Here is a 121,896-nt window from a genome sequence, read left to right as displayed (position 1 = left end):
TTATTCATTTCGCTTTCGCGCGCTAAATTCGTTTTGAAACAACTCGGTTTAAGGATTAAATGGTTCTATATTTGGACAACCGGAACAGTTCGGTTACAATCGTTATTTTCCGTAGTCGACCGAGATCATTACGAATGGTCTAGCGAAATTTAACGAACATGAACCCGGAAGTAAAACTTAATGAATATTTATTAAGTTGATTCTATCCAGTGAAAATGTGTTTCCTGTTACCCAGTTAGTGGCGAAGGTTTATCAAGTTTCTGAAGTCCGTGATGGCTTCCAATTGTTCAGGGCTTGAAGGAAAATACCTCTACGACACTCCGTATTCCTTGACAAGGGACATCATTTTATCATTAGACGCCGATAAAGGATGGGAACAACTGGGTAAGCAAGATTTGGCCTAATCAAGGCGATGTTTACCTTGTCTCAGTTGTTGATTTCTTTGCCATGTTAAACATCAATGAATGGTGTTTTGTGTTTGTCGCACGCACAAGTGACTCACGTGTAACCATTAATGAATCAAGCATAACGGACATGTCAGCGTACTAGGATGCATTAAGTAACCGGGATGAGGAAGCTGTACACTGCATAGGTGTAGATTATTGCGTAAAGTAAAAAATAAAAACGAACGTTAACTACGTAGAAATATTCAGGTAGTTTTCCATTCACCACGATTGTCATTGGACTCCGACTTGTTGACAGATGCTAGTTTAGCCATATAGATGGTTCAGATAAAGTATGTTGCATATGCTCTGAGATTTAAGGTAGGTACTGTGCCTATGTGCTGAAGATAATAATTATCTTTAATCTGTTCAATATTTCCAGAAGAAATATATTAAAGGGAGTGTCCTCAGTTATTATCCTTTTAAAAAGGTTTTAGGAAAAACAAATTATTTTTTTAATTATTAAAATTACAGTTTACTTCATTTCTTTGCTTAGAATATCAGTGTATTTCTCGACACCATAATGTTTTGTAGTATTGTAATGAAATTTACTTTTCGGGTCCCAATCTGGGGACCACGGGTTCAGCTACCCCTTTCGGTTGTAGACTTTTGCTGGTACTAAGAGTCCATTAATAATTCTCTAGAAGGCTGAAATTACTATAAACCAGAGACCGACTTGGCTATCACAGAAAACCCAAACTAACAAATAAACAGATTACACATTTATTCGAGGGAGTACAGAAAAATAACAAATATGTATGGTAGTCCTCAAAGAATCCATATATGAATTGACTACCACTAAATAAATAAATTTACACCCACATATCCATACAAATAAATATTTATATTTAGGGACGTGTATGAATGTGTCTTGGATAATCCTGACAAAGAGACTATTCGCGGAATTAAGTTTACATCTGCAGGACAGCACACATCAAATAATTAGGCTCTACACCTTACACGATTACCCATCCATGCTGGTGTACACGAACTCCGTTAAATCATATATATTGGACAGCCCCCTTCAAAGCTATTTTTAACCAAAACACCCTATTAAAGTAGTCGTTAATCCATATAATTAGGACTCACTTATTCGGAATGGGGTTACAAACCATCGACAATGACGAAGACCGCTTATTAAAATCAACGAGATCCTAATTTAATCAGGTTTAATTTATTCAGACGGGTTGTCCGTTCTCTAACTCAGCCAAAATGATTAAGCGGACAGTTCGTGCACGGTAAAAACACGGAATTATATATGGGACGATTACACCTGACACGTAACACGGGTCATTGCATGACTCCTTTACGTAGCTAATTTATAATTTTAATAACCGAAACTTATAGGATATACATTGGTTAAATGCATGTATAAATGGGCAGACAGCTAGGAATGGAAGCAAACACGTTTACATATATATATAAAACGAAAAACAATGCAACCCACAAAAACTAACCTCACAGGAAAACAACCCGAGCGCAAGTGGGGATGAATAATGTGCGTCGAAAAAAATAATCTAACTTGACCAACCTGATTGGTTGATTCAGTCAGGCCACACTCTTGCACGGACTTCTGCCGACAACATTTAAAACGGTTGCACGACACTTATTGTATTATCCCTCGTAGAAATGAGAAAATAACGTTCCTGATATTCATAAGTGAGTAGAGTTAGATCATGCTGTTAATGTAATTAGTAAGAGATATAATCAGAATCTTAACTGAATATAATAACCAAGGAAAATATGAAAAGATAGACAGACTGAAAACCAGGAATGCTACAGTATAGCCCTGAAAACTCGGGATGGTCCCTTTAACAGTATTTCATCATACATATTAGTCAGGAATTGTTCATTAAAAATAACTGGAACATGAATTACAGGATGTGAATTTGTGAATCTTCAAATGATCAGAAATAATCATGCTGGGTAAGAGATTGAAGAATCGCCATGAAAATATAAAAAGTAATTTAAAATAATATTTACTTAGTAATTTTTCATCACTGACTCTACTGCTGGTCTTATATTATTTTAATGTTGGTGTAACTGTCTAGAAATGTTTTGATGATGAACGATCAATGTTCATTGTACAAGAAAGCATTTACATTTACAGCCTCTGCAATTAAAAAAATTGCCTCAGCAAAAAATAAATGCTGAAGCAGAAATAGTTTGCTTCAGCTATACACTTTGAGTTGGCATTTGTGTTTTAGATACATCTTCTCACAATAATATGGGTTGACACAAAAACGTTGAATCAATTTGTCGTTGTTAGTTGACTTGTCATATATACACAAAATATATGATCTAGGGCAAGCAGACAAGCATTAACGTTGTGTTAAAGGGACACTCCTGTTTTCAGTCCCGGTACTCTGTAAAATGGTAAAGGTGTGAAATAAAACATTTCATTTCATTTATTTTTATGTGTGTTATGTACATGTAGGATTGCAAGATAAATAAAATAATATATATTTTTATGACTGTGGGAAAGCACAAAATATCTCTTCCTTCTGTTTTGTTAGGTGGGAGTGGCCTTTATGGCAACACCAGTACCAGTGTTGGACAAATGTTTGAAAACATCTTTATTCGCACCCCCTCCAAAGCTTTGGCTAGTTCCACAAGCCCAGACCAAACATTCAATGGCTGGGACTAAGGGCTAGTTAATGGAAGGAAGGAAATGTTTTATTTAACGATGCACTCAGCACATTTTATTTACGGTTATATGACGTCGGACGCTAGTTAATGGATTTGTTGAACCGTGACACAAGACCAAATGTTGAAAAAGCTATGTTAAAACACCAAATAGCTGTATGTTACAATGTACGAAGTTGTTGGTAAACAGGGCTTGAACGTAAAGGCAATTGCTGTATGTTACAATGTACGAAGTTGTTGGTAAACAGGGCTTGAACTTAAAGGCAATAGCCGTATGTTACAATGTACGAAGTTGTTGGTAAACAGGGCTTGAACTTAAAGGCAATAGCCGTATGTTACAATGTACGAAGTTGTTGGTAAACAGGGCTTGAACTTAAAGGCAATAGCCGTATGTTACAATGTACGAAGTTGTTGGTAAACAGGGCTTGAACTTAAAGGCAATAGCCGTATGTTACAATGTACAAAGTTGTTGGTAAACAGGGCTTGAACTTGAAGGCAAATGCTGTCGCTGAGATATAAATTGCCGTAGCCTAGGAGCATCACCGACGGCACAAAAGTTGGTAAAGCTCCTCAGTGATGGCAAAATCTTTACACCTCGTGTACATTAGCTTCCAGTGAATACCATTATTACATTTAAAATATGTCTACATACAGCAAAATAACCGTTCATTGTTATTTATTTGCTGCAAAATTTTATTTTTTTCCAATTGCCATGGGCAGGCTTTAAATTGCTGGTGGTGGGCCATTTCACCCACAGCAATTTTCTTTTAAATTGCTGTAAGAGACAAATTCGTAAGTTCGAGCCCTGGGTAAACAAACCTTTCTTTCCATCATTTTTCTTAATTTACACCATGTAATTGCTTTTCTTATTCTTTTCTTTTCAGCTGCAGAGATTGGATACAGTTTTGACAAAATCAAAATCTTTGAACTAGAATACCAACGTCACAACGGCAGCCCCACCAAAACGTTACTGTGGGATTTGGGTAGTCGAAACACAACGCTGAGAGAACTCTACCTCAAACTGCAGAAAGCCAATCGTGTGAGGGAAATGAAAATCATTGAAAAATATTGTGAGTGTACTTGAAAATGTAACCTTATACGTATACATAATTCAGCCAGCATGAAAAATTCCAGAGGCCATATTTTTGGAGCTATCTTAGCACTATGAAATTGTAAAAACATTGTAAGCTATGATGTATGGTATAGTGACGTCATAGCCTACAATAGTTTTACGATTTCTTAGCGCTAAAATAGCTACGGAAATCTCTAGCCTGGACTGTTATATTTCAACTCACAAAATAAACATACATGCAATAGATGTGGTATGTTTAAAATGCATTGATATGTAAGGGGCGGGACGTATCCCAGTGGTAAAGCGTTCGCTTGGTGCGCGGTCGGTCTAGGATCGATCCCCGTTGGTGGACCCATTGGGCAATTTCTCGTTCCAGCCAGTGCTCCTCAACTGGTGTAACAAAGGTCGTGGTATGTACTATCCTGTCTTTGGGATGGTGCATATAAAAGATCCTTTGCTGTTAATTGAAAAGAGTAGCTCATGAAGTGGGGACAGCGGGTTTCCTCTCAATATCTGTGGTCCTTAACCATAAGACTGATGCCATATAACCGTAAATAAAATGTGTTGAGTGCGTCGTTAAATAAAACATTTCCTTCCTGATATGTAATGTAACTTTTTATGGAACCCCCACCCCGCTCAAGCAAATATTTTTGTTTTCAATATAATTTCCGAGGAGCATGACTCAAACACACACCCCCCCCCCCCCCCCCCCCCCATATACACATTGCACACCATAGTCTAGACCCTCCTCTGCTAAAGTTCCTACAGACACACTTATTGCAAGCAGAATACTGGGTCCCGATAATGTGCCCAGTTGGAACAGTATGGTTAGGGTTACGGTTAGTATTACATAAAGAATAAACATTCGGGAATACCTTAAATTCTTAAATATACATGTAATGTGCGATAGAGCGTATTATGTGGATTCAGTATACATGTACTAGCTGTTTTAACGGACTGATTCAAATGTCGCAACAGAAACAGAAACCATTAATTATTACCCATATGGTTAAAAATATATTGGTACATATCAAAATAATACGTCCCACTAGAATGCCAAGTGGGATGTAACATGATGACGTCATCGACTGGCACACTACAACCTTACAGGAACGCCAACTAAACGAATTGAATGATATAAATTAAGATTGATTATGGGTAATAAATAGGATATTAAACTTGCTACCATTTATGTCCCTCGTGAAATAGTTTTCATTGTCATTCACTATAGCTTGTAACAACAGAAAATTATTTTACTCGGGACATAAACATGATACAAAATGGAAGCTTGTATAATATCCTATAATTATGTCTTGGGGATAACTCACGGTGAGCAGATTCTGTCGCCAAATCATCTTATTTAAACTTCAGTCGCAACAAAAACCCAGTTATCTGCTAATAAAATAACAATTCTAATGTGAAATTTATTCTCCAAACTAAAATAAAATTCGCCAATTGTTTTTAAAATTTGCAATTGGCAAAGTTGACGAGTGCCAGAGCTAGCCCTGCATCTTGTTATTATTGTATTATTTGTTTTCAGTGGAAGGTGCCAAACCATCCAACATTTCCAATTCAGAAAATGAAAAAGATTTGTTGCCTTCAAATTCATGCACACCAAGTCTGCCACTAGACTTAAAACTAACAGGTTTGGTACTCTTTTAAAAAACCCAAAAAAAACCCATCCTGACCTTTTCCTTCCTTCCTTCCTTCCTTCCTCCTTTCTTTTTTATTTCATTTTCTTTCTTTCTTTCTTTTCTTTCTTTCTTTCTTCCTTCTATGTTAAAATAATTGTGTTTGATTGACCTACTGGTTTTTAAGAATGACTGATCTGACTTTCTTTTTCTTTCTTTCTTTCTTTCTTTCTTTCTTTCTTTCTTTCTTTCAGGTAAATAGGTCTTAAACTGCATAGGCAAGATATGATGACAAGATAAATTTCAATTTTTTTTCAATGAAAACATAAAGCCCTTACATATTAACATGATCTCTCAAGACAGGAGGTTTCTTAAAACAGATGGCTGCTGAAAAGAGATGATTGATTAATGGAAGTTTGACTGAATTTTGTTTTCTTTTCAGGTCTCCCACAACCGCCACCACCGCGGAGGGCAAACGAAGTAAATTTCAATAATCCAATGACACAACCCACCAAAATGGCTTGTGAGACTTCGGACAAAGAAAAGCTTTTGCATGACAAAATTATCCCAGGATTTAAACAAGATCAGCCGAGCTTATCGGGGAGGGTAACATCAAGTGAGAAAAAGAGATGGCCACAAGAAGGTACCGAACGACTTCCGAGCGAATCGTCGCTTCCAGTGAAAAGTCATTCGCTGTCTGACAACGCGTCAACTCCAAGCAACAGCAACGGAAGTTCTTCTGTCCTCACGTCTGCCACCTCCAAGTCCACAAGTTCATCAGAAGTGTCATCGTCTGCTAATCCATCATCTCAGGGTGCCATGCAGAGTATAACCTCCATGCCAAATATTGACAATCTGAAAGGGGTCAACAGCATGAATTCGGTGTTGACGGCTAACAACATGAATCTTGATGTCGCCATGACAGTCCTGAGCACTCCCGTGTTCACCTATAAGGATCTGGCCCATGCCACTAATGGCTTTGATGATTGTTGGAAGCTGGGTGAAGGTGCCTTTGGAAAAGTCTACTATGGAGTTCTCAGAGACTCCAAGTGTGCCATAAAAAGATTAGAAGAGGTTAGTTTCCAAATGCAGTTTTTGCATATTAGAAAATCATTTCAACTGAAATAGTTGCTGAGGCGAAAATAGTTTGCTTGAGCTAAAACATGTTTTCCAGTATACAGCTTTTGTATTTTAAATGCCTATACTAATGTTTTGTCGCAATAATATCCATCGACTCCCCCTCCCCTCCCCCCAAAAAAAGAAATGCTGATATAAATCTGTTTTATTTCTGTGAATTGCAAGTGTTCGGTGTTTTTCTATTTTATAGAAGATGATAATAATAATTCATATACATTATATGCAAAACAGAAAATGTGTTTCTTGGAAATTAGAGTAACTTTAAATAACTAAATATATACTAATGTTTGATAACTGGTAATATTTATATTATTAATCATTATTAAAAACACATTTATAAAAAATATTGATACATGGAATATTTTTCTCAAGATAAATACATATACAATTGAATCCCGTTGGCTTGAACCCTATCGGTGCTTGAGAAAGTGTTGGACCCATCGGGTAGTTTGACTTAACCATTCGGTAAGTAACATGTAATTCAGGACTTTGTTCGAGATTCTACTGTATTATATTAAAACAAAAAAACTAAATATTTTTCAGGATATTACAGAAGATGTTCACTCCAAAAGACACCAACAAATGAGATCAGAATTAAGTGCATTACTGAGGTGAGTTATTGTCAGTTTTATTAATACATCTGAAAAATGATCGATATATCTTTTTATAGGTATATCCTACGCGTAGTCTTCAGAGGAAACCTACTACATTTTTCCATCAGCAGCAAGAAATGTTTTACATGCACTTTCCAAGAGAGGACAGCACAGTTTTTGATGTATTAGTTGTGGTGCACTTTCCAAGAGAGGACAGCACAGTTTTTGATGTATTAGTTGTGGTGCACTTTCCAAGAGAGGACAGCACAGTTTTTGATGTATTAGTTGTGGTGCACTTTCCAAGAGAGGACAGCACAGTTTTTGATGTATTAGTTGTGGTGCACTTTCCAAGAGAGGACAGCACAGTTTTTGATGTATTAGTTGTGGTGCACTTTCCAAGAGAGGACAGCACAGTTTTTGATGTATTAGTTGTGGTGCACTTTCCAAGAGAGGACAGCACAGTTTTTGATGTATTAGTTGTGGTGCACTTTCCAAGAGAGGACAGCACAGTTTTTGATGTATTAGTTGTGGTGCACTGATTCGGAAAGAAATAATATCAGAGAATAGGCCATTACTCTTGCATTACACATAGCAACATACAGTAATTTGTTTGTGTTTACAGATACCGTCACGAGAACATCGTCACGCTGTACGGATATGCTCTCGACGGACCGTCACTGTGTCTTGTCTACCAGTACATGGTCAATGGATCACTCGAGGACAGACTGCAATGCCATGTATGTTCTCTTTGTACAGTTTTATTTTTAAACCACATTTTTAAACCTTTTTCTTAATCCAACTGCCCCATCCCTTTTTTCTCATTTACTTTTTCAGTTCAGACTATTTATTGACATCAGAAATATAGTCGATGTCAGCATTGCTCCACCCCCTTTTTATTATCCATATAATGCACTGTAATTTACTAATATAAATTGTGTTGCTGTATTTGCTATATACCACTAATAGACAGTTCCCCAATCCAACTAGAATGTATTTCATTTGAATTTTTTTTGTCGTTTTCACACTTTTTATTACACATGTGCTTCGTATGATTTTTATTAACTTAGTTATGTTGAACCATGTGGATAATAAATTAAAATATTACAATATTTATGAAACCATTTATTTTAAACCATGTGGATATTAAATAAGTGAAACTCTTCTCAAAAACTCGACCATCAGATATAGTGGACTACTCTCAAAATTATTGTCACGGTCAAGGTCATTGTGAACTTGCATGGTCGAGTAACTGGTAATTAATCAACCAGTATAGTTTAATTAAATAAAATAACAAAATCATAATATTTTTTATTATGCACTGAATATGAGCTATAGGGTGTATACTACCAAATCAAATCCCATAGACGACAATAGTAACATATGTGGCTAAAACTCCTACCTGCAATGTATCAATTGACATAAACACCACGGATATAAATACTACCAGCTCTCTCCCTTAAAATGAATCAGAAAAATGTTGGGGTCAAGCTGCTAATTTCTAAGATAACGGGTAGCATCTATGACTACCCTAGTTCTGCACAAAATTTGAGTGCTGTTTTTTTAGAGGTACCCCATACATGTTTCAAGCATTTTTAGCCCAGATGAAACTAATTGTTTTTACAACCAACACACTTACATGTATAACAGGACTTGTGGTGTTCACTTCTCTATCAAAACTTGGATGCACCTTGAATTTTGACTCAGCCGGAAGTTATTTGGTTTAGTACTATCAGTATAGAACCTCTTTAATCTGGATACCCCTTACAATTTGACTTTTTATTTGGTCCTGTGGGTGTTCAGTTTAGATGGGTTTCACTGTATGTGTGTACCCTGCCACTGTAATATTTACAGGGCTTGAAATAGCAGCCTGCAAAAAGTGAAAAGTGGTCCAATTTTTAGACATATTAGGTGAAATAAATATTCATCTGCTAAAACCACCCAAAAAATCGCAGTTAATTTTTTAAGAGATATATTTATGCATGATTATGTCATCTGCTGTTTAGCTCAAGATTCATAATGCTCTAAAATTCATCTTGGAGGTCCTTGTTAACGGGACAGACCACGCATGACCACATTGCAAGAACATTCCTAGTTTTTAAATACTAAGGCGTATGTTTTCACTATTAAAATCGTTTATGATAATTGAAATAAAAAATTACTTATATTTTATTGTTTAGATTACCCATTTCCGTACAACCGAAATGTTTCTGGTAATCCTGTGGTTTTTTTCTAATACCACAAAATGCATTTTTCATATTTTTAAAAACGCACATGTGTCTGAAACGTTTACGTGTTTATAGAGTCGAGTTTTAGTCTATTTTTAAGGGTATTTGACAGTTTCAAACCGGCCTCGGTGGCGTCGTGGCAGGCCATCGGTCTACAGGCTGGTAGGTACTGGGTTCGGATCCCAGTCGAGGCATGGGATTTTTAATCCAGATACCGACTCCAACTCATGAGTGAGTGCTCCGCAAGGCTCAATGGGTAGGTGTAAACCACTTGCACCGACCAGTGATCCATAACTGGTTCAACAAAGGCCATGGTTTGTGCTATCCTGCCTGTGGGAAGAGCAAATAAAAGATCCCTTGCTGCTAATCAGAAGAGTAGCCCATGTAGTGGTGACAGCGGGTTGCCTCTCAAAATCTGTGTGGTCCGTAACCATATGTCTGATGCCATATAACCGTAAATAAAATGTGTTGAGTGTGCGTCGTTAAATAAAACATTTTTTTTCTTTCTTTTTTTTTTGACAGTTTCAACGTTACAGACGTTTGTTTCACTATGTTGTAACGTTATCCAAATGTGATACAGTTTTGTAAATTAACCAAACATAATGTCCATTTTTATGAGTTGAAACTAGGGTCTGTAATCAAACACAATCCGAAACCACACACACTGTCATATTTCCAGCAGGCCATATTTTTCTCTTAGCAGGACATATTTGTTGACCTGCTGTTTTGAAAACATAACAGTAGGCCATATTTTACTTCCAATTTCGGGCCCTGATTTACCAGTATGCAATGTCATACACATTTTAAAAATTCTTTACAGAAAGGAACGGCACCTTTATCGTGGGAGAAACGGATAAGCATAGCCCTGGGGGCAGCACATGGTCTCCAGTACTTCCATAAGATTGGGGAGAAACCACTCATCCATGGCGATATTAAGAGGTGATCAACTACTGTTTTTAATTAAAGAATAGCGATAATATATATTTATATTTTACTTTAGAAGAATAATGGACTGAAGTCGTTTCAGCTGATTTTTTTTCTTGTTCCAACCAGTACACCACAACTGGACAAAGGCTGTGGTATATGTTTTCCTGTCTGTGGGAAAGTGCATATAAAATATCCCATGCTGCATTAGAAAAAAATGTAGCAGGTTTCCTCTGATGACTACGACTCAGAATTACCAAATGTTTGACATCCAATAACAGATGGCTAATTAATCGATGTGCTCCAGTGGTGTCGTTAAACAAAACAAACAAACAAAGACTGTTGGCGTATAATAATTAATTTAGAGATCTACTACACATGAGTCCATCTCATATCATACTTTATATCGGCACAATTTGTATGCAGTGACACTAGCTGAAGCCGAAAATCTGTACATCAAAGGCCAGGGTATGTACAGTCCTGTCTGTGGGAAATTGCATATAAAAGATCCCTGGCTTGTTTTTGTTGTATACTGACGTCCAAAAGAAAGTATACCAAAAAAAAGTATTTCAATTCCTTTATAATTTGGATTATAGAAATGAAATGGTGGTTAAAAATGTCGCCCAAGTACAACCAAATGTATCCAATTACCTAAAGCTGGTGAAAGTATCAATGTTCATAAAAAACGTGCATATTGCTATAACGACATCTGTACCCATGTAATGAAATGCATGTGTTAAACTGGTATAAAAATCTCTCGAAACTGCATGTTAGTAACACAGTACCCGAAAGCACACAAGAAATACCTCGTTTGTCAGCAGCAAAAAGAGAGAGAGAGCCATTGGTATGGCCCAGCTGGGAGCCACGTATGACCACATTGCAAGAACATTCGCTTGTACCCGTGCTACCATAACCAGGTTGATGGAACGTTTTCGGCAGACAGGGCAGACAACTGACAGGGCTAGGAGTGGAAGACCACATGACCACGCCCATTCAAGACCGTTACTTGCGCATTCTCCACCTGCAAAATCGCTTCCTCCCCATCACTACATCGACATCAACGGCATTAGGACATCATGTTACTTGACAGACAGTGTCAAGACGATCACAGGAATATGGTATTCGAGCACGTTGACCCTACCGTGGAGTTACGTTAACGCAACAACACCGACATTACAGATTGCTATGGGCCAGGAGGCATCGCCGTTGGCAAGTGCGAGACTGGCGACAAGTTGTATTCAGTGATGAGAGCAGGTTTTGCCTGTTTAGAGCTGATGGTCGACAGCGTGTATACAGACGTCACAGAGAACGTGTAGTGCAGAACTGTGTCCAGGAAGTTCAAGCATTTGGAGGAGGAGGTTGTCATGGTCTGGGGAGGAAACTGGGGGAACTTAAAAAGGAAGCTTGTTATTATTCAAGATAACCTTAATGCACAGAGATATCGAGATGAAGTTTTGCGACCCGTTCTGTTGCCATTTATTCAACAGCAGCCACGCGGTATACTCTTCCAGCATGACAACTCTAGACCCCATATTGCAGGACTTCCTCAACAAGATGAACATTCATGTTTTGCCATGGCCTGCATGTTCTCCTGATATGAACCTCATCAAACATTTGTGGGATCATCTTGACAGACAAATCAGAAGACGACCAGTACCAGCAGCCAACCATCAGGACATGGAGAGAGCTTTAATTGACGAATTGCAACGGATTCCCACTAACGTCATCCGGCGCTTGACGTCATCAATGCGGCGACGTGTTGTGGCATGCATTGATGCACAAGGTGGACATACTCGCTATTAATCCAATGTTTAATGACTTTGCAGACACTTAACATACTGTTGTTGAAAAGCTGTTCTGATAGTGACTTTGTGATAATCTCATTTTGACCCCATGTGTCTTTGTAGCACAGTTTCTTGAACATTTTATGCTTTTATTGAATGAAATTTTGTTCACAACATGCCAAAACACCACTCTCATGAATATATATCTTTTGAACATGCAACATGTTTTGGTTTTTCTTCAGTAGTCTCTCAAAGTCTAGGTATAGTTTCTTTTTGATGTCAGTATAGAAGTAGCCTTAGTGGCAAAAGTGTTGTTGTTTTTTCAAGATCAGATGATGAAATAACTATGTTAAGATGTCAAATAATTTGTAATTTAAAATTTGTTGGGTGTTATTAAACAAACATTCCTTTCCTTTCCGATCATAGTGCCAACATCCTCCTTGACCGACATTTTGAAGCAAAGATTGGTGACCTGGGTCAGGCACAGCAGGCTACTAGTGGCGCCATCACAGGGAAGTTCACACACATCACAAAGAAATGCATGAGCACCAAGATCTACGGCACGAAGGCGTATTTCGCCCCCGAGGTGATGCGAGGCAGTGAGATGTCCGTCAAATCAGACGTGTACGCTTTTGGAGTTGTGAGTTTTTATTTTTTTATTTTAACTTTTTTTCATGTTTATATCCAATTAAGGTTCAAGCACACTGTCCTGGGCACACACCTCAGCTATCTGGGCTGTTTGTCCAGGACAGTGGGTTAGTTGTTAATTGTTAGTGGTTAGTGAGAGAGAAGAGGGTGTAGTGGCCTTACACCTACCCACTGAGTCGTTAAAACTAGCTCTGGGTGTGAGCCGGTACCGGGCTGCGAACCTTGTGCCTACCAGCTTTATGTCCGATAGCTTAACCATGACACCACCAAGGCCAGTTGGTTTTTTTTATTTTACGTCTACAAACGAGAGCACTTCCATACATGCTATTAAAATTGCTGTATCTAGATATGCTGGTTTGCCACTGGTTTCGGAAGGTTAGCATTCAGAATTAAGGCCGATAGGTCCTGGGTGTTTGAAATTGAGTGTAAAGACAGCATCATTCTCACTCACTGTTAACACTGTGCTAGATGTTATTAGGAAAGAAGCCTGGGTCTTCTTGTCAACGAGTAATAAATATGCTGTTGTTACATTTCTCAAGGACAATATCTTCAGGACAATGAAGCTTGCAGACACAGTTTGTATTCTTTGAGCATCCAGATGGATATATGTGACCATCCATTTAAATGTGGATGATTTTGGTGGAAAAAAAAATACATCTTACATTCATTTCCAATTTTATGTAAAAATTAAATTGATGTGAATTATGGAATGGTACTTGTTTATTTTTTCAATGAATAAATATTCAAAGTGAGGAAGGCACAATATAAATCTATGAACATAATACACAAGAGAATACAGTACTGGGTAATCAGGGCTCGAAACTCGCCAAAAAATATGGTGGCCCAAAAAATAATAATGGATGTTGGCAAATTAAGGTAAGCAAACCATGAGCAAGATTTTAATATGGAATAAATATATGCAATACAAATATTAATAATGGCTCATATGTTATAGCTCTAAAGAAGATCGCCCATTATTTTTTAATATTTAAGTCGCCCAGATGTGATATTGGTCACATTTGGTGACCTGGCCACAGACCGTTTAGAGCCCTGGGTAATGTAAAGTGTCATTTTATTTTAGGTCTTGCTTGAAATCTGCAGTGGTGAAAAAGCATTTGACGAAAGACGAGAGCCAAATACATTTATTGTAAGTAAAGTGGTGTTTTTTGTCATTTATGTTGGAATCTCCTGGCAAGTTCTCGCAAGTAATCAGAAGTACTTGCATGTGTTACATTTGTATATGTCCCATAGTCACCATCTTCTTAGTTCAACATGTGGTATGGGACTCAAAACACAGTGTGTATTAAAAATAATTCACAATTTATAAGACCTTATAACTGAACATCATATTGAACTTCATTAAAAAAAAAAAAAAAAAAAAATTGTGACTATTATGTAACTTTGATACAACCCCTTTAATTCAGTCACAAATACTATATATCAGACATCTCAAAATCACTGATCATCTAAATGTAAAGAACCATACCTTCAACAATATGGCAATAAAATCTTACAACCAAGTTCATTTCCTAGCAGATTTAGGATTGTTTTAAACATGCGACACTACAATTATTGTATACATGTTTTCCCACCTATCGTATAAACGGAAATTTTCGTGGTCTTAATTTTTCGTGGTTTGGGGTATAAAAACATTGCAAGGTTTCTTATTTTTGTCGTTTGCCAAATTTAAATTGAAAGTGATTTTATTTTCGAGTTTTAGCAAGTCTAGTTGCGAGGATACTTGTTAGTGTTGTTTAAGTTTCACGCCGGCTTCCAGATGTTCAATACCACTGACATGTAAAGTTAAACAATAGAGCACTTAGCTGTAGCCTAATTGGCCACTGTGATACCCGGTATGCTATTCGCAAGACAACTGATCACAGTCTTTGATTTTGTGTAAAGCCAATTACGATTTGTGTGAGATGCTTTCTAAGTCAGTCTGTGTAGTGTTTGATGTTTAATCTGAGCTTGACATGTTTTACTTCTCACTGGGATATCACACACTCAGAAAACCACTGGTCAACCAACGCAACAATGGGTAAATACGCTGACAATGTTATTATACCCTATGTGAATCATGTTAAGAAGGAACAAAAACAAGAGTGATAGCTCTTCTTAAATGACAAGGTCTGGCTATGTGAGAGATATTTGTTTTTTAAAAGTTTTGTTTTATTCTATTGATTGTAGGTCAACCATTTTGGTCATGTGAGAGATGCTTGTTTTTTAAAAGTTTTGTTTTATTCTATTGATTGTAGGTCAACCATTTTGGTTATGTGAGAGGTGTTTGTTTTTTAAACTTTATTCTATCGATCCTAGGTGAACCATTTTGGTGAAGTGACCGAAATATGCCCCGAGGAGACTTGGTTGAACGTGTTCCAGGATAAGAAGGCGGGGCAGTGTGAAGAATCTCTCGTCATCAGGATGTTGAAGTGTGCCATGCAGTGCGTATCTCACACCAAGAAACAACGGCCAGACATGACCATGGTCGTACATGATCTGGAACAAATTGAAAAGAAGAGGAACGAGCTCTATGGTAAGTATGTGGTAGCTGTTTTTATAGAGTATTAATTCTGGCTGCGACGGGACGTAGCCCAGTGGTAAAATGCATGCCTGCAGTGCACTCGGTGGACTCTAATCAATGGCAATTCCCCCCTATTTCAATAGACTGTACGGTTTTAACGATTTCATTGACTGTTGAGATGTTCAAACCAGTCTGTTAAAATAGGGGGAAGTGCCAGTAGTTAGAGGTCACGTTACTGTTAAAATAGGGGGAAGTGCCATTAGTTAGAGGTCACATTACTGTTAAAATAGGGGGAAGTGCCAGTAGTTAGAGGTCACATTACTGTTAAAATAGGGGGAAGTGCCATTAGTTAGAGGTCAGGTTACTGTTAAAATAGGGGGAAGTGCCATTAGTTAGAGGTCATGTTAAATGATAAATAAAAAGCCATGGTATGCACTGTCCTATCTAATGGAAAATGCAAATAATAAAGGATCCCTTGCTGCTTTTTTGATAGGTGAAGCCTATGTGATAGTTATAAGTTTCCTCCCTCTCTTTCCCTCCTTCCTTCCCTCCCTCTCTCTCTCTCTCTCTCTCTCTCTCTCTCTCTCTCTCTCTCTCTCTCTCTCTCTCTCTCTCTCTCTCTCTCTCTCTCTGTAGCCATAGTTTAACATGTCACCGTGGTCTCATTTACATAATATTCCTTTCCTTTCTGACACATGATACATGAATAAAATGGTGCTTGTCTTATTTCTAGGAGGAGGTTTGCAAGGGCCCGATTCGTACAGCCAGATGTCTCACACGAGTGCTGCAGTCATCAGCGGTACAAACATGGCAGGCAACCCAGATCCTCCTTCCCATATCCAGAAGGTGCATCCGACCGTAATCATCCCCAACACCCCCATCCTTACGGAGACAGCCGACCGTTCCACTGACGAGGATGGTCCGGAGTCTTTGAGGCTGCAGAAGATGTATGATAAAAAGAGTAAAGACGTTTCATTGCCGGTCGCTTCCCCTCGTACCGCTTCTCCCATTTGCTCTCTTCCACCAGGCTCGCGTATTCCCGACCCACTCAAGCTGCAGCTGAAGTTTGACATGAAGCAGGAAGGCCAGGACTCACGGGAGATTGCACGGAAGATCGACCAGCTGGAACTGGAGAGCGTGAACAGTCTTGCCCCCGGAAGCAGCACCGAGGACTACGCTTCGGATCCCAAGAAGATCGCCCAGATTGAGGAAGCAGATGCGGAGCTGAGGAAGGAAAACCCAGGGATACAGGTGTTGTTGAACTCCGAAAACAGATTTCATATTCCAAAAACAGATCCGGCCAAGCTAGCAGCGATGAAGATGTTTGATGCCAACAAGAGTCTCACCAAGTCACCAACAGAGCTGAATGAGCACCAGTCAGACTCCTCCAAGATGAAGAATATTGAAGAATTTGACAAGAAAAACATTCCATGTTCTACAGAAGGGGATGGCGATGAAGTGTCTATCAAGACGGAGAATATCAGTAATGTTCAACCTTTGCAAGATGATGACTTTCCCAGTTACAAATTGTTCGGTGGTCCACAAACCGTTATCCAGGCTAGCTCGCTGCCAGTGACATTGTCAGAGCAGGTGGTCTATCGAGAAAACAGAAACACTAATGCTAGCAATCCTGCTTACAGGGAGAGCGAGGGTTTCTTGGTTTCGAAGTCGCTTGGCGAGTTTGACGATTCGTTGACTGGTAATGATAACACTCTAGTGGGACAATCTGGTCAGGATTTAGACATGCAGGCATTCTTTGAAAGGTACAAACAAGCAACAGCAGGAAGTGATATTGATGAAGAGGATAAGGATAATGCAGATAATGAGATGGGTGAGGAGGAGAAGGGGGAGGAAAAAGCTGATAGTTGTGTGTGTGAACAGACTTGTGAGCTTTCCCAGTCTTCAACCTCTTTGCAAGCCCCAGAGGATTAGCTAGAAGTGTCAAAGAGACTTATTAGAGTGTGTGTGTACATACCGGGTAATGTGAACTACATCATTTTGTAAAACTAACTTACTTACTTATTTCTTGAGCAGGAGAAAAAGGAATAATACAGGGCCACATTCAGATTAGGTTTTGTCGCAGTCAGTTCCTTTTTGGTTTGATTGAAAACATTTTTTATTGCATATAATATACATTATATACAGTACAAAAGGATTGGGCACACGTTATCCAACTTAGAGGCCCTCTCTTTTTGGTTCCTGCATCAAACTCGTCGGGTGCTATTTTAGATCTGTGAGAGAAGCATATTTTAGGTCAGTTAGTTTTATACATTTGTATGGCTATTTATTTATTATTAAAAACCTAGAAGTTATGGTTTTTCATCTGTACTGATGAAAAGAAATAAGGGAACACCTAAATAAGTAAGGAAGAAAATATTTTATTTAATACAACACATTTTATTTATGGTTATATGTCGTCGGGACATATGGGTAAGGACCACACAGATATTGCGAGTGGAAACCCGCTGTCACAACTTCATGGGCCGCTCTTTTCGATTAGCAGCAAGGGATCTTTTATATGCACCATCCCACTGACAGGATAGTACATACCACGACCTTTGATATACCAGTTGTGGAGCACTGGCTGGAACAAGGTACGCAAATAGTAACAGACAATATGCCACCAAAACACTCGTATACAGTATCAGGAAGTTAACCGTGTTACTAGCATTCAGTGCCACAGTACTGATATTCAACCTCATATTACATCTCTGTATTCTCTACAGGCATAATTAATCTATATAGTGAATTTTGTCTCAAATACTACTTGTTCCCTAATTTCTTTCCATCAATATAAAATGACAGATTTTGTATCATTGTTGTGTGTAAAATCATATAATACATGTATGACCAGTGGCGTAGCGTGGGTTACCAGCACCTGGGGCAAGGCAAGTATTGCACCCCCTAACCAGTGGACCGTTAGCACTCCTCGAGTTCCTTCCACCAGTCCAGAATTTTGCGCCCAGGACAATCGCCCCGGTGGCCCCGCCCACGCTATGCCACTGCGTATGACACTCCTTGCATTTTTGTGCTGTATAGACAATCATGAATGGAGTAGCTGCATACACATGCATCTGGTGTGTGGTACATGGTGAATATATTCAGTATTCTGGATTGCCACATTTGAAAAAAAGCCTTTAACATAATAATATAATATTAGCGTGGTTTTCAAGTGAAATACACTTTCAAAATAGGAACATCCCAAATTCTGAAGAAGATTGAGGCGGAATTCACTTGATGATTGATTTTTTTTTTTTTTTTTTGTCGTGCTGTTACAAAGTAAAAAGGCGAGATATAGGTTTTATTTTTCCGACAATGGCAGTGGCGGAGGCGTCACTGAAGGCATCAACTTTTGATAGATCAAGGGTGCAAATTTCTTAAAGGGGTTTGGAGGTATGCTCCCCCGTACATATTGAATACTAGATTTCCTGTATTTTACAATTCATCTCTGCCGTAAGATTTACTACCAATAATATTTTGATTCAGAATTATTGGGGGGCTACAGCCCCCCCAGCGTGCCCCCCCCCTTGCCTGTGCTGTACACTGGATCTATGTGAAAGCAGCCGTACGGACAAAAAACTTAATTATTTTCAATTTGGGTAATGGGATATATGCTTTATTTTTTCTCCATCACACCGAGTGTTCATTATGACAATTACACTGAAACATGTTTAGGTTTTACAGATGACTTTATTTCCTTTAAATTTAATAATTATTTTTGTCAATGTAATTCATATTTGCTGTATTATAAATACCATATCTTTAATATTGTATTTACACGTAAATGTTTTCATTTGTATGAAGTGTGGTGGTCATCATTCACTTAATATATGGTATGTAATATTTGAAATGTCACACACGAAAGCTAGGGTCTCCACGAGTACTGGAGTACTCGGGCACGGATCCGTTCACAGGACTCGAGTACCTCTACAAAGTGGTATACAATGATCAATGTAGGACAATAATTTCAGCAATATAAGTTACATAATAATTATATGATCATGCACTAGTTTCTTTTTGAACTGGCCGTTTGTCCGTCACAACAATGCATGCATCAACCGTTTTTTAAATGCAATACAGTGGCATGATTTGGCATCCATGTTCAGCGATGGAATTAAGATCCATAATGCTATTTTACTTTATTCTTTAATCTCATCATCATCAAGTGTCGGGTACTCAGGTCAGAAACTGATTTTACTTTGATGTTGAAAAAGTGACGTCTTTGATGCTGTATTTTTTTACAAGATATAATTAAGATATAGTGCTATTACCCGAGATTTAGGGTTTTGTTTTAGGTTATTACCAAAAAATATATATCTACATCATGCGTGTGTATTTTTTTGGTAGATTATAGGTTTTCCCCATGTGATGGCTGTTATTAATTTACTGTTATAATGTTTAATAGTATTGTTTTTGTTTGTTAGTAGTAATAATATTCAGTTCATAACAGGAATATGTTAAGATGTTTGTATGTTTTTGTTAATCTGACATCAGCCATATTTGTTGGTTTGTAAGTCGTATTTTGAGACTGTTCATCGACATTAACAACACCGCAGAACATTTTAAACTAGCTATTTGGTATCATTAGTTTTACATGTATTCAAGAAAGTTAAAGAAGAAACCCACTGTTGCCATATAGGCTATTTTCACTAATAAGCAGAAAGGGATCTTTTACGTGTGTAGGGCGGGACGTAGCCCAGTGGTAAAGTGCTCGCTTGATGCGCGGTTGGTTTGGGATCGATCCGTCGGTGAGCCCATAGGGCTATTTCTCGTTCCAGCCAGTGCACCTCAAATGGTATATCGAAGGCCATGGTATGTGCTATCCTGTCTGTGGAATGGTGCATATAAAAGATCCCTTGTTACTAATGAAAAAAATGTAGCGGGTTTCATGTCTATGACTGTCAAAATGACCATGTGTTTGACATCCAATAGCCGATGATTAATAAATCAATGTGCTCTAGTGGTGTCGTTGAACAAAACAAACTTTTTTCTGTCATGGGACACTGGTTGGGATGGAGAAAGCTCCTTGTTCTGCTAACACTATACATGATGACAAAAGAAGATGACTAGATACATTTTTATGTTTTCAGTCATTGACCAAAAATTTAAGCAAGATGACAAGCAAAACTCGACTCATTTACTTTGGGTTAGATTTTCAATTACATCATTAGTTTCATTTCAAAAAGTTACAAATTTATGAGCTAATAAGAGTTAGCAAGTCATATATGGGTTTTTTCTTTTCATTATTTCAACCTAAAAATATGGCCCAACTTGTAAACTGCCATTTGTTTTATAACTGTTAGCACATTCCATCCATTGGTGGCTTGTGGGTATATACTTACACCATGATATTGCAATTCATACATAATCCTTTTAGTTTTTTTGCTGAAACATTCAATTTGTAAATGAATGGATCAGTTGTATCATTTATATTTAGTTTACAGTTGTTTAACTGCAGGACCACAAAATTAAAATGTTTTTATATATTTATATAGCAAACCTTGAAACCTGTTTTAAACTAAAGAGGCAAAAAAAAGAAGAAAATTATCTGTAGAAAGATGCAGATATTTGTCATAAGGGGAGGTAATACTTTACTGTGACGATTGCTAGAAAATTGAGATTTATTTTAACATGCATAATATTGTATTATATATACAGATTATTATACGAGCTTGTGTTTCATACTGATTTTATGAACGGAGTGTCAGAACTATTATATTACCCAAATGAGAGTGAGGGTAATACATGAATCCTGACACGAGCTTCGTTAAATCAGTACGATTCACATGCAAGTGTAATAATTTCTTTATTATCCACATTAACAAAGATATTATTGTCACGAATAACAAGTTGGGACCATGTCAAAATGTTTCAAACATAACTGAAAAGAGACGAGGAAACGTCATTTTCTGAAATGATGTCATTTTGCTAAGCGTTTTACACCGAGGAAGGTGCATTAGGACATGTTTTATTTATTTAACGACGCACTCAACACATTTTATTTACAGTTATATGGCGTCGGAGAAGGCGCATTAAGTTGTGTAGTCGCTTCACAAAATTATGTCATTCGTAGTGCACATGAAATCATTATGACACACGTGGGTCATACTGGTTATATATCCCTGAATATCTTGAACTATGTGGATAATAAACAGTGATAACTCTTACTGTGTCAAAGTTATTAAATGTAGTACATAACCTGTGTTCAGCAGCCAAGATATTTATAGAGAACATTGCAATACTCGATTACAATGGCTGCTTTATGCAGGATTGTAATGTTTTAAATCAGCCGGAGTAATTAACAAGATTACCTCTCCTTTCTAAGATATTTTTCATTTTATATTTTAAACAGCTTTTAAATAGATTTTTTGGAAGACACCTATTGAAAATGTTTTTAGAATTTAGAATAACATTAATTCACTTCATATGTTTTTGATGTTGTAATAATTCATTAAATTTTATATTGATCATGTAATTTTCAGATGCTTGTAAAAGAATTATTTTTAATATTTACTGTATACATTTTGCAGAGATGATAATCAATGAAAACATTCATGTTTCCTGTTCTGGTTGTGATTGATTTCTGGTGACATTTGTCCACAGGGACTTGTAGCCTTCAGCAAGTAAATCTACATTTATACAATGTATATTGATACATTGTATATATGACAAATTTATGTATTCTATCTATGTGTATATATAATATATACACATAGATAGAATACATAAATTTGTATGCTTAGTAAAATTGTATACATGCATATAAAGTAGACTTTACAGACTTGCTGGAGTGCCGTAAAGATCGCTACAAGTGTACATGTATGTGCATTTGTGATAGCCGAGAGATAGGGCTACTTCCTCAGTTTTGTATCTTTGAGTGAAGGCAGGGCTACCCCTGGCACTCACCAAAGTCACCAATTGTGAGGTTTGAAAACAACTGCTGAAATTTATTTTATTTTATTGAAATACAGTGAAACCCCTCTAAACCGGGCACCCTAGGGACCAAGTAAAATGACCGATTTTAAGAGGTATCTTGTTTAGAGAGGTTAATTTATGTACCGATTTTTAAAAAAGGACTGTGAAAAATGTCCGGTTTTCGGGGAATTCCAGTTTACAGAGGGTCTGGTTTTGAGAGGTTTCACTGTACATGTAAATGTATGTAATGACTGATATTTTGTTACAAAATGTTCTGGGTAAGCTAGCCCTAAAAGGGTATAAGGCACCAGCCTATACACTGTGTATATTTTTATATCTGAACTTTAAGACATTTTTCTGATAGACAATGGCTCTCGTCACCCCAGCACTGATTAGTCCTTGTGTTATCCAGCTTCTCCGATCTAAAACCTTTAAAGTCGCAGAACACGGACACAAAGTTTAGTCTACAAATAAAACCTGTAACTCATTTGGATAAAATTACAACATAGTGAACCAAGAGTCTTTGACGTTGAACGGGGAAATACTCTTTAAAATAAGTCCATAACCCTTATTTCTCAGATGCATGTTTTTTTTTTTTAAATATGCATTTTATATTAAAAACAACAGGATTACCAGAAACACATCGGATTACCAGAAATGGATATTCTAAACAATAAAATTTAAGTGAGGTATGATTTCAGTTATAAAAACGACTTTATAGTGAAAAATTTGCCTTAGTGTCTAAAAACTAGGGTCTGTCACTTTAATGAGCGTACGTACATTCTTCTGCTGCTAATTAGTAATCTATTCTCCTAATTAGCATGGTGGAATATTTCATATTTATTTTACAATGGTCCACAGCAGCTTTATCCTGTAATGAACGAGGATCACCGATTGGAATTCTGTATTTCTCTTGAATGGAGGGCGGGACGTAACCCAGTGGTAAAGTGTTTGCTTTGATGTGTGGTCGCTTTAGGATCGATCCCCATCGGTAGGCCCATTGGAATATTTCTCGTTCTAGCCAGTGCACCACGACTGGTATATCAAAAGCCATGGTATGTGCAATCCGGTCTGTGGGATAGTGCATATAAAATTCTCTTGTAGTGGAATAGAAAAATGTAGTGGGTTTCCTCTCTAAAACTGGTGGTCAAAATTACCAAATGTTTGACATCCATTAGTAGATGATTAATAAATCAATGTAATCTAGTTGTTAAAAAAAAAAACCTCTTTCTTCCTGAATAGGATAAAATCCATTTTAAAAATTATTTTTATCTTGTAATCAAAGAAGAGTTTGTAGAAGAGGAAACCTGCTACAGTTTCATTAGTAGCAAAGGATCTTTTATATGCACCATCCCACAGACACAGGATAGTACATACAACAGCCTTTGATATACCAGTCGTGGTGCACTGGCTTGAACGAGAAATAAATAGCAACAGATTCACAATTGTAAGTAAAAAAACAATACGATGCTCGTTGCACTTATTGTCCTCCTGTCTGGTGTCACATCATTTTAACTTACAATTTTAAATCAAAGTAAATTTTCACTGTAGGTAGCAAATATCCATATAGTACTGGGTGTGAAATAAAAAAGTTAGTATCCAGACTTTTAAAATAATTCCATATTCAGTTGGGTTTTTCAGGCCACTGGATAAATATAATATATATATTTTTAAAACTTTTGATGTGCAAGTGTTCTATCATTATGTCAAAAACTGCACCCATAGAAACGGTTCTAAGTAAATAGTCTTTTTGGGTCAAATGTTTCACTAGAGGGTCCGAGTTATATGCTTTTATACAGATGGATGGGTGGGTGGATGGACAAAAATAAAGATTTGTAGCATACTATAATTTTACTACTCTCATATTATAAATTCTCAGACTTGACATTTAAATACACTATATAAATTAGCAACAGGATATTTACATGGCTACCTTGTTAAAGCTTTATCTCTTGGCATTTTAGATTGTATAGATCTGGAAGAAGAGGAACTTCATATATTGATTGCTAGCTGGACTAGTTTAATATTCTGTACGATTTTGTTTTTGTGTTTTATTTATTAATATGTTTACTCGTTTGAAGTGCATTTACAACACATACTAACTTGTGTAAAAGAATATATCGCACAGTAATAAAACATTTCTCTGTACTTGGCCACAGTGAAATCTATATTAACTGTAGACATGGCTAAATAAAATAGTATTGACATACAGATGTTACTGGTGTATAGTATATAATATGCCTTTGAATGGGTGTTTTCATGTTGGCCTTGTTATTGGCCTGAGGCATCAGTGAGGGCCAAGGACCAATACAACTGAGGTGGCAGTCCTCCATTGTGCCATCCTGCATGTTAGGTGGGATGTAGCTCAGTGGTAGAATACTGCCCGAGGTGAGATGGGCCTTTGATGGGTGTGTATGTAAGAGTGTAGCCATGTGTCCCAACAACTGGTATATCAAAGGATGTGGTATATACTGTTCTTCATATGGAAAAGTGCATCTAATATTACTTGCTGCTTTGAGCAGTAGATGTACACAATGTGATGGCATAGGGTTTTCTTTTAAACTTAATATCGAAATAACAGAGGTCAAATAAAAGATATTGCAGGTCTCTGGTCAATTTGGAGCCTGTGCATAAACATTAAAAACAAATTCAGATTTACCCTGGCAGCTACAACAGTGCCATCTATACCAGAAATAATGCTGCGCCGCTTCTAATAATAATATTTGGACCACCATAGGTCCAAATACAGCGATTTGGGTACAAAGTAAGTCAATAAAGTTGCCTTGCCTACATGGAAAATGTGATGGAAAGCATTTGGCGTACCAAAGCAAATGAGTTGGTCAATTAGGATAGACCAAGATGGATGAGGACATAAAAACAAAACAAAAAGATATACCCACCTTTTCTGGCTAATCCATGCTTTTGAAAAAACAACCCCAAAACACACAATAAAAAACAAAAACAAAAATAAAAACAAACAAATCTGCATTGCTGCATCAATTTTGGAACTTTTGTCTGACCAGAGACGGACTATATATATTTTTTGTCCTTTGACAACAAATCGGTGTCGTTTAAAAATAAACTCTTCCCCTTGTTTTGAACATTGGGCTGAAGAATGCCAGGGCATAACATGGAGGTGATTATGCTTTTGGAAATAAATTTTATGCAACAAATGTAAAGAAGTTAATATTTTAATCTAAGTAGACTAAGCACCCTTGTATTAAAACTGGCAATGTCTATATATATGATACAAGACAAATACAATTGCTATTTATTTTAATAATATTTTTTACAAAATGTATACACACTAAGTGTACATACAGGTACACCATAATGAACAAATACTTTATTCTTTCGTTTCACAATCCACAAAGTTGATTACTTTTGTACAATCTGAAATTACCCTTCAACAAAATATGATTAGGAAGTCGAATGAATGTCTATACTAACAGACTAGAAAACAATATATCATATCTATACACAGCCTAGTCTTAATTTCAATTAAAAAGCATGAAACATGAGTACATTTCTTTGCTATTGTATCTACAAATACATTTTTGACTTGGTTATACCGGATTCAAACACTTTATAAACCTCATTCCATGGCTTTCGATGTTGTTTTTTTTTTAAAAAGACAGTTTCCAGGACATTTTGAAAGGTCTCTTTTATGTTGTTGTGATCATCAAAATAAACTAATATTACAATATTTTGATACAAATTGCCCATCATTTCTCGAGTTGTTTTAATTGAGGGAAAAACAATTATCAACCGGTTTTTATTTTCTATAACTTTCTATGATCCAACTAAAAATTATATGGCCTAAGACTTTCCCAGGTCTGGAATATGACGTTTTTGCTAATTCTATTACTTTCCAAACCTTGTATGAAACCTGTTAATAGAAATGTTTAATATGTTATGAATGAAAATGTTTTTTAAAAACATATTTTATAAGTTTGGCAATTTGTGTGCCTATGATTTTAAGCAGGGTTTAAAAATACTGGTTGCCAAATTGTCGACATATAGCCCATGCTAAACCACAGACAAGTTAACTTACAATTAACATAACAAGGTAATTTTTGACCTGAGATACGACCCATGCAGATGTATTAAACCGACTACACAACTACTCTTAACGTAAGTCTACTCTGAAATACAGTGATCCATTTATGACTAATGAAAAATTACAAACAACCAGATATTTCCAACCACACACATTTACATGACTGCTGAATTGGTCAGCAAATAACATTCAGCTCTAGAGATTATGCTCACCACAACAATAAATAAAAGAAGATACTAAATTAATTCTCATTTAATACCACAGATGAAAAAAACACATTAAAATTTGGTATTAAATGAGAGCAGAGTTGGTATCGTACATCAATAAATACGAATAATAACCACCAAAATAAAGTAGATACTTATCACACGTCATGCGTATTTAATTTTCTACCTCATTTTGTATGCACTTTTTTTAAAGGAAGAAAATTAAAGAAACTGTGTCCTGTAAAACGTGTATTCGTTTGAATAAAACCTTTTTACAGAGATTGTACTAATGGTGTGCACACGAGAACCAGGAAGCCATTCCAGAGATCAAAGAGCACTGGTGATTACTGTTAGCACTGGGGTGAAAAAACTCTGATGAGCTGTGGTTCATATTCAGTCTCAAATGTTCTCAAAAGTTGATAGCTTTGCCAAAATAAGCAGCCAGATTAGCTTCTCTGAAGGCCTCAGCTACAGTCTGCAATGAAAAATGGGACGAAATTAGAGTAGCCCACTAAATGCTACCCTCTGTAAACCAGAAATCCATCAAAAACATACATTTTTCACTATCCCTTTTTAAATGTCAGTACAGAACATAACCTCTATGATCCAGATACCCTTTAAAACTGGATCTTTTACTTGGTTCCATGGATGTTCGGTTTAGAGAAATTATAACATGTTTACCAGACCTTAACACTGGTACAGCAAAACCCATTATATGTACTGCCCTATCTATGGAAATGCTCATATAAAAGATCCCCTACTGGTTTTCGTTGATAGTAACCTACTGTCAAGACATACAGAACACTTTCTACAGATTACCCCAATAATACACTGTTTAAATTACAATTATGACGGACAAAAAATATTTCTCATATTTACGGATCTTTAAAAGATATTTTTGAAGAATATACAATAGACTACCTCTCTAACAAACTTAACCAAACCATGTAGTTCATTAAAATATGTGTTTAAAGAAGTAGACATTTCCCAGACAAAATGTCTTGTGAACTGCAAAGAGTTATGACTTACGGGATGTGCATGGCAGACTCTAGCTATATCTTCACACGACGCCCCGTATTCCATGGCCAGTGCTGCTTCATTGATCAATTCACCGGCAACCTGGTCCAACAGAGTCGGTCAATATACATTAATACTATTGTTTGGCATCAGTGAGGAAAATCTTATTTTAAATTGCTTTAGATTAAGTCAATGAATGTGTCTGTGGGATGCATGTGAGGATGGGGAAAGAATTGAATACTAAACTCTGCAGGTTTTATGGATATAACAAAAAAAATTTAAAATTTAAATGCACAAAAAACTAACACTGAATTATGATTTCATATCACTAGATCGAGACTGATGCAAATCAGAAAACCGTATCACTAATAAAAACAAGACACAAAATATATAAAAAATCCATTGTAATTGATCAAATTCTTTTTAATCAGAATGAAACAACACACAAAAAAACAAACCCTACCAAACCCTGAAATATACATACCGATCCCATTATATGTGCTCCTAGTAACCTGTCAGTGGTCTTATCACCTAATACTTTCACTAATCCATCAGTGTCAGCATTACACTTGGACCGGCTGTTTGCAGCTAGAGGAAACTTTCCAACATTGTACTGCACACCCTGAAAGAGAACAAAAAATCCTATGCATCATTCAGGAAAACATACCGATTTGAAATTGATTCAACTCCTGAAAATGGTTTAGCTTTCTCAGCAATATCCTACAAATGTTGAAAGCTGGAATTTGACTGGCTTCTCCATGGTAATGTCATCGAAGTCAAAATCCAAACAATCTACTGAAATTAACACTACCAAAATCAATTGCTACCTTTGACCTATTAAGTTAAATGTACAATCATCTAAAATTGAGTTGAAAAAGACATAAATATTAGAAACATATTAACTTGTATTAATTATAACCATTTATCATACAACTCATTGCTTAAAATGGTTTATTACATACCTATTCAATCTTACCATAGAAACCGTGTGATAAATTTATATAAATCTGGACTGGATCTTTTAAATGGGTAATTCCCTTTTCTTTTTACTGCAGTTAGCGCTGTTTTGTTACTGACATCATGTATGATTTACAAATGACATCACATGGTATTTGAAACATTGCACAAGGCTGCTTCAAAGTATGATTCTTAACGTTAAGTAAATCAAGTTTTGATCATAGATTTAATAAAGTGTTGTTATGACGTTAAATTAAAAAACGTTTTGGTAAAGCATAAAAGAAGGTATGTAAGAAGGTATGTAATAAATACAGAGCTTCACATACGTTGTTTTCGCTTCGTATTTATTGCACTCATTTATTTTGTCAAAGCACATACTCAGTCCCGTGGTATACATTCTTGCGCAAAATAAACTCCTGCAATAAATAGGAAGCGAAAACAACGTATGTGAAGTTCTGTGTATATCTAACTCTATTTCCTGACTACTCTATGTACTAGTTTTACCTCTTCTTTCAGCTGTTCTTCCGTCTTTCCGATCCACGCCACCTCTGGATGTGTGTAGATGACTGATGGGACACAGTTGTAGTCAATGTGTACAGCACCACCACACATCCCTTCTACGCAGATGATACCTATTGTAAAGAATATTAACAAGTCAAATAAAAAGACAACGTAACATTGTGAGGAAAAGGAAAGGAATGTTTGTTTAAGGACACCTCAGTATATTTTTAAACTGCAACCAGTTTGGTCTTAAAGAATTACCAAAACACTTGGTTTAAAGAAAGATAACAAAAAACCTCTCACTTTTAAACCCACAAAGTAGTTTACCAAATGGCTACAAGGAACATTTTACAGATGGAACTGCAAATAACATGGCCTTTGAAACCAATCATGGGAACAATGGTTGGGATTAGAAGACACCTTTGATGTCCAGTGAGGCTGTTTGAACCTATGACCCATCTTACCTCAGGCAAGCACTCTACCAATTGAAACACATCCTTCTCCATTAGCCAAAAGATACCACTGTCTTAACATATAAAGAAAGTTGTTTAAAACTTTCATCCCCTACCGGCATCATCTACCCAATCCTAGGAATGTACTGAAATGATTAGCACATTGGCAGTCAAAATACTGCCTGCATTAACCAGTGCACTTTATACATTTAAGAAATTAAAAAAGTATCTATTTTTCATATATTTTACCTTCATCTTCTGCCTTGTGAGCTAACATAGGTCCTTGTATAACATCTCCAATAGCATAGATGCTGAAAAACAGTAAATGAGCCAAGTGAAAAGAAAGAAAGAAATGTTTTATTTCACGACGCACTCAACACATTTTATTTACGGTTATATGGCGTCATCAGACATATGGTTAAGGACCACACAGATTTTGAGAGGAAACCCGCTGTCGCCACTACATGGACTACTCTTTCCGATTAGCAGCAAGGTGTCTTTTATTTACGCTTCCCATAGGCAGGATAGCACAAACCATGGCCTTTGTTGAACCAGTTATGGATCACTGGTTGGTGCAAATGGTTTACACCTACCCATTGAGCCTTGCGGAGCACTCACTCAGGGTTTGGAGTTGGTATCTGGATTAAAAATCCCATGCCTCGACTGGGATCCGAAACCAGTACCTACCAGCCTGTACACCGATGGCCTAACCATGACGCCGGTGAGCCAAGTGAATTATCAATATTTTTAAAGAGGTGATGACCAGGTTAAAGCACACAAGTCCTGCAAACTCAGCTATGTGCCATCTGGTATATTGCACACCTCTGTAATGGTTAAAAGGTTAAGATGTTATTTTGTTTAATGACACCACTAGAGCACATTGATTTATTAATCATTGCCTATTGGATGTCAAACATCTAGTATTTTGGTAAAGATGAAACTTGCTACATTTTCCCATCAGTAGCATGGGATCTTTGATATACCAGTTGTGATGCACTGGTTGGAACGAGAAATAGCCCGATGGGCCCCACCCACAGGGATCGATTCCAGACCGATCCACACATCAGGCTAACACAAAATTATCAGACTAACACAAAATGTATTCATTTTGATCAAAAGCAAACCCTCTGTTGCTTTTAATTAACAACTGTTTGTTTGTTTTGTTTAACGACACCACTAGAGCACACTGATGTATTAACCATTGGCTATTGAATGTCAAACATTTGGTAATGTTGACATTTAGTCTTAGAGAGGAAACCTGCTACATTTTTCCATTAGTAGCCAGGAATCTTATATATGTATGATCCCACAGCCTTTGATATACTAGTCATGCAACAAACTGTATGCCATTAAGTGTTTGCTCACCTCGGAACTGTGGTCTGTAACCTGTCATTAACAGGAACTCTGCCTTTGTTGTCCAACTGTATTCCAACATTCTCCAGTCCAAGGTTTTCGGTGTACGGACGTCTGCCGATACACACTAGTAACGTATTGCAGTCAAGCTGTAGTAAGAAAAACAACCCATGTTGCTAATTATGGTCAAACACTGATTATAAATTGTTAAAATGACAAATAGGACTAGCTACATATCTAAATAAGACAGTACCTAAAATATTATGATCTGGTTGGTTAGAAAAAACACCGTTTTGTTTAACACCACCATTAGAGCACATTGATTACATGGATGTCAAACATTTGGTAATTTCGACATATTAGTCTTAGAGAGGAAACCCGCTACATTTGTCCATTAGTAGCAAGGGATCTTTTATATGCACCATCTCACAGACAGAATAGCACATACCACGGCCATTAATACACCAGTTGTGATGCTCTCACTGGCTGGAACGAAAAATCGCCCACCGGTGGGGATTGATCCAAACCAACCGTGCGGTTTACCAATGAGCTACGTCCTGCCCACAAGTGACAATTAAGACAGTCCAGTAATCGGAGTAGTTCGGCCATTCACCTCATCCTGTTTTCCGTCCTTTACACTTTCAATCTGAACTTTGATGTTATCCCCAGATTTCGTAGCGGCGGTAACTTTGGTGTTCAGCTTAAACTTCATGCCCTGCTTTGTTAACGATCTCTGAAAGCTTTTTGAAATCTCCATGTCTATCCCTAAACCACCGACATGTCCGAGAAACTCCACAACTGTAACTTCACTACCCAGCCTCATCCACACAGAACCCTGCAAACAGAAAAGAAAGGAATGTTTACTGACAGCCCAGTACAAAGTTTAATCAGCAGCAATTAGATGTCCAACATAAAAATAGTTCATTTCTCAAATGCTAAATATATCCTTTAATGCCAAAAATAACTGAAAGATATCTATAAAGATAATAAATGTGGATTCATGAATAGATGGAGACAAAACATATAGTCTCCTCTGGTTGGACTGGTAGGGGATTAATAATGAAATACTGTGGAACCTTGTTGGGACAAACTCGGTAGGGTCAATTACACTGCAACGCTTGAACCAAAAACGAAGTCCCGAGTTACACTTACACTTTGTTGACTAAATAGTTGGGTCAAACACTTTCTGGAGCACTGATGGAGTTCGAACCAACAGGATTCAACTGTATATTTGCCAAAATCAAGTTTATTTTGCATTTGTCAATTTAGTGAATGACAACTTAAAGTCTGTACAAGTACAGATGACAAAACTATTAAAACTAAACACTAACAAACACATACCAGCTCCACTCCAATGACTCCAGCTCCAATCACAAGCATTTTTGGTGGAACCTTTTCTAAACATAATGCCCCTGTTGAGGAAACCACCTGTTTTTCATCAATCTGCAAGCAAAATTCCTTACAAAATGATGAACATATTAAACACATCAATATAATGTCTTTAAAACGGACGTACTTCAGAAAAGTAATGATTATGGAGACAAGTTCAAGTATATTTTTAAGCATATTTCCCTCCAATTCAACGTCAAAAGACACTCATTTTGTAGCTTTATCCAGATATGTTACATATTTGTGTATTAACTGAACATAATGTCCATTTTCACATGTTAAAACTTTGGTCTGCGACTTTAAAAGCCGTAAAAAAAATATTGTACTATTTTCTTACAATTAGCATCTGTTGGGAATGGAAAGGAAAGGAATGTTTACATAACAATACTGAGCATTTTAAACACTTGGGGTCTAATTCACAAATGTCTCTTAGGCTCTGTTAGACAACAAAGCATCCTCTTTGCAAGTCTTTTATCATTGCACTGCGAGATCGCAAAGTTGCAAGAGTTTAATGAATTAGGCCCCTGGTCTAGAATTTGGAAGAGGAAACACATTGCTGCCAAACAGGTTACTTTGATCACAGCAAGGGATTTTATAGGCACTTCCCAGTGACAGGATAGCACATACCATAGCTCGATACACCAGTCATTAGCTGGTTGAGACTTAAACCCAATTGGCCCACAGAGAATTGATCCAGTGATGCATAACGTCTAAGGTGAATACTTTACCAACAACTGTTGGGTGTAATATTTGATCTGGCAGTGTTCGAAATAAACACCTGTCCGTTTGTCCTGACAAGTGAAAATCTGCTCAGACAAGCAAAATGTACTTCAATGGTTGTCCAGTTAACAAGTAAAACTGTTCAATGTAGTTTCGTTTTGAGCAAACAAAAATGCGGTTCTTGTACTTGAATAAAACATAACATTTATTTGGACAAGTAGATTTCTCAATGTAATTGTTCGGTGGACTAATGAAAAATTCTACTTATTTCTCAATGTAATTGTTCGGTGGACTAATGAAAAATTCTACTTATTTCTATCACTGTATGGGGTTAAACATTTTTTTTTACCAACCAGGCATCTTTTGAAACACATTTCCAGACAGACCAGAACAGGAAACACCCCAACGATCAGACTAAGGGGAGACAACAATGACAACCTGAATATGCCAACAAAATTACCTCAATACCCGGAAACGGTGTAACCTCTGACCCAGTTGCTATAAGAATATTCTTTGTAGCAATTACTTCTGACGATCCATCATTTTTTGTCACTGTCACTTCATTAGCTCCAGTTATTTTACCAAATCCATTGTAATGAGTAACCTAAAACACAAAATTAACAACATATCTCAATGCTAAAAGTGAAATATTCTACCTTCCAAACTGATGTTACATGAACACAGACTAATATTTATAAATATGCCCCACTATCTTACTTTACTATACAAGATAACTTAATTCTTCATTAGTTAAGCAGGTACCTTAAATTTTGAAAAAAGAAAGAAGGAAATGTTTAATTTAACGATGCATTCAACACATTTTATTTACAGTTATATGGTGTCGGACATATAGTTAAGAATCACAGAGATATTGAGAGGATATTCGCTGTCGCCACTTCATGGGCTATTCTTTTCGATTAACAGCATGGGATCTCTTATATGCACCATCCCACAGACAGAATAGTACATAATATGGCCTTTGTTACACCAGTTGTGAAACACTGTCTGAAATGAGAAATAGCCCAATGGGCCCACCAACGGGAATCGATCCTAGATCGATCGCGCATTAGGTGAGCACTGTACCACTGAGCTATGTCTTGGGAAAAAAATGCTATCCATTAGCAATTCAAATATCAGCTAACTCAAACAATCATGAATAATTAACAAATTATAGCCTTTAACAAATTAATAAATAGTTACCTTGTTTTGCTTAAATAAGTGTACAATTCCACCTGTTAGAGCTTTCACTGCACCAGATTTGGCTGCCATGAGTTTTTCAAGATTCAACTTCACACCATCAACTGTACAAGAAAATAGCAGCATAAAAATAATTACTATGACATTTTCTAAAATAATACTTTAACAGTTCTTCTCTATTGTTAACAGTTACTCTAAGCTTGTAGCACAAGTATCTGTAAAGCTGAAACCATTTCAAGCTATATATTAAATTTTGAGGGCACAACAGTCATATACTCATGACTCTTTTATTACTGAAGATCAAAATCAAATATACCCAAACTTTCAGAATCAGATATGTTTTCAGTTTTTGTCCAAAAAACCCCAACAGTAACAAAAACCCAGAGTTAATCTGCATCTAAGGCACTATATAATATAGATATCCAGATACCAAAATAGTTAATGAAATGTGTCGGTTGCCTGCTCAAATTATTTAGCATCATTATTGCCGACTTTATCCAAACTCAGCATATATATATGTATGTATGTATGTATACTCACACACAATGAAAACGCAAAACAGATATTTTTCAATATTTTGTTGTGATTAATGAAAAATATATTTATTGGACTTAAAATAACAATTTATGAGAGGAAGCCATTGATTGGTACTTTTGTCTGGGTTTTAATCCTGGTTTTGTTCTCGTTACACATACAATAGCAGAAACACACAAAATGGTGTGAAATGCGTTCACTACATGCTCAATCATCCTGCATGCAATGCACATGAAATGCCAGTATGTGAACACATAAAAGACATGTAACAGTGTCATATTCCTCGTCACATTAAGAATGCCACGACTCAGAAAAGAACAAAGGGAGCGAGCGTTGGGCATGGCTCAAGAGGGTACTTCACAAAGCCAAGTTGCTAGGACCTTCAGAGTCCATTCATCAACTATTGGACGACTTGTTGAACGTCCCGTTACGACCCCACGCCAAGATCAGCAGATTCGATGACACCACCTCCGTGACCGGTTCAGAACTGCGACAATGACAGCAAGCAACACTATAGGATGTCATGGAAGGCCTATCCATCCGATGATGGTCATCCGTCGACTCAGAACAGCTGGACTCGGATGCAGACGCCCGTACAACGGTAACATCATGACAGTGCGACATCGTGCTGCGAGACTACAGTTTGCTCTCCAGAATGGTAATCATCCACCAGCCTTTTACCGGAGCATTGTTTTCTTAGATGAGTCCTGTTTCTCTGTCTCCTTTGCTGATGGAAGAGCACGCGTGTACAGGAGACTCCATGAACAGTACGCTGACGGATGTGTGAGGGAACGTGATCGGTTTGGCAACGGTTGTCTGATGGTATGGGGGGCAATCAACTGTGATTTCAGGAGTGATCTCATCATTGTCCACGATGCCCTTACAGCCCAGCATTATGTTGACATTATTCTAAGACCAGTTCTCCAGCCACTTTTGCACCATCACCGAAGACCAGGAGGTCCCCTTCTGTTTCAACAAGACAATGCCCGTCCACATACTGCAAGAATTACCCAGGCATTCCTGCAACAAGCCGGTATCACCGTTATGAACTGGCCCGCCGTTTCACCGGATTTGAACCCAAATGAACATGTGGGATGAGTTAGGACGTTGTGTATGTCACCTCCAGCGGAGGAACATTCCTGTGGCTTATTTGAGATGTTTGTGCCAATCCTTTCCCCGTCGTCTTCAGGCATGCTCACGGGCCAATGGTGGACACACCAGATACTGACCTTGATATGGGTGTGTGTGTGTGTGTGTGTGTGTGTGTGTGTCAGTATATGTATGTATTATACATACATACATACACACACTTACTACCCCTATTAACGAATCGGAATGAGCCATATGACAATGGTGTGAATTGTTGAGAAGGGACTTCATGGGTATGTAGATTTTATCCACCCTCGGCATGTATACTTACTTTCAATGCCCCTGTTAGCGAAATCGGAATGTGCCATATGATAAAGGTGTGAATTGTTGAGAAGTGATTTCGACGGGATGCATCCCACATTGAGACATGTTCCTCCAAGTGTGTCATCCTTCTCTACGCATGCAACCTACAAAACAGGCCACAAAGAGATTATCAGAACTTCCAGTTTACTAAATTCACACATTATATAACAAATAATTTAGCTTTTTTGGTTAAATTACAGATTGGCAATTGGTTTAAATTCCTTCTCGTTTTCACTATTTAAAAGTTCATATTTTTAAATCTATTTACAGCTGGGTTCTGATCCAAAAGTAACTGAATGGTTCTTAACATTAGAATAAAGAAACCCATGTCTAAATATTTGTACAAGTAGCAATAAAAACAACATTGGTCCAGAACGAAACATTTATTACTTAAAGTAAGGTAAACTGTGCTGGTTTGGCCATACCAACATTTTGACCAGCACTATTGCTGCCATCTAACCACTCATAATTAGGCCTTTGAAAACTGCGAGAATAATTGTTTTGTTCGCGTAAGTCTTGTTTTTACATAACCCATTTTGCATATGTGCATTAAATTTAGAAAACATTATTTACATGGTCATGACAGGTTACGCAAAAATTAAATTCTCTTTGGCCTAACAGTACTCAGCCAGCACAATAAAGTCATGCATTTTACGCAGAATCCTTTTATATGTTTTCAAAGTAACTCATAATAAATAACATGACTATTTTGTTGACAAGTGAAGTTAACAGCTGCTATGATTATACTGGTCTAGTATTAACTCATTAACTATAATAACCGGCCTCGGTGGCATCATGGTTAAGCCATCAGACATAAGACTAGTAGATATAGGGTTTGCAGCCCGGAACCAGCTCCCACCCAGAGTGAGTTTTAACAACTCAGTGGGTAGGTGTAAGGTCACTACACCCTCTTCTCTCTCACAAACCACTAACGCACTGTCGTGGACAGACAGCCCAGACAGCTGATGTGTGTGCCAAGGACAGTGTGCTTGAACCTTAATGGGATATAAGCTCAGGGCTTCTAGAATTTTTATAAAATCCACTAGCCATGGGATCAGTGATTATTAATATTTACTAGTTACAATTAAAAATTCATTAGCCCTACTTTACTTTAAGTTAATACTAATAATGTCAACTAAAGAGGAAGATAGAGCTTAAAAAACACTAAGATTGTGGGATATACTTAAATGCAGCAAATGACAAAAACAAATTTCACTAGCTGTCAGGCATGGTAATAGTAGTTATTTACTAGCCCAACATTGAATATCACTATCTATGGGAGTGGGGCTACCATAATTTAGAAGACCTGTAGCATGAAAATAAAGTTGAAATGAAACAACTACAATATAAAATCTACCTTCATGCCCAGCTGAGCAGCTTTAATGGCCGCAACATACCCACCAGGGCCAGATCCAATAACAACCACGTCCAATTCACCTACAAAATGAAACAAAATTATTTGTTATGTTTAATAACACCACATAAAATGTTTTTTAAATGTACATTATTATTAAAGTCCAGTTTTTTAAAAGAATTATTGATTTGACTCTCAAGATCAACTATCTAAGATCAACAAAGGTTTGTAATAGTAAAACTAAATGAAACTTCCATGCTGTAATTAGGATAATGTATTAGTCCATCTTATCTAAATAAGTCCATATAATTCATAAAAAGAAGAAAAAAATGTAATAACTTTGTATAATCCCCCATATACAAGAAAAGGTTAACAAATGTTGGTGAACATGTAAATCTTGACCTTAATAAAAGTATGGATGTATGTATGTATGTGGAAACAACTAACACATGCAAACATCATGGCATATCACCAATAAACTCAACTTCATTTAAACTTAAACGAAAACTTTTAATTAGTAAAATAATGTATAGGTTACCAGGTTCATATGTTGTAGTAATTTCTATACATATAATGATATATACAATACTCTTATTTCGATGTACTAGTAACAATTTAAGTTGATATTTTAGAACAGAACAACAAGAACATTGATATTTTACCTCCATTTGAATAGTTTCTTTTAGAATTGATGGAACCTAAACACCTGGTGACTTTCCCAGATCCAATCTGTAACAGAAATTTGAATATTTAATTCATGTATAAATAAGCATTTGAAAAATTATTTGGATGAGATTTACAAAAATAAACATAAATGAACCAGGTACACATAATATGATTTGGCAGACGTTAACATGAACACAACTCTTAAAGTTTGTTTTGTTTAACAGCACCACTAGAGCACATTGATTAATTAATCATTGATCATTGGATGTCAAACATTATGTAATTCTGACTCACAGTCATCAGAGGAAACATCTTTTATATGCACTTTCCCACAGACAGGAAAGCACATACCACAGCCTTTTACCACTTATGGTGCACTGGTTGGAACAAGAAAAAACACCAATCAGTTGAATGGATCTATGGAGGTGATTTGATCCTGCGACGCAAGCACCTCAAGTGAGCACTCAACCGATTGAGCTACATGATGATAACTAGTTTAATGTGCCCATATACCACTAGGGTTTCGAACACGCCCATCCCGAGTCCGACCTCCGATAAAATCGGTGGCCTTACTCAGGATGGACGGGTTTTTTTTTTTTGAAAATGGGCAGAATTTTGAAAATAGCAATTAGTAAAAAAGTTAATAGAATAAATAAAAAAAAATTAAAAGGTTACAAGCCAAAAATAAAAAGAATTGACTGCTCAGCCGAATATTTATATAATTTGGAGCATTTTAGAAGGACAGTCCAAAATTAAATATGAGAAAGAAGAGGGATCGGACTATTTAATAATATTTTTAAAAAAGAAGTAATTTCGACATAAAATTTTGAACGCAGATCTAAAAGTTTAAAGTCCGATCGATATGTCCATGCGAGTGGCCTCGTTAAGGCCGTTTGGGTGCACAGCTTAAAGGGACGAGATGGGTTGCATCCCGTCAAGAAAACCCCTAGATTGACAGTCGATAGACGTTGGAAGGTGTAGTGCTGTGCTGAAATACAGATCTTGAGAAGCCGGATCCGTCTGAACGAGAGAGAGTATCATACTAAGGTATAGTCCAGTCGTCATGGGTTGGTATAGTGATGCAGACGGGCCCGACTCCGGAGGATATGAGATGGTATCACTATAAAGCAAGGTAAAGTCTAGAAAAAGAGTAGTAGGGGCCGACCCCGCTTCCTATTTCTTCTTAGAGTGGGGCGGTCAATCTTCCAGTGCTGCTAGGACAGGCTCGGACATGTAGAGACTAAACGCGAACAACTGTGGCGTTCTGCAGAATGGCCGTCATACGAGTTACAAAAAAAAACAATTTGACAGTCAGACGGAGAAATGACGTGGAGGCAAGGAATCTCGCTAAAAAAGAATCCAACCTGGTGGTGCAGGCTGTTGAAACGAGAAGCGTTCCAGCGTTCAATCAGTTCCAATGGCCACATACATCCCAGTAGAAAACTTCATTTCGCTGACAAAAACAACGAAATGAAGGACCCCCCCAAGTCGAGCACACGATAGCATGTGCAGTGTGGACAAGCGAAACAAACACGTCTTACCGCGTGGAGCGAGCTACATGAGGGGAGTGATTAATTGCTCCACTAATTTAAATTATGGGGAGCCATATAGCCCTTATGTAGAGTGATAGCACAGTGCATCGTTAACTTAATTTTATTGTAGACTATTGTAGATTAATATAATGTTGTAGAAAGACTCGATTCAGGATGTCATTCCAGCTCAGACACAAGAAGGTTAAAATATTACCATATTGATACCATAACAAATTTACATGCTAAGGCCAAAAAAACCTGAAGAAGTTGGTTTCAGGTAACATGGCCCAAAAAAGTAGGGTAGGTAGGTAGGATTTTTTTTTTTTTTTTTTTTTTTTTTTTTTAGTTCAAAGAAAGGTTACCCTACCTTAAATGTGTTTGCCAGAGAAAAACTCAGTCTCAAGATGAAAGACATGAAGGCAAGCTGTCTGAAAAATCTTAGTTTACTCTTTGCAGCCAGAGAGAAATAAAAACAATCTCACTGTCAATGTCAGTTTTAAGTTTCACATGCCATTTTCAAAAGACAGGAAAACAAAAAAAGTTCAAACTATTCCTTTCACCAATAAAAGTCAGTAGATGACTGCACAGAAACTTCACAGCTTTGTCCAACTTGTATTGGAAATAACAAAACAATACTAATTTTGTGTGTAATTTACAAATCAATCGGCTTAGAAATGAATAACTTGTAGTAAATTTCATAGTAATAAAAAAGGCGTTCCTAACCCGAGTACTCTGACTGTAAGAGAGCTAGACGGACATTTGGACATAAATAATGAGAGCGTGTTTATGTTCAAATGTCCGTCTAGCTCTCTTACAGTCAGAGTACTCGGGCTAAGGCGTTCCCTGTGGTACGGACTTATAGTTTTAATGTTTATTAGCCTATTGAACGGACCCATGCTAAAATCACTCAAATTAATTTATTCCCAATTAACTGAAACACTGAAATAAATGTGAACTGTTTAATGTTAGTGGTTATTCTTGAATATTCCATTTATTTAATTATTACCCATGCTCAGCAGTTGATAGGCCTATCTACATCACTGGCGTAGGAAGCGGCATCGATGGTTTATATATTAATTTTATACGTGTGTGTACCCACCCACCCCACTTTTTGATATCTTCCTACAGGCTACACCCGTGTATATTAACAAATTCTGGGTACTAGGCCTAAGCAGTAGCTAACAACGAAAATTGTACCAAGTCTTCTTCAAATGACCTTCACCTTTGCATGTGGAAAAAACGCGATGACTTGTAGTCTGTGCATGTGGTATCGAGAAATCCTTTATTGTTTTGTTGAGATCGCATGTTGTTGTTTTTGAAAAATAAACCTACATTGTATGAGATGACTGGAGTTACGATAATACGATATATTTTCCTCTATAGGCCTACAGTATTTAGCAATTTGTAATCAAAGCCGTTTAATCGCCACACACGTTACCGTACTGTCATGCGATCTCGTGTGTCACCAATTACTGTGGTACCTAATAAGAGCATGTGTTATTAACAGTGTTCTACACTTGGTTTTATAACTTACTCTTCTTTGGCTAGTGGACAAACAAAATTTACTAGCCAAGCTTAACCTTCTGACTACTGCAGGCGAGATATCTCGCCCGACGTCATGTCAGTCGATATACTGTACACTGTATACAGTGCATTCCCCAATTCATATTTCCCGCCGTTTTGCACATGACACTCACCGGAAACATAATTAAAGAAAAAATATATTTTTTCAAAATGGTGGTTTTGTTTTGATTTTTTCAATTAAAAATACCTTGAAATTTTGAGTTCAAAAAGTGGTTTTCGGCAAGTATTTTCGCTTGACAACAATGGCGGCACGTCGCGGTAATTTTCAGGGATCGATAGCTGATTGTAACAGCTAATTTGATAATAAATTTGATCGTTTTACCAACAACGAAAATGACCAAATATTGCAATATGAATCGTAGTTCGGGTTTAAAAAAAGAATTCTGGTTAGAAAACCACCGTTATCGGGAATAATGGACATAAATACTGGATAGCTGGCCACAAAAAAAGAGAGTAAAGTTTGTTTTATTTAACGACGCCGCTAGAGCACATTGATTTTTTATCTTATCATTGGCTATTGGACGTCAAACATATGGTCATTCTGACACTGTTTGTTTTTAGAGGAAACCCGCTGTCGCCACATAGGCTACTCTTTTTACGACAGGCAGCAAGGGATCTTTTATTTGCGCTTCCCACAGGCAGGATAGCACAAACCATGGCCTTTGTTGTACCAGTTATGGATCACTGGTCGGTGCAAGTGGTTTACACCTACCCATTGAGCCTTGCGGAGCACTCACTCAGGGTTTGGAGTCGGTATCTCGATTAAAAATCCCATGCCTCGACTGGGATCCGAACCCAGTACCTACCAGCCTGTAGACCGATGGCCTGCCACGACGCCACCGAGGCTGGTAGCTGGCCACAAATGCCCGTAAGTAAACGCAACTTTTTCGATTTTTTGCCTATTTTTAATCATCATTAGCCGATCTAAAATAATAAAAATTACAAAAAAAAAGACACGAAAATAATACTTACTGATTCATATATGAACTTTATTTCATGTATTTATAAAACATTTAAGTGAATATATGTGAGTAAAAATTATAAACTTGTACCCACTCAACGTGGTTTTTGTTAAAAATTAATCCAGTAGTCTAAAGGTTAAAATGTTACTCGCCACAGTGCGACACTACTCATTTTGTATCATTTATGAATGTGTTGTAAGTATCTGGATTGTTTTCGCCAACTTACTAAAATCAACGATGAGTTCCGAATTGTACCGACAAGTAATACGGAATTCACAGTGATTAATCGGACAACTTCGTAAATAGTGAAATGTTCCGACTGCACAATGATGTCAACAAATTTCATTAGTTTTCGCTGCTAGGACTCTGAACGCACATGGCAAATAATTTAATACTTACACGTTTTTGGAGTCAGTCGCCAGATGGCGACAATAATAAATTCAATCGGTCACCACGCCAACATTTTGGTCGCATTGGCGACCATTTTGGTCGCAACGTAGAACACTGGTTAATGATTCCAATTTCAGTGGGGGTGTATAAAAACCATCGCTGCTGCCCCCCCCCCCCCCAACCTCCATTTAACACACACACTGACGTGTAAGAGTTATCCTATTTGAGTACTTCTGTCGTCTGCTTTGTCGTTCCGCGACCACAACTTCTCTGTGTGCTTCCCCCCCCACCCCACCCCACCCCACCCCAGCAGAAAAAAAAAAGTTCAGGGTCGGTGGCAAAATTTAGAGTCGGTTGGGTGACCGGAAACAAACCATTTTTTTTTGTTTGGCCTAAGAGGAGCTAAACAAGATTCTCCTTGAACTTGTCTCAGAGCAGTGATAGGGAGCGAAGGTTGGCAACTCTCCATAAACAATGATGTCTGGTTTGGTAAACAAAATGTTCATCAAAATGATTACTTGGAATTTTCATAGCTACTACCCTATTAAATACAGCCCTCTATATTGTGACCTATTTGGTGACATATGAGACCTTTTTTGTTCATTTAGCGACAAAAACACTTCAGACTTTCTATATAAAAATGCAAGTAAGCTCTGGCTCCTAGATAGAAAGGTTAATGTAGAGGGCTGTAAATAACATCTTAACATCAACTAACTAATCCTAATCTGTACTTCCTTGTTGTTTTTGGGTTACATAGGCATGTTTAAAAACCCAGGACTTTCAAGGAGTTAATTAATTTTTTACTGGAGTTTTAAACACTTAACAGTTGCATTGGCTAATCGGTAGGTGTGTGCAGGGCGAAGATGTAACAATCGCGTCTAATCTCCAATGCGCCCCCCCCCCCCCCCCCCCTATTGGACTGTCATGTTGGCTGGTGTGTGCAGGTGCACATTTTCAGACTACTGCACACTACAGTCAAGTCAGTGTTAATGCGCATGTGTGACAAGTCTTTAGACTTTTGAGGCAGCCCTTTATTTAAAGTATATTTATAATCATTACCAATGCAATCAGCAATGGCACTGCTAAATCTAAAATTTTAAAATAAAATGGGTTCTGCAAGAGTATAAATTTCATCAGTGACAAATACTGAAAAGATGCACAATATAATTATTTGTAATACATGGAGATCTTTGAAAATTGATTAAAGTTATTAGATGCGCATTTGTGTTGTAAACATACCCTTAAAATAACAGAAAACTTAGTAACAGAAGACGACAACATGACTTTCAGAGTTCACCGGCACAAGGTAGAGGTCGCTACGTTTACAGCTTCCGCTTTTGTAATGAACTTCCGGTTTGTTTCAGAGGACGGAAGTGGGCAGTGATTTTGGTGTAAAACATAAACTTCGACTATGTTGAAAAGATTACGTGGCAAAAAAGACTCACCGAGTCCGGTGAGCGTCGACACCATGCTATGCCGCGATATGCATAAACATACAATTTTTGCACTCTGTTTTTACAAAATATTTTTTAATGTTATTGTTTATAACTTTATGGATTATAATCTCTTAAACTTAAAACTTAAACTAAGTTAAAGTGAAAGTAACACAAAACATTGCATTAAAGTTTGTTTTGTTTAAAAACACCACTGGAGCACATTGATTAATTAAACATTGGATATTAGATGTCGAACATTTGCTAATTCTGACTCTTAATCAGAAGAAACTCACTATATTTTTCCTGGCTAATGCTGCAATGCAACAAGTGATATTTTATATGCCTCTTCCAACAGACAGGAGAGCACATACCACAGTCTTTGACCAGTTGTGATGCATAGGTTGGAACGAGAAAAAACAAGTTGAATGGATCCACCGAGGTGGCCGATCATACCGTGCAATGCAAGCACCTCAAGCGAGCACTCAACTGACTGAGCTAAATCCCGCCCCAACATTGCATTAAGCCTTAAAGATGTACATAATGAACTAACATCTATATCTTACTGTAATTTCACATCAGATCCATATTTCGTAAATAGTACAATGTTTTAATATTAATTGCAACATTTTCTTCAAACACAGTCATGTGCATTAATTAGTAATTTTCAAACAAAATTTTTTTAGTAGCAATTTTGCATTGTAATTTTCCAAACATTAGGGTGGAATTCAGCTCATTCGGTTGAGTGCTTGCTTGAGGTGGTTTCATCGCAGGATTGAACCACCTCAGTGAATCCATTCAAAAGGTTGGGCTTTTTCTCGTTCCAACCAGTGCACACCAACTGGTCAAAGGCCGTGGTATGTGCTTTCCTGTCTGTTTTAAAGTGCATATAAAAGATGACTGTCAGAATTGTCAAATGTTTGACATCCAATGGCCAATAATTAATTAATGTGCTCTAGTGGTGTCGTTAAACAAAACAAGCAAACTTTCCCAATGTTGTGAAAACAGGGAATGCCTTTTTTCATACTAAAGGATTTACTACAAATTATTTATTTTTGAGCCAATTGTTTTCTTTGTTGCACACAAAAATAATGGGTTTTTTGTTATTTCCAAAACACTTTTACTTTTCTTCTTACATCAAGCCAAACTGAAATTGACGTCGCTGGAATACTGACTTCATTCAAATTCAATTTAGCTGTATTATAATTTTATTATTAATTATTATTTCAGTGCTTTGGCACATTAATTAAAAAACCTGTCTACCTTTCGTGACCTCTGTCAAAATAATTCCGAGTTTCTATATAATTTAACAGACAATAAAATAATTGTGTCCATTTCCGGATGCCATATTTGTATCCGGACATGTATGAAAACCTCTATTAAAAACAATACATGTAGTTAGCAATTTTTGCCATGTTCGTATACAGTATGTGTGAGCACAGCTAATGATTATGAAATGGAAATCTTAAAATATCTAGATTACATAATTTTTATAAATACAATGTAACCCCGCCTCCCCCAAAAAACTTATTAAAAAAAAATCCCCAAATTCAATGTTTGCCTTTGTTGTAAGTTCTGCAGTGTATATTTCAGTCAAAAAGTACATGTTTGGGGACAGTTCCAGATCATTTCATCAATGTTTAAGTTATATTACAAATAAAATTTGTACAAATCAACTTTTGTTTTGTTTTTGCACAATTATACACAAATGTAGGTTGTAGTAGATGAGAAAAAAACCCATATTCATATAACGTTTTTATAAGTTCCTTTAAAATGTTATGTACCCATTTGTTATGGCAGTTGAGAATGACATATTGGAGAGAAGTAATGTTTCTTGTTTGATTCTATTAAATTGACTGTACCGTTTTGGACTATAGATTCTATAACTGTTACCAGCTATTAGTAGAAAATAAAAACAGCAATAGTAGTGTTACCTATAGTCTAAAAGTGGATGATTTGTTTTCAACAACCTCTTGTCCCACCTACATGTAGCTTGGAAAGCCAACTTTGATCTTTATTCTGTGTTAGAAAACACCACATCAGCTGGGAGTGGGCCTGAGGGAATACAATAGTAACTATGATAATATGTGTTAAGTAGCTGTAGCAAATGTTTAAAGATGTGTAGAGATATATATTTCATCACTAGATGACCCAGTATCTACTTCTGAAATTGGTTTGGAATTACATGTCCTGAAAGTGAACCAGAATTAACAGAACTATATTGACTTTTTATGGAAATGTTTCTCATAAAATGACAACATAATGCCACTCATTTATTTGGTTGAATGTCTTTATCATGTATTCTGATCTGATAAGCACACGTTGATACAATTTAGAAGTATTGCACTGTCCGTGAAGTGATGCAGATAATTGCTTTTACAACATAATGTAATATGTATTGCAAACTATGACCAAAAAAATAGCAAACTAGACTAATACACCTCTTGTTTGTGATGTTTCGATTTGATAATGATGTATAGATGTTTAATTTTCAGGATGTTCCCCAATCCCCAACATCCAGCCGCTTTGCTTTACCCAGCTTCCTTTCCAACCGCACTGATTCTTCCACTGACAATGATTTAAACGAGGCACAGGTAATCATGCACACTATTCAATGCGAATATGATGATTGACCTATCTTTAGTGCATGCACATGTTCTAGTACACCCCAAACAGTCGAAATAAGCACTTATCCTTTTGTAATGACAAGTGAAAATCTGCACGAACAAGAAAAATGTACCTTGTTGGTTGTCAAGTGGACAAGTAAAAATATTCATTATAATTTCATTGTCAGCAATCAAAAACATTGGACTTGCACTTGAATAAAACTTAAGAACATATTTAGACAAGTGCAAATATTGGTGGACAAGTCGATTACTAGATGCACTTGTCCAGTGGACTAGTACTGGTTGGTATATTAAAGCATCGTCCATATCAAGGTATATAATTATATTTGTCACTAACTGTATAAAATTCTGCTTATTTCTGTTGCTGGTCAGTATATTAAAGCATCATCCATATCAAGGTATATAATTATGTTTGTCACTAACTGTAAGTTATTCTATCCCAACCAGTGCTCCGTGACTGGTATATCAAAGGCTGTCCTGTCTGTGGGAAAGTGTATATAAAAGATCCATTGATGCTAATATAAAAATGGAGCAGGTTTCCTTTGAAGACTAAGAGTCAAAATTACCAAATGTTTTACGTCTAATAACTGATGATTAATTCAAGTATTCTAGTGGACTGGTAAAGTTAAACAATACAAACTTTTAAGTAACAATAAAATTAGAGTGATATATTCTTAACATCATCCATACCAAAGTATATAATAAAATGTACATACATGTATGTGTGTCCCTAACAGTAATTATAAGTTATTTAAGTAAAGAGTTCTGAAGTATCACTTCAGTTTTTATTGCATGCTGTTCCCTTTCTATTTGTTTGACAGTCTCTGTCTGAGAGTATTAAGATTGGTACATGAGTCATTGAATGTATTTGTAAGTTTGTAAATTGTGCTACCGGTAGTAGTTGAATGAACAGTGGATTATCACTTCTATAAAGTTTTTTTCTGTGAATCAGCTTGCATGTTAAAACTAAAACTTACTTCAGAGATTTATTCATACATTGTGGAGTATCGAACACATAGGCCCCTTTCCATAAGCAGACTGGTGGCACTGAAAATTCCCAATTTGATGTGTACATATTTTTGCAATTTTAAAATCTGTCCTTATAAATTAATTTAATAATGGTGCATTGCATCATTCAACAGCCTAAAAACCATCTCAGTTATGATTAAATTACTACTGTTTTTCCCAATCCCATCGGACAAAGAACCCGGACAAAAAACCCTGGATGAATTCCTGTACTTATTTTGCATATCTTTTGTCTGTCACTGTGTGTTTTAATTTTCATTGAAATATGTCTTTGATTATTTTGCACCTTATTAATTAACAAGTAGACATAGTTTTCCAGTTGTCTTCTGATTGTGTCCATTATTTGACAAATATCCATGCATTTTGCATCATAGTTTTTCAGTTGTATTCTGATTGTGTCAATTATTTGACAAATAACCATGCATTTTGTATCATAGCTTTCCAGTTGTGTTTTGACTGTGTCCATTATTTGACAAATGACCATGCATCTGTTTTATCAAGGGCTTTCTGTGCCCGACATGTATGAAGTCGATGCCAAATGCTGAAGCTCTTCAACGACATTTTGACACCGAGCACCAGGAAAACAATTCAGAGAATAATTCCCAGGAAAATGAAGGTGTAAGTTGAGAACACACAGACAGCTGATACTGTTTCACATTTCAACATGTTCAGGTTTTAATATTTTAAGTTTTTATCAATATAATCTTCTAGAGTATAATAGTGGTGTAAGAATAGATTTTATTGTAGTTAACAGCAATAGCTGAGTAGGAAAAAACATTGGCAGTTCACATAGATTTAATATTGTTTTATAGTTGCAAAATGATTTTTAGGCGATCCCATTGGCTTTTGGGATGTTCTGACCAGATTAATATCCCTAGGGTAATACGCCTTTGTTTGAGGTCAGGTAAGTATTCTTAAAAGAGAAAAACACTCCAAGTTTTCTCCAATTTATCTTTATCCAGTAAGTATTAAATTTCTGCAGTATGATAGAAATATATTAAGTACATCATTATATATATATATTTTCACAACAGTATAATTGTACACGTGCTATACTAGTACATGTATATTAATTCTGAGTTTTCATTCTATAAGTTACATGTATCATACTTATATATATATATAATAATACTATTGTAAGACATATTTGTACTAATCTATATTCACAGTACATGTATTATTGTTCTTGCACCATGCTTTACCTGTTATCTAACAGTCAATTCTACTAACATTGATGTTTTAATATACATTTTGTGTCTTGAGTAGTTAATATTACATTAAAGTACACTTATAACAAACATACTTAGAACGAACTACTGCATAGAATGAACTGATCTTAAAGTCCTGTTTTATCTCCCTATACATTAATAACAAACTCGTACAATGTGTACAAGAACTACTGCTATATCGAACTATCGAACTAAACTATCATGGTCCCTTGCGGTTCGTTATAAGAGTACTTTACTGTACATGTATTTTATGTTGTTACCATTTAAATAACCTGTTATTGAGTGTATGTCTATACTGATTCATTACTTTTTTTTACTGTATAGATTTAAAATATATATTAGCTTTTATTTACATGTATATAACAAATGAAGAACTTTCTATTAGAGATGATAGTTAACTAAAGGTACTACGTAACTAATCTGATTGAAATAGTTATAACAGGGCTAGCTCTGCCACTCACCAAATTTGCCAATTGCGAATTTTAGTAACAATAGGTGAATTTTATTTTAATTTGGCAAAAATAATTTGTGTAATAACTGATATTTTGTTGGAAAATAATTATTTTTTTATTTTTAAGATAGTCTGGCAAAATTTTGTGACCACCCAGAGCTAGCCCTGTATAGGGTATCTACTAATATTTAGTTATACTAACACTTAGCAGGCCCGTAGGAACCGGGGAGGGGGGACGGGAGGCACGTGCCCCCCACTTGTGAGCCTTTGTTTTTTTTTAATCACATTAATGTTTGCCATTGTAACCAAAATCTGATGTAGAGTTTGTACCTGATCTGTCGTTTCTACGGGCCTGCTTAGTCTGTTACAACAAGATCTGATGATGCCTGATGGCACGTCAGCCAGCTGACCTTTCATTCTTATTTCTTGTATAGCTGACAAAATAGGTGACTGTGCACATGGAATACATATGCACCTCCACTAATATATAGTACCAGAATAAAGAATTGAACTAAAAAAGACCCCAAAAACTCAGCGTTTTAACTTTTTTCTTTTTTAAAAGAAAAAAAGTTGAACTCTGCTGAAATGTTTCAGATGTGATGTCAACTAAATAAAAATAATTAGAGCTAAAAAGTGAATATTTAAAATGGCTCACAATATTAAAACATGCCATCAAAAGTGTTTCCTGGTATACATTTTAAATTTTGCTGTCTGACTATCAAGCACATTTGATGTATCGAGTACACTGGAATCTCTGATATAAATTTGGTGTGTTTCACCTGTCATGTATATTTGTATGTATTTGTAGGAAGGCTTCCTGTGTCCCATATGTAAGAAGGCTTTGACATCACCGGAAGCCCTGACGGATCACTACCAGAAGGTTCATGACAGCCCAGCAGAACAACCCACCAGCAGGTAGGTTTTGCTATAGTATTAGTGGCTTGTAGGATTAATAAGTTTGGGTGGGTGGGGGAACCAATCTCTAGTAAGGGGTTCACAGTCTCTAATGGGTGGGGGAAAAAACCCCTGATTTTATCTTTATTTATATAAATATGAAGTAGGAAAAAAAAAATACATTTTTGTCCTCGTGTAGGGGAGCACATGACCCCCTCCGGTTCCTACAGGCCTGTGTCAGTTTCAAACGTCATGAATGAAAGGCAACTGTGATCACCAAATGATAAAACGTGTCTCACATTTTCAGCTAAAAGAAAAGAGAACATTTTCATCTTTGGACGTACGTTTTTTTTTTTTGTATCTGTACTTTGAAGTGATTTGAATAATCCTCTAGATATAAATTATTGTATGTACTCCTATAAAAAATTTCTTGTACATTTATCTATCATTTAAAAATAATAGTCCAACGACCCCTTCTATATATCTTCTAGCACTCCCAAAAACCAAAAATCAAAACAATATTAGAGTAATTATATTAAAGCAACCAATGGTACTGCTATCTTCTCCTCCACCCTCTTAAAATTATGAGTGTCTTCTAAAAGTGTCAAGTACGAATGACTTTATTTGAAGGGATGGTGAACCATCGATACAAAACCTAGAAAACGGCCAGTCACCTGAGCTGGACATGATGAAGCTACAGTTACGTGGATCCGAGGAAAGTCGAACTCTGTGTAAGTTACTTAATGACTTTTCATTTCTAGTACAGCCAAAGCTGCTCTAGTGACCACCTGTAATAAGTAGCCACCTGGGTTAAAAGACCACATTTTGATACTTCCAAATCATCTAAGAGTAGATACTGACCTGTATTAAATAGCCACCTGTCTTTAAAGGACACTAGAATGGGTTAATGGTTAGTGAGGGAGAAGTCAGTGTAGTGGCCTTACACCTCCCCAGTGAGCCTTTAAAACTCGCTCTCTTTGGAGCTGGTTGTAGGAAGTGAACCCAGTACCTACCAATCTTGAATCCTGTACTTTAGCCACTACACCATTGATACTGGTATTATGTCTAAGCCAAACTCAGTGTTTTATAAGCACTGGTCTAGGACAGATTTGAATAAAACATTGTTTGCTGTAACTCTTAAAAATTGCTTTGTTCATACATAATTCTATTTCTTTATTCTTGTTTTTCTACACAGTTCTTTAATACAATAAAAAATATCCTAAAACAATTCCTTTTCATATGCTTCTGGGAAAGAAAGAAGGTGACTGGCTATTGGGGTGGTTGAACCAGTCCATGGGACAGAGGTTAGGTTAAGTGATTCAAGTTTTCTTCAAATTTTCTGCAGCTGAACTTACTACAGTAAAACCCCTCTAAACCGGACACCCTCGGGACCAAGTAAAAAGTCCAGTTTTAAGACGTATCTGGTTTAGAGAGGTTCTTTTCTGTACAAATATTTAAAAAGGGACCATGAAAAACATCTGGTTTTGAGGGAATTCCGGTTTACAAAGGTTCCGGTTTTGAGAGGTTTCACTGTTCTTTTAAAAGTAGTAGGTACAATTACTGCAAACTAAACATTTTAATTGATTTCCATACTTTATTTTATTTGTTCCTGACAGTAAGCTCAGAAGTACATCATCTGCAGTCCCAGCTTTCCGGTTTGAACTCTGAACTGAAGCAAATTAAGGAAGAGAAATCCAGGATTGAACAGAAAACTGCTAAACTGGTAATTGGCTAAAACGAATATCAAAGGCATAAACTAAATATAATTACATTTGGTAGGGCTGAGCAGGCCTTTCCGCAGGATTTTTTTAAGGCGCTTACATTTTTAGCATCAGTATAACACAAATCAAGCCAAAATAAGTGGGGTAGTGGGTTGAAAACAGTTACGTGTTTGCCTTCAATCCTGCTAATCATGCTCTTTTTTTAAAGTAACCCATCAATTCCCCACCCTCAACAATTTCATAATTTGCGCCATGTTGTTGCTGTTGATTTCAGCGTCGTGTTAAATGCTTGTTGTGATTTCTGCTTGTAAAATACCTAGGCTAAGAATGCCGACTTCACAGTATATTCCATTTATTAAAAAAAAAAAAAAATCGTTAATAAAATTAAAATTTACGGTCTTTTTAAAATCCAGCTAACTTATTAAATGTCGTACAAATATATATCTAACATTATCAAACAAATATGATTATTGTAAGCTAATTCAGTGTACGTTTAACTGCAATTTGCAGGGCTGCCAACCATTACGATTTATGCGGAATTATTACGATTTTCCATCTCTTATTACGTCATTACGCCTGTAATCTGAAAGATTACGGAAAATGCGCGTTTTCCTGGGTTTTTTTTTTTTTTTTGTAATAACCTACCACCCCTACAAATCACATAAATTGGACTCGCCCAACTAGCCGCAAATGCGCACGGAAGTTTTTTTTGCGCGCGCAACGCACTTCGGGATAGACGTAGCTTGTGAAACGACGCCATTTTGTAAAGATGTCGAAAAAACGCGAACGATCAGAGCCATATGAACTGTGCAAAGCTCAGAAAAAGCCAAAAGTAGTACAGAAGTATAAACAGGACTACAGCAATGAGTGGCCTGTTTTGAAGCCAGTTCTGTTAGTAATACTAGTGCATTTTGCACTTTATGTCGTGTTGATTTTTCTGTTGCCCATGGCAGGAAAAATGATTGCCAAAGGCACATCAAAACGAAGAAACACCAGGACATCGTTGAGGCCAGCGATAAAACAATTCATAAAGAAATATCTGGATATTTTACACAGCAAAAGGGTTTATATGACGGGTCACAATTCACGCGAAAATGATTAATTTCCCGTTTTTAAATGTTGGCAGCTATGAATTTGTATAAATAATGCATGTTCATTTCCTGTGATCGCGATCTCTCGACCATAGGTACAAAATTAACAAAGTCAAAGGAAATGAATTAAACTGCCGTTAGGTATTCATTGATGCAAACAACTATTGTTTTTCTACAAATTTACATCAAGATTTACTTCTGTGTAATTGTATTGTTCAGTGTCCGCAACGAAGCCTCTTGACACGTGGGTGTCAGCTGACTCTGAAGTGTGACGTATATTCGCGTCAAGAGCTTTCCTCGGTTCAGCCAACGAACGTTCTTCCTAACGTTTGCGAACTATTTGATTGGTGTCCGTTGTGTCCATTTGGTTTAACGTGAAGTGCACAAACCAGTGTAGCGAATGTTTTGTTTTCGCTTGATCTGGCTGAACTCAGCTCTTGGGGATAGCCTACATATGTCTTTCGGTCCTGAACTGGCATGTGTATTCAAATTGACACGCATTGTCGGTTTGTTTTTATTACTTTGGTTCAAAGACTTTACAAAGTTAAAATAACAAGTTACAGATCTTCCAGACATTGAATTACCGTCACATTGCTGTCATACATGTCGAATGCATGCCGTTAAAATTAATAACAGTGATTATTAAAATAAACATCATAAGGCCTACGCTGTATTCTGGATTTTCTCGTTACCGGTCGCGAGATCGCTATTAAGCTAATTGAATATTTGGTATTATTATTATGTTTGAGCTGTCGGATAGATTATGTAACCGTTTGTTCACATCAGAAGATAGAAAATGGTTTAGCCAAAATTTTAGCCACTTGCAAATTTTATTAGCCATTTTTTTTAAAATAAGTTTTAATTAGCCAATGGCTAATCTGGCTACTGACAGCACGAGCCTTGGATGTTTTCAGTGTGTGGGAGTTTTGGGAAGGGGGTGTTAGGATTGATTGCCAACTCAACTGTACTTTTAAAAAGTGCTTCACCTATCGTTTATTCAGTTAAATGGTACAGTTGATTCTGTCAGTGAGCATCTTCTTTGATCGGCCTTGAAGCTTGATTGCTCGGCACAGGAATCCCGTTACGCGTAAGCGCCTTCCTGACGGATTAGCAGTCCCAGTAGATGTGGTAAAATTACTAAACACCAATTGTGAGCAGACGACTGGTCCATTGTTAGGTATTTAGGAAGTGTTTTACCTGTCTTAGTGATTAGGTGTGCTTGATATACTGGTACACAAGTTGTTTGCAAGAGGTAGTCGACTGCCACGCTCGTACTTGTGAAAAAAAATATTCTAAAGCGCTTCAAATCAAGGCGTAGTGGCAATTGATTTAAGGTGCTTCCACCCTGTAAAGCGCTTACTTTACGGGCCAAGGCGTGTCGGGCCGCTACGCCTAACGGCCCTGGGGAAACCCCTGGCTGAGGGGTGGGACGTAGCCCAGTGGTAAAGCGCTCGCTTGATGCGCGGTCATTCTAGGATCTACTTCAGTCGATGGGGCCCATTGGGCTATTTCTCATTCCAGCCAGTGCACCATGACTGGTATATCAAAGGCCGTGGTATGTGCTATCATATCTGTGGGATGGTGCATATAATAGATCCCTTGCTACTAATGAAAACATGTAGCAGGTTTCCTCTCTAAGACTATGTCAAAATTACAACATGTTTGACATCCAATAGCCTGTGATTAATAAATCTATGTGCTCTAGTGGTGTCGTTAAAAAAAAAAAATGTGGTAGGCTGAGGATAAGGGCACATGTACTGTAATAATAATGAAGTTAATTCAAATATATAATGGTATTGCTGAGTGTATTAAGTAATTATAAAATGTCACCTTATAAAATAGTAAATGGATGTCATAATCATATATCAAATTACATGTTCAGTCGATTTCTGGCATTTTCATTGTCTGTGTTTTTTAAAATATATATAATAGTTGTCATGGCCAGAAAAACCCTATTGTTTTTCCTATATTTACATACAAGTCCATAATTATATTTCGTCAGTTCGTACATACATATTGCTTCAGCATGGATAATGCAGGAATTTGGGTACTTGTGTGTCATATACAGTATGCACTGAAAAATAGAGATCGACAGAAAATAAAGTCAATTTTTCTGATTGACATTTATTTAAATTATTGACTTTTTCTTAATTTTTTCAAGAGTATTTATTCTTTATATTTGGATAAAAATCACATGGCTGATTTACAAATATGTTTCATGTTGTTACTGTTTGTTTATACTTATTTTTGTGTTTATATCCAATTAAGGTTCAATCACAGTGTCCTGGGCACACACCTCAGCAATTTGGGCTATCTGTCCAGAAAAGTGGGTTAGTTGCCTTTAAGTTGTTACGCTCGCTCAGAGTTGCAACCCCTGCAATTGCCCACAGCAGTCGGCAGTGCCGTGGAGATTGCCGTGGAGTTTTTCATTCTCCATGTCACCTTTTCTGTTGTGGACTATATTTAAAAGAAAATTTAAGGGATGTTTTTTTGCCGTGGACATTTTCTTAATTGCAAAGATTGGGGTTGGTGCCGGTTACAGAATGTAAACCCAGTACTTACCAGCCTTAAGTGAGATAGTTTAACCACTACACTATCGAGACTGATTGTTGTATGTTAATATTTCTCTCTTTTTGTTTATAGTCTGGTAATATGGTGACACTGAAAGCCAAGGTAGATGAAAGTGAAGGTCAGAGAGCTGCCTTAGAGGATCACATCAAAACACTCAAAGTAAGCACATTATTAGTGGTAGTTATGAATTAAATGTGATAATTTTTGACATTCATGCAAGTATAAACAACAGAACCCCATTACACATTGTATAAATGACCTAATGCGTTAGCACGTTTGTGTAAAGCCAGGGAATATTTTGTTGAATATCGTGTCACTATTCGCTAAACAAGTTTCAGAGATAGCTACTCAATTTTAAAACATTAAACATTAGTTGCTAATCAATTTTCAATTGACTAGAAATATCGCTAATCAAGATTTTGAAAACATAATGTCCCCTGAAAGCAGTTTTGGTGTGCATACTTGCACAAATGTCAAAAATTATCATTTTTAAGTAATAAATTAATTTTTACTGATTTAACATTAACAACTAACGGAAACAGTAATTTTATTAATTTCAAATAAAGAAAACAGCTAAAACTATCTATTTTGTTTTCTAAGCATTGATTAAAGTAGTGCAAAATTGAGATTCATGCAGTTATCCTTTGAAGCAATCCAAATGTTTATAACAAAATAGTATTTACAGTTGGAATTACATAAATATTGTCACAGACCTTTCTCAAAGGTAGGCACTTACCTTGATTTCCTGCCAAAAGTATTTTATTATCACTGACATATAAAATCTGCATCTTTTATTACATGCACACAGAAGTTTTATATGAAAATCCTAATAGGTTGGTGTTAAAAACGACAAAAGATCAGTCAGCAAGTTATTATTGTGTGTTGTTTAAATATGAAGGTTTTTCTGACACATAAAGATATACAAATAAAATAAACTTTTTACAGGAAAATATGTTGACACTGTTTTCAAATGTGACAAAAATATTTATTTATTTTTGGTTTAATTTGTATTTCAGCAACAGCTCAATGACAAAGATCAGTACATTGGTTCTATAGAGTTACAGATGTCTCAGAGGTATTTAAGTTTCTTTTTTTTTATATTATTTTTTGGATGTATTTTTATAATTTTAACTTGTCATACTTTTGAAGGTAAAAATGTATATATACATGTTACCCATGACCTCTTAATCAGAGTTCGACAAATCTGCTAACCCGACGCCCGGGGCTAAGGCTTTTTAACACAGGTGTGAATCGCCAGTCCCAATTAATTAACAGGCTATTATAACTGAAGTACAACCCCAGTTATGTTTAGAATGACTGTGTTTGTCTTATTTATCTATTGTCTTCTAATTTAATTCCTTGCTTACTTGCGATAGGGACGTTGGCAATCAGGGAACACAATAACAGAGCCGGCTTGACCTGTTTAATGTGTGTAGCAGTTTGGATAACATTTCACATCTGTACAAAATAATATTTTTTTTGTCTATCATTTAACAAGTTAAATCTTGCCAATATATTTGTTGATATCTGTCTGACAATGGATATCTTGCCCTGCAGACTATTTGAGCAACTGACATCACCCTTCCTGGTGACAGTTCACAACCGAATACACTGAACAAGACCATGCATTATCGTGTTACATTGTATTGTGCATTACATTCTTTTCTTTTGGATGATTAAAGAGGAGTTTGTTAAATTGCTTACCCAATGGGACAATGGTTTAGGATCAAACATGACAAAATAGTGTAGGTCATGCAGTTTAAAAAAAACCTAAATTATTAATTTATTTTTGAAACTTCATTCACCTGTACATGTTAAGATAAATTTTCACTAAATAATACTAATACTAATAATACTAAAGATTTTTTTTTTTTTTTTTTTTTGTACTCATGTACATAAAAAAAGAGAAAAAAAGAGGTCAGCCATTTTTTTCCTTCAAACATTGTTTTTCATCCTTATATAAAGTGTGTTGTAATTGATCAGAAATTTGGGCTAGTGCTTTATTTTGTAGCCCTGTGGTTAGTGACTTTTTAAAAAATGTATCTTACCCTGTCTTAATGATCTTAAACAAAACATTCATATAGCTTGCTTTCATGAGAATTTGCCGATTTTTGACAGAGTTATGACCCTTGAACTTAGGTTCCAAAATTTGTTGTATTGCTTTAGCAGTACTCTCTTAATGCTTGTTATAAACTGAGGTATATTAAAATTTAGTTTATTCATTATGATCCTATATATGTGGTTTAGATTGCCATAAACACATAAGCATAGTTGTTGACTACTAATATAGGCCTAATTATGTAAACAGTGTTTGCGACAGATTTAGTTACAAATAAAAAAAAAAAAAAAGACAAGTTCACAAATTTAGATAATGAAAAAAATTCAGGTTTTGTTTAATGACAACACTAGAGCGCATTAATTAAGTAGTCATAATAGCTGTTGATGCATGGTATTGTGGTCTTATTAGAGTGCACCGTACGGCCCAATACCTTTGACTTCAGCACTCAAGGTTTCTGTTAGGGTTACCTCACCTTTAGTCCATATCACTCTGGCCTCTACTCATTGACCAGTCTAGCTTGGGTGTCCCTAACAGAAGCCAAAGCTCCTGCTGGCATAGCTCTCTGGTCATCACCACGTCAAGGAATAGACTATGAAAGGGTTGATTAAGTAATCATGGGCTCCTAAACATTTGGTAGATCTGACACAGATAATTTTTTTTTTTTTTGCTATTTAGACATTTGCCTTGGTTAATTTTCCTCACTTTTATTTATATTTCTCCTTTTCCAGTGACGATACTCCCAAACAGGAACGGTAATAATGTCTATGTTTCTGTCATGCTTCCCTTATTTAAGCCATTTTGTTTCAGTTTTGATGTATAATTCCAGTTGAAGTGTATGATTTAGTGTGCAAAACTTCATTACATATCTATCCCAACACGAATGCCTTGAAAAACCAATTACATAATGTTGCATTAGAAATTTCAATTTTATCTTGTTCATAGTCTGCCAGTAGTTATTGAAGATTTTTATTTCATTTAACCAACTCAAATATAGCTGGAGTTATCTCCCTTGTATGTTTGGTAAAGTAAGCTGGTCTGCATGAATGTAAAATTAGTTGGCTTGCATGTGTGTTCAAAGTAAATATACTTTCAAAAACTTAAGTTTGAAAATTTTGTGTATTATTGTTCATTTCAAACCTTTTTACTGCAATGAAAGTTTTAAATGAAAAACCTGTAAAGTTATCATAGCACATTCTAAGCACCAAGGTAAGGAAGAGTTGTACTGCATAAAAGAATCATTAGATGAGTTTATTAGTTAAATTATATGATATTGTTTTTTGTGTGTTTTGTTTTTCTGTTAACTTTGTTAAAATTCATTTCTAATTTTGTTTAGGAGTAAAAAAAATCTCAGAAATTATCATGACTGTATAATAATGTAAAGTGTTCTTGCAAACAGTCCCTACCACCTCTTACCTTCACTTGTCGATTTGCTTGGATTTTAATCTCCCGTGCACTTGGCACCATACCCAGCAGTCAGTCACAGGGACAAGTCAACAAGTCACAGACCTCACCATTTAAGGGGATCTATCACTATCACTCCATCACCCCCCTGGGGGCGAGACATAGCCCAGTGGTAAAGTGCTTGTTTTATGCACCGTCAGTTTGGTATCGATCCCCATTCAGTGGGCCCATTGGGCTATTTCTCGCTCCAGCCACATCTTCATAAATCAAGGCTAATATTCGTTCCTCGTATTCAGCCTTGATACATGTCGTCAAGAAATCATGCCACAAAATGCTTAAATTTCATTGGATGCGATGAGATCTGATTGCAACGAATCGCAACGCTCCTTATAGATTCCCTTGTTATTGTAAACAAAGATGGCAGCGTCAGCGTCCGTAGAAACGTGTCGTGTTTGTCACGATATGTTAAAAAAAAAGGTTTCGGCGGTTAATTTTTGATATTGCTTACAAGATTATCACATGTTACCGATGCTGTGATTGGTCAGTGATGTCATCGTGTAAGGGACATAATCGGTGTTACAAATTTTCTTCCAATAGAGGGCGCTAGTAGTGGATATCAGTAATCTTGACTACATGTATCAAGGCTGAATACGAGGAACGAATATTAGCCTTGATTTATGAAGATGCTCCAGTCAATGCACCATGACTGGTATATCAAAGGCCGTGGTATATGCTGTCCTGTCGGTGGGATGGTGCATATAAAAGTCCCCTTGCTGTTAATCGAAAAGAGTAGCCCATGAAGTGGGGACAGCAGGTTTCCTCTCTCAATATCTGTATGGACCGTAACCATATGTCCGACGCCATATAATCATAAATAAAATGTGTTGAATGCATCATTAAATAAAATATTTCGTCCCTTCCTTCATTACTCCCCTGACCGGCCTCGGTGGCGTCGTGGCAGGCCATCGGTCTACAGGCTGGTAGGTACTGGGTTCGGATCCCAGTCGAGGCATGGGATTTTTAATCCAGATACCGACTCCAAACCCCGAGTGAGTGCTCCGCAAGGCTCAATGGGTAGGTGTAAACCACTTGCACCGACCAGTGATCCATAACTGGTTCAACAAAGGCCATGGTTTGTGCTATCCTGCCTGTGGGGAGCGCAAATAAAAGATCCCTTGCTGCCTGTCGTAAAAAAGAGTAGCCTATGTGGCGACAGCGGGTTTCCTCTAAAAAAAAAACAGTGTCAGAATGACCATATGTTTGACGTCCAATAGCCGATGATAAGATTAAAAATCAATGTGCTCTAGTGGCGTCGTTAAATAAAACAAACTTTACTTTACTTTCATTACTCCCCTGAGACTTGTTCAAGGAGAATAATTTTTAGCTCTCCTTAGCATGTCAATCTGTACTGTATCAATATGGTAATAGATTAAATGAGTCTCCATAATCTGCACCAACTAATCAATTGGTAGTAGACTGAATATATGAACACAGTATGTTCTTGTTATTTTCCCAAGGCTTTGGCCTTCGTTAGTCATAGTCGGATGTAACAGCAGACAAAAAAGGTTAATATTGTCCAGGCTCCTATGGCTAATGAACATATGAATACATTGTTGTAATACTTTCTTTGCTAATGGCTCATGAACACAGAATTCTCTGCTGCCAATGTTTTTAATACAGTGTATTAATATTCTCTTTGGTAATGGCTAGTGGATATAGATTATAGATTACTTTCTTGGCCAATGAACATACATGTATGAAAACATTATGTTACTTTTCTCTTTGCTATACATTATTTTAATGTTTCTGCTAATGAATATATGAATCTATTATATTGATGTCTTTGCAAATTCTAAATATACAGAGATATTTTATTAATGTTTTTTTTAAATATAAATATATTATAATTAAGATAATGATCTTGTTTCTAGGCCGGGAGCGGAGGATGTGTTGGTTCTGAAGCAGGAGCTGATCAGTGTCCAGACTCTGATGGACCAGATGACGCTGGAGAGAGAGAAGGAGAGAGACGATCTGCAGAAGGAGTTAGGCACACTCAGGGAGGAACACCAGCTGTTAGTCATCTCTTGTTTTCACTTGATTAGCATAACTTAATCTAGTCGTCCATTGTTTTGACTTGATTAGCGTTAATGAATCTAGTCATCCATTGTTTTCACATGATTAGCGTTAATGAGTCTAGTCGTCCATTATTTTGACTTGATTAGCATCAATGAATCTAGTTGTCCATTGTTTTGACTTGATTAGTGTTAATGAATCTAGTCATCCATTGTTTTGACTTGATTAGCGTCAATGAATCTAATCGTCCATTGTTTTGACTTGATTAGCATTAATGAATCTAATCGTCCATTGTTTTGACTTGATTAGTGTTAATGAATCTAGTCATCCATTGTTTTGATTTGATTAGCGTCAATGAATCTAATCGTCCATTGTTTTGACTTGATTAGCATTAATGAATCTGGTCGTCCATTGTTTTGACTTGATTAGTGTTAATGAATCTAGTCGTCCATTGTTTGAATTGGTAACAGTACCAGCTTGTAAAAATTCCAACTGATTCACATTTTAAAAAATTCATAATGTTTTGTTGGATGGTTTAAAAAAAAAAATTATCAGTGTAGTTTTAAAAAAAAATATGCTTACCAACAAATCTACTTCTAGAATGATGGTTAATGTTACACTGAATAAAAGTAAACATATTTATGGGTCACTTACTGTTCTACTTTATTGAAGTGCTTGTCTCAGGTTGAATGGATAATAGGATCAAATTCAGCATGCCCATTGGGTTTTTACCCCCATCCCAACCAGTTACCTATGACTGGTATATGAAAGGCTGTGGTATGTGATGTCTGTGAGAAAAGTCCATATAATCTCTTGCTGCTAATGGAAACTTGTAGCAGGCCTGGTGCTTATAAAAATGTTTACAGTAGACTCGAAACTAATGGAGTATGAAACTCTAAAGTCGTGGCAATGCCATACAAATTGTATGCATGTGATGTCGTCAAGAGACCGAGTGTAGACTCTAAAAGTTTTATAAACACCGGCTCAGGTTTCCTCTGCAAACTGTGTCCGAATTACACAGTTTTGACATTCAGTGTGCTCTACTGTATGTTCAAACAAAACTTTTTTTCAGATCAAAAGACAAAATAATGGAATTACAGAATGAACTTGAGAGAGCTCCGAAGATGGATGAAATTAAACAGTAAGCTACTGTACTGTTTTCTGAAATTGGCAGATTATTTAATATATTTTGTGGCAATGTTGTCATTAAGTTTTCTTTTTATAATAATTGCCCAAACTCAAATAATAATATTCTCCCCTCTACAAAATGGACTCTACCAAAATTATAAAAAGCCAGACAAAAGTTATTGTATTTCACTATCACAGTATTGGTTTTTCAAGCTTCCTGCCACTTAACCAATAACTTCCTCCTTCCAGATCACTTAAAGAATCATTACCACAGTGATGTATGTTCAATATAATTCACATTAAAGTGTCACTATCCTAATTTAATTATTTGTCTGTGTGTTAAAACTTGACAATGTCTAGTTTTACCATACCAGAGTAGATTGAATAGTAATTCTTGGCAATACAATTTTAACCAAGACTGGTTTAGGAATGTATATTGGGGATATTGTTGTTGATTTTATGTCAGTTTTTGTTTTTGTCTTATAATAATAATAATAATATTGTTTTTCAGCCTTCAGTCTGCTTTGAGTGAGAAAGATTCTGGTTCGGAACATTTAACGTCAATTCTTCAACAGAAGGATACAGAACTTAAAGAACTGACAGAACAAAAACAGCAGGTGCTTCTTGAATTTCTCTTTCTTTCCTTTCTTTCTTTCTTTCCTTCTTTCTTTCTTTTAAAAGACCTTAGACCTTTCAGTTAGTTACAAAAATGTCTACATATAGCTGTAAAACATGATACACACATAATTTGTGAATGTAATGAGTCTCACATTTAAAAAAATCTTTAATTGTGTCATATTTGACATCATGAATCACCATCATTGTTCATCATATTCTGTTACTATGTTGCTGTTTTCTGTTATTACATGATAATAAGTTTTGATGAGAGATTTATATTGTTACATTAAAGACATAGAACCTTGTTATTAGATAATTTAAAACAGATTCGGCTGTTACATTAGCTTTTTACTCTTTAATTACAAGATCTTGCTTAAGTTATCAAGTTTACAAAATGCAATATGTTTTTGGTTGTCCTAGAGTTTGTAGCAGAGCTTTTCAAATGCAATTTACGCAAAACCCCAAAATGGTAAGTACTTTGGTAACTAGCATCACTGGGTGTACAACAAAATAAAAATAAAGCTATTCTGTTTTAATTACAGTTGGACACACAGCTCCAAGAACTGGAAACTAAGCTGTCAGAAAAGGAAAGTCTTACTGAGAAACTTGGCCAGGAAGGTGTTGTTTTCCAGGAGGACAAGAAGAACCTACGTAACATGCTCAACAGTGCGGAGGAGAAAAACACAAGACTTGAATCGGACGTCAAGCAGGTCTGTTGAATTGTAGTCTTAATTAGGTGAATCAGGGGCATAGCGTCGTTTGGACTTCGAGGGGTGTGGATGGCAGGATGTAGCCCAGTGGTAAAGCGCTTTCTTGATGCACGGACAGTCTAGGGTCGATTGTCGTTCCAGCCAGTGCACCACGACTGGCTGTGGTATGTGCGATCCTGTCTGTGGGATGGTGCATATGAAAGATCCCTTGCTACTAATGGAAAATTGTAGTGGGTTTCCTCCTCTCTAACACTATATGTCAAAATTACCATATATTTGACATCTAATAGCCGATAATTAAAACAAATCAGTGGGTTCTAATGGTGTTGTTAAATGAACCAAACTTTTTGAGGGGGTAGGAGGTTCAAATATTGGACCTTTTTGTATACATTTTCCCTGGACAATGTTACTTATATGAATAGTTTTAATATTATACTGTAAAGAATGGCTTTAAATTTGCCAAACAATCTGAACCCCCCTCCATCCCACCCAGCCTATTCCCCTGAGTAAATTTAGTTCTCCATGATGATACTATCAAATAATGATTTTTGAATGTCTAATAAAGCGTAATACCCACAGGTGAGTATTTTACCACTCCGTGACATCTCTAAAATGTTTAAGAAATAAAGTTAAAGTTTTGTTTTGTTTTGACACCATTAGAGCACATTGATCATCGGCTATTGGATGTCAAACTTTAGTAATTCTGACATGTAGTCATCAGAGGAAACGCATTACTTTTTTCCTAGTTCAGCAAGGGATCTTTTATATGCACTATCCCACAGACAGGATATCACATACCACAGCCTTTGATGTACCAGTCATGGTGCACTAGTGGCTGGAACGAGAAATAGCCCAATGGGCCCACCGATGGGGATTGATCCCCAACAGACCACACATCAAGTGAGCACTCTACCACTGGGCTACGTCCTGCCCCTTGAAAAAATAAATTCTGGTGGATAATTATTAGTTCCCTATCGGTCTAACCGACTCTGTCTGTCTGTTCATCCCAGTTATAGTTTTTCGGATGTTTTTTTCACAATGCCTTGAGATATTGAGCTGAAATATGTGTATAGCTTTATCATGTACTGTTACAGGTCAAGTTTGACTTTCATGGCGATTTACCCATTTTGGACAGAGTTATGGCCCATGAACTTAGTAGCTAAAAAAAAAAAAAAATTGGATTTATTTTTGGGAGGGTGCAATTCCTGAAAATATATTGAGATGAATTTTGTATATAACTTTAAATGTCGTTACAGATCAACTTTAACTTTCCATGGCTATTTACCCATTTTCACAGAGTTATGGCCCTTGAATTTAAGAGATATGAAAATTTGTTGGACCCAGTAGGTGACATGTATTGCTTCAGCTGTACTCTCAGAATGCTTGTTGAGTTTTGCAATTAAATTGATTTGGACCAGTTATTCTGTAAATTCGAGAACCAGGGTCAAACCCTAAACATTTTCACCAAGATTGACATTAATATGTATGCCAAAATGTATCTACCTAATATTAATGCTTGAATGAATATGTGATCTTTTAGATAACTGGTTTAATGAACTTCTCGTTAATTTATTTAGCTTGAGGAGAAGGTTAAACAAATTCAGAGTCAGTTACAGGAGAAGACGAGTCGACTGGGAGAGTTGCAGGCCGCACTGGACGAGAAACAAGCGAAGATCAGCCACACCGAGCAGGAGAGTGAACACCAGAGTAGCAAGTTGTCTGAGACCCAGCAAGAACTGAACAGTGTAAGAGATTAGTTTTAATATCTGAGACAGTAAGAACTGGACACTGTAAGAGATTAGTTTAAATATCTGAGACACAACAAGAACTGAACACTGTAAGAGATTAGTTTTAAATATCTGCCTCACAGCAAGAACTGAACACTGTAAGAGATTAGTTTTAAATATCTGAGACACAGCAAGAACTGAACACTGTAAGAGATTAGTTTTAAATATCTGAGACACAGCAAGAACTGAACACTGTAAGAGATTAGTTTTAATATCTGAGACACAGCAAGAACTGAACACTAACAGATTAGTTTTAAATATCTGAGACACAGCAAGAACTGAACACTGAAAAAAATTAGTTTTAAATATCTGAGATACGGCAAGAACTGAACATTGTAAGAGATTAGTTTTAAATATGTTACACAGCAAGAACTGAACACTGTAAGAGATTATCTAAAACACGGTGAGAACTGAACACTGTAAGAGACTAGTTTTAAATATCTGTTACTCTGCAAGAACTGAACAATGTAAGAGATTAGTTTAATATCTGAGACACAGTGAGAATTGAACACTGTAAGAGATTAGTTTTAAATATCTGAGACACAGCGAGAACTTAACACTGTAAGAGATTAGTTTAAATATCTGAGACACAGCAAGGACTGAACACTGTAAGAGATTAGGTTTAAATATCTGAGACAGCAAGAACTGAACACTGTAAGAGATTAGTTTAAATATCTGAGACACAGCAAGAACTTGACACTGTAAGAGATTAGTTTAAATATCTGAGACGGCAAGAACTGAACACTGTAGGAGATACGGTTTAAATATCTGAGACACAGCAAGAACTGAACACTAAGAGATTAGTTTAAATATCTGAGACACAGCAAGAACTGAACACTAAGATATTAAGTTTAAATATCTGTTCACTGTTATCTGAGACTCTGCAAAAACTGAACACTGTTAGAGATTAGTTTTAAATATCTGTTACCCAGTGAGAACTGAACACTTAAGAGATTAGTTTTAAATATCTGAGACGCTGCAAAACCTGAGCACCTTAAAAGATTAATTTTAAATATCTGTTTTAGTGTGACCGGCCTCGGTGGCGTCGTGGTTAGGCCATCGGTCAACAGGCTGGTAGGTACTGGGTTCGGATCCCAGTCGAAGCATGGGATTTTTAATCCAGATACCGACTCCAAACCCTGAGTGAGTGCTTCGCAAGGCTCAATGGGTAGGTGTAAACCACTTGCACCGACCAGTGATCCATAACTGGTTCAAAAAAGGCCATGGTTTGTGCTATCCTGCCTATGGGAAGTGCAAATAAAAGATCCCTTGCTGCTAATTGGAAAGAGTAGCCCATGAAGTGGCGACAGTGGGTTTCCTCTCAAAATCTGTGTGGTCCTTAACCACATGTCTGACGCCATATAACCGTAAATAAAATGTGTTGAGTGCATCGTTAAATAAAACATTCCTTTCTGTTTTCTGGTTTAGTGTTATCTGAGACACTGCAAGAACTGCAAGGTTTTTTTGATTAATTGGTTTTTGACTGTTTTAAAACATTTTTTTAAATATAGGTTCGTGTCACACTACAGGAGAAAAACAGTAGTCTAAAAAATCTCCAGAAAGAGATGTCGGAACTGAAAACAGAATCACAGAATTTACTGCACCAAAAAGAACAGCAGCTAAATGATACGAAACTGGAACTGGGAAAAGTAAGATTTTGTTTATTTGTCAGTCACAAATTTAAAACTTCTTATTCTGTAAATCCTTTCTGATATAAAGATTTCTTAAAGATAATAATAAGTCTTAGAACACCGGAGCTATGTGGATAAGAGTTGAGGAATTATAAATTCAGTGGAAAATATATCGGTCAAGTAATTTTGTTATTTTAATTAGTTTCAGGAGAAGGTTGAACAGATTCAGAGTCAGTTACAGGAGAAGACGAGTCGACTGGGAGAGTTGCAGGCCACACTGGACGAGAAACAGGCGAAGATCAGCCACACCAAGCAGGAGAGTGAACACCAGAGTAGCAAGTTGTCTGAGACCCAGCAAGAACTGAACACTGTAAGAGATTAGTTTTAAATATCTGCGTCACAGCAAGAACTGAACACTGTAAGAGATTAGTTTAAATATCAGACACAGTAAGAACTGAACACTGTAAGAGATTAGTTTAAATATCAGACACAGTAAGAACTGAACACTGTAAGAGATTAGTTTAAATATCAAACACAGCAATAACTGAACACTGTAATAGATTAGCTTTAAATGTCTGAAACACAGCAAGAACTGAACACTGTAAGAGATTAGTTTTAAATATCTGAAAAACAGGAAGAACTGAACTCTAAGAGATTAGGTTTAAATATCTGTTACACAGCAAGAACTGAACACTGTAAGAGATTAATTTTAAATATCTGTTACACTGTAAGAGATTAGTTTTAACTATCTGTTACACTGCAAGAACTGAACACTGTAAGAGATTAGCTTTAAATGTCTGAAACACTGTAAGAGATTAGTTTTAAATATCTGAAACACAGCAAGAACTGAACTCTTAAGAGATTAGTTTTAAATATCTGTTACACAGCAAGAACTGAACACTAAGAGATGAGTTATAAATATCTGTTTCAATGTCAGAGTAGCAAGTTATCTGAACTACTGCACAAATTAAACACTGTGGAAATTACATGTCCAAAAGAAGGAAGTGCTTGACATTGCTCCAGAGTTGTAAAAAATTAATTTTAAAGATCTGTTTCAATGTCTCTTTTTACAAACATTTGATCCAAGCTGTAATTTGTTTTAGACAAAATTAAAGTCACATTTAGAAGTCAAATATTTTCTGTGGTAAGATCTTCATTTGACATAATTATTGTTTAATACATCTTCTACAATTGTTTTTAATCTTAGGTTCGTGCCACACTTGAGGAGAGAGACAGTAGTCTCGAAAATCTGCAGAAAGAGATATCGGAACTGAAAGCAGAATCGCAGAATTTACTGCACCAGAAAGAGCAGCAGTTAAATGATACAAAACTGGAACTGGAAAAAGTGAGAATAATAACATACTATCAGTTACAGACATACAGGGCTACCTCTGGCACTCGCCAAATTCACCAAATGCGAATTTTATTTTAATTTGGCGAAATAATTTCAGGTACTGTATTTTCCTGTGTATTATGCGCACTTTTTCCCCAGAAAATACAGGTTAAAAATGGGGGTGCGCACTATACATAGCAATAGAAAAAATATCTTTTAAAAATGTCCAGCGATCACCCATGAAAAATCGCCGATCGGTAGTTTACGGTACTTTATAGGTTATTGACAGTGTTCATTACAACGAAACGCCAAAACCCTCTTAAAAATCGCTTTTCACTTGTGATGGTTGTAATACATGCAAAATAAATCTACAAAAGTATCCATACCTTGCTAAAAAGTACACAAAAATGACAAAACTGGACCGTAAATACTTTTAATTTCCACAAGATTTAATTCGGCCATTTCCGGCAAACGGGAAATATACCATACTATTATTAATTTAGAAATCTCGCGCATTCACGTTAGCCACGAGAACGAAATGTAATATGCTATATTTTTGTTTTCATATATTTATTACCGGTAGTAATTTACAGTGTATATAACTGTTTTGATTTATGCACGTGTGAGTCTGTGACATGTACTAGCCTTTATTTAATGTGACATATAGGTCTATGTACTGAAATACCTAACTTAAGTTTTGTTTCTTGAATATACCGCTTCTTTCGCTTTTTGTTAATTTTGGTGACGGGGAAAACGGTACATCTTGCATTGACTGTCGATTTTGTGGTTTAAAAAAACGGTGCGCATTATATTGTGGTTTATGTTTTTTTTCTTGGAATAAACGTTCAAAGTGGGGGGTGCGCATTATACACCGGTGCGCATAATACATGGGAAAATACGGTAATAATTGACATTTTAAAGAAAATATCTGTTGATTTCTGCAATTTTTGAAGTTTAATAGACAATTTGATGAAATGTTTTGTTCACCGAGAGCTAGCCCTGCATGTACAGGGTACGATAAAATACATGCCTGGTAACTTATAGACAGCGACACATTTATCAAGTTTATTTATTTCCTTTATTACTACTATAAAATCCTTCAGAGACCCACTGATACTTTGTTCTTCATTCATATCACTGTTCTAATTGTAGTGATTCTTTAATGTGTATGTTATACAGAGAATAATACATGAGTGGCCATTAGATACTATTTATCTCACAACAAGTTGTTTTAAAATGCTACCGAATTGACTACAAGTTTTTTTTTTTCTGAGACGATTGTTTTCTAAATTGAACACAATGTTTTGTTTTTTGTTTTGTTTCCTAAACATGTTTACTTTTCATCCTACTCAAACAAAAGTGAAATTATTTACAAAAAACATTTTCATAGCATGATGGGACTGTATAGGTTTATCCACAATTTATTTCTCCATTTCAACATCACAGACTCTTTGTTTCACTCTTGGTGTCCATTTTCACATGTTGAAACTAAGGTCTGTGACTTTTAGGGAGTCGGTGTGAATATCTTAAACTGCACATTCGTTGTAATAGATTTACTGTGGAGAATGATTGCTCGCCTACCACCATAACTGGAAAATAATCTTCAGCGTCTTCTTGATGTCTGACTGACACTGATAGCTTATTCATTGTATTAAAATTTTATATTAACACGGTTGCAGGGTTCGACGTATCCACTTGCTATTTGTCTCAGATAATGAATTTTCGGTCTGGGCTAGTGAAAATTATCAATTGTATTAATTTATTATAATACAAAGGGCACTAACCAAAGGTTCTGTGAGGGCTAGGACTTTGTCAAACATTTGTTGAACACTGCAGGTTGATGTTTCTTTTGAATAACCAAATTCTAAAAAAACATTTTAAAAATTAAGAACTTTCAACCACCAACTAAATCTCCCCCCCCTCCCCAAACCACCAAAAACACCTCCACATGTGTTTATAATCTGTTTGGGGTTGGGGAGAATGCACATGGTATACGGTCAGATCAGTAATTCATGAAAAGTGAAACTGGTAAATGTTTTTCTTCATTTCTTGTGTAGGCTATTTCTTGTTCCATCCAATGCACCATGACTGGTATATCAAAGGCTGTGGTATGTACTACCCTGTCTGTGGAATGGTGCATATAAAAGATCCCTTGCTGCTAATTGAAAAGAGTAGCCCATGAAGTGGCGACAATGGGTTTCCTCAATATCTGTGTGGTCCTTAACCATATGTCTGATGCCATATAACCGTAAATAAAACGTGTTGAGTGCGTCGTTAAATAAAACATTTCTTTCTTCTTTCTTTCTTGTGTAGGCTCAAGCTGGACTTGAGACGAAGGACTCACAGCTGGAGGATCTCACCACACAGTTACAATCTGTGAGCAGACAGTATCAAGATGAGGTCAGTATGTTGGTAAGAATAGCATGGTGGCAACACTGGAGTGATCGTGTAAGATTACTGGATTTCAGATTACCTGATTAATATATATGACACTGTTATCTGGAGAGACATTAAAGATTCATTTATTACACAATCTGACTGAATTTTCACTAATTTGTCTATCAACTGTTTCATCTGTCTGTCTGTCCATCATTCCATCCATTTAACCAATAGCAAATCATTTGAAACAGAAATCCATGTGTCATCCACCTGACCATCCATCCATCCATCCATCCATCCACCATCCATGTTGGATCCATCCATGCATCCATCCATCCATCCACCATCCATGTTGGATCCATCCATGCATACATCCATCCACCATTCCATCCATCCATTCATCCATCCATTCATTCATCCATCCATCCATCCATCCATCCATCATTCCATCCATTTAACCAATAGCAAATCATTTGAAACAGAAATCCATGTGTCATCCACCTGACCATCCATCCATGCATCCATCCATCCATCCACCATCCATGTTGGATCCATCCATGCATCCATCCATCCATCCACCATCCATGTTGGATCCATCCATGCATACATCCATCCACCATTCCATCCATCCATTCATCCATCCATTCATTCATCCATCCATCCCTCCCTCCCTCCCTCCCTCCCTCCCTCCCTCCAATCGATTCATCCATTGACCTATACATCCATTCATCCATGTCTGTCCATCCATCCATCCGTCTGTCCGTCCGTCCGTCCGTCCGTCCATCCATCCATCCATCCATCCATCCATCCATCTATGCAACCATCCATTTGTCCCTCCCTCCCTCCCTCCCTCCCTCCCTCCCTCTATCCATCCATCCCTCCAGTCCATTCATCCATTAACCTATACATCCATCCATCCATCCATGTCTGTCCATCCGTCCGTCTGTCCGTCCCATCCATCCATCCATCCATCCATCCGTCCACCCATCCACCCATCCATCCATCCATCCATCATCCATGTTGGTTCCATCCATGCATGCATCTATCCTTCCCTCCTTCCCTTCCTCCCTCCATCCCTCCCTCCCTCCATCAACCATTCATCCATCGACCTATCCATCCATCCATCCATCCATCCATCCATCCATCCATCCATCCATCCATCCATCCATCTATTCACCCATCCATCCACCCATCCATCTATGCAACCATCCATCTATGCAACCATCAATCTATCCTTCCATCCATCCCTCCAATCCATATTTTAATTGAGATCAATATTTATAATTTTTATACTTCTGCCACCAATATTGTGTACATGTTTAACTTCTAGAGTGCATCAAGTGATGAGATGCGACTTCAGTTGAGAGATAAAGAATCACAGCTGGAAGAAGAAATCAGAAAGTCTCAGTCACGGTAAATAGTTAATTAATCTGATTAATCTTTGTATTTTTCCTCAAAGTATTACTTCTAACATATATCTGTCTACCCTTGTAAAATTTAATGTACTTTCAACTCTTTTGATTGATGCTTTTAAAAGTAATACTTTGAAGAAATGACTCATACATATAATGACAAAACAGCTTTATTTAAAGTTGTATACAGCTTTAAATTGTTATAATTTTTTTATTTTGTGTGTGCTTATATCCACTTACCATCAAGGATGCTGTCTAAGGCACTACAGGGAACATTTTGTTTTCAAAATCTTGATTAGTAATATTTGTAGTCTATTGAAAATTGATTAGCACATACTGTTTAATATTTTAAAATTGTGTAGGGATCTCTGAAACTTTTGTAGCAAATCGCGACTCGATACTGAACAAATTATTCCCAGGGGCCCTATTTTCGAAGCCATCTTAGCGCTACGAAATCGTAAAACTGTCGTAGGTTGTGACGTCACTACAGCGCACGCCATAGTGACGTCATAGCTTACGATGATTTCACGATTTCTTAGGCTAAGATAGCTTCGAAAATATGGGCCCTGGTACATATCTCAGCTATCTGGGCTGTCTGTTTAGTTGATAGTGAGAAAAACAATTGGTGTGGTGGCCAACCCAGAACCTGCCAGTCTCTATACCAATGAGGCTGGTTTTATTTTCAGGGCATCATATTTCACATATCTGTTCACATGTCGGTTACCTTACATTAAGTTTATGCGAACCACCAGTTGATTACATTGTGAACCATTCTCAAAGTGATTTTACTAATATTGAAGAAACTGTTCGTTAATGATTTGCAATAAGAAAAAAATTATGTTATTTTGCTTTAACTTAGAGTATCAGCAGGAAATATTGTCAATATAATGTACGTTCAGTGGAAGTTTTAAATAATTAATTGGGTTACACAAATATATTTAATGTTAATGAACAATCATCAACTGACTTCTGGTTACCTAAGATGTAGAAATGTAGTCCATTTACTTTGTTATCTACAGGGGGCGGGATGTAGCCCAGCAGTAAAGCACTCGGCTGATGCTGGTTGGTCTAGGATCAATCCCTATCGGTGGGCCCATTGGGCTGTTTCTCTTTTCAGCCAGTGCACCACGACTGGTATATCAAATGCCGTGGTATGTGCTATCCTGTCTGTGGGATATTGCATATAAAAGAGTCCTTGCTGCTGATGGAAAAAAGTATCAGGTTTCCTCTCTAAGACTGTATGTCAAGACATAGAAAATGTTTGACATCCAATAGCTGATGATTAATAAATCAATCTGCTCTAGTGGTGTCGTTAAACAAAACAAACTTTTAACGTTTTGTGTTTTCTACAGGGAACAGAAGATTGGTGAACTAGAATCATTGATTGAAACCAACAAAAGTGAATTACAGAGACTGGAAAATGAAAGAGGAGATTTGTTCGCAAAGGTAATTTCTTTTCTACTTAACCTGACTTCTTACAACAGAAGGGGCGGGACGTAGCCCAGTGGTACAGCATTCGCTTGATGCATAGTCGGTCTGGGATCGATCCCCTTCTGTGGGCCCATTGGGCTATTTCTCGTTCCAGTCAGTGCACCACGACTGGTATATCAAAGGCCGTGGTATGTACTACCTTGTCTGTGGGATGGTGCATATAAAAGAACCCTTGCTGCTAATCGAAAAGAGTAGCCTATTAAGTGATGACAGTGGGTTTCCTCTCTCAATAACTGTGTGGTCTTTAACCATAGGTCTGATGCCATATAACTGTAAACAAAATGTGTTGAGTGAGTCGTTAAATAAAACATTTCTATATTTCTTTTTTTCTTTCTGAAAGCTGTTAATAGTTTCCTAAGGTATCAAATAAGTAAAAGTGGCTTCTACAATATTGCAATTTTTAAATAAAACAAAGATCATGATTACATATAAATATCCAAAAACCGCTGTCATCTTGATGAGAAGTTGGCCTAGCTTGTTGAGGTTAAAACACGCCTGTTAACATTTTTTCTTTACAGTTTGCAGTATTGTTTAATACAATGAATATTATTAGGTTTAAATATGTAGGTTTTTCAAAATAATTGATTAAAAAAATTATTTTATACAAAATTAGTTTTATAAAGAATTGCTGACTAAATGATAGTGATTTAATTTCTGTTTTCAGATAGAAGCTGGTGAAGGGATTGATGCTGCTTTGAATCAACTCAAACAAGAAAATGTGAGCAGTGAATTATCCAAACTCTAAAGGCAGATTATTTTTGTATCCTACTTGTTTTCTCCCTTTCATAAATTAACCTGAGAGGAAGGAAAGCAGAGTGCAGTTTGTATAGTATGATGTCACTAATCGCTATGCAAGTTTAGAGATTGCTACACAATTCTGTAATGTTAAGTACTATAGTCCTTCCCACAGGGAATGCCGTTTTGTTACTGTGATATTTGTTTTACAAGTTATTTATTTCTGAGCTGATTGTTTTCTAAATTGCACACAAAAATAGTGTTTTTTAATTTATTTTCAAAACACTTTTACTTTACTTCTTACGTCACATCAAACTGAAAGTATTTACAAAATAAATTGTTCATGAAGGTTGGGACGGACTATCATTGCTAATAAATTTTCATACTGATAGCAAATGTTTTTAATAAAAATTTTGAAAACAAAATATTCCATTGAAGGGTGTCATTAAATAAAGCAAACTTTAACTTTATACCATGGCTTTTGATAAACTAATCGACTGTAAAACAAATTCCAAGACTTAACAACTAATGATTAGACAAATGTACAACTTATATCAATACCTTCCCCAAAATGTTAATATTTGTTTCCTGACCCTTCCCTTTTAAGTTGACCCCCCTGAGTTAGAAAATAATATTTTATATTATGAAACCCCCAAAACATTTCTTTCCTTTCAGTCGAGTTTGCAAGAGAAGATCGCCAGTCTCCAGGACACTTTACAAACTCAGACGTCTGACAGCAGTGAGAAGCAGGAGGCTCTGCACAGACAGCTGCAGGACGTTCGCAGTCAGCTGCAGACGGCGCAGGACAAGGAACAGAAGCTACAGGCGCTGGTGGATGAGAAGTCGGAGAAACTTAACACGCTGATGCAGAAAAACCAACAGCTGGAAGGAGATCTCACAACCAAGGTGCAGCTTTTGTTATCTTCAAATTTTATTTTGTCGAAATTAATATATATGATTTTAAAATAAAATTTTCATATTACAGTGAAACCTGTCTAAACCGGACCATGCCCGATTTATAAATGTATAAAAGCTAATAAAAAAATGTAGCAGGTTGCCTCTGAAGAGTGTGTAGACCGGCCTCGGTGGCGTCGTGGCAGGCCATCGGTCTACAGGCTGGTAGGTACTGGGTTCGGATCCCAGTCGAGGCATGGGATTTTTAATCCAGATATCGACTCCAAACCCTGAGTGAGTGCTCCGCAAGGCTCAATGGGTAGGTGTAAACCACTTGCACCGACCAGTGATCCATAACTGGTTCAACAAAGGCCATGGTTTGTGCTATCCTGCCTGTGGGAAGCGCAAATAAAAGATCCCTTGCTGCCTGTCGTAAAAGAGTAGCCTATGTGGCAACAGTGGGTTTCCTCTAAAAAAATCTGTGTGGTCCTTAACCATATGTCTGACGCCATATAACCGTAAATAAAATGTGTTGAGTGCGTCGTTAAATAAAACACTTCTTTCTTTCTGAAGAGTGTACTACCAAATCACAAATCCCATAGATGACAATGGTAACATGTGGCTAAAACACCTACCTGTAGCATAATAATTGACATAAACAGCATGGATATAAATACTATCACCCCTCACACTTAAGGTGAATAAAAAAATATTGGTGTTCAAGCTGCTCATTTCAGAGATAACAGTTATTGTCTCTGACTACCCTAGTTCCGCACAAAATTTTAGTACTTTTTTTTTTTTACAGGTACCCCATACATGGTGGTACTTGATGAAATAAAATTGCATACATGTTTTGCCCAGATGAAACTTAATTATTTTTTTAACAACCAACACACATATTTATCACCAATCACAGGACTTGTGTTAACTTCTCTATCAAAAGTTCATTGCACCTCGAACTTTGGCCCAGCTGGAAGTTATTTGGGTTAGTACTACCTGAAGAGAATGTGTTAGAAATACCAAATGTTTGACATTCAATAGCTTATGATTAATTAGGCAGTTTTTTCTAGTGGTGTTTTTTTTTTAACAAAACAAACTTTACCGTTTGCTATTCAGTAATAGTAGCCTATGTGTTTTTTCTAACAAACTAAGCTTAGCTACATTGATTAAATAATGTGTTGTTAAAGAAACTTTCTGTTCTTCTTCTGTAGAATGAATTGCTCCTGGCAGCTGAGGCAGCTAAATCAAGTCAGAGAGTTGATCTTGAAAACCACATCAAGACACATGAGAACTTCGCTTCGGAGAAAAATGCCGAACTTGCCAAAGTCAGGCAGCAGTTAGAACAGGTATTCACCCAGAATTAAATCTTAAGTATGTAGATGTTCAGTAATTAAACTGAACCAGAAATATTCTTAACAATTTGTTAAATTTCTAATTTTCTGAAATTGAATCAAATGCAACAGAATTAAAGCTTATTAAATATATAATTTCTCAAATGTTTTATTCTTTTGTCAAATTGTAATAAAGGTTTATAAATTTCCGAATTCCTATTTACTTTGCAACTTAAAGCAAAGTGGAAGTGTCCTAGTTCATTTATTATTGTGCAAATTTATTGGTCATTATTATTTATTATTCATTGTTGCATATTTATATTTTTATCTGTATTGTTTGTGTGTTGGGGTGAATTGATACAGTTAACTTAGTTGAACTGAATTGTAAAAGTTGAGTTCTTTGACTTTACTTGTTTTATTTTAGAAGTCATGAAATAATAAATTGTAATTATCATTTTAAGTGTGCTCTCAGACTTACAAATGAAAATTAAAAAATCTTATGTAATACATATTATAAATATTTAAAAGAAATATTCAGGTTTCCTTTAACTAAATTGATGTGATGTTTTTAGACCCAAGCTGAAGTTTCTGCAAGAAAAGATAAAATAGTTGAGTTGGAAACTCGCGTGTTTGAGCAAGGTGAAAAGTTCACCCAGTTACAGCTTCAGTGCAGCACCTTAGAACGAGAACTCAATGAAAAGGTTTGACTTTTATTTTAAACTTTCTAATATGTTTCTTTGCCACTCCTCCCTGTTTATATAAAAAAAATTCAAATGTTTTTCTTTGCCATTTCTCATTTATAAAAATATTTCAAATGTTTTTCTTTGCCATTCTTCCCTGGTCTCTCTGTCTGTGTTTCTCTATTGCTCTGTCTCCACCTCTATTGGGGGGGGGGGGGGGCGGGATGTAGCCCAGTTGTAAAGCACTCGCTTGATGCGTGGTCGGTCTGGGAACAATCCCCGTCGGTGGACGCATTGGGCTATTTTTCATTCCAGCCAGTGCTCCACGACTGGTATATCAAAGGCTGTAGTATGTACTACCCTGTCTGCGGGATGATGCATATAAAAGATCCCTTGTTGCTAATCGAAAAGAGTAGCCCATGAAGTGCTCAATATCTGTGTGGTCCATATCCATATACCTGACACCATATAACCGTAAATAAAATGTGTTGAGTGTGTCGTTAAATAAAACATTTCCTTCCTTCCTTCCACCTCTGTTGGAGCGGGATCTAGCTGAGTCAGTAGAGCAGTCACCCAATGTGCTTGGGTCATAGGATCGAATCTCCTCAGCAGACCCATTGGGTTTTCCCATTTTGACTAGTATCACCACATACAAATACAGCGGGATTTAACTCGGTCAGTTGAGCGTTCACCCGAGGTGCTTGTGTCACAGGATCGAACCACCTCGGTGGATCCATTCAACTGATTGGGTTTTTTCCTGTTCCAATCAGTGCACCATAACTGGTCAAAGGCTGTGGTATGTGCTTTCCTGTCTGTGGGAAAGAGCATATAAGGTATCTCACCACTATTGATTATACATTGGTGACAGTACAAATATAAAGCCAAGCACTGACTAAATTATTAACAGTAGGTGCTATATACTACCTGACATGAAGAGAACAGCCTCTGTGACAGGATTTAAGTAAATAAAATTGATACTTCGCCACCTGCAATTTTAATTATCCACTCTCCTAAGCACATGGGCTAATGGAGGGGAGGCTACTCTCGTTAAATATATGTACCACAGGCATAGCAAACAATGGTCTTGCTTGTAGCTAAGCAGATATGCATCTGTCAGTTTGATATGCCAAAATCAAGAGGCAATGTTACCCTTCCAATATTCCATAATCATACTGTCAAGTCTGTTCAGACACCAACATAATAAAATAAAGAAAAGAGGTACTCTTTTTCATGGAACTAAATTCGTCGCCTACACGTCGCTCATTGGCTGAAATAGCGGTGTGATCCCATAAAGGATCCCTTTCTGCATTCGAAAAAATTTATCGGGTTTCCACTGATGACTACGAGTCAGAATTATCAAAAGTTTGACATCCAATAGCCGATAATTAATTAATCAATGTGCTCTAGTGGTGTCATTAAACAAAACAAAACAGACTTTGACGTGTCTGTTAATGGGGAGCAGGTGCCTCCAAGCATAATATTTTATTCATGATTTTGTTTGTAATATTTTCTGGGTGGGAAGGGAGACACTCTGTGAGTTTTCTTTTTTTGATTACATTTTGTTAAGCAGTAACTCTAAAGCTTTATTAGTAATGCAAAATTGTACATGTTTACTATACAGAAAGAAGCGTTCAGTCAGCTGGATGCTGAGAAAACAGAGACTGAGAAAAATCTGTCATCCGTCCAGAAATCCTGGAATGAAACAAAAACTGAATTGTCTAAAGTGGAACAAAATCTTGAAAATGTAAGTTTCTTTACACATGTAATTTTAGTACATTAAAATGTCTTAGTGATTTATAGTAAATACAGATCTGTTCATATGTGCTGTATGTTTAGGTTTGTCAAAATAAAGATGGCAACTTGAAAATTTCATTTGTTTTCAGCATCACCTGTCCTCAAACTAGTGCATATTCCCCTAAGGATAGTAGTCTGGTTCGAACATCCCAACAGCAAATGGGATGGCTGAAGATTCTTCTACTGCGCACCCCTTCCTGTTCCAGTCATGTGACTGTAACTTCCTTCTTTTTCCTTCGCTTTTGTGGTTTGGATGTCTGTTCTTTCGCTAATGGAACAATGTAGTAGGTTTCCTCTGAAAACTACGTGTCAGAATTACCACATGTTTAACATCCAATAGCTGATGATTAATTAATCAATATGCTCTACTGATGTTAAACAAAACAAAAATCTAATTTGTTTCTTCTCATGTACTCCAGACCAGGCATCAGAATAACTGTATGATAGACTCCATATAACCATAGTTTAAAATGTGCTGCAGTGTTGTTAAACATTACTTTCATTGCCTTGTGTTTGCAGGCCATTAAATCACATTCCAGTGAAGTTGCATCTCTTAAGGAAACTATAGGACAATTAAATTCCGAAAAACAGACCATGCAGGAGAAAATAGAACAGCAGGTAAGTTGACAGTGCGATGGGCAGTGGATATAAAAGATTGTATAACTATGCTTTACTATTTTATTTATGTGATGAGACCACCATTAAAATAATTGTCCCTTGTGAAATGTGCTATTTTAAGTAGGCTACTTCTTTAAATTTTATGTAATAATTATATATATAAGAAGACAGAAAGAAATTATCAGTCATAAAAATGAGGGTCAGCAAAGAGTTGCCTTTTATTTTGTTTTTGATATTATGTAATGGTGAATGAAATAATTGAATTGAATCGAGGAGTTTAAAAGTCTGGTACATAATTTGATCAAAAATATTATGTCACTAATTTATGGAATCAGTACTTTGATGTTACTATCAATTTATATATTAAAAAAAAAAACTTACTTAATTCTTGTTTCAGTATATTGAATTTCATAATTGTTATTATCAAATATAAAGTGGTGCAGTGATTCTATAAATATAAACTTGGCCGTGTTATTGCAGCAAGCACTGCTAGGAGAAAAGGATGGTTTACTGAAAAGCACGAGTTCCCAACTGGACGAGATGAAGAACGAGCTGGAGTCGACGAGACACAAACTGGGAGAGGTGGAAAAAGAGTTTGAAAAAGTAAGTGTTTTGTTTTTCATCATCCTTATAAAATGATCAAATTTGATTTTTTGCATTTACCATAGTTTGACACCCAATAACTGATGTATTTTTTGTGCTGGGGTGTCGTTAAACATTAATTCATTATAAAATGAGGGATGGTAAGGTGCTCGGTTGATGCGCGGTCGGTGTGGGATCAATCTCCATCGGTGGGCCCATTAGGCTATTTCTCATTCCAGCCAGTGCACCACGACTGGTATATCAAAGACAGTGGTATGTACTACCCTGTCTGTGGGATGGTGCATATAAAAGATCCCTTGCTGCCAATCGAAAAGAGGAGCCCATGAAGCGGCGACAGTGGGTTTCCTCTCTCAATATCTGTGTGGTTCTTAACCATATGTCTGATGCCATATAACCATAAATAAAATGTGATGAGTACATCATTAAATCAAACATTTCTTTCGTTCATTATAAAACATTAATTGAGCTACAATACTGTACACATAGTTATGGCTAAACAAAACAAATTCAGACTTACAGCTGAAATGTGCAACTAAATTATATACCTTTGGGGGGGGGGGGGGGGGGGGGGGGTTGCACAAATGAACTGAAAGAGAACAAAAATGTGCACTCTTTTGTATGACCCACTACACAGAGCATTGTTTTTTTCAGTTCATCCTTGCATGAGCCAAAAAAACAATTGCTGTCATTTTTTAAATATTTGTTTTAGTAGATACAATTTTCTCCCAACTTATTGGTAAAGGCACATATATTTACCTTCTTTCAAATAATTTTTCCTTGAACTTTTAATTTCAGGCAAAAGAAAGTAATTCCAATGAAGTATCTTCTCTGAAAAGTATGTTGGAAAACGAGAAAGTAGAAAACAGTAAAAACATTGAAAATTTAAAACAACAGGTGAGCTTTTGTTTAATGCCAGAATTATACATTTCACCAGTTTTAACCTGTAAAGGCCTTGAACTGTTTTCAAAAAGAGAAAAGTATAAACAGAAGTAACTTTGAACTGACTAGTGATTCTGCTATAAAGAATTTAAACGAAAGTACGTTTTGTGGGTGTAGTAAAATGGTTAATTGTGTTAAAACCTTTACAACACCTTTGTACAAAATCCCAAGATAGATTGGTTTTGACATTTTGAAATTTGTTTTATTTAGCAAACTTGCTTTATATGTGCTGTGCTGAATATGGTAGATAAACAAAACATGTCATTAACATTGAACAAAATGTCTCGTTTAATTTGGTAGTCGAGTAATTGTATTAAATTTTAAATGTTGGGCTTTTTTGTAGTTGTTTTGATCAATTCCTGTGGAATATTTTGTGTGTGTTCTTAGTTTTATTATTAATGTTGATGTTTATTTATTATTGTTAATTATTGTCTTTTTAAAAACTTTCTTAGATCGTGTCACTGACGGAAGAAAAAAAAAAACTGCTTGAAAGTAAGATTGGTATAGAGACTGAGCTCGCTGAGTACATTGGCCGACTTCAAACTAGGGAGGTGGAGGTGACTGCCATGAAGAAGAGCTTGGAGGAAGAGAAGGTAACTATAATTACAACAGATATAAGTGATAATTAGTGGTATTATTGATTGGACTGTCTGATTACCTTAATTTATGACTTATTTATTTACCTAGGTTGGTAGCTGTTATTGATTTTTTCACAGAATAAAGAAAAATCTTTTATAATGAGACTGATGCATTTTACTTAAACAATGCTTATCTGAATGCATAGTGGAAAATGAATATCTGCATTTTTAAGTTTCATTAGTTATTTTATATTCTTACAGGGTGTATACTACCAAATCAAATCCCATAGACGACAATAGTAACATATGTGGCTAAAACTCCTACCTGCAACGTATCAACCGACATAAACGCCATGGATATAAATACTACCACCCCTTACACTTAAAGTGAATCAGAAAAAAATGCGGGTCAAGCTGCTCGTTTCTGAGATAACGGGTAGCATCTATGACTACCCTAGTTTCGCACAAAATTCGAGTACTTTTTTTTTACAGGTACCCCATACATGTTTCAAGCACAAGGCTAATTGACACATTGGTACTAGATGAAATAAAATTGCACATTTTTTTTACCCAGATGAAACTATTATTTTTTACAACCAGCACACTCACATTTATAACCAATCACAGGACTTGTTGTGTTCACTTCTCTATCAAAAGTTGGGTGCACCTCGAACTTTGACCCAGCCGGAAGTTATTTGGTTTAGTACTACCTACACACCTGTTGGTGAGAACACCATGCGTTGTTTACATACATAAGTGTGTTAACAATTTCAAGACATACAACTGGCTGCTTCTAGGTGATGACCAGGTCACCGATGCCATACGTCCAATAAAAAAACAGCATGGTGGAAATCGATTAGACTGTGACGTATAGTTCACCTGTGATGTGTAAGTCAGCTGCAAGTGCAATGGCTGTAAATAACTTTGAGTCGAAAAAGATGTTAAAATTTGCTTAAAACCTGTTTTTTGAGGATATGTGAGAAATAGAATAATACATTCGTATCCATTAGATACCATTTATGTTACAACTTGTTGTTTCAAAACGTATCAAACTCGCTTTTGCTCGATACATTTAAAAACAACTCGTGAGATAAATGGTATCTAACAGTCACTCATGTATTATTCTCTATGTACATGTATGTGTTAGAACTATACGTTAATTTTAATGTCTTGACTATTGAATCCCCCATAAAGAATGGATATGCTCTCCTTAGCATTGATTTTTTCATGTTATTTGTAAATGATTGATGCTTCAGAGTTGAATAATTAAATGATTTCATCAGAGTGCAATTCTTGTAACAATTATAGAATCATTTTGGTTGAATACATACAGCAAAAACATACCAAGAAAATGCAAAATATGTTGAGCAGTTTACAAAATCAAATAACTTATACCACATCATTTAAAATTTCTGTAGCTGTTGTAAAATATTGTTTGAAGCAACAAAGAAATGATAGTTCTCAGTGTTAGCTCTTGGTTAGAACTAGGAGATAATTTTCCAAATTATATCTTAACACTTAAAACATTGCAACAGTTATTTTCTAGCAAAAGATCAATTACTATATGAAATTATTTCACCACATAGAAATAATATTCGCCAACTGTTTTAAAAATTCACATTTGGTGAATTTGGCAAGTGCCAGAGCTAGCCCTGAGTTCCACTATGACTATAGTTATATTTGAAACAGAAACTATACTACCATTGTTAAATCTCACTCCTACATGTTGGTATGTATGAATGAATGAATGAATGATTGAATGATTGTTTAACGACACCCCAATATGTTGGTATGAAGTATCATAATAATTATCAATTGAAAAAGTACCTAACAGTCACTCATGTATATGAGAATAATTATCAATAGAGATTGCTTGCTACTTGTTTATAGTTAAAACATCAATCTGAAGTGAATCAGCTGCAGTCGGAGTCAAAACAGAGAGAAGATGAACTGAAGCAGAAGCTAGCAGTGAAAGAAGAGGAATTCAGGAAAAGTCAGGTATCTCTATTTGTTTTTTGGTTTTCCATGTCTTAAAATATACAGTGCTGTCAATACTGCATAACATGATATGTAATTATGATGATTTTGCAAGCAGTTGTGAAAGCACTCCTCGAGAAAGTTTTTTAAAATGTTTAATGACACCACTAGAGCTCATTAGAGAAAGCCCACTTGATTTTTTCCTAATGCAGCAAGGAATCTTTTATATGCACTTTCCCAAAGACAGGAAAACACATACCACAGCCTTTGACCAATTGTTGTGCACTGGTTGGAATGAGAAAAAACTGTTAATAAATCAACCCTGGTGGTTCGATCTTGCGACGCAAGCACGTCAAGCGAGCACTCAACTGGCAGAGCTAAATCCTGCCCTGTACTCCTTGAGGTGAATGGGTTGCAAGATGGATGATTAAATTGCAATTTGTGACTGAAATGAAAAAGAAAAATTGTCTTCTCTAGATTATCATAAAATGCATGGACTATAAGATGTTTATACTCGTTTAAAGTTACTTGTAAGTTCATAATGATGCTATTTTGTTTTGTAGGAGGGCGAGAAGTCTAAAGATAGCGTTATTTCTGAATTATCAGAACAGGTAAACAAATACTTTGTAGTGATCCTGTATTCAATTTCATGGTTAACCAATTACAAGACTTCATATAATTTTTACTAACACATTATCAAGGTTGGCATTAATTTTGAAGTAAATGATTTGGAAATATTTTGTTCTTAACAAGTTCTATTATCATACCTCAAGTTCCACTCATCCATTTATTTGTACTCACCATATGATTTTAACAGGTGATCTCAAAATATTCAGTTATATAAAATTTATGTCCTGAAAAAGTTATGCATTTTTTTTTATACACACCACTGAATAGAGCTAGTTCATATATTAGCTTTTTACCCTATGTGTTACATGGCAGTTATATATAATAAATAAGTTTAGGCTATGTGGCAACCAGCCTCGGTGGTGTAGTGGTTAAGCCATCATATTTAGGTACTGGATTTGTATCCTGATGTGGGCTCCCATCCAGAGTGAGTTTTAAGGCCACTACACCGACTTCTCTCTCACTAACCGCTATTGACCAACCCACTGTCCTGGAGAGACATCCCAGAAAGTTGAGGTATGGCAAAGACATGGTACTTGAACCTTAATTGGATATAAGGTAAAAACAGTAGTGTGATTGTCCTGTCATTCTCTGCACCAAGTGTTAAGGCTGCTGTTCACAACATGACCTGGAGTGAAAATATTCCTTTCTCTTCTGTAAAATACACAATTTTGTGCTCATAAAATTTTAGAATCTATACTCAAATGTTTAATGATGCAGTTTGTATACATTGGTATGACATTAACAGTGTCTGCACTTAACTTTTTTTTTGAGTTGGCATCCGGGCAAGTGGTGACAGCACTTTCACTTGCCCAGATCTATTTTCACTTGCCCGAATAATACTTTTATTTATTTATTAATTATTGATTTAAAAAAAAAAAAAAAAATCGGTCGCCAAGCGGGCAACCTTACTGTGGGTTTTCAGTCGCCCATCATTGTTTTCATTCGCCAGGGGCGATCGGGCAACCGTTAAGTTCAAACCCTGCATTAATATCACAAGACATTACTAAAGACATGAGTCTAGATTTTAAAAAGTTTTATAAGCACAGTTTTATTAGACAAAAGATGTTTTATTTACAAGATTTAAAATATTTAGCTTTGTTGTATCACTGTTATAGAAATCTGTCCTGGAGAGCAAATGTCAGGAACTTGAAAGGAGAAAGGAAGAACTCGAGAAATTGACAACCGATTTACAAGAACAAATTGTTCTTACGGTAAGAAAGAATGCAAAATACTGTTTTATTTCCACTTCGTAGATATAACATTGTAGTATGACTACAAAATATCCAATTTATAAGAACAAGTAAGAAACAAAAATATTCCTTCTATGTCCTCCAGGTAAATATAACAGTGTAGTGAAGTTAGATAAAAGTTAATTTACAAAAATAAGTTGTACTTAGTTGAGAAACACAAACATTTTTCCTGTCCATCAGGCCCTGTTCCATGAAGCGATCTTTGCCCTAAGATTACCTCAAGTGCAAAAGGTAGTTATGCACATAAGGTGATCTTAGAGGTAAGACCACTTCGTGGAATGGGGCCCAGGTAGATATAACATTGTATGGAGGTTTGAAGACATCTGATTTATCAGAAAAGTAAATTAGTTATTTTAGCTACCAGATAAATAAATGTATTTACTTAGTAATAATTTATTTGTTTATTATTTCATATGTATTTCCAGACCAATGAAAAAAGCAATTTAGAGGAGGATTTAGGTCGGTCTATTGAAGAAAAGAAGCAAGAGAACTCTAATCTTCAAACTGAGGTTCAGGTGAGATTTTCAAAATGTGATACCTACAGAAACCTAGTGGTGTCGAAATGTTCATATGTTGAACAACAATTGAAAATGTGTAAAATGTGCTGAGATGTCATTAAACAAACATTCTTTTCCATTAGTTTCCTATATAGTGATAGATGTAAAGATACCACATTGAAAATATTTCGGTGGACCCATTGGGCTATTTCTCATTCCAGCCAGTGCTCCACAACTGGTGTAACAAGGCCGTGGTATGTACTATCCTGTCTGTCGAATGGTGCATATAAAAGATCCACTGCTGCTAATCGAAAAGAGTAGCCCATGAAATGGTGACAACGGGTTTCCTCTCTCAGTATCTGTGTGGTCCTTAACCATATGTCTGATGCCATACAACCATAAATACAATGTGTTCAATGCGTCGTTAAATAAAACATTTCCTTCCTTTTTTTAAAGTTTGCCTCTTCACATATGTAAATACAGGCAGTTTTTATGGATTGAAATCATGAAGTGTCTTAGCAGCTTCAAACATTTTGCTCTATATGTGTGTTTTAATTTTTGTTACAACTCGGACAATTAGACATGACATTTTCTTCCTTGATACATGTAACATTTGTTTGTGTTAATGGCAGTTATTCCAGCTGCCTTTCAAAACATACTGAACAAAGTATTTTATTTTCATACCAATATAAATATCAACACAGCCAAGTGGTCTCCCTTGACCTATGAGCTATGCAGATAACCAACACAGTAAACCGTATTTACATTAAAAACGGTTAGTTTGCAATGACTGCAATAACTGCCATTAACACAAACAAATGGTGCTTAGAATCTCAACAGCAAGGTGGGTACACTCGAAGAGGAGTTGAAGAACACACAGTCTTCAATGGAGCAACTGAAGGAAACACTCGCCCAGAAATCCGAGGAAATTAGCAAGTCACAGGAGAGAGAAACAGAGCTGAATAATTCATTTGAGGAGCTGTCTGAGGTAAGTGCAGTTTTAAGATACATCATTCTACAATCTTCTGAATCAGTTCTGTGGCGGCACCATGACTTGTAGATTAAAGGCTGTGGTATGTGCTGTCCTGTCTGTGAGATGGTTCATCTAAAAGATCCCTTGCTACTAATGGAAAAATGTAGTGGGTTTCCTCTCAAAGACTATATGTCAAAATTACCAAATGTTTGACATCCAATAGCTGATGATTAATAAATCAATGTGCTCTAGTGGTGTCATTAAACAAAACATGCTTTCTACAATCTTCTAGTAGCTACTAATACAGTATTAATCATTCAGTAGAATTTGTGATGAGATCTAGCTCAGTTGTTGATAGAATTCTCGCCTGAGGTGCTGAAGTCGAATGATCGAATCCCCTCATTGGACACGTTCTCTGAGGTTTTCCCCCATCCCAATCAATATCCATGACAACCCCTGTAATTAGGAAATTTCCACTGCAAAAAACATGTTAAGCAAAAAAAAAAAACCAAAATCTAATATAGTGCACAGAAAAACAAATGCTTTGAAGGGTTTAAAGCTCCACAGCAATCTTCATGGCATTGCCGATTGTCGTAGGCAGTTGCAGGAGTTGCCATGTCTGGTATGTCAACAGCTGTGGTATGTGCTATCCTGTGTGGGATGATACATATAGAAGATCCCTTGCCTCTAATGGGGAAAATGTATTGGGGATTCCTTTGTAGACAGACTTAACAAATGTTTGACATCCAGTAACCAGTGATGAATTGATCAGTGTTAAACAAAAATAAACTTTAACTTGTAACTTTCTAGATTTAATCATGAATTTTACATCATGATTTGAGAAGACAGGAAATTTAATTCTACTGCATTCTAGTACATGTAGGTTATTTAACTGGAAAGCTATATTTTAGCTGGGAATGTTTTTTTTAATTTTTAATTAGCAGCAGTTATGTTTATCCGAAAATTTATTAGTAACTAGTAGTTAAAGGGACATACCCTAGTTTCAGCCCATGAAAACGCACACTAAGTTTGGTTAATCTACAAACCTGTAACACATTTGGATAAAGTTACAAATGAGTGAAACATGAGTCGTTGAGTTTGAAATGGTGAAATACCCTCTAAAAATAGACTAAAACTCGACTCCATAACTTACTTCTCAGATGCATGTTCGTTTTTAAAAATATGATAAATGCATTTTATGATATTAAAGCTGCACACCCTAGTTCCACCCAGCGAAAATAAATTATAATTTGGTTAATCTACAAACCTGTAACACACTTAGATCACGTTTTTATCAAATGAAGTGAAAAAGCAGGTTTTATATCGATAAATACCATGGGAATCCCCATGTCCCAATTGCTTGAAATAATTTTGAAAATTAGTATTCTGATGTCACCGGTAGATGTTGCTCGAAGCACAAAAATGCCTACGTCACGACAAATTTCACAGAGTGCGCACAGACTTGGGGTGCGTTCTTTTCACCTCTCCTGGACATGTTCCAACTGTTCTGTCCTGGTTGTATCCCCTCTCCAGATATCGTAAGACTTAGCAAAATTATTGGTTTTAAGGGTTTGTAACGTTTTGTATTGAGACACTTACTTGTCTGAACTTTATTATTACTGAAAATGTTCACGAACTGTGAAGAAAAATCTCACAAATGAACAACAAGCAAACGACAACAAATCGGATGTTGATTACGCGAACCGTGCACGAGAAAACAAATCGAACCAAAAATGATACGGTCACGTGGTATACCAACGTCTGTGACGTTTACACAGGAAGATTCGCTCTAAAAATACATTGGACCTCGCTTGCTTAAAGTTTTTTTCTTGAGTGCACGCCTGTTGTTAAGAAATACAAAAAATGCATTTCGTGGTTTTACAAACATCAGGATTACCAGGATTACCAAAAAGCACTTCAGGTGAATGGAAATGTGTATTCTAAATAATAAAATGTAAGTAAAGTGCAATTTTATTTGTGAAAAAATGGGTTTAATAGCAAAAAACAACGCTGTAATGGTTAACAACTAGCCGTAACAAGGGCGTGTCCCTTTAAAAACACCAGGATGACCAAAAACACTTCAAATGTACGGAAGTGGATAATCTAAACCATAAAATCTAAGTAAAGTATGATTTCAGTTATCAAAAATGTCTCTAATAGTAAAAAAAATATGCCTTAATGTTTAAAAACTAGAGTATGTCCCTTTAATGTTTTAGATTCTAGTAGAAATGTACCAACAGTTTTTATTTTCCTTTTCGTTTAAAGTGTTTTGTTTACCTTTGTTTATTTATCCAGGTGAGGAATGCAATGAATACTCAGATGTTGAAGCTGGACACAGAACTGAAGGAAGCCACGTCAACCAGGGATGAATTAATCAAACAAAAGGTTTGAAGTGTTACATTAGCTTAGTAAAACATTGTGGAGCTAGAATATTCATTTACAAATTTTTGAAAGTATTTTTTTCTTTCTGTGTTTGTAATGACATTCAGTTTGATAACATTGAAAAGTTACAGTCTTTTCTGCACTTATTCTGCACTCAATTTAATTAAACAGATATATAATAAAAAATAATGATTTCTATTTTCATGAAATGGTGGGTAGGTAGGTGGTTATTTTTGTTCTATTCCTTTCTGTGGGAAGATGCATATAAAAGTGGGTTGTTTTTTTTACTGTAGTTAGCCTAATACAAAATTAGTAATTATGTACAAATGCACTTTTATAATGATGTTATTTAACTGAACATTATTTTATTCTTCAATGTTTTGTCAAAATAATCATCATTCAATTATACTTAACAAAAAAATATATGTGCATGTATAGCACAAGCAATATGTTTGACATTAATAAAGGAAAAAACCGGCCTTGGTGGCGTCGTGGTAGGCCATTGGTCTACAGGCTGGTAGGTACTGGGTTCGGATCCCAGTCGAGGCATGGGATTTTTAATCCAGATACCGACTCCAAACCCTGAGTGAGTGCAAGGCTCAATGGGTAGGTGTAAACCACTTGCACCGACCAGTGATCCATAACTGGTTCAACAAAGGCCATGGTTTGTGCTATTCTGTCTGTGGGAAGTGCAAATAAAAGATCCCTTGCTGCTAATTGGAAGAGTAGCCCATGTAGTGGCGACAGCGGGTTTCCTCTCAAAATCTGTGTGGTCCTTAACCATATATCTGACGCCATATAACCGTAAATAAAATGTGTTGAGTGCGTCGTTAAATAAAACATTTCTTTCGTAAACATTATGAGATTACTGTGTCATCATGTTTGTCAGATTTTAACTACAACCTTCATATGATGCACACATTTTTTTCTGCAAGTATATGATAAATTCAGATTAATTATCCTTTTGTTAATGTAATTTGTTTTACTCCCAGCTTGCAAGAAAATTTATAAATACCTTTATCTTTTAATTATTATGATCTGTTTAGGAGGCTTTTGAACAAGAACTAATGGAACTGAAAAAACTGTACAGTGAAGCAAAAGAAGCAAATGAATCATTTGAAAGAGACAGAGAAAGCTACAAGAATGCACTCGAATCTGAAAAAGAAAAACGACAACAGGTGAGTTTTAGTAATTTAAAATTCTCTGTGACTAACCATTTAGTTATATACATAACTGGTACAATGATTGCGTTGTACTGAAATATACATGTCAAGTATAATTTAAAAAATGTATTCAAAATTTAAATATAAAATAAAATTTAAAAACCAATATAGAGAGAAAATAATTTAATTTATGCTTAAGACAATTAGGTCAATCGTTAGATGTAATTTTATGATTTAATACTAAATAAATGTTTACAGGAAGTCTCAGGTTTGGAAGAAGTGAAGCAGATTTTAATCACTCAGAAGCTAGAAGTGCAGAATAAAGTGGATGGATTTGATTCACAACTGAAGCAGGTTAGCAAATCATAATACAACTATTACTGTAAACACCATAAAGTGAGTATAGCATAAATATGGGCTGGATTAGAATAAATCAGAGCTGGATTAACATAAATATGGACTGGATTAGAATAAATTGGAGCAAGATTAGCATAAATTGGGGATACTAGGCTCTTCTGTTAATGTCTACAAAAGTTTGGACATCTATGGGATGAGGAGTCATTCAACAAACATTTGTTTACTTTCTGTTTTAGTTAGGAATAAATAACAAGTTTTGAACATGCAAGATATGTACATGTATGTAATGACTGATGTCCATAATTGCTGTGTTGAATAGATTACATGTAATGATAGCTGTGATGTAATAATGACCTGTAACCGTGGTGTTTTAGGAAAAAGAAGAGAAGGAGAAAATAAAAGAAGATTCTGCCAATGTTCAGCAGCTTCTGAGAGAAGAAAATTCCAACTTGCAGAACAAACTGGTAATACAAACATTATTCTTTGAATTGTCCATTTACATGTGCCAATACACAGGCAGATGGAAACTAAATCATAGTCTCTTTCTGTCTTTTAATTTGATCTATTCCAGTTGTATTTTAAGCATATAAGACAAAAATACTCAATATTTTCAAATTTTAGAGCTGCATTCAAAGTAAACCACAAAATTTCAAATAACTATATAACAACAATTGGATATATTTTTCTCAGCTGTTTTTATGTTAGTAAGTCCTTTGGCACTTTCCAATTTCTCTCATGATTTCAATGTTTCCACCCTTTCTGTCAGTTTCCTCCAACTCTGTCTTCTGAGCTGTCCACACCATCGCCTACCTGTTAACTTCCTCCACAGGTGCAGTCTCTGTGTACTTCACTGCACCCACCTAGCATCATTGTCCTCTGCCGCTAATAAAGCTGGCACTAACTAACGACCGCCGGTAGTAGGGGAACATAGTAGGTAGTTACAAGTGCCTCTTAATAATGCCAGAAGTAACTACTGAACACACTCCGAAGTGGTCAGACTAAGCCCACAGCTAAAAGCTGATGGGGAATGACAGGTGTGTGGCATGGATAGCCACAAGAGACGAGCACCTGTCACAGTTGGAGAGACAAGGACTGGGGTGTGGAGGTGGACAGGGAAAGAAGTTGAAAGATAGGAGGAGTTGTCAGATCGGGAAGAAATGAAATGGAATTCAAAGGAGTAAAAGGAAAGGGTGCAGTGGGATGAAAAAAAGAGAGTTCCTTTGGCAATGTTGTAGCGGTAAATATGTCTGTACAAGTGGTATGTCCAGTTATTTAGAGCTACATTTATGAAATGTCTGAGTTTGTTTTAACAGGCATTGGTGGAGAAGTCGAAGGAGGAACTTCAGAAGGAGAAGGAGGAGAATGAAGCTCGCTATGAGATGCAGCAGTCGATACTGAACGAGAACCTGACTGCAGTTCGAGGAGATCTCACAGTGACCAGTCAGAAAGTGGAAGATCTCAGCAGAATCAATGATGAACTGCGAGGAGAAAAACTTGGTACGTATGTTGTCTTCTTTGTTTTACACATCACCTTTCAGAGACCAGGGAAAAAGGAAAAGGAATAGTTGGGTAATGTCATCTCAGCATGTTTTCGACTACAGCTGTTTGGTGTTCAGAGACAACAATGTACTTCTGTCATGGAGCATTAGTCAGATGGAATGGGGTGGGGTGGGATGAGGGTGTGTGTAGAGGGTACCAGGGTATGGTTCATTGATAGGAGTACTTGTTTGAGGTGTGAAGAGTCACAGGATCAATCACCAGTCAGAAAGTAGAAGATCTAGTAGAATTAATGAAGGACTGCACCGAGAAAAATGTGGTATGGCTTTCAGAGACAAGAATATAGCTCCAATTGGATTTTCTCGCTCTAGCCAGTGCTCGCTCAATACGTGGTCAGTCTGGGTTCGATCCCCGTTGGCCCATTGGGCTATTTCTCGTTCCAGCCAGTGCACCACGACTGGTACATCAAAGGACGTGGTATGTGTTATCCTGTCTATGGGATGTTACATATAAAAGATCCCTGCTGCTAATCGAAAAGTGTATCCCATGAAGTGGCGACAGCAGGTTTCCTCCCTCAATATCTGTGTGGTCCTTAACCATATGTCTGATGCCATATAACCGTAAATAAAATGTGTTGAATGCGTCGTTAAATAAAACATTTCCTTTCCTTCCATTTGGATATTCAGTCTAAAATGTGCAGAGATGTCAATAAACATGTATTTCATTTCTTTGATACGTCATATGATCTACAATGGCTTTTGTTCTAAAGGGCACTGTATGTTTTGTCTGTAAGAAATTAATATACTAGCTCGTATACTTTGCTGATGGTTGTCGTTCACTCTCTTTAGATACATTAACTCACAGTTACAGGTAGACTGTGTTATCGTCTGTTTAATTAGATTCAGTATACAATAAAATTAAGTAAATACTTAGAATTTCATTCTGAATTCTTTTTCTCAGAACTGGAAGCAAAGTTGCAAAATAACAATGAAGAAAGAAGAATGCTTGTTGAAAGGTAATGAATAAAAATTGGAACGTCTAGTGTAGTTATTTTGTAAGACGAATTGCAGTGCTAACATGAAAGCAAAGGTAGGAATAAGACGTTTTACTCATTATTGGAAATACAAAGTTAATTTTTTTTTTTTTAACAACACCACTAGAGCACATTGATTAATGAATCATCTGCTATTGGATGTCAGACATTTCATAATTCTGACATGTAGTCATCAGAAGAAACCCACTACATTTTTCCTAATGCAGCAAGGGATCTTTTATTTGCACCTTCCCACAGACAGGAAAGTATATACCATGGCCATTAACCATTTGTGGTGCACTGGTTGGAACAGAAAAAACAAATCAGCTGATTAGATCCACCGAGGTGGTTCAATTCATGCAACAAAAGCATCTCAGCCAACTGAGCTAATGGGAATATAAAGTATGCAGTAAGATACATGTAGATTTAAACCACATAACTCATGGTCAACCTCTAAATATAATCCAGAAACATGTTACACAGAGTTGGGTACATCCATGTTGAAACCATTGGTGTTTTTTTGTGTTGCAGGTGTCTTACAAGTGAAACTGAATGTGAGAAACTTCGGGAGAAGGTGAACGAACATCGACGTAAACTGGACGACTCACAAGCTGCATTACAGGAGCTGGGCAGAGAGAACCAGTCCCTACAAGTGAGTTTTATATTGAGTACCTTTTACAGACAGGGACAAAGCAGATCCAAGATTTTGAAGGGGTTAGTGGGGGGTTCACTAAATTATAAAAAGAGTAAAATAGAGTTTGCCAAAGGTAAATGAGATGAGGTCTCAAAGGAAGAGAGATCTGTAGGGTGGGTTTGGGGAAATACCTATATCATTACAGACATGTGACTTCTATTTTTTCTTCTGCAGATTGTTACAACAAAGGTTTCCAGCAGGAAATGGACAGATGACAGTGAGGTACTGGAGTGCATGAGCTGTTCTAAACTCTTCAGTATTACAGTAAGAAGGGTACGTTTTCAACAGTTACAGCCATGATTAAATGCATTTTTTGGGCTCGTTTTTCTTCTTCTAACATGCTTTTTTGAATATCCTTTTAGGGTACATAACATTGAGAATAACCGGTTAATAATGTAGGGGATCAGCTTTATTCTGTGACTATAAGAATGGAGAACTCTATGAGGCTTAATGAGAATTCCCCATTCGTTCTGGACAGGATAAAGCTCACAGCCTACATTATTTGCTATCGGATGTCAAACATTTGGTAGTTTGACATATGGTCTTAGACAGGAAATCCGTTACATTTTTCCATTTGTAGCAAGGGATCTTTTATATACACCATCCCACAGACAGGATAGCACATACCATGGCCGTTGATATTCCAGTCATGGTGCACTGGCTGGAACGAAAAATAGCCCAATAGACCAATGGAGATCGATCCTAGACTGACCGCACATCAGGTTAGTGCTTTACCACTGGGCTACGTACCCCGCCGTATTTTGCATTGGAAAATAATAACATTAGAAAATGATAATATCAAATGGGGAGGCAAAATTATGAGACTTTCAGATGCTTTATAACTTATTGTGTTTGTTTTCAGCACCACTGCCGAAACTGTGGAAACATATTTTGCAACGAGTGTTCAATGAAACAAGCCACCGTGGCTGCATCGAAAAAGCCACAGCGAGTTTGTGATGCGTGTTACACGGAGATCATCAAGAAGAGGTGACGAGATGTCTTGCCATGTTGACTCCCATCATCAGCACGCCATGAAACCACATGCCTTTCAAGTGTGTTATACACACATGTATATTGTTCAAGAGACTGTCTAGGGCTTACTGCTATTGTCACATGTTTCTGACTAGTAGATCTTTTTAAACGATTAAAATTACACATTAGATACATTTTTTGTTTTGTTGAGAATATCAGACTTTGTAAATACAATGTGTTTCTCGTAGTTCGAATGTTTGTAAGCGGAACAAAGTGGATTTTACATCCAAATAATTTTGTATGTATGAAGAAACATAATAGGAAGTAAAATAAAGTTTGAACAACTACAAACATTAGAATGATCAGAAAAACAATGTTTATATATAGACACTGATATTCTAAAGAAGAAAGTGCATTTTAATATTCAGTTTTAGTTGTTAAAAAGGCTTTATTAGTTGGAAACATGTTAAAATGGCAGCAAACTCAGGACCGTCCCTACAATGCTATAAGTTATGAAGAACCTTGAGAAAACAGTGTACATTATCATAGTTGCCGACTATGGAGTTTATGTATGACAGAGCACATTATTTCACACACACCTTCATTCTGTTTGCATGACGGTTACTCAATTTTAAATTCATGTGAGCCACCAATAGGTTATGTGTTGAACTCACTTTATCAAGATTACAAGAAACATTTCATTTGCAATCAGATATTTAAATTTTATATTTTATTTTGCTTAAATGTATAGTATCAGCAGGAAGTATTTTAAATTCAATGCAAGTTTTAGGTAATCGATAAAGTTATATAGAGTATAATAAACGAGTTACAATTATTATCAAATTTATGTCCCGAGTGAAATAATTTTCACTTGTCACGAGCTTTAGCGAGGGACATAAATTTGATAATAACTGGTACTAAGTTTGTTATTCTATTTATTACCCCAACTATTTGCAGTTTTTAAAAACCTTTATTTTCGATATAGCCTACATCAGCTACACATCCATGTATATAGAAATTTACGTAAACTACTTTACTGTTCTGGGTATTGCTTTAACTTTGTATTTTATTCACGGTTCACAGATAATTTTTAAAAACCAAAGTTCTATATATTCTGTAAAAAAATAATCTATAATGAATTGCATTAAACTACCATTTTATTACAAGTTTAACACTGAAACCAGAAAGATGTAAACACACATGCTTTAAACTACGTGATGTCATTTTGTGTACTTTGCGAAATCGTGATGTCATATTTAGTACCGACAAGGTGATTGGTTTGTTGGCATCAAATCGTCCAATAGGAGTGTTTCGTTAAACCAATGCATAATAATTTCTCAGTGAGAAATTATGATTTTTATTTTCCCCGTTATAAGTGCCTGCTGGAGTAATAAACAAATATAATTCACGTAACTGGATGTTGTCAGCCTAAGATTTTGAAATAGTGTCCCCTGCATGAACGGAGTGAACAGTTTGTTTATTACTGTGATAATGCAAGTTAACCATGTGATTATGATGAGAAGGATAGAAAACCTTTCATTTATCAGACAAAAATACATAGCAGTGTTATTCCTGTTTGCATATGGTCTTATTCTTATGGGCCATTTCATTATCAGCATTTTCACAAATATGCAAATGATACATAGGGGGAGCAGATTAATGCTAGCCTATACTTTTAAACAAAACCAAACATATTGCTTAAAAGAAAATCAACCTTTCTTTGTGTCGCCAGTAAAATTCAATTTGTAACAGTAAAACTGGTATTATAACATTTGCAAAGGGTCAACTACAACATAGCTATCCCCCTAATTTGAACACCATTACATCTGTGTAAATGGTAATAATTATTGTGAACTTGTGATTATATCTTATTATTATTTGTACATATCATGTACCATATGGCAGCAAATCGAAAACAAAAACCGAGGTTGTCTGATAACGAGTGAATCTGCCACTGTGTGTTAGTTTAGTCATCATATTATTATGTCATCATATTGGACCTTTGAATATTAGATTTTCTTACTTTGTACAGATTCTGTATATATATATATATATACACACACACTATTTAATCTGATTTGTTTTACATAGAGCCAAACATGTAATGTATTCCAAACCATCTGTATATAAAAGGTAGCGACAATTGAAGGACTGCAAGGTTGTATCAAAGGCTCACTCTGTCCATTGCCAAATTAGCCAGTTGCTAATTTTGATCAAAGTGGCTACAACATTAAATCTGAATTTATGAAGCCTGATTTTCTTAAATGCAGGTGTTTAAGCATTGTAAATGTACGTAGTTACGCACATGTAAGACATAAACAGGCTTTGTAAATTCGGCCTTAAGTCTTTGGCTAATAAACTATTCCTTAAATTAAACACATTTTAACAATTTTCAAGGAAATACAATGTACTACCGTATATAAATCTGAAAAATGGCTAAACCACATTGTTTTCCAGTGTAAGCCCTGTACACTATCTGTTTACATCCAGATATTTTTGTTGTTTAAATGTGATAATCATTAATACATTTATTTAATAATAATTATATTTTCTTGTTACATTAGTAATAACATGGCTTGTTACATCATTGAATGGTAATTTTCTTGGGAAGTAAATATGAGAAAATATTTTCTCATTATAAATTACTTTTGGAGGAATAATAAAGATATTAGCTTATTAGAAAAATAAACAAAATGCAATAGATAATGTACCAACTGTTTATAACATATTTAATAGGAGTCTGAACTTTATCAGATATCTGTAGGAACAGTATCGAGTGTGGGGGGATGACAACCTCTTATGGGAAATGTCATAAGCCATATTTGTACCTTCATTTATACAGAATTGGAAAAAAAACCCCCATACATTCTCATCCTATATGATTGGGGTGCATAGGCCTGTTTTTATGGAATGTTTTTGCAAGATGAATAAAGCATTTTGTGTTTTGTTTTTGTAATATTTAATATTTCTGTGTGATATAAAAATCATGTTATTTGACAAGTATTTGTCTTAATTTGTTAAAAGAAAAGTGTACATAAGAAATATGGATGATTCATTTTTATTATAATATTTAATATATAATATTTTCTTTTAATAACCCATTTCGTTCTGTAGGCATGGACTTGCCACTATAATACATATATTGCCCAAACTCACATTCATATTAATATTGTTAAATTGGGCATTCGTTGCATGTGTTCAGAATGTTTGGCAGGGATATGGAATCAGTTTACAAAAGCTGAAACCCCCATACTGAAAAGGGTAGTTTTTTATATTTCAGATCAATGTCTGTCTACTTTAGGAAGGTTATTTTAATATGCCAAACATAAAACAACAAAAAAGCGAAAATGAGACAAAAATCACATCTCTGTTTGGGTAGAAAAAATAGACTTAATTTATGATTAATTAAATGCATATTTAAAAATATGATAGCATATTATTGATTATATATATATATATATATATATATATATATATATATATATATATATATATATATATATATATATATATATATATATATATATATATATATATATATAATATAATATATTTATGTATTCAAATGTGCTTGTTCTCAACTGTATGTGGCCTTATTTAGACGTTAACCAAAGGTTTTAACTATGTGACACTAATTAACAACTATTGTTTGCATACATTGTATTTTACCATAAACCCCAAATTTACCCATTTAAGCTTGTTTCAGATTTGTTTGTTACAAAATGTAATAATTACATTTTGAAGTAGTTTTTATTTAGTATGTACACCATAGTGAATATTATTTGTTACACATTATTATGTTTTGTTTTATTTATTACCTAGTTCTCCATATTCGGTTGTTTTAAGCTGGTATTAGAATTGGGGGGGGGGGGGGGGACTCTGATGATTAAGTGTTACCCACCCCCATCCCCCAGCTGAAAGGTGAAGATATCGCTGTTCCCTCCACATCTTCCAATGCCTATGTTTTAGGCAGTCTGTTATTGATGTTCCTGACAGTGATGTCTTTATTTAGCTCCAATGTTAAATTCTTGTTTTTAGGTCCTTTTCTCACAAACTGTAATTCCTGGTCCTTTTCTCACAAACTATAAGTCCAGGGCCCCGGTTTTACGAAACTGTCTTAGTGCTAAGATCACCTTAAGTGCATAGCTACCATACGTACTTAAGGTGAACTTAGTGCTAAGATCACTTTGTAAAACGGGGCCCTGGTCCTTTTCTCACAAACTGTGTCCAGTTCGTTTTCTCACAAACTGTATGTCCTAGACCAATGAAAGTTGGTTTATGCCTGCTTCTTTGATTGTTCATTGCAATGCATGGTTTAAAAAATTAACCATTAAAAAAAAAAAATTCAATCACAAATTATTTCTTTACTTATCAAATAAGTAAATGGTGGGCGAGACATTTATCTCCATGGTATTCTTGTAAATTGTTTAGGCCATAACAAAATAAATCTTAGATTTTCATCCATATCTGCCATAATAAAGGTGTACCCTTGTTTTTTTTATTGGAAAAACTAGTATTTAATTTATTATGGTCATATGGTAGCAATGTACCCAGACCGAACTGTCCAGCTAATCTTCATCATTAGATTTGACAGTAACAAAGGCCAGTTGTCAGCCTTCGATATCCATCCAGGTGATAATACATTGCAACATATCACTCCAAATGCATTATGGTCGTCAGGTTTATGCTGTTTGATTAAAGTCAAGGTCATCTACACCGGGATAATTTTGGCTTTGAATAATAGTATAATTTGTGATGAGAATGTACATATTGCATGCATCCAGCAATCCAATATTTTTTTTTTATGTTCAACTTTTGCATAGTATCTAAACATATATTTATTAATTATACATGGAACCGTGTCTAAATTGGATTCAGTGGGGACTGATGAAATGCACTGGGATAGACAGCATGACATTTTTAGCTGAGCTGAATGGGACTATTGTCATTAAGTTGGTTTATAACTAGAGATTATTATACGAGCTTGGGTGTTGTGATTTTACGAAACGAGTGTCAGGATTTTTGTATGGTATCATTAAAAATACCATCCATTCCAATATTCTAAGCAAACATCTTACCAAAGTTTGAAATTTTGATTTGAAAGTCTGAGATAGCATTTTCTTACCCAAGTCGGACATTTGCCAAATTTTAAGATACTACAATTTAAATATTTTTTTTTTAAATCATTGTACATTTCTTTCATCTTTTTTTTTTTTTTTTTTTAGACATAGGTTTTTGTTACACAATAGCTATTACCAACTTTGATTTTTGAACATATGCTTTAAAGGAAGGGACAGTTAAGGCATTTGGCCTGGTATGCATATTCAACGATATATAATGCACATTATTGCTTAATATCAACAAGTATAGTCGTATAGTTAATTAATAAAACGATTAAATGTGACGGCTATTATATATAATGGGTGCAGCCATTTTGTACCATCCCACTGAATACGCCCTCTGTCACATCAGGAATTAGTCTTCGAACAGAAGAAACAAAATATACTTGTTTTTTTGTAGATGCATCGCAGTGTTCTGCAATAATAGCCATCCCAGTAAGCCAGCAACGTTTACATATTATTTTTCATAACAAAATAAACCACCATTGTCAAAGTGTTGAAATAACTGTATTATGTTTTGTACATAAATTAACCCATTGTACTGAAATAATAATCGGAGTGTTTTCTTGGTCAATAGATCTTTTCTTTCCGTGGCCTGTACCTGTGGTTCCTGATTGGCAGGTGTATATTTAGACGGTCCCCAGACACTTTGTCTCGACACACTAAAAAGACGTGTCTCTTTTATTAAGATCACAGGGTATTGTGTGATGACCGCACAGACACCCCTGTCGTTCTGCTTTATTACTGTAAGTAATTCTGTAACACCCTTAATTAAGTAGACTTTGCCATCTAAAATTACAAAACTGACCAATTACGTAGTCCCAAAGAAAAGAAAATTATCACTTGGGTATCGTGAGTGGTCGTTTTTGCTCGAACATACCCTACCAATATGCCTAATAATGTGCATTTTTTCTTTGGATTTAAAAAAAAAGAAAACTACTATAACTCCATTTTGTTGTATTGATGCAAATTGAAATATATTTAGTTAAATGGTTTATTATACTATCAAGTCATTTATGTTGTTTTAAAAGTCAGGTTGATGAAAGCGAAGCACCTTGTCGTAAATTAGAACGTTTGTTTACGCTGTGCATAGAGGAGATTAACTCTAAAATTAAGCGTTTTTCATTTGTTAAAGCGTCAGTATGTGTTGGTGGTCCGGGTATGTATCTTTCCAACACATAAGGCTCTTGTTTGAGTTGACCCTACCTTTAAATTCCAAGATGGTTGACAAATGTTTTAAAACAAAAACATTTTCTTCCCAATTTCGTTTGTATTGCATTTCATTATTCTTCCATTCTGGTGATGTTATGAATATATATATATATATTTTGCTATGGTATCATGGTAGCTTTTTATTCCAGTATCTAGACAACAGAACATTAAGGTTAACATTTTAGAAAAAAAGAAATGTTTATACAAGCCATGGATCCATATCTTTTGTTAAAGCTAGCCACAATGCACATTCTTGGTTTCATGTTTCAAGGTCTGTACCACTGTCTGTTTTTGCAAAAGATTGACCTATGATGTATATAAATCAAGGGTGATGGATACTGTGGATTTTGTCACTCCCTAGCATGATTTCCTATAAAATTCAGGTACATATCCACTGTTGAGCCATGTCTTTCATAATTCAGTGGCACCAAATTGCAAAACATCAGATTTGTTTATATCTTGAGCATAGAATGCAGCAATAATAACCAACCTTTTTTTCTTTTTCTATTTTTTTTGGGGGGGGGGTGGGCACATTCACATTATCTTTTAGAAAAATAAAACTCCACAACCATTGCCGTATATAATAAACCAATCAGAATATACAGGAACTTGTTTCTGATTGGTCTTGCTATTTTAAAAATTAATTTTTCTTTTTTACTAGTGTTGAATACACAGTGTGACTTGGAATGGGAAGTGATACATTACTAATGTATGTGATCCTTTGCAAATCAAAATAATTACAAAATATACTTGATTTCTATGGACATCATGCTATCAAGTGAGAAATGTTTAGTACCTTGATGTATATTCAACAGAAATATTTGATCCAACCCTGCAGGCTGCACTATCCCACACATTAGCTTTTTCTATAACTAGTTGTGTAAAAGTGGAAAACGTGCTCAATGCAAAAATGTAATACCAATATTCATAATTATAACAAATGTAATGGACAATGGGTTGTGGCTGTTATATATACCTGAATAAATATTTAGAATATACCTGAATATAACTATTTAAATTTATACTACATGTGCATTCCATTTTGACAAGGTGCTATCATTTAAATTTGGAAATATGATTACATAATATACATGTACATTTATGATTTTATTCAATTGATTTATTGAACTGCAAATGCATACCTTTACGTGATTTAATGTAAATGGCTTTGTTTGCAACAGTAAAACATTATCTACACATCTGTGAACTACACAGGTGGCACAGTGGTTAAGCCATCAGACTACAGGCTGGTAGGTACAGGGTTCGCAGCCCGGTACCGGTTCCAACCCAGAGCGAGTTCTTAAAGGCTCAATGGGTAGGTGTAAGGCCACTACACCCTCTTCTCTATAACGAACCACTAATCAACTAACCCATGCTTGAACATTAATTGGATATAAGCACGAAAATAGTTGAAATAATAAATGTATGAACAGAAGTTTATTATCCAATATATTTTTGTAAAACTGATCTTATTCCCAGAAAATTGAAATCCCCTTAATGTTTGTTTTGTTTAACACCACCACTAGAGCACATTGACTTATTAATCATTGGCTATTGGATGTTAAGCATTTCATAATTCTGACATATAGTCTTAGAGAGAAAACCCACTACATTTTTCCATTAGTAGCAGGGAATCTTTGATACACCAGTTATGATGCACTGGCTGGAACGAGAATTAGTCCAATGGGCCCACCAATGAGGATTGATCCCAAACAGACCGCCCAACCACTAGGCTACGTCCCACCCAGCCCTTAAATATGTAGATATAAACAAGAAAGATGACATCCCGACCACTCAGGATGTACAACTGAACCAAATAACAAACAAAAAAGTGTTTTGACTTTGGTGTTTTTGAAAACCTGCTGCAAATTGATTTACTTTTTATAATATTGTGTTTAAATATTCCTAAAGCTGTCTCTGATATTTTGGAAAGGATGCATATCATTTGTTTACCAATATATTTGCTATTATTTCCTCAATAAAACTATACATAATTTCAGCTTTCCTGTTCTGTTGATTAACAATGTTTTTGTTTATAATACCCATATTAAGTTTAGTTTTGTTGAAGAGAAAAACATTTGTTGTCAGTTGAAGCCAGAAATATTCATTGGTACTGACAGAAGGTGCCATTTATGAAGTTGATATATAAGTACATGTATACGTGTACAAGCCAGCTACATCTTAAAGGGATATTCCCGAGTTTCCTGCAATTGTTAAGATGTCATCGATTAACAGAGACTTTTTAACGATTATAATTACATATTAAATAATTTTTCTGCATAAAATATTAGTAACTGTATATTAAACATGTATCTGATAATTTTAATATTTGTACTAGGTTAAATTTCATTTTATTTCCTAAAATATATTTTGTTCGTACGTACAATATTATTTGAAGACAAAATCCAGTTTGGGCTTCTTACAAATATTAAAGACGACCAAAAACACATTGAATAGACACTGATATTCTAAATCGGAAAAGATCTTTAATATGCAAGTTTAATCGTAGAACTATTTTATTAGTCGGAAACATCTTACAATGCAGCAAACTCAGGAATGTCCCTTTAAACCATGGGTCGTGTTATGGAATTGCGTTGTCTGTTAACTTTTCATTTCTGGATCATATCTGTTATCAATTCATGTACATGTTGGATCGTCAAACCTTGCATGCAAGTACAATTTGGAATGGCTGTGTGTTGCATACCATACATGTAACCAAGTCACAGCAACCTTCCTTTTACGCATTACAGCACAAGGAAAAGAAAGAAATGTTTTATTTAACGATGCACTCAACACATTTTATTTATGGTTATATGGCGTCAGACATATAGTTATGGATTTTGACATGGGCTACTCTTTCTGATTAGCTGCAAGGGATCTTTTATTTGCGCTTCCCACAGGCAGGATAGCACAAACCATGGCCTTTGTTGAACCAGTTATGGATCACTGGTCGGTGCATGTGGTTTACACCTACCCATTGAGCCATGCAGAGCACTCACTCAGGGTTTGGAGTCGGTATCTGGATTACAAATCCCATGCCTCGACTGGGATCCGAACCCAGTACCTACCAGCCTGTAGACCGATGGCCTAACCATTACACCACCGAGGCCGGTTACAGCACAAGGAAATCCATGTCTGGGCCATGCATACCATAACTAGGTTACTGCAACCAACTTTTAATGGGCGTATCATGTACTTCACCGCTATTCTTATTCAAAATAAGTACACTTCACTTTTAAGTTGTATACATATATAATGTATTGGGTGCTACTCCCCACCTTTTTTTTTTTTTACGATTAATAACTTGGAAGTACTTATACCATGATAATAATATTTTGCATCTTAAATCCTATGGGAATTACCAGTTTGTTGTAAAAACTACATGCATGTAAGTCGTATGGCTTATATAATAATAAATAGTGAGGGAATCGGATTTACATGTCAAAAGATGCAATGCCAGTCCCATACATATAGGGGGATGTGTGTCTGGTGCACTGCAAGTACCACTGTGTCTCACTTGTGATGACGCTTGTTGACAAAAGCCACCTGTCAAATGCAGGTGGCCTGTTGGACTATGTTTTGACTTATTTTTACCAGATAGTTTTTGACTACAGATTACTCCCAAGTTTTTTGAAATGGTGTTCATTGAGGGTGACCAAGTTATCACTGAAGCTTTTTTTTTTACTGAAAAAAGACGGGGAGTAAAACGAATAGTGAGGCAATTTTTTTTTAAAAAGATTGAAAGATTAGTTCTGTAAATTATCTTATCAAAAAAGATTAAGACGCTGAATCGATGAGAGACAGGTCACTGTATAATCAGGGACACTGATCATCTTTTAAAATAAAACCAGGAAAGTTAAACTTTAATCATCTTTCTGGCATTAAATCTTCTGACATGCAATTTTGATTCTATTACTACTTAAAAAGGAAGGAAATGTTTTATTCAACGACACACTCAACACATTTTATTTATGGTTATATGGTGAGGGAGGAAACCCACTCTTGCCACTTCATGGGCTACTCTTTTTGATTAGCAGCTAGGGATAGCACATACTACAGCCTTTGATATACCCGTCGTGGTGTACTGGCTGGAGCGAGAAATAGCCCAGTGGGCTTACTGACGGGAATCGATCCCAAACAGACCGCGCATCAAGCAAGCTCTTTACACAGCATTCCACACATGATAATACATACCACAGACAGGATAGTACATACCACAGCCTTTGATATACCCGTCGTGGTGTACTGGCTGGAGCGAGAAATAGCCCAGTGGGCTTACTGACAGGGATCGATCCCAAACAGACCGCGCATCAAGCAAGCTCTTTACACAGCATTCCACACATGATAATACACACCAGGAGCCAATTTCACAAAACAATGTTATACCAGCCAAATGTTTACACGTGTTTGGCATTTATTTCACACAGAAAATTACATCATTATGGAAGGTGAAGCATTTTAAGGACTAAAAAAAATTAAATATGTATGCTTGAAAATATAATACTTGTACTGTTAGTAGTAAACCAAAAAATTGTTTTGTTTAACAACACCACTGAAGCACACTGATTATCCGGTATTAACAACAAAATATTTCTTATTTCGTGACAAATGTCTCCAATAAGTCTTTGTTGGATGTTGACAGAATTTTTGGCTCCCTACTGATAGAATAATTAATCATGGAGATATTCATATACCTATTGCGTGACCTCCCATTGTCTATGCCCCCAACTTGTACACAGGGCTATTTCACAGTTAGCATCCACGAGTTGCTCTGTGACATGGACATGCGCAGTGAAATGAGAAAGAGGTCTATTAAAGATGACTGGTCTCTCACTGGGGTGTTCTGTTATTGGTGTGTTCCAGTCTTCTATGTACATTAAATGCGTCAGCACACTTCATGTGTAACTGGAAGGAAATGTTTTATTTAACAACGCACTCAACACATTTTATTTTACAGTTATATGGCATTGGACATATGGTTAAGGACCACAAGTATATAGAGAGGAAACCTGCTGTGGCCACTTCATGGGCTACTCTTTTCGATTAACAGCAAGGGATCTTTTATATGCTCCATCCCACAGACAGGATAGTACATACCACGGCCTTTGTTACACCAGTTGTGGAGCACTGGCTGGAACGAGAAATAGCCCAGTGGGTCCACTGACTGGGATCAATTGTAGACTGACTGCGCATCACATGTAACTGAGTCACTGTACTGATTGGATGGAGGGGCGGAACGTAGCCCAGTGGTAAAGCACTCGACTGATGCCTGGCTGGTTTAGGATATATCCCTGTCAGTGGGCCTATTAGGTTATTTCTCATTCCAGCCAGTGCACCACAACTGGTATTTCAAAGGCCGTGGTATGTGTTATCCTGTCTGTGGGATAGTGCATATAAATGATCTCTTGCTACTAATGGAAAAATGTAATGGGTTTCCTCTCTAAGACTATATGTCGCAATACCATATGTTTGACATCCAATAGCCGATGATTAATAAATCAACGTGCTCTAGTGGATGGATGGATATTTCTGACTGGTCTGGATTTAAAACAACAACTTGTATTTTGATTGGTTTTTAAACTACATGTACATGCACACTTCATGTGTAACTGACTACAACAAAGTTGTTATTCACTGACCTACAGTCCGTCCCATCCTCCTATAAAGATGTTTCTTGTAAATAATTTCAGTTTGGTTTGATGTAAGAAAAACAGTAAAAGTGTTTTGGAAATAACACACACACAAAAAAAACAAAAACAATTTTTGTGTGCAATTTTGAATGAATGAATGAATGAATCTTTAACGACACCCCAGCACAATTGTGCAATTTTGAAAACAATCGGCTCAGAAATAAATAACCTGTAGTAAATTCCATAGTTTCCAAATTTTATTTGTTGTTATTTTTAATGAAAACTTATTGTTTGACTAAGTTTTTCTTTCTCAATTTGAACCGTTTTAAAAAATGCATGTATGTTCAAACAGTGCATCAGCATATGTAATGCAGTCGTTTTCCAAAGTAATCTTTTCATGTTAACAAAACTGGTCCTCTGAAATTTGTCAGCAATGCACAGACATTCCACAACTGGCCTGCACAGCAGGCTAAACTGGGAGGAATGGGTTCCTGCAGAATCTTAAACTCTGTCACCCGCGCGATCACTCTCTCCACATGTGCCACCAGGCTGGAAGCATAGCTGGTTGGTTTGTCCTGGTTAAGAAAGGGAAGAAAAACGACGGTCGCTTTCTTCGTCTTCAACAGACCCTCTATATTGAATCCCTTGCCCAAGACCATCACCTCATCACCTTCGTCTATCCTATCTATCAGTTTACTGACCACACAGATGTCTTTGTCACACGTGTGGTAGGGGAACAGCTTGCCCACGAAAACAACAGCACCATTTGGGCTGATACCAACAATGCTTTTGTAGGTTTTCGTCACCATGCCGGAGGAACACGTAGCATCCGACACATTAGGGCTGAAGGTCTGTACCTTAATCTCAGGCCGAAAGAGGATCACCCTGGTGTTGGGGTAAAGGACTTTAAAACACTTGGGCAGTTTCTTCTTCACGGCATCCCGAGTTGGCCAAACTGTTGCGGAACCCAGCACCGAATGTAAATAGTGTGTCCACGAGATGGAAATTTTGTTCACCATCTGTTGTGAGACACCAAAAAGATATGCGATGGTATCCTCGTCGAATGCGCACCTCATACGTGTCAGAAACAAGAAGAACTGGTCCACAATGGGCAGCTCATCGGTCTTGAATCCATCGTCAAGATTGTTGATCGCAGTACCAGTAAGTTTACAGACTTTTGCCCATCGAGCCATCGTCTCGGCAGAGGGTTGTAAATTGACAAACATGGACTGGAAAGTCTCGTAGTCTTCAAATCCGGTATACTTGCATATTTTTGCATCGTTACTGGCAAGGCGTTCAAGAGTGAAGTTGGCCTTTTTTTCCTCTTCAAGAAGATGCTCCAGTGTTTTAATCCTCCTGCATGCAGCCTCCAACTGGTCCTCGATGGAGACGGAAACCGACATGTAATCATGATCGGACAGAGCCCAGTCAGGTGTCTCACTGTCTGCTTCTTCGTCACTGTTGCTCCTAGACTTACCTTTAGACGTAGACCTGAAGAAGATTAAAGGTGCATTATCAGTGTTGCAAAAGAAATATATTTCACGTTTACTCTTGGCATGGGTTGGGAATAAATAATGAAATAATAGTTATAATAATAAATATAGCCGCAAGCGGTAATGACGAATTCCCAAGTTATAATAGCTGTACATTACTCAGACACATTTATAGGTTTTTTAATTACCCCGTTCACCCACAACCCACATACATACACACACTGTCACTTATTACTCAGACTTACTTATGTTATCTAATATCAATAATTACCCTCCCCAACCCATATACCAACCAAACTACCAAATACCAACACCTAACCAACTAACAAATTGCAGCCAAATTGTCCCAGAACTTAAAACTTCTTGACCTACACTGATTTTCGCGTTTTAAAAATGAAAAAATTGCCTGAAACGGGCCGGACGTAACATTAGACATCCCAATTCCCCTGGAAGCAAGCAGCAGATGAATTAAATATTTTGAAACTTTTTTGTAGATGGGCAGTAGAAATTAAATCTAGTTTTTACCCATAAATTTAATATTATATTTTTATGGCGTTCTGGAAATAAGACAGGATATAGGATGGTGTGTGAAACATTAGGACCTCTGAGATGTTTTTTTAGAGCATTGTGGAATTAAATTATAACAGAATCTCTCGTTAAATAGCAAATGTGATAATCGTACATAAATCTGTCTTAAAAATATTTCTGCGATATTTTGGTGGCTTTAGTTGGTGAATTTCTATTTCACCTGCTTGGTCTAAAAATGGACTGCTTTTCACAAGCCACGATTTTAAGCCCTGTATATATATATATATATATATATATATATATATATATATATATATATATATATATATATATATACACACACAGTCAGACCTCGTTACAATGACCATGTTCGTCCCTGGGTCACTTTGTCGTTATATTGAAATTGCCGGTGTATCAAATTGTCATGAGTTATCTCCATTGCCAAAATAACGTAACAAAAAATACTAATTAATAGTAACTGATGACTGAATACTTTATGCACTGCAATTATTATCAAAAACAACAAATACGCGTCCATATATTAAATATGTTTTTAAAAAACAATTAAATATATTAAACAAGGTGCATTCACAGTCAGTCCAATCAAGACACCTACGATTGGTACCTGTTACGTTTACAAAATATCATGAAAAGAAAAGATTTTATTGTTTGAAGTTAATCCTTTAATTGGTTAACTAAAGGCTTATTTGCAAAAGCAATACATGTCTACAGATTTCCCAGACATTGGTAGCTCGGACAGCATGTAACACAGTCGGCTCACTACGAGATCAAGGATTCTAAGTGGCTGTGTGTGTACTGCCAACGTGCTACGGTAACTGTGATTATGTAATGTTGTTGTAAAGAGGTGTTTTCAGACGTTGGATGCACATTTGTTCCCAATTTGCTCCGTCAGTGTCGGAAGGTGTGAATTCCGGTGTAATGAACAGAATAACATTGGTGTACGTTTGTTCATGACAATTTGTGGTCAGATGGTGTAAATGTCATAGTAACGACGGTCGTTGTAACAAGGTCTGACTGTATATATATATATATATGTATGGAACGTGGTAACTTCGGACTTTGGTAACTTCGGCCTGGTAACTTTGGACCCGAGTAATCTCAGCCCCAGGTAATTTCGGACCGGTAATCTCGGCCTCTGTATTAATGAAAGCAACTTATATCTGGGTTATACGCAAACGAAAGTTTGTTGTTAAACAACCTGATATTATTATTTCAAGATGATTTTTTTTATTTAATTAAACATTATTATATATTCATTGTACATTTTGTTGTGTATATTTTGTTTATTAACTTTTAAACATTTATTCTGCTCATACCCCGTACCCTTCTTACTGTGGTTCGATTTGGTAGGTGTTCCGGACTAAGTATCTGTATAAATAATGATGTTGAAGGGTGGCACAACAGACTAAATAAACATGGTCGCCCACATATGCGATTTTATATGCTGATTACCCTGCTATTCGAAGAGGCCAGATTGGTACCCTTCCATGTTCGATTGGTGAACGAGTCAAAACTGAAACGTCACCAAGAAAAAAACATACCGGGATCTTCAAAGAAAAATCTTTAAGTACTGGGGAGAATATGTGGAAGGCACACGTAGTGCACTGCAGCTTCTACGTTCATGTTCCAAATTAAATGGGCCCGTCCAGTAGAATGAGATATGTGGTCTACAATTCTCTGACATCTGTGAACTTTCAGTTTACTTTTAGAAACTGTATGCCTAGATTACTGATTAATAAAAATAGTGCTTAATCGTTTATATATTTGATGTTATCACAAATTGTTTTAGTTTATTGATGTAAGCATATAAATTTTAAAAAACTTAACATTTATTTATTCAGGATTTTACTTTTATGTTTGGAATATATATATATATATATATATATATATATATATTTGGTTAGTATATATTTTATATTCACGATGCGTAAAGTATGATGATAATTGTCCCTCAGATATATCTAGAGTATGTACTATTAAACTGGATTTTAAACACAACTGATAAAAACTGTTTTAACAAAATATTTTAAAATGTTTAGAAAATAAAGATATATATGAAATTGAAACTTCTTGTTTTATTTACTAGAAATAAAATATATGTACAACTGGGTATATGTCCCATACTTTTGGAGAAATATTCGTATTGAAATGAACGTTTGAACTGCATATGCAATAAAATGAAAAAACATATTTCATTTCAACTATTTTCGTGCTTATATTCAATTAAGGTTCAAGCACACTTGTTATGGCACACACCTCAGTGGTTAATTGTTAGTAGATATATGTTATTGAGTGTTAATGAGAAAAAAAGAGGGTGTAGTGGCCTTACATCTACCCGTTGTGCCCTTAAGAACTCACTCTGGGCTGGAGCCGGTACTGAGATGCGAACCCTGTACCTGTCATCCTTGTAAGACCGATGTTTGCTTAGGCACTGCGCCGTCGAGACCAGTAGAAAAATGTCATCGGAATTCCTCTTAACTAAGCCGATGGGGTCCGAGATTACTCGGGTCCGAAGTTACCAAAGTCCGAAGTTACCCCTATTCATATACTCATGTACAATATAATAAACTGCTTTTGTGCAAAATATCTGTTTTCGCATACATTTTCCACTATTAACTTCAAAAGTGGGACATTTTTATTAATCATCCGATATACAAATGTATCTGTCATAGGTATCATCAAAACTATTACAGTGGTTGGGTATCATTAAAACTATTACAGTGGTTGGGTATCATTAAAACTATTACAGTGGTTGGGTATCATTAAAACTATTACAGTGGTTGGGTATCATTAAAACTATTACAGTGGTTGGATATCTCAGGGCTTCTAGAATTGTGTTAAAAATCCACTAGCCATGAGATCAGTGATTTAAAATTTTTATTAGCCACAATTAAAAATTCACTAGTCCTACTTTACTTTAAATTAATACAATTTTACTAAATTATAGTAATAATCAGATATGTCACCTAAAGGGGGAGACAGCGCTTAAAAACACTAACATTGGAGGGTTGAGGTGTTGGAACTTGGCAGATATTCATATTTACAAAATAGATTTAAATGCAACATTTGACACAAAAAAAATTTCACTAGCTGTCTGGCATGGCAGTAGTAATTTAAAAAAAGAAAAAAAAAAAGAAAAAAAAAGTAGTTATTTACTAGCCCAACATTGATAATCACTAGCCATGTGAGTGGAGCTACCATAATCTAAAAGCCCTGTTTAAACTGATTGTAGGCCACTGATCGTTTTAGTGTATGACCAGGTTACGACACATCTGTATTTCCATTATTAATCAGAAAATGTCGCCAAACCATCTCGAAAATGAAAAAAGCTAGAGCTATTTTCCAACAAAATATCAATTATTACAAAAATTAATTTGGACAAATTAAAATAAATTTACCAATTTTTCCAAAAATTTGCAATTAGCAAATCTGGCGAGTGGCAGAGCTATCCCTGAATAATATACAATCCCTTCACTTAAGACTATACACAGATATTTTGTTATTCATTAATTTGACTGTTCCCACTGTATTGATACTGAATGTGTATCTAAATAATACACAACTGATCAAACTTTAGGTGATATAGTTAGTTTAATAAGATTTTGTGGAGAATGAAGTACCATTCTCGACTCTTTTGACATGTGTTCACCTCCTAGTAACCTGAACAACCGTTCTTGACTTATTTCGATGCCCAAGTATCATATTGTTTTTAAAACTGATGATCATTCAACTACCTACCATTGTAAAATTCATACTTCCCCTGGCTAATAAAGGTCGCCTTGGCTGATAGAGCGAGTGCTAATTTCCAACCCTTGTTTAGTGCTAGGTTAAATCTTTTAAGTTTTATTTTTGACGGATGTAAAATTAAAATTCACACATGCAACCTACATATAAGGCTACTGTTATAACTGAACCATGAAATCAATGTGTATCAGTGTTCGAGATTATTTCGGGGATACCAGAATTTAATTTTGGATACCAGACTACAAGAACCCAGTATCCCGTCGGGATACCATATAATGCTGTGTTTTTTAATCCTGAGTGTTTATTTTTGTTGACACAATGAAAGTTGTCATTTACTGAAAAAGTTAAGTAACAGTATTTTCAAGCTCGTACCCAGACCAATTCTATGCCGCAAGAATATTTCTCCCAACTCGTACCCAGTCTTAATGCTACACTGGAGCGATAGGGGCGTAGCAAAAGACTGGGAACCGCTAAGTGGTTATTGTTTTTGTTGGGATGTTTCCTTCCAGTCTAAGTGTTCCTTAATTAGGCCTAGTAATTCCAAAGCTGATAAAAACACTAAAACAGCAAGTAGCCATTGTAAAATGTTTTCAACCAATATAGCCTTTTTTTATTTATTAAAATTAAAATTGGTTTGCTTGCAATATTTGAATGTCAGGTAACCATATCCAAAAGTGGGATACTAAATTCTCAAATGTTAGTATCCAACTGGTATACTGGCCAAAATGTTTTATCTCGAACACTGTGTATGGATCTCATTCTCAACTCACAGTTTGGTTTTTTTCTGGGGAGATTTCTCATCAACTTGGGCATCTTGGAAATTAAAGACTGTAGGGACAGCCCCTTTATTCAGACCCCGTTTTCTCTCTGTATCAGACTTTGCGTAATCTGTTGGTAGGAAATGGTCACTGCAGACCATGTTAGTGGACATCTGTAACAAGAAAAATTATGAGACATAATTTTATTATGTCATGTACATAACAAAACCACAGGATTTTATGGAAATTATTATTTCCGGTAGCATATCGGCAAAATAAAGGAACTAAAAATTCATTACCCATTACAGGGTCCATAGACTTCAAATGGTTTCATTTTCAGGACTTTAAAGCACTATTTTGGATCATTTTCCTGGACTTTTAGAAAAAAATGTTTGATCTTTTCTGATGATTAGAGGGCATGGAACCGAAAGTGTTTCTCATAAAATTTGAAATCATGTACATGTAGCTTGATTGATGTATCAGATTTACCAAAATATACAAACTTATTTGATCTGCTATATAAACCTTACTTCCTGGCAGTTAATTTTTAAGAAGACTGGGTGGACCTCTTATTAAAGGTATCGTAGGCTAAGCATTCAGAGACCATTTTCTATGTGAACACTGTAAAATTCTTAATAAATTGTGTCTCTCAACAATAAAGCGGTGCATAATCTGAGATACACTACAAATTGTTTTATGTCTGTAGTAAATAAACATTTTACAATTTTCCATAAATGTAGATACCGGGGCCTTGTATACAAAATGATTTGCATGTCCCGTGATTCGGTGACCCCGCTATTTATAAACTGCCCATGACCAAAACCAGAAGGACTTTCCTTTGGCACTGTCACTAACCCCAACTATTTAATTTTATGATAAGTATTTATAATGTTCTTTATATGTGACAGTGTGACGGAACATGCTCTTAATTTTGTTTTCGCCTGTGGCGATATTAATTGTTTTAGAGGGCCGTGTGCAGTTCCAATATGCACTTAAGCCCAGGTGGCCAGTAGTTATGTAATACCTCCGCGAGTGCGGTTTTTACAACCGAGATTTTGGCGACTAGGCGTCAGTGAGTCTGGCCATCTAAGAGAAAATATGCTGGCGTGGTCGCTGTGGAAATATCACTTGATAGGGGGAGGGCCGCGATGTACCCCCAGGCGATATTCTGATTTTATGATACATAGCTAGGGTTTTAGAGATATCAGGGAGAAACATACTGGAAGGCTTCCAGGGAACGTTCGTCCGTTTGGACGTGGTAAATATCATTTCTGCTCTGTTGTATAACCTTGATGTGATTGATGTGACTTTAAATATTTTAATACTGTATTATACCAATATTATTTAGACGGTGCTGCCGGTCATCTGACACAGTATACTATAGGCTCACTGTTCTGAATAATTATTAAGGCTTAGCCAGTCATCCTAGAGGACCTAGGTAAACTGTAGGTTATTGTCTTTATTGTGATAGGTACCAGTATTAAGTCTGTATTACAAGGTTATTGAATGAGTAGTTAGGGTTAATTAAAAATTAACCAGTTAGGAATAGAGTTGTAATTCCTTTATTAATTAAGTTCCCCTGGAAGCGTTTTTCAATTATCACACGTGTGGGTGTTGTGTCACGGTGAAGTGATTAGCATATTGTGTAAACTAGACACCTAGAGATTAACTAATTAAGTGATCAGTTCTGGGTTATTATTATTTGTTGTTGTTAATTAACTACTGCAGCAGTACATTTGTCAGCGTAGGTTAATACAGATTCCAAAGTGTATTGTGGTTTTGTTGTGTTTTCTAGTGAACTAAACGTGCTATAATAATATATACTTTATATAAGATCTTATCTCTGATCATACCTAGACGAGCCAGCGGGTATAACTGCCTGTTACAGAGAGATCTAATAGATATAGTTAGGAGAGATATTTGGACAATCTTGTTTCATTCAGTGGTGTAATATCTGCCCGGTCCCCTCCATTATTATTTTTAGTTAGGGTTGAGGGTTGAGGGGTTAGGGTTAGGGTTGGGGTTAGGGCTGGGGTTAGGGTTAGGGTTGGAGTTAGGGTTGGAGTTAAGGTTAGGGTTAGGGTTAGGTGAAGGGGGGACCGGGCGTATATTTTTCCAGCATAGGGCCTACTTGAGCAAAATACTAAGTGCGCCGAATCACCGGACACGGTTGTATATTTAAAAGTTTGGAGGACTAATCATGGTGTGTGTGTGGGGGGTGGGGGGGGGGGAGGAGGTGTCAAGGGCGGAAATCTTTGGGCCCCGAGATATCAGTGGACCGACGAATCGTTCGTCTTAGTGTTTACCGTAAAGTTGAAAGCGGGAACATTTGGACCTTTCCGACTCAGGACCTGACGTCGAATGTTCCTCATCCATTGCTTCTTCAGCAACTCGTTTTTGGGGAAACTGTGAAAAATAGCCGGCTGTCTCTCGTCTGGTTCATAACTTCTGTTGTAGTTACAACCCGGTACACAACAGTGTTTCACCGATTTACGCCTTCGTTTTTTCTGTTCAATTTCCAATAGTCCCTCACAAGCCTCTCTTTCAGTGTTACTGTCAGACATAGTTGGTTGGTAGGTTTCTAGGTCGGCTATCTGCCGATTCGTCCGGAGCACCACAGCATCTGCACCCATCACTACTACTACTACTACTACTACTACTACTACTACTACTACCACCCACGAATGTGTAAAAATACGGCATAGTAACAGAAACGTGTGTGTGTGTGTGTATGTGTGTGTGTGTGTGTGTGAAACTAAAGGTCTAGCGTTTTTGACATTTAATGCACATTGCTGCATTTATAATGTGAACAAATATAGGCCTATTTGTGTATTAAGTTAATCAAACGGTAAAAAAGGTGTGAAGAGTATATATATATATATTATTATATATATCGTTTTGCTCGTTTTGCGTTATCCCACCGGCCTCGGTGGTGTCGTGGTTAAGCTATCGGACATAATTAAAGCTGGTAGATACAGGGTTCGCATCCCGATACCAGCTCCCACCCAGAGCGAGTTTTAACGACTCAATAGGTAGGTGTAAGGCCACTACACCTCTTCTCTCTCACTAACCACTAACAACTAAGCCACTGTCCTGGACAGACAGCCCAGATAGCTGAGTTGTGTGCCCATGAGAGCGTGCTTGGACCGTAAGTGGATATAAGCACGAAAATAAGTTGAAATGAAATTAAAAGCGTTATCCCATTAAATCCGCCCTAGGTAGGCCTAATTGGTAGGTCTAATGCCAGTGAAGAGCCATTACAGGGACATTCCTGAGTTTGCTGCAACGTTTAAGATGTTATCGACTAACAGAGACTTTCAACGATTGTAATTAGGCCTACATATCAAATATATTTTTCTGCATAAAATATTAGTGGCTGTATATTAAATGTGTTTCCGATCGTTCTAATATTTGTACTAGGTTAAATTTCATTTTATTTCCTAAAATATAATTTTTTCGTAGACCTACGTACGAAATTATTTGAAGACAAAATCCAGTTTGGGCTTCTGACAAATATTTAGACGACCAGAAACACACTGAATATACAGACACTGATATTCTAAACAAGAAAATATATTTAATATGTAAGTTTAATCGTAGAAATATTTTATTAGTAGGAAACATCTTACAATGCAGCAAACTCAGGAATGTCCCTTTAAACGTGTGTGCCTAACGACGTACACTGACAAGAGCCCGTATTGATAACACTTTAAAGTCCAAATCGAGACTTTCTATTAAATTGCAATTAAATTACGCGCCGCTTACGCTATGCTACACCCCGCCTACGCTGAACAGTCTTGTCACCGACAGTGAATACAAAGAATGAGCAGGCCTTTCTGTAAATTTTCGCGGAATGATGAAAAGTCCGCAACTTATGTACTTTTGCGGTTATTTGTGATTACTAACTTTGTGGTGTGTCACGGCGGAACACGGTAGATACTTGAGGGACACTTGTATAGGAAAGAAAGAAATATTTTATTTAACGACGCACTCAACACATTTTATTTACGGTTATATGGCGTCAGACATATGGTTGACCACACAGATATTGAGAGAGAAAACCCGATGATGCCACTTCATGGGCTACTCTTTTTGATTAGCACCATCCCACAGGTACGAGAAAAGGCCCAATAGGTCCACCGACGGGGATCGATACTAGACCGACCGCGCATCAAGCGAACGTTTTACCACTGGAATACGTCCCGTCCCTGTGCAATAAGGACGACATAGAAGATGAATAGCACTTTATTTTGATATGTAGAATGTATATAGATCTACGATCTCGTTATATTAAGAAATATTATTGGTTCAAATCATCGGTTTATAAAATTGTACAATTATTATCTGTTAAAAAAAAAACAAAAAAACTCTTGTAATCTTGGTAGGACCTTCAGAGTCCATCCATCAACTATTGGACAACTTGTTGAACGTCATCAACAGATTGGGAGTGTCCGTGATCGACCTCGACCTGGTCAACGTCCCGTTACGACCCCACGCCAAAATCGGCAGATTCGATGACACCACCTCAGTGACCGGTTCAGAACTGCGACGATGACAGCAAGCAATAGGACGTCATGAAAGGCCTATCCATCCGATGACGGTCATCCGTCGACTCAGAACGGCTGGACTCAGATGCAGACGCCCGTACAACGGTATCATCATGACACCGCGGCATCGTGCTGCGACACTACAGTTTGCTCTCCAGAATGGTAATCACCCACCATCTTCCTCTCATAAATTGTTATTTTAAGTCCAATAAATATATTTTTCATTAATCACAACAAAATATTGAAAAATATCTGTTTTGCGTTTTCATTGTCAGTATATATACTCGTCAGTTGAGAGCACTCCCTAAAATTAGTAGTCACATGACCCACTCGATAGTGTTGTATTTTTCACAGAATGTATTATGACATAGAAATTGTATTGAACTGCATGGAGTAATTAATGGTGGTGTGTAACCGTTACAGGTTATGAAGGTAAAGTTTGTTCTGTTTAACGACACAACTAGAGCACATTGATTTTATTAATCATCGGCTATGGTAATTTGATATACCAGTGGTGGTGCACGGGCTGGATCGAGAAATAGGCCAGTAGGCCCACCGACAGAGATCGATGCCAGACCGACCGTCATTAAGAGAACGCTTTACTACTGGGCTACGTCCTGCCCCATACAGGTTATGAAGGCTACTTATTATGAACAACAGGTCTGAGATGACAAGTAGTCACTAGAGGAACATCATAACAAGCGTGCGATCATACATTTTATTATCTGGTATTCACACACATATTTACATATCAACAAATCTGTACATAAATTAAAACAGATTCACACACACACACACACACACACACACACACACACACAGACACACACACACACACACACACACATTAGTATTTATTAACATTTGAAAATCGGTGAACAAAAAAAGCAACAAATTTCGACCATTTCAGTGAATGTCAGTTGCACTAGCAGCTTTTATAAACTATTTCTTATAGTGATGATGTTCCAAAGATCGATTATAATCGAAAATTGATCGGTTTTGCTCGATTATAAAAATCCATAATAGATTGTGTGGGAAAATGTTAACTGTAATTGTACCCCCAATTTAGATTTGATTTAAATATGTTAATGAGAAATCTGTTAGTGTTTATTTTCATGTCTACATAAATAAATATATATTTAATAGTTATTAAAGGTAAAATGTACCCTTTGTAGGGTCCAGATCCAGGTGAACACGGCAGTAGGTACATGACCATTATTATTCAAATCCTTCTTATGTTCATATAATTCTAACCGATTGTATAATCGAAAGTTGATCGGTTAGTGCCAACCGATTATAACCAATGATCGGTGATGGGATTCCAATCGATTCCCAACACTAAAGTCTGGCAAGGGACAATATTTAAACTGCTTAGGTAAACAGAAGTCAGTTCATATCGTTTTTACTTACGTAACCGCTTAATTATTTGATTATGCGAATTATATTTAAATTACCAATGAGTTACACGTTGACTACTGTTATGCTGTGCATCAACCTTCCAAACATCTTCCAAGAGCAGTATGCAGTAATAAGTTAGTGCATTGTTTTTAGATACATGAATACAATTCCGATGATCCTTAAGTTTGCAACTTTTAATTGTAGGCTAGAAGTAGAAAGTACTGATTTACAACGTAACCATTTGGCGGTTTGCGAGAATCTGAATTTGTACATGCGACAATCACACGCGAACAGAACAACGGTTCGCGTGAAACAGTGTGTCTGTACTGGCTATGAACATGTACTGCAGACTTTCGTTTCCTCCAGAATTATTTCCCCTAAATCACCCAGTCTCCAGCAAAATCTATGAATATTGTTCACCGCCAAAAAGAGAGTCGTTCCCTAAATCTGTCAATGACTGTTTTATGGAGAACAAAAGCTTATTAACAACTGACGGGCGTAAATTCATTATGTATACGTAATCCGTAGTGCGTAATCGGTAACATTCACTTTCTATGCAAATAGATCGTATAGATTCCATTTATGCGTCCCCGTATGCGTTTACGTGTCCGGATAGATAATTCTGTGATTTTGTGGACGTATTACGCACAAATTGAATTTGCGTCATGAAATGAATGGATGTTTAAAAATGCCTGATCACGAAAAACATATCGGCTATTTGGTGTTAAAGAAAGAAACAATTGATGATACCTTCATGACAACTTTCATTTTAAGAAATTAATGGTGCACTTTGTAGCCAATCTTTCGTTTGAATCATTCAAAAATAGTATGACTGGCACGCCAGACATAAGTTCAGCCACGTTTACGTTTGCTACACTGGCTTTTACGCTATTAAACGGAGAGACCACTTCAGGAACCAGTCCAAACGCTTTACAAACGCTTAGATCTATAATTAGCATACATTTCTGTACCCTGGGGCAAGTTCAACCAGATGTTTGCAGCTAACGTTTACTAGACTAGTTCTTACGCTACACGTTAAACTTAATTACCATTTCGGGAACCAGTCAAACAAGTTTGCAGACGTTAGCAGCTGCCGCTGACTACGGTGCGGTTACCGATTGTTGATATGAAACGAACAGTGGACATATTTGTTTGTTGTTGATATGGCCTCAGATTACAGTTATCTTCCCATTTGGTTGTCCAAAATCCGGAAGTTTGACCGCGCAAGTAGTCTGCTGTTTGACTGTGATTATTTCATGGCAGACAGCTATGAAGTGGCAACTGTTTGACTGAAGTGACAGGGGATAGCATGTAGTTTGTAAACATGTGTAACTTGTTGACATTGAAGACTTGTTTGTGGTAATTCCGGCCCATGCAAAAGTAGTGCTTTTTGTGTAAAATGGGTGTACTCCGGCCTGGTTTAGAGGGTGTGTCTGTTTAAACCAATATGCTGGGAGAAAGAGCTGGACAACAGGGGTTGTCCTTTTCAGGGTATGTGTCCCCCATGCAGGCAAAGGTACATACAAAACTTCACGGGCCTGCTGATATGAATAAAAATGTTATAGCCACTAAGGCTATATAGAAACATATAGCGAAATTAATTGTGGTCTGAGGCCATATCCCAAATGCACAATGAATAAGTAATGCTTGCTACAGTATTGTACATGTAGTGCTTTTGATTTGGATTTGGCCAATCGACGGGCGTTCTTTATTTACTGTCGGCTGCACAGCACGAACAGCCTGAAAGACGGCGTTTGCTGCGCCATCGATATCGCCAGTTTGTGTTGCCATGGCTGCCTCTGCCGTGACTTTAGCTGCTGCAACCTGTGAATAGAATCAAACAAAACAAAATTAATAAAACTGAAATCATCTGTTTACATTGTTGTTTTCAGCTGTATCTATAATCAAATGCAGACGT

General features: G+C 36.3%; 4 protein-coding genes across 5 annotated transcripts; 2 read left to right on the top strand and 2 right to left on the bottom strand.

Annotated features, from left to right (window-relative positions):
* The first annotated feature begins 252 nt into the window (after positions 1-252).
* Positions 253-18,072, top strand: LOC121369110 (LRR receptor-like serine/threonine-protein kinase GSO2). The gene is made up of 11 exons (XM_041493965.1): positions 253-384; positions 3,974-4,159; positions 5,702-5,806; positions 6,235-6,866; positions 7,473-7,540; positions 8,145-8,259; positions 10,568-10,686; positions 12,882-13,095; positions 14,185-14,250; positions 15,420-15,636; positions 16,358-18,072. The coding sequence occupies exons 1-11, from the start codon at positions 273-275 to the stop codon at positions 17,554-17,556; spliced, it is 3,033 nt and encodes a 1,010-aa protein (XP_041349899.1). The 5' UTR covers positions 253-272; the 3' UTR covers positions 17,557-18,072.
* A 7,728-nt stretch (positions 18,073-25,800) lies between these two features.
* LOC121369109 (dihydrolipoyl dehydrogenase, mitochondrial-like) lies at positions 25,801-44,192 on the bottom strand. The gene is made up of 14 exons (XM_041493964.1): positions 44,105-44,192; positions 38,394-38,460; positions 37,735-37,814; positions 36,346-36,481; positions 34,395-34,495; positions 33,655-33,798; positions 32,427-32,528; positions 31,699-31,920; positions 31,098-31,234; positions 29,982-30,043; positions 29,284-29,411; positions 28,307-28,444; positions 27,835-27,924; positions 25,801-27,280 (listed from the first exon to the last, which is right to left on the bottom strand). The coding sequence occupies exons 1-14, from the start codon at positions 44,144-44,146 to the stop codon at positions 27,215-27,217; spliced, it is 1,515 nt and encodes a 504-aa protein (XP_041349898.1). The 5' UTR covers positions 44,147-44,192; the 3' UTR covers positions 25,801-27,214.
* A 31-nt stretch (positions 44,193-44,223) lies between these two features.
* LOC121369108 (early endosome antigen 1-like) lies at positions 44,224-96,464 on the top strand. 2 transcript variants are annotated; one of them, XM_041493963.1, is made up of 42 exons: positions 44,224-44,318; positions 46,794-46,892; positions 48,453-48,569; positions 50,440-50,546; positions 51,156-51,256; positions 52,142-52,248; positions 55,981-56,067; positions 56,925-56,983; positions 61,300-61,440; positions 62,514-62,582; positions 63,081-63,186; positions 63,730-63,897; positions 65,475-65,642; positions 67,196-67,333; positions 67,518-67,685; positions 68,523-68,660; positions 70,962-71,048; positions 72,358-72,440; positions 73,792-73,885; positions 74,595-74,648; positions 75,341-75,571; positions 76,771-76,905; positions 77,463-77,591; positions 79,192-79,314; positions 79,884-79,982; positions 80,463-80,585; positions 81,381-81,479; positions 81,977-82,117; positions 83,993-84,100; positions 84,643-84,690; positions 85,825-85,920; positions 86,385-86,474; positions 87,286-87,444; positions 89,725-89,814; positions 90,858-90,989; positions 91,233-91,328; positions 91,706-91,795; positions 92,645-92,828; positions 93,789-93,843; positions 94,393-94,513; positions 94,730-94,828; positions 95,418-96,464. In XM_041493963.1, the coding sequence occupies exons 1-42, from the start codon at positions 44,277-44,279 to the stop codon at positions 95,544-95,546; spliced, it is 4,710 nt and encodes a 1,569-aa protein (XP_041349897.1). In that variant the 5' UTR covers positions 44,224-44,276; the 3' UTR covers positions 95,547-96,464. The 2 variants fall into 2 exon arrangements, with proteins under 2 accessions (XP_041349897.1, XP_041349896.1); XM_041493962.1 differs by having other exon boundaries at positions 70,962-71,060.
* Positions 96,465-107,732: 11,268 nt separating this feature from the next.
* Positions 107,733-116,603, bottom strand: LOC121392817. Its single transcript, XM_041523890.1, has 3 exons — positions 116,340-116,603; positions 114,046-114,206; positions 107,733-108,980 (listed from the first exon to the last, which is right to left on the bottom strand). The coding sequence occupies exons 1-3, from the start codon at positions 116,595-116,597 to the stop codon at positions 107,885-107,887; spliced, it is 1,515 nt and encodes a 504-aa protein (XP_041379824.1). The 5' UTR covers positions 116,598-116,603; the 3' UTR covers positions 107,733-107,884.
* Between the last annotated feature and the right edge of the window lie 5,293 nt (positions 116,604-121,896).

Source organism: Gigantopelta aegis, chromosome 3, assembly GCF_016097555.1.
Source record: "Gigantopelta aegis isolate Gae_Host chromosome 3, Gae_host_genome, whole genome shotgun sequence".
In the NCBI taxonomy this organism is placed as follows: domain Eukaryota; kingdom Metazoa; phylum Mollusca; class Gastropoda; order Neomphalida; family Peltospiridae; genus Gigantopelta; species Gigantopelta aegis.
This window is presented reverse-complemented; position numbering and strand designations above follow the sequence as displayed.

Bases quoted from the DNA above. Each gene is read 5' to 3' on its own strand.
- LOC121369110 (XM_041493965.1), top strand. From the start codon at position 273: ATGGCTTCCAATTGTTCAGGGCTTGAAGGAAAATACCTCTACGACACT. The intron at 7,541-8,144 runs GTGAGTTATTGT...TTGTGTTTACAG, and splicing joins GAATTAAGTGCATTACTGAG to ATACCGTCACGAGAACATCG. The intron at 15,637-16,357 runs GTAAGTATGTGG...TCTTATTTCTAG, and splicing joins GAAGAGGAACGAGCTCTATG to GAGGAGGTTTGCAAGGGCCC.
- LOC121369108 (XM_041493962.1), top strand. From the start codon at position 44,277: ATGTTGAAAAGATTACGTGGCAAAAAAGACTCACCGAGTCCG. The intron at 62,583-63,080 runs GTAAGCTACTGT...ATTGTTTTTCAG, and splicing joins AAGATGGATGAAATTAAACA to CCTTCAGTCTGCTTTGAGTG. The intron at 63,898-65,474 runs GTCTGTTGAATT...TAATTTATTTAG, and splicing joins TTGAATCGGACGTCAAGCAG to CTTGAGGAGAAGGTTAAACA.
- LOC121369109 (XM_041493964.1), bottom strand. From the start codon at position 44,146: ATGTTGTCGTCTTCTGTTACTAAGTTTTCTGTTATTTTAAGG. The intron at 31,921-32,426 runs GTATGTGTTTGT...TTCTGTTTGCAG, and splicing joins GAGTCATTGGAGTGGAGCTG to GGTTCTGTGTGGATGAGGCT. The intron at 28,445-29,283 runs GTAAAACTAGTA...GTTCTCTTTCAG, and splicing joins AAGAACAGCTGAAAGAAGAG to GGTGTGCAGTACAATGTTGG.
- LOC121392817 (XM_041523890.1), bottom strand. From the start codon at position 116,597: ATGTCTGACAGTAACACTGAAAGAGAGGCTTGTGAGGGACTATTGGAA. The intron at 114,207-116,339 runs GTAAACACTAAG...TTCTTGTTACAG, and splicing joins TTCCCGCTTTCAACTTTACG to ATGTCCACTAACATGGTCTG. The intron at 108,981-114,045 runs GTGAGTTGAGAA...AATCTTCTTCAG, and splicing joins CCCCAGAAAAAAACCAAACT to GTCTACGTCTAAAGGTAAGT.